The sequence below is a fragment of the Cherax quadricarinatus genome, chromosome 62, assembly GCF_038502225.1.
Source record: "Cherax quadricarinatus isolate ZL_2023a chromosome 62, ASM3850222v1, whole genome shotgun sequence".
NCBI classification, from domain to species: domain Eukaryota; kingdom Metazoa; phylum Arthropoda; class Malacostraca; order Decapoda; family Parastacidae; genus Cherax; species Cherax quadricarinatus.
The window spans coordinates 19304971-19449149 of NC_091353.1; the positions used below are offsets into that span (position 1 = coordinate 19304971).

The 144179-nt window shown below is 44.5% G+C and overlaps 2 protein-coding genes across 3 annotated transcripts in view; one reads left to right on the forward strand and one right to left on the reverse strand.

The window, feature by feature from the left end:
* Positions 1-902: 902 nt before the first annotated feature.
* LOC138854564 (uncharacterized) lies at positions 903-54818 on the forward strand. Its single transcript, XM_070098522.1, has 3 exons — positions 903-1036; positions 15988-16183; positions 54637-54818. Exons 1-3 carry the CDS (start codon positions 908-910, stop codon positions 54816-54818), a joined length of 507 nt encoding a protein of 168 aa, XP_069954623.1. The 5' UTR covers positions 903-907.
* Positions 54819-132343: 77525 nt separating this feature from the next.
* The window catches only part of LOC128687203 (tubulin alpha-1D chain), a 34489-nt gene continuing 22653 nt past the window's right edge, over positions 132344-144179 (reverse strand). For both annotated transcript variants that reach the window (XM_070098479.1, XM_070098478.1), the window contains 7 exons: positions 143819-143983; positions 142644-142780; positions 142032-142231; positions 140453-140627; positions 137993-138145; positions 134999-135162; positions 132344-133617 (listed from right to left, as the gene is read on the reverse strand). In XM_070098479.1, the coding sequence (XP_069954580.1) occupies positions 133479-133617; positions 134999-135162; positions 137993-138145; positions 140453-140627; positions 142032-142231; positions 142644-142780; positions 143819-143983 (1133 nt within the window). In that variant the 3' untranslated portion in view covers positions 132344-133478. The remainder of the gene's footprint in view (positions 133618-134998; positions 135163-137992; positions 138146-140452; positions 140628-142031; positions 142232-142643; positions 142781-143818; positions 143984-144179) is intronic.

Consider the following 144179-nt stretch of genomic DNA (forward strand, 5'->3'; position numbering starts at 1 on the left):
TTTTGCCTCCCTACACCTTCGGGTAAACCAAGGACTCGTTTTGGTCTTCCTATTATTTCTGTTTCCCTTGGGAACAAAACTTTCCTCTGCCTCCTTGCACTTTGTTGCCACATATTCCATCATCTCGTTTACTGATTTTCCTACCATTTCTCTGTCCCACTGAACCTCCTGCAGGAAGTTTCTCATACCTGTGTAGTCCCCCCTTTTATAGTTTGGCCTGTCCCATTCAGTTCCTGTTACCTTCTCCACTTGTAACTCTACTATATAGTCAAAACTCAGAACCACGTGATCGCTAGCTCCAAGGGGCCTCTCATAAGTGATGTCCTCAATGTCTGAACTGCTCAGGGTGAACACAAAATCCAGTCTTGCTGGTTCATCCTCCCCTCTCTCTCTGGTTGTGTCCCTGACATGTTGATGCATGAGGTTTTCCAGTACCACATCCATCATCTTGGCTCTCCATGTTTCGGGACCCCCATGTGGCTCCAGGTTTTCCCAGTCGATCTCCCTGTGGTTGAAATCGCCCATTACCAGTAACTTTGCTCTGCTCGAGTGAGCTCTTCTTGCCACCTCAGCCAGTGTGTGTGTGTGTGTGTGTGTGTGTGTGTGTGTGTGTGTGTGTGTGTGTGTGTGTGTGTGTGTATGTGTGTGTGTGTGTGTGTACAATATATAGTACAGATTAACAGAAAAAATAACTATTTTATAATTTATAATATTTATCTTGATGACAAGTTACTTTATTAGTTAATATCTGTATTCTAAGCTCATTTGTTAATTAATAAATACTTTATTTCTAGTCTAACATTGTTAGCTATCCAGGGTAACGCCAGTGAAGCGTCTATATGACCCCGACGGCTTTAACACTTCCCCATTCATTTAATAACATTCTTGTATTGACAGTTCCCTGCCCATGGGTGTGGAAGAAGCAGCGGGGATAAAGATAGGGAAGGATCTGGTGGTGAAGGATAAGAAGGAAGGAACTAAGGAGAACAAGTCTGAGGATGCTGACGACAATGTCGAGATGGACTCCATGGGTCCGGTAAGATGATGTTTATATTGTGTACTCAACTATATGTGGTTGCAGGGGTCGATTCACAGCTCTTGTGACTAGCCTCTTCGCTAGTCGCCACTTGGTTCACTCTCTCCCTGCTCCATAAACCTTATCGTACCTAACCTTAAAGCTGTGTATGGACCCTGCCTCCACTATATCACTCTCCATATTATTCCTATTCCTGACAATTCTAAGGCTGAGGAAATACTTCCTAACATCCCTATGGCTTATTTGTGTTTTTAACCTGCAGTTGTAGCCCCTCGTTGCTGTGTCCCATCTCTGAAACATCCTGTTCCTATCCACCTTGTCAGTTCCTCTCAGTATTTTATATGTTGTTATCATTTCCCTCCTGACCTCCAGTGTCATTAGGTTGAGTTAATCTCTCCTCATAGGACATGTCCCTCAGTTCCGGGACTAGTCTTGTTGCAAACTTTTGCACTTTTCCCAATTTCTTGACGTGTTTGACCAGGTGTGGGTTCGATACTGGTGCTGCATACTCTAATATAGGCCTGACGTACACTATGTGCAGTGTCGTGAATGACTCCTTACTTAGATGTCGAAATGCTGTTCTTACGTTTGCCAGGCGCCTACACGCTGCAGCAGTTATTTGGCTGATGTGCGCCTCAGATGTGCTCAGTATGATGATCATCCCCAAGATCCTTTTCCTTGAGTGAGCTTTGCAGCCTTTAACCCCCTAGGCTACACTCCGTTTGTAGTCTTCTTTGACCTTCCCCAATCTTTATTACTTTGCACCTGGTGGGTTAAAATTCTAGGTGCCATTGTTTGTCCCAGGCTTGCAGCCTGTCCAGATCCCCTTGTAGTCTTACCTGATCGTCGTCCGCTTGTATTCTCCTCATTAATTTCACATCGTCTGTGAACAGACACAACTCTGAATCTATCCGTTCCATCGTGTCATTCACATATACAAGAAACAGCAGCAGACCCAGGACAGTCCCTTGTGGAACCCCACTTGACACAGTCACCCACTCTGACACCTAATCACCTATCAGCACACTTTTCCCTTCCTGTCAAGTATTTCTTCATCCAATGCAGTGCTTTCCTTGCTGTTCATGCCTTCTGCTCTAGTTTTTCAACCAGTTTCATGTGTCGAAAGCCTTCTTACAGTCCAAGAAGATGCAGTCTACTTATCCCTCTCTCTTGTCTTGCTTTTATCTTGTCTTAGAACTCCAATAAGTTTGTGATGCAGGATTTTCCTTCCATGAAGCCGTGCTGGTTGTCATGTATGAGCTCGTTCTTTTCTAGGAGCTCCATCAGTCTTCTGATAATCTTCTCCATGACTTTACATACTATACAAGTTAGTGACACAGGTCTCTAGTTTAATGCTGTTTGTTTCCTCTCATAAAAACTGAAACTACATTTGCTATCTTCCACACCTCAGGCAGTTGCCCTATTTTGATAGATTTATTGAAGATTGTTATAAGTCGTGCACACAACATCTGTGCTCCCACTCTCAGGATGAAAGAAGAGATATTATCTGGGCAAACCGCCTTTGAGGTATCTAGTTCACCTAGCAGTTTCTTCACCTTCTTGGTTGTGTGCAGAATGTCCAGCACTTGCTGGTGTACCCTACCACGTCGGGTTGCTCTAAACCTTTCTTGTTTCTACTGTGAATAACTCCCTAAATCTTGTTTACCTGGAGTTTACCTGGAGTGAGTTCCGGTGCTGAGCTCCTCAGCACAAGATTTAGGATCGTTTCCCTATGAGCTCCTCTTCTTCCTTCCTCAACCTGATTACCTGGTTCTTGTCTGTTGTTGTCCTCTGATGTGGCTATATAACAACTCTGGGTCAGATCTGGCTTCCGATGCTATGCTATTCTTGTATTGCCACTGGGCCTCTCTCCTTATCCATATATGTTCATTTCTGGCTCTTCGGCTCATTTCCTTGTTTTCCTGAGTCGTTTGTCTTCTATACTTTATTCATGTTCTAGTGCACTTGGTTTGGACTCTCCAGACCTCCTGGTAAACCATGCACTCACTCTCGTCTTCCCATTGTTTCTGTTGCCTCTTGGTACGAACTCGTTGCGTTCCTGTACTTTGTGGCAATGTGTTCTATTATTTCATATACTTTCCCTCTAGCTCTCCTTTCCACTGCACTTTATGCAGGAATTGTCTCATGCCTATGTAGCCCCCTATTCTGAAGTTAGGCTTCTTCCATCCTTTTTATGCTGCTTCACTCTCCATTGTTAACTCTAATATGTATTCAAAACTCAGGACCACGTGATCACTATTGCCGAGGGGCCTTTCATGTGTACTATTCCCTATGTCTGAATTATTCAAGGTGAATACGAGGTCCAGCTTAGCCGGTTCATCCTCTTTTCTCTCTTTGGTTGTGTCACTAACATGTTGGTGTGTGAAGTTTTGCAGCACCACCTCCAGCATCTTAGCTCTCCACGTCTCTGGTCCCTCATCTCGCTCCAAGGTTTCCCAGTGTATCTCCTTATGGCTGAAATCCCCTACGATGAGTAACTTGCCCTGCCCATGTGGGCCCTTCTGGCCACCTCAGCTGCTGCATTCACAATAGCTATGTAGCTCTCATAGTGCTCTTGTCTTGGTTTTCTGCTGTTCAGTGGTGGGTTGTACGGCTGTGAAAAAGTGTTCCTGGACAGTCTCTCGTGGGCAGAAATAATATCAGGCATCTCAGACGTAGTAAAAGAGGCGTAAAGCCTATTTTCATGAATATATTAACGCAGCTTGTAATGACGATGGTGATTGGTTGACAAGATTTATTGCTGGTACTTTCTGTGTATCTGTAGATAAATAGATTTATGAATACATACGTGTGTGTGTGTGTGTGTGTGTGTGTGTGTGTGTGTGTGTGTGTGTGTGTGTACACTCACCTAATTGTGGTTGCAGGGGTCGATACTCAGCTCCTGGCCCCGCCTGTGTGTGTGTGTGTGTGTGTGTGTGTGTGTGTGTGTGTGTGTGTGTGTGTGTGTGTGTGTGTGTATGTGTATGTGTGTGTATATGTTTTACTTCAGAACCTTGGATACACCTACAGTGTTCTGCTCCTGTATTCTCTATGATAACTTACATAGTGGGAATTAAAGATAATTACGTTCCCGTTGTTTTCCATCACTCACAGTGGGATTAATATACAGTGTTGAAATCTGTTATAAAGGTCATGTTAGTGTGTGTGGGAGAGCCAGGTATGACTCTTATAAACAATTATCAAACTGCTTGTATCGTTTTGTAGAGAGAAGAGAACCATGGATCATGAATGCTGTGACTCTATGCTGTGACTCTATGCTGTGACTCTATGCTGTGACTCTATGCCTCCTTCCCTTCCTTCCATACTTCCAGAAACAACAAGACGCAGGACTCCTACTCCAGGGGATGTTTTATGTGGGTGTGGTCAGCAGTACAAGCTTACACTTTAATGTTAGTGGTAGTGGTCACTCCTCTCTAGTCCTACCCCCACCACACACCTGAAGCCAGAGCTACACACATTTTCTCTCCTCCTACCCCCACCACACACCTGAAGCCAGAGCTACACACATTTTCTCTCCACCTACCCCCACCACACACCTGAAGCCAGAGCTACACACATTTTCTCTCCTCCTACCCCCACCACACACCTGAAGCCAGAGCTACACACATTTTCTCTCCTCCTACCCCCACTACACATCTGAAGCCAGAGCTACACACATGTTCTCTCCTCCTACCCCCACTACACATCTGAAGCCAGAGCTACACACATGTTCTCTCCTCCTACCCCACCACACACCTGAAGCCAGAGCTGCACACATGTTCTCTCTTCCTACCCCACCACACACCTGAAGCCAGAGCTACACACATGTTTTCTCTTCCTACCCTCACTACACACCTGAAGCCAGAGCTACACACATATTCTCTCTTCCTACCCCCACCACACATCTGAAGCCAGCGCTACACACACATTCTCTCCTCCTACCCCCACCACACACCTGAAGCCAGAGCTACACACATATTCTCTCCTCCTACCCCCACCACACTCCTGAAGCCAGTGCTACACACATGTTCTCTCTTCCTACCCCCACCACACACCTGAAGCCAGCGCTACACACATGTTCTCTCTTCCTACCCCCACCACACACCTGAAGCCAGCGCTACACACGTGTTTTCTCCTCCTACCCCCACAACACACCTGAAGCCAGCGTGTAGACAGCCTGTACTGTCAGCACAGACAGTCTATGCTGTCTGCCAGCTTAGTTCATATTCCGCGGCATTTAAGTTCTGCCATCTGTAGGCTCACTCAGGTCAGTGGGATGCTGGGCCCATTCGTTCTCACTTCCTGGCCCACCGACTTGAGAGGCACAAGTGCTCCCCCTTCACGGAGGCCTAGCTATCGGTCATTCCCTCACATTGCCCATTGTGTACTCACTCCTTTACAATTAAAGCCAAGCTAGTCCACGGCCGTATCATTGCTACCTACGCTACCTCCATAGGCACTAAACCGTTGTTCAACAGCAAGAACAGTAATAACAGTGGTGACAGCGGTGGGATGCTGTAGGAGGCAGGAGACGGGTGCTGGAGAGTGTTGAAGGGCTGTAGAGAGGACGATGAGGTGAACACGTGACGCCTATGTCCAGATTTTGTGGGAACAATCTAGGACGAAGATCTATCTCAGGCCCCATCAAGACGCTGGGAGTAACAGATAACTCTTTAGGCCAGCAGGTGCGTTGGATGACGACGGATGATGTTGACTGGCGTCGACCCCTCCACCCCTAGAGTAGGCTCACAATGCCGTTGACTCCGCTGTCACCACTGTTTAACGAGATTATTTGGTGAGGCAGTGGCGTGGGTGAATTATAGAGGTGTGGTAGAAACCAGCCAGGCCTATGAAGGACCGGACTGCATCCGCCGTCATGGGTCTGGGGAATTTCTGCACGGCCGAGATTTTAGACTCATCCGTCTTTATGCCATTCTGAGTTACTACGTGACCCAGAAATTTTATTTCTTTCCGGAGGAAATGACATTTGGCGAGCTTTACCTTAAGGTTTGCCTGAGTTAGCTTGTCCAGTACACTGTCAAGTTTCTCGAGATGTGTTGGGACATCTTGCGACATAACTATGAGATCATCTAAGTAGACCATGAGCATGCCACCTAGGAGGGTACGGAAAATTGTCGTCATCAAACGACTAAACGTGATTGGGCTTCCGCACAAGCCAAAGGGCATCCTCCTGAACTGGTAATGACCGGTTGGCATAGAGAAAGCTGTCAACTCATTGCTCTCACCATCGAGGGGGATCTGCCAGAACCCTTGAAGAAGATCAAGAGTTGAAAAGACCTTATTATCACCGATGTTCTGTAACAGGTCGTTCAGAACTGGCAATGGAAAACGGTCTGGGATTGTACATGCATTCAGTTTCCTGTAATCGATAACAGGCCGCCAGGTTCCGTCTTTCTTGGGGACCAGAATGAGAGGAGCATTCCACGGGGAATTGGACTCCTCAATAACTCCATCACGGAGCATTCATGTAATGAGTTCTTCAACGAAGACTCTTTGTGCATGTGGCAGGCGATACGCAAGTACATAAATGGGTTTAGTACCTTTGTCAAGTGGAATACGGTGAAAGATCAGTGGGGTCAAACCTATTGACTCACCATCTAGCGCACATGCACGACTTAGAACCTGGAGAAGTTTTGGGACCTCTTCAGGATAGTCTGTCACAACTAGATTAACTTCCTGCACTGGCCGGGTGTTGGAAGAGTCAGCAGCAGACTCACCTGGGAGAACTACACTCACGAGGAAGTCAGCTGGGGCTTCACCTTCCACTCTCACTGGGAGAGGGAATCTGACAAGGTCGACTAGTGAGGTATTCTTCCGCAGGGGAAATTCTCGACTGTGCATGTTGACAACAAGGACTTGCAACTTACCACGTTGCACTGTGTGCAAGGATGGTTCAAGGGAGAGGCCCTTGACTCGGCATGTGTCGTTGTCAACCAGCACATGGTCTCCTTCAAAAGCTCTGCTCGCGTACACCGTAACAGGAGTGAGCGAGTTAGCTGATAAAGTGACGTCATACTTTGTACAAGCAGTAACTCTGCTTGCTGATGCCATGACACGAGTCAGACAGTCGCCTGCCGACATCGATACTGCGGCTTGACAACTGCTGTTCTCTACAACAGCGCTAGAGTTAGAGTGAAGGTTAGACTGGGCGTCCCCAGACTGGGTTTCACTGGTAACTAAGCGCTGATGGCCGGGAGGTGACGGGCAACGAGCTCTACTACGAGGTCGATCAGGACAAGATACCGACCCCAGGGAGAATGTGGTACGGAAACCACCGGTTTCCAACGATTCCAGACACTGTGCGTACTCTGAGACAGAGTAGCACGTAGTGGATCCTAAGCGCACGCCCCAGAAGGGCACATCCACTCCGTTGAAATCCGCTTTCCACTCAGCTGGATCTAAGCGGATTCTAAGGTCTGCCATGGTTTTAAACCCTATAAGCAGGTCGCCAGGGAAAACAATATTATCTACGACTAAGAATTTTGCGGACAGCTTGTGACCCCGAACCGCAAATTCTAACGCGGTACGACCACGAACCGTCAGCGGACTACCTGAGACTCCTCTCAAGGTCTGAATGACAGACGGCTCTGTCAACATGGCCGCGTGAAGGCCAATATCTCGGAAAAGAGTGGAGCGGACCTGTATCTAGGAAAAGCTGGACAGGCTTATGGTGGACAGTGGACTCAACGAGCGGTCCACACGGGTTGTCATACCGAACGTGAAGGCATGACAGGCCGACGAAATCTCCGGAGTCACAGCTGCTTGAGGCTCGACGCTTGTTGGCGAGGCTCGACCTGGAAGGTCAGTAATAACAAGCGCTACACACATGCTCTCTCTTCCTACCCCCACCACACACCTGAAGCCACCGCTACACACATGTTCTCTCTTCCTACCCCACCACACACCTGAAGCCACCGCTACACACATGTTCTCTCTTCCTACCCCACCACACACCTGAAGCCACCGCTACACACATGTTCTCTCTTCCTACCCCCACCACACACCTGATCCCAGAGCTACACACATGCCGTGTGTGTAGCTCAACATATGTTAATATTTAAGAAATTACATAAAAACATTAGATAAGTCTTGTTCTGATTCACCAGTTGTCACATTCTCACTCAGATAGGTTTAACCAGTTTTAAAGTTATGACAGGAAATAGCATCAATAACTCTAGTAAGGTATTCTAGGAGAAGGTTAACATAGGATATTGCTCTTTACGTGAACTGACATCTTAAGGGGCACTTCAGTTCCCCTTTCTTATAATAATAATATAATATTTTTCCGCTATTATCTACCTTGTCGATAATTACTATCACATTTGTTTTGTCTGTTTCGGAAGGTGAAGTCCAGCATCTTAATTCATGATATAACTTAAATCTTTAAGGACAGTTGTGTTGTGCAAGTCTGAGCTTTGCAAAAATTCACGAACATACGGTCTTACAAGAATCACGCACCCAGCAGAGCTAGGTGTTGTACCGTGATCTGAGGCGCCCACGCCATCGTATGTCCTCAGATCACGGTACAACACCTAGCTCTGCTTGATGCGTTATCTTTGTAGTATTGTATGGTTCAGTGGGTGAGAGCGTCGTGAATTCTCGCTCATCATGAGGTGGGCTAAAACAACACGGGTTCGATCCCCCGGCTAGTCGCAGTGTTGTTATTGATTAAATACCACTTATTCGTGGTTATAATACTATATATTCTGTAAATTATTGTGTAGACCGAGCGTCTGTTAGACATTATGTAGACCGAGCCTTTGTAAGACATGTAGACCGAGCGTCTGTTAGACATCATGTAGACCGAGCCTTTGTAAGACATGTAGACCGAGCGTCTGTTAGACATTATGTAGACCGAGCCTTTGTAAGACATGTAGACCGAGCGTCTGTTAGACATCATGTAGACCGAGCCTTTGTAAGACATGTAGACCGAGCGTCTGTTAGACATTATGTAGACCGAGCCTTTGTAAGACATGTAGACCGAGCGTCTGTTAGACATCATGTAGACCGAGCCTTTGTAAGACATGTAGACCGAGCGTCTGTTAGACATTATGTAGACCGAGCCTTTGTAAGACATTATGTAGACCGAGCGTCTGTTAGACATTATGTAGACCGAGCGTCTGTTAGACATTATGTAGACCGAGTGTCTGTTAGACATTATGTAGACCGAGCCTTTGTAAGACATGTAGACCGAGCGTCTGTTAGACATTATGTAGACCGAGCCTTTGTAAGACATTATGTAGACCGAGCGTCTGTTAGACATTATGTAGACCGAGCGTCTGTTAGACATTATGTAGACCGAGCCTTTGTAAGACCTGCAGACCGAGCGTCTGTTAGACATTATGTAGACCGAGCGTCTGTTAGACATTATGTAGACCGAGCCTTTGTAAGACATTATGTAGACCGAGCGTCTGTTAGACATTATGTAGACCGAGTGTCTGTTAGACATTATGTAGACCGAGCCTTTGAAAGACATGTAGACCGAGCGTCTGTTAGACATTATGTAGACCGAGCCTTTGTAAGACATTATGTAGACCGAGCGTCTGTTAGACATTATGTAGACCGAGCGTCTGTTAGACATTATGTAGACCGAGCCTTTGTAAGACCTGCAGACCGAGCGTCTGTTAGACATTATATAGACCGAGCGTCTGTTAGACATTATGTAGACCGAGCGTCTGTTAGACATTATGTAGACCGAGCCTTTGTAAGACATGTAGACCGAGCGTCTGTTAGACATTATGTAGACCGAGCGTCTGTTAGACATTATGTAGACCGAGCCTTTGTAAGACATGTAGACCGAGCGTCTGTTAGACATTATGTAGACCCAGGAAGGTACTACCATCCTGTGGTAGTAGGTTGGTAGACAGCAACCACCCAGGGAGGTACTACCGTCCTGTGGTAGTAGGTTGGTAGACAGCAACCACCCAGGGAGGTACTACCGTCCTGTGGTAGTAGGTTGGTAGACAGCAACCACCCAGGGAGGTACTACCGTCCTGTGGTAGTAGGTTGGTAGACAGCAACCACCCAGGGAGGTACTACCGTCCTGTGGTAGTAGGTTGGTAGACAGCAACCACCCAGGGAGGTACTACCGTCCTGTGGTAGTAGGTTGGTAGACAGCAACCACCCAGGGAGGTACTACCGTCCTGTGATAGTAGGATGGTAGACAGCAACCACCCAGGGAGGTACTACCGTCCTGTGGTAGTAGGTTGGTAGACAGCAACCACCCAGGGAGGTACTACCGTCCTGTAGTAGTAGGTTGGTAGACAGCAACCACCCAGAGAGGTACTACCGTCCTGTAGTAGTAGGATGGTAGACAGCAACCACCCAGGGAGGTACTACCGTCCTGTGGCAGTAGGTTGGTAGACAGCAACCACCCAGGGAGGTACTACCGTCCTGCGGTAGTAGGTTGGTAGACAGCAACCACCCAGGGAGGTACTACCGTCCTGTGGTAGTAGGTTGGTAGACAGCAACCACCCAGGGAGGTACTACCGTCCTGTGGTAGTAGGTAGGTAGACAACAACCTCCCAGGGAGGTACTACCGTCCTGTGGTAGTAGGTTGGTAGACAGCAACCGCCCAGGGAGGTACTACCGTTCTGTGGTAGTAGGATGGTAGACAGCAACCACCCAGGGAGGTACTACCGTCCTGTGGTAGTAGGTTGGTAGACAACAACCACCCAGGGAGGTACTACCGTCCTGTGGTAGTAGGTTGGTAGACAGCAACCACCCAGGGAGGTACTACCGTCCTGTGGTAATAGGTTGGTAGACAGCAACCATCCAGGGAGGTACTACCGTCCTGTGGTAGTAGGATGGTAGACAGCAACCACCCAGGGAGGTACTACCGTCCTGTGGTAGTAGGTTGGTAGACAGCAACCGCCCAGGGAGGTACTACCGTTCTGTGGTAGTAGGATGGTAGACAGCAACCACCCAGGGAGGTACTACCGTCCTGTGGTAGTAGGTTGGTAGACAACAACCACCCAGGGAGGTACTACCGTCCTGTGGTAGTAGGTTGGTAGACAGCAACCACCCAGGGAGGTACTACCGTCCTGTGGTAGTAGGATGGTAGACAGCAACCACCCAGGGAGGTACTACCGTCCTGTGGTAATAGGTTGGTAGACAGCAACCATCCAGGGAGGTACTACCGTCCTGTGGTAGTAGGATGGTAGACAGCAACCACCCAGGGAGGTACTACCGTCCTGTGGTAGTAGGTTGGTAGACAGCAACCATCCAGGGAGGTACTACCGTCCTGTGGTAGTAGGTTGGTAGACAGCAACCACCCAGGGAGGTACTACCGTCCTGTGGTAGTAGGTTGGTAGACAGCAACCATCCAGGGAGGTACTACCGTCCTGTGGTAGTAGGATGGTAGACAGCAACCACCCAGGGAGGTACTACCGTCCTGTGGTAGTAGGATGGTAGACAGCAACCACCCAGGGAAATACTACCGTCCTACCAAGTGAGTGTAAAACGAAAGCCTGTAATTGTTTTACATGATGGTAGGATTGCTGGTGTCTTTTGTCTGTCTCATAAATATGCAAGATTACAGGTATGTCTTGCTACTTCTACTTACACTTAGGTCACACTACACATACATGTACACGTTTATTTATACACACTCTTCTGAGTTTTCTTTGATTTTATCTTAATAGTTCTTGTTCATATTACTTTTCCTTTTATAACCATGGGGAAGTGGAATAAGAATCTTTCTTCCGTAAGTCATGTGTGTTGTAAAAGTTAACTAAAATGCCGGAACAATGGCCTAGTAACCCCTTTTCCCGTATTAGCTTACTATAAAGAACAAGAAGAAAACCGTCAAAGTGGTAAGTCTGAATGTGCGTGGATGTTGTGCGAATGATAAGAAAGAGATGATTGTGGATGTTATGAATGAGAAGAAGCTGGATGTCCTGGCTTTAAGTGAAACAAAGCTGAAGGAGGTGGGAGAGTTTCAATGGAGAGGATAAGAACATAAGAACATAAGAATGTAGGAACACTGCAGAAGGCCTACTGGCCCATACGAGGCAGGTCCTTATCAAAACGACATCTACCTAAAGCTACTCAAGAAACAACTCCCGCACCCCCCAACAACAGGATAAATGGGATTAGGTCAGAGGTTTCAAATAGAGTTAGAGTTAAAGAAGGAGTACCAATAACGTTGAAGGATAAGATATGGCAGGAAAAGAGGGAATATAAATGTATTAATTCAAGGATTATGAGAAGTAAAATAAGGGTTGGATGTGAAAAGTGGGTTATAGTAAGCATTTATGCACCTGGAGAAGAGAGAAGTGTAGAGGAGAGAGAGATTTTGGGAAATGTTGAGTGAGTGCGTGGGGAGTTTGGAACCAAGTGTGAGAGTACTTGAGGTTGGGGATTTCAATGCTAAAGTTGGTAAAAATGTTGTGGAGGGAGTAGTAGGTAAATTTGGGGTGCCAGGGGTAAATGTAAATGGGGAGCCTTTAATTGAGCTATGTGTAGAAAGACATTTGGTAATAAGTAATACAAATTTTATGAAAAAGAGGATAAATAAATATACAAGGTATGATATAGCACGTAATGAAAGTATTTTGTTAGATTATGTATTGGTGGATAAAAGGTTGATGGGTAGGTCCAGGATGTACATGTTTATAGAGGGGCAACTGATATATCGGATCATTATTTAGTTGTAGCTACAGTTAGAGTAAGAGGTAGATGGGAAAAGAGGAAGGTGGCAACAACAAGTAAGAGGGAGGTGAAAGTGTATAAACTAAGGGAGGAGGAAGTTTGGGTGAGATATAAGCGACTATTGGCAGAAAGGTGGGCTAGTGCAAAGATGGGGGGGGGGGGTTGAAGAGGGTTGGAATAGTTTTAAAAATGCAGTATTAGAATGTGGGGCAGAAGTTTGTGGTTATAGGAGGGTGGGGGCAGGAGGATAGATGAGTGATTGGTGGAATGATGAAGTAAATGGTGTGATAAAAGAGAAAAAGGTGGCTTACGAGAGGTTTTTACAAAGCAGAAGTGTTATAAGAAGAGTAGAGTATGTGGAGAGTAAAAGAAAGGTGAAGAGAGTGGTGAGAGAGTGCAAAAGGAGAGCAGATGAAAGAGTGGGAGAGGCACTGTCAAGAAATTTTAATGAAAATAATAAAAAAATTTGGAGTGAGTTAAACAAGTTAAGAAAGCCTAGGGAAAGTATGGATTTGTCAGTTAAAAACAGAGTAGGGGAGTTAGTAGATGGGGAGATGGAGGTATTAGGTAGATGGTGGGAATATTTTGAGGAACTTTTAAATGTCGACGAAGAAAGGGAGGCGGTAATTTCATGCACTGGCCAGGGAGGTATACCATCTTTTAGGAGTGAAGAAGAGCAGGATGTAAGTGTGGTGGAGGTGCGTGAGGCATTACGTAGAATGAAAGAGGGTAAAACAGCTGGAACTGATGGGACCATGACAGAAATGTTAAAAGCGGGAGGGGGGGGATATAGTGCTGGAGTGGTTGGTAATTTTGTTTAATAAATGTATGGGAGAGGGGAAGGTACCTAGGGATTGGCAGAGAGCATGTGTAGTCCCTTTATATAAAGGGAAGGGAGACAAAAGAAATTGTAAAAATTATAGAGGAATTAGTATGAGTATACCAGGAAAAGTGTACGGTAGGGTTATTACTGAAAGAATTAGAGGCAAGACAGAGAGTAGGATTGTGGATGAGCAAGGAGGTTTCAGAGTGGGTAGGGGATGTGTAGATCAAGTGTTTACATTGAAGCATATATGTGAACAGTATTTAGATAAAGGTAGGGAAGTTTTCATTGCATTTATGGATTTAGAAAAGGCATATGATAGAGTGGATAGGGGAGCAATGTGGCAGATGTTGCAAGTATATGGAATAGGTGATAAATTACTAAATGCTGTAAAGAGTTTTTATGAGGACAGTGAGGCTCAGGTTAGGGTGTGTAGAAGAGAGGGAAAATACTTCCCGGTAAAAGTAGGTCTTAGACAGGGATGTGTAATGTCACCATGGTTGTTTAATATATTTATAGATGGGGTTGTAAAGGAAGTAAATGCTAGGGTGTTCAGGAGAGGGGTGGGATTAAATTATGGGGAATCAAATACAAAATGGGAATTGACACAGTTACTTTTTGCTGATGATACTGTGCTTATGGGAGATTCTAAAGAAAAATTGCTAAGGTTAGTGGACGAGTTTGGGAGTGTGTGTAAAGGTAAAAAGTTGAAAGTGAACATAGAAAAGAGTAAGGTGATGAGGGTATCAAATGATTTAGATAAAGAAAAATTGAATGTTTTCAGATATTTGGGAGATGACGTATCAGTGGATGGATTTACGAAGGATGAGGTTAATATTAGAATTGATGAGGGAAAAAAGGTGAGTGGTGCATTGAGGTATATGTGGAGGCAAAGAACGTTATCTATGGAGGCAAAGAAGGGAATGTATGAAAGTATAGTAGTACCAACACTCTTATATGGGTGTGAAGCTTGGGTTGTGAATGCTGCAGCGAGGAGGCGGTTGGAGGCAGTGGAGATGTCCTGTCTAAGGACAATGTGTGGTGTAAATATTATGCAGAAAATTCGGAGTGTGGAAATTAGGAGAAGGTGTGGAGTTAATAAAAGTATTAGTCAGAGGGCTGAAGAGGGGTTGTTGAGGTGGTTTGGTCATTTAGAGAGAATGGATTGAAGTAGAATAAAATGGAGAGCGTATAAATCTGTAGGGGAAGGAAGGCGAGGTAGGGATCGCCCTTGAAAAGGTTGGAGGGAAGGGGTAAAGGAGTTTGTGTGGGTGAGGGGCTTGGACTTCCAGCAAGCATGCGTGAGCTTGTTAAATAGGAGTGAATGGAGACGAATGGTTTTTGGTACCTGACGAGCTGTTGGAGTGTGAGCAGGGTAATATTTAGTGAAGGGATTCAGGGAAACCGGTTATTTTACATAACCGGGCTTGAGTACTGGAAATGGGAAGTACAATACCTGCACTTTAAAGGAGGGGTTTGGGATATTGGCAGTTTGGAGGGATATGTTGTGTATCTTTATACATATATACGTCTAAACTGTTGTGTTCTGAGCACTTCTGCAAAAACAGTGATTAAATATGAGTGAGGTGAATGTGTTTAATGATGATGAAAGTATTTTCTTTTTGGGGATTTTCTTTTTGGGTCACCCTGCCTTGGTGGGAGACGGCCGACTTGTTTGAAAAATCATAAATCCATTTTATACAGATGCACAGAAAGTACCGGCAATTAATTTTGTGAACCAATCACCATCGTCGTTATAAGCTGCGTCAATTCATTCATGACAACAGACTATGCTCCTCTGTTTACTACGTCTGAGTTGCCTGATATTTCTTCCCAGGAAAAAGTGTCCAGGAACTTTTTTCCGCAACTGTACATGTATGTTATATAATAATCCTGCCTGTGCTTCAGAGTCTTCACGACTGCGGTGATCTTCACCACCAACAAGGCTGAGGGAATGATTACCTCGTATTTTGTATATAGTTCTACTGTCTTCCCTTTATGTCCTTATATTGTATTAATAAAGTCACTGAATGGATAAACGTCTACAAATAAAGATACCCAAATGTTGTATATGTGTGTCTAATTCTTCATCTCATCGGTATTGTATACCATACATATACACACCGAACTAACCATAACTCGGGCGGGGATAGAACCCGCGATCAGAGAGTCTCAAAACTCCAGACCGTCGCGTTAGCCAGTTAGCGGGTTCTATCCCCGCCCGAGGTATGGTTTGTTTGCAATCGTGTCATTACGATTTCGTGAGTCATGTTGACAGACTGGACTAATATATGAGTGAAAATGGCAGCGTTTGATTAGTACCTGAGGCTCTTGGGCCACTTTGGGAAAAAAAATGGAAAAAAATATGTGGGTAAGAGTGGGTGGTTTTAATAGCGACCTGCCTTGTATGGGCCAGTAGGCCTTCTGCAGTGTTTCTACATTCTTATGTTCTTAGGTCCCGGACTGGCTGAAGGCAGAGTTGGAGGGTGCCGACGAAGTGTGGCCAGGAGGCAAGGATGCCAGGAAGAAGCAGAAGCCTCCACGCCGGAAACCTTCCCCGCCTAGAAGGACATCCAAACAAGCCGGTAAAGACAGGTTTAACGACCACAACAACAGGAGACAGGGTAGAGTGACAGCCAGGACAGAGCTACGTGAGTTCGTTCAGGGTTACTGTCCCTATATATGCTGTCTGCGACATTATCTGCTGCGCTGCGCTTGTCTGCTCTCCCTGTAGTTGTCTGCTGACTGTAACATAGCTAACCTGAGACTCTGCTCTCCCTGCAGTTGTCTGCTGACTGTGACAGAGCTAACCTGAGACTCTGCTCTCCCTGCAGTTGTCTGCTGACTGTGACATAGCTAACCTGAGACTCTGCTCTCCCTGCAGTTGTCTGCTGACTGTGACAGAGCTAACCTGAGACTCTGCTCTCTCTGTAGTTGTCTGCTGACTGTAACATAGCTAACCTGAGACTCTGCTCTCTCTGCCGTTGTCTGCTGACTGTAACATAGCTAACCCGAGACTCTGCTCTCCCTGCAGTTGTCTGCTGACTGTAACAGAGCTAACCTGAGACTCTGCTCTCCCTGCAGTTGTCTGCTGACTGTAACAGAGCTAACCTGAGACTCTGCTCTCCCTGTAGTTGTCTGCTGACTGTGACAGAGCTAACCTGAGACTCTGCTTTCCCTGCAGTTGTCTGCTGACTGTGACAGAGCTAACCCGAGTCTCTGCTAGTAATAGAGAGTAACTCGTTATGACAAGTCTACCAAATCATGCAATGACGACCCCCCCCCCATCTCTCTCAAAAAATAAAAATATTTTCAACAAGTCGGTCGTCTCCCACCGAGGCAGGGTGACCCAAAAATAAAGAAAATCCCCAAAAAGAAAATACTTTCATCATCATTCAACACTTTCACCACACTTTCACTCACACATAATCACTGTTTTTACAGAGGTGCTCAGGATACAACAGTTTAGAAGCATATATAAAGATAAAATCTCTTAAATGTAACACATCCCTCCAAACTGCTAATGTTCCAAACACCTCCTTCAGAGTGCAGGCATTGTACTTCCCTGTTCCAGGACTTAAGTCCGGCTATATAAAAATAACCGGTTTCCCTGAATCCCTTCACTAAATATTACCCTGCTCACACTCCAACAGCTCGTCAGGTCCCAAAAACCATTCGTCTCCATTCACTCCTATTTAATACGCTCACGCAAGCTTGCTAGAAGTCCAAGCCCCTCGCCCACAAAACCTCCTTCTCCCCCTCCCTCCAACCTTTTCGAGGACGACCCTTACCCCGTCTTCCTTCCCATACAGATTTATACGCTCTCCATGTTATTCTACTTCGATCCATTCTCTCTACATGACCAAACCACCTCAACAACCCCTCTTCTGCCCTCTGACTAATACTTTTATTAACTCCACACTTTCTCCTAATTTCCACACTCCGAATTCTCTGCATAATATTTACACCACACATTGTCCTTAGACAGGACATCTCCACTGCCTCCAACCGCCTCCTCGCTGCAGCATTCACAACCCAAGCTTCACACCCATATAAGAGTGTTGGTACTACTATACTTTCATACATTCCCTTCTTTGCCTCCATAGATAACGTTTTTTGTCTCCACAGATACCTCAAAGCACCACTCATCTGTTTTTCCTTCATCACTTCTGTGGTTAACCTCATCCTTCATAAATCCATCCGCTGACGAGTCAACTCTCAAATATCTGAAAACATTCACTTCTTCCATACTCCCTCTCTCCAATTTGATATCAAATTTTTCTTTATCTAAATCATTTGATACCCTCATCACCTTACTCATATCTATGTTCACTTTCAACGTTCTACCTTCACACACCCTCCCAAACTCGTCCACTAACCTTTACAACTTTTCTTTAGAATCTCCCATAAGCACAGTATCATCAGCAAAAAGTAACTGTGTCAATTCCCATTTTGTATTTGATTCCCCATAATTTAATCCCACCCCTCTCCTGAACACCCTAGCATTTACTTCTTTTACAACCCCATCTATAAATATATTAAACAACCATGGTGACATTACACATCCCTGTCTAAGACCTACTTTAACCGGGAAGTATTCTCCCTCACTTCTACGCACCCTAACCTGAGCCTCACTATCCTCATAAAAACTCTTTACAGCATTTAGTAATTTATCACCTATTCCATATACTTGCAACATCTGCCACATTTGCTCCCTTATCCACTCTATTATATGCCTTTTTTTAAATCCATAAATGCAATGAAAAACTTCCCTACCTTTATCTAAATACTGTTCACATATATGCTTCAATGTAAACACTTGATCTACACATCCGCTACCCACTCTGAAACCTCCTTGCTCATCCACAATCCTACTCTGTCTTGCCTCTAATTCTTATAATAATAACCCTACAGTACACTTTTCCTGGTATACTCAGTAAACTTATTTCTCTATTTTTTTTTACAATCTCTTTTGTCCCCCTTCCCTTTATATAAAGGGACTATAGATGCTCTCTGCCACTCTGTAGGTACGTTCCCCTCTTTCATACATTTATTAAACAAAAATACCACCTACTCCAACACAATATCCTCCCCCCCCTGCTTTAAACATTTGTCATGATCCCATCAGTTCCAGCTGTTTTACCTCTTTCATTCTTCGTAATGCCTCACGCACCTCCCCCACACTCACATCCTGCTCTTCCTCACTCCTAAAAGATGTTATACCTCCCTAGCTCTTCAAAATATTCCCACCATCTACCCACTAACTCCAGCTCCTCATCTACTAACTCCGCTACTCTGTTTTTAACTGACAAATCCATACGTTCCCTAGGCTTTCTTAACTTGTTTAACTCCAATTTTTTTTCTTATTTTCATTAAAATTTCTTGACAGTGCCTCTCCCACTCTATCATCTGCTCTCCTTTTGCACTCTCTCACCACTCTCTTCACCTTTCTTTTACTTTCCATATACTCTGCTCTTCTTATAACACTTCTGCTTTGTAAAAACCTCTCATAAGCTACCTTTTTCTCTTTTATCACACCCTTTACTTCATCATTCCACCAATCACTCATCTTTCCTCCTGCACCCACCCTCCTATAACCACAAACTTCTGCCCCACATTCTAATACTGCATTTTTAAAACTATTCCAACCCTCTTCAACCCCCCCACTACTCATACTTGCACTAGCCCACCTTTCTGCCAATAGTTGCTTGTATCTCACCCTAATTTCCTCCTCCCTTAGTTTATATACTTTCACTTTTCTCATACTTGTTGTTGCCATTTTCCTTTCGTCTCATCTACCTTTTACTCTAACTGTAGCTACAACTAAATAATGATCTGATATATCAGTTGCCCCTCTATAAACGTGTACATCCTGGAGCCTACCCATCAACCTTTTATCCACCAATACATAATCTAACAAACTGCTTTCATTATGTACTATATCATACCTTGTATATTTATTTATCCTCTTTTTCATGAAATATGTATTACTTATTACCAAACCTCTTTCTACACATAGCTCAATTAAAGGCTCCCTATTTTAATTTACCTCTGGCACCCCAAATTTACCTACTACTCCCTCCACAACATTTTTATCCACTTTAGCATTGAAATCCCCAACCACCATTACTCTCACACTTGATTCAAAACTCCCCATGCATTCGCTCAACATTTCCCAACATCTCTTTCTCTCCTCTATACTTCTCTCTTCTCCAGGTGCATAAATGCTTATTATAACCCACTTTTCACTTCCAACCCTTATTTTACTCCTCATAATCCTTGAATTAATACATTTATATTCCCTCTTTTCCTGCCATATCTTATCCTTCAACGTTATTGGTACTCCTTCTTTAGCTCTAACTCTATCTGAAACCCCTGACCTAATCCCATTTATTCCTCTCCACTGAAACTCTCCCACCCCCTTCAGCTTTGTTTCACTTAAAGCCAGGACATCCAGCTTCTTCTCATTCATAACATCCACAATCATCTCTTTCTTATCATTCGCACAACATCCACGCACATTCAGACTTACCACTTTGACGGTTTTCTTCTTGTTCTTTATAGTAAGCTAATACGGGAAAAGGAGTTACTAGTCCATTGTTCCCGGCATTTTAGTTAACTTTTACAACACACATGACTTACGGAAGAAAGATTCTTATTCCACTTCCCCATGGTTATAAAAGGAAAAGTAATAAGAACAAGAACTATTAAGATAAAATCAAAGAAAACTCAGATGAGTGTGTATAAATAAACGTGTACATGTATGTGTAGTGTGACCTAAGTGTAAGTAGAAGTAGCAAGATGTACCTGTAATCTTGCATATTTATGAGACAGACAAAAGACACCAGCAATCCTACCATCATGTAAAACAATTACAGGCTTTCGTTTTACACTCACTTGGCAGGACGGTAGTACCTCCCTGGGTGGTTGCTGTCTACCAACCTACTACCACAGGACGGTAGTACCTCCCTGGGTGGTTGCTGTCTACCAACCTACTACCACAGGACGGTAGTACCTCCCTGGGTGGTTGCTGTCTACCAACCTACTACCACAGGACGGTAGTAACTCCCTGGGTGGTTGCTGTCTACCAACCTACTACCACAGGACGGTAGTACCTCCCTGGGTGGTTGCTGTCTACCAACCTACTACCACAGGACGGTAGTACCTCCCTGGATGGTTGCTGTCTACCAACCTACTACCACAGGACGGTAGTACCTCCCTGGGTGGTTGCTGTCTACCAACCTACTACCACAGGACGGTAGTACCTCCCTGGGTGGTTGCTGTCTACCAACCTACTACCAAAAAAAAAAGAAAACTGGTGAAATCTGGGCCTTTCACGTCATGACTAGCGCCCTTCAGGGTCTATCACGCTTTAGCGATGCCCCTAAATCCCACTATGACGAGCTCCAGTTCCTCGGATCAAGACTGCATCAGCAGGAACAAGATTTTTTTTAGTTTTTCGAATTTATTCCGGAGTTTTTGTATCTTTTCCCCGAGAGTTTAGCTCCATTTCCTCGTATCAAGGTTTCATGTTTCTCAAATTCTTTGCAACAACAATTCCCTCGATTTGTAAATGTGAAAATTCGATTTTTTTACTGACATATAAGTCCACCCACTCACGTCACGTGACAAGTCGTGCCGCCGTGCCGCCGTGCCGCCGTGCCGCCGTGCCGCCGTGCCGCCGTGTTTATTCGCATTTTTTCACGGTCTCTCTTGCTGCTAGAACTTAAAACTGCGCCATTGAACTTATAAGATATATCCCTCCAGCAATTAGAACTAATCTAGCAGAAAATAATATATACTGAGTCAAAAAAGGTGAATCAGTGTACAATAAGGCAGCATAACCATACTATCAGAGGGGGACTTTAGACCTAGTGTGCCACTGAAAATAATATTACAACTTTCCTGTCAGAGGAAAGACAGTCTTCCTGATAACACTGTGTTATGTATTGTGTTGTAGTGTATACAACAGTGGTACCTTAGTGTTATACCACAGTGGTACCCTAGTGTTATGTATAGTGTTGTAGTGTATACCACAGTGGTACCCTGGTGTTATGTATAGTGTTGTAGTGTATACCACAGTGGTACCCTAGTGTTATGTATAGTGTTGTAGTGTATACCACAGTGGTACCCTGGTGTTATGTATAGTGTTGTAGTGTATACCACAGTGGTACCCTAGTGTTATGTATAGTGTTGTAGTGTATACCACAGTGGTACCCTAGTGTTATATATAGTGTTGTAGTGTATACCACAGTGGTACCCTAGTGTTATGTATAGTGTTGTAGTGTATACCACAGTGGTACCCTAGTGTTATATATAGTGTTGTAGTGTATACCACAGTGGTACCCTAGTGTTATATATAGTGTTGTAGTGTATACCACAGTGGTACCCTGGTGTTATGTATAGTGTTGTAGTGTATACCACAGTGGTACCCTAGTGTTATATATAGTGTTGTAGTGTATACCACAGTGGTACCCTAGTGTTATATATAGTGTTGTAGTGTATACCACAGTGGTACCCTAGTGTTATATATAGTGTTGTAGTGTATACCACAGTGGTACCCTAGTGTTATGTATAGTGTTGTAGTGTATACCACAGTGGTACCCTGGTGTTATATATAGTGTTGTAGTGTATACCACAGTGGTACCCTAGTGTTATATATAGTAGTGTATACCACAGTGTACCCTAGTATATATAGTGTTGTAGTGTATACCACAGTGGTACCCCAGTGTTATGTATAGTGTTGTAGTGTATACCACAGTGGTACCTAGTGTTATATATAGTGTTGTAGTGTATACCACAGTGGTACCCTAGTGTTATATATAGTGTTGTAGTGTATACCACAGTGGTACCCTAGTGTTATGTATAGTGTTGTAGTGTGTACCACAGTGGTACCCTAGTGTTATGTATAGTGTTGTAGTGTATACCACAGTGGTACCCTAGTGTTATGTATAGTGTTGTAGTGTATACCACAGTGGTACCCTAGTGTTATGTATAGTGTTGTAGTGTATACCACAGTGGTACCCTAGTGTTATATATAGTGTTGTAGTGTATACCACAGTGGTACCCTGTTATATATAGTGTTAGTGTATAGTGTTGTAGTGTATGTATACCACAGTGGTACCCTAGTGTTATATATAGTGTTGTAGTGTATACCACAGTGGTACCCTAGTGTTATATATAGTGTTGTAGTGTATACCACAGTGGTACCCTAGTGTTATATATAGTGTTGTAGTGTATACCACAGTGGTACCCTAGTGTTATATATAGTGTTGTAGTGTATACCACAGTGGTACCCTAGTGTTATGTATAGTGTTGTAGTGTATACCACAGTGGTACCCTAGTGTTATGTATAGTGTTGTAGTGTATACCACAGTGGTACCCTAGTGTTATGTATAGTGTTGTAGTGTATACCACAGTGGTACCCTAGTGTTATGTATAGTGTTGTAGTGTATACCACAGTGGTACCCTAGTGTTATATATAGTGTTGTAGTGTATACCACAGTGGTACCCTAGTGTTATATATAGTGTTGTAGTGTATACCACAGTGGTACCCTAGTGTTATGTATAGTGTTGTAGTGTATACCACAGTGGTACCCTAGTGTTATATATAGTGTTGTAGTGTATACCACAGTGGTACCCTAGTGTTATATATAGTGTTGTAGTGTATACCACAGTGGTACCCTACCCTCGTGTTATATATAGTGTTGTAGTGTATACCACAGTGGTACCCTAGTGTTATATATAGTGTTGTAGTGTATACCACAGTGGTACCCTAGTGTTATATATAGTGTTGTAGTGTATACCACAGTGGTACCCTAGTGTTATATATAGTGTTGTAGTGTATACCACAGTGGTACCCTAGTGTTATATATAGTGTTGTAGTGTATACCACAGTGGTACCCTAGTGTTATATATAGTGTTGTAGTGTATACCACAGTGGTACCCTAGTGTTATATATAGTGTTGTAGTGTATACCACAGTGGTACCCTAGTGTTATATATAGTGTTGTAGTGTATACCACAGTGGTACCCTAGTGTTATATATAGTGTTGTAGTGTATACCACAGTGGTACCCTAGTGTTATATATAGTGTTGTAGTGTATACCACAGTGGTACCCTAGTGTTATATATAGTGTTGTAGTGTATACCACAGTGGTACCCTAGTGTTATATATAGTGTTGTAGTGTATACCACAGTGGTACCCTAGTGTTATATATAGTGTTGTAGTGTATACCACAGTGGTACCCTAGTGTTATATATAGTGTTGTAGTGTATACCACAGTGGTACCCTAGTGTTATATATAGTGTTGTAGTGTATACCACAGTGGTACCCTAGTGTTATATATAGTGTTGTAGTGTATACCACAGTGGTACCCTAGTGTTATGTATAGTGTTGTAGTGTATACCACAGTGGTACCCTAGTGTTATGTATAGTGTTGTAGTGTATACCACAGTGGTACCCTAGTGTTATGTATAGTGTTGTAGTGTATACCACAGTGGTACCCTAGTGTTATGTATAGTGTTGTAGTGTATACCACAGTGGTACCCTAGTGTTATATATAGTGTTGTAGTGTATACCACAGTGGTACCCTAGTGTTATATATAGTGTTGTAGTGTATACCACAGTGGTACCCTAGTGTTATGTATAGTGTTGTAGTGTATACCACAGTGGTACCCTAGTGTTATATATAGTGTTGTAGTGTATACCACAGTGGTACCCTAGTGTTATATATAGTGTTGTAGTGTATACCACAGTGGTACCCTAGTGTTATATATAGTGTTGTAGTGTATACCACAGTGGTACCCTAGTGTTATGTATAGTGTTGTAGTGTATACCACAGTGGTACCCTAGTGTTATGTATAGTGTTGTAGTGTATACCACAGTGGTACCCTAGTGTTATATATAGTGTTGTAGTGTATACCACAGTGGTACCCTAGTGTTATGTATAGTGTTAGTTACGTATAGTGTTGTAGTGTATACCACAGTGGTACCCTAGTGTTATATATAGTGTTGTAGTGTATACCACAGTGGTACCTTAGTGTTATATATAGTGTTGTAGTGTATACCACAGTGGTACCCTAGTGTTATATATAGTGTTGTAGTGTATACCACAGTGGTACCCTAGTGTTATATATAGTGTTGTAGTGTATACCACAGTGGTACCCTAGTGTTATATATAGTGTTGTAGTGTATACCACAGTGGTACCCTAGTGTTATATATAGTGTTGTAGTGTATACCACAGTGGTACCCTAGTGTTATGTATAGTGTTGTAGTGTATACCACAGTGGTACCCTAGTGTTATGTATAGTGTTGTAGTGTATACCACAGTGGTACCCTAGTGTTATAGTATAGTGTTGTAGTGTATACCACAGTGGTACCCTAGTGTTATGTATAGTGTTGTAGTGTATACCACAGTGGTACCCTAGTGTTATATATAGTGTTGTAGTGTATACCACAGTGGTACCCTAGTGTTATGTATAGTGTTGTAGTGTATACCACAGTGGTACCCTAGTGTTATATATAGTGTTGTAGTGTATACCACAGTGGTACCCTAGTGTTATGTATAGTGTTGTAGTGTATACCACAGTGGTACCCTAGTGTTATGTATAGTGTTGTAGTGTATACCACAGTGGTACCCTAGTGTTATGTATAGTGTTGTAGTGTATACCACAGTGGTACCCTAGTGTTATGTATAGTGTTGTAGTGTATACCACAGTGGTACCCTAGTGTTATATATAGTGTTGTAGTGTATACCACAGTGGTACCCTAGTGTTATGTATAGTGTTGTAGTGTATACCACAGTGGTACCCTAGTGTTATATATAGTGTTGTAGTGTATACCACAGTGGTACCCTAGTGTTATATATAGTGTTGTAGTGTATACCACAGTGGTACCCTAGTGTTATGTATAGTGTTGTAGTGTATACCACAGTGGTACCCTAGTGTTATGTATAGTGCTGTAGTATAGTGTTGTAGTGTATACCACAGTGGTACCCTAGTGTTATATATAGTGTTGTAGTGTATACCACAGTGGTACCCTAGTGTTATGTATAGTGTTGTAGTGTATACCACAGTGGTACCCTAGTGTTATATATAGTGTTGTAGTGTATACCACAGTGGTACCCTAGTGTTATATATAGTGTTGTAGTGTATACCACAGTGGTACCCTAGTGTTATGTATAGTGTTGTAGTGTATACCACAGTGGTACCCTAGTGTTATATATAGTGTTGTAGTGTATACCACAGTGGTACCCTAGTGTTATGTATAGTGTTGTAGTGTATACCACAGTGGTACCCTAGTGTTATATATAGTGTTGTAGTGTATACCACAGTGGTACCCTAGTGTTATGTATAGTGTTGTAGTGTATACCACAGTGGTACCCTAGTGTTATATATAGTGTTGTAGTGTATACCACAGTGGTACCTTAGTGTTATATATAGTGTTGTAGTGTATACCACAGTGGTACCCTAGTGTTATATATAGTGTTGTAGTGTATACCACAGTGGTACCCTAGTAGTGTGTTGTATACCACAGTGGTACCCTAGTGTTATATATAGTGTTGTAGTGTATACCACAGTGGTACCCTGGTGTTATATATAGTGTTGTAGTGTATACCACAGTGGTACCCTAGTGTTATATATAGTGTTGTAGTGTATACCACAGTGGTACCCTAGTGTTATATATAGTGTTGTAGTGTATACCACAGTGGTACCCTAGTGTTATATATAGTGTTGTAGTGTATACCACAGTGGTACCCTAGTGTTATGTATAGTGTTGTAGTGTATACCACAGTGGTACCCTAGTGTTATATATAGTGTTGTAGTGTATACCACAGTGGTACCCTAGTGTTATATATAGTGTTGTAGTGTATACCACAGTGGTACCCTAGTGTTATATATAGTGTTGTAGTGTATACCACAGTGGTACCCTAGTGTTATATATAGTGTTGTAGTGTATACCACAGTGGTACCCTAGTGTTATATATAGTGTTGTAGTGTATACCACAGTGGTACCCTAGTGTTATATATAGTGTTGTAGTGTATACCACAGTGGTACCCTAGTGTTATGTATAGTGTTGTAGTGTATACCACAGTGGTACCCTAGTGTTATATATAGTGTTGTAGTGTATACCACAGTGGTACCCTAGTGTTATATATAGTGTTGTAGTGTATACCACAGTGGTACCCTAGTGTTATGTATAGTGTTGTAGTGTATACCACAGTGGTACCCTAGTGTTATGTATAGTGTTGTAGTGTATACCACAGTGGTACCCTAGTGTTATGTATAGTGTTGTAGTGTATACCACAGTGGTACCCTAGTGTTATGTATAGTGTTGTAGTGTATACCACAGTGGTACCCTAGTGTTATGTATAGTGTTGTAGTGTATACCACAGTGGTACCCTAGTGTTATGTATAGTGTTGTAGTGTATACCACAGTGGTACCCTAGTGTTATATATAGTGTTGTAGTGTATACCACAGTGGTACCCTAGTGTTATGTATAGTGTTGTAGTGTATACCACAGTGGTACCCTAGTGTTATGTATAGTGTTGTAGTGTATACCACAGTGGTACCCTAGTGTTATGTATAGTGTTGTAGTGTATACCACAGTGGTACCCTAGTGTTATATATAGTGTTGTAGTGTATACCACAGTGGTACCCTAGTGTTATATATAGTGTTGTAGTGTATACCACAGTGGTACCCTAGTGTTATGTATAGTGTTGTAGTGTATACCACAGTGGTACCCTAGTGTTATATATAGTGTTGTAGTGTATACCACAGTGGTACCCTAGTGTTATGTATAGTGTTGTAGTGTATACCACAGTGGTACCCTAGTGTTATGTATAGTGTTGTAGTGTATACCACAGTGGTACCCTAGTGTTATGTATAGTGTTGTAGTGTATACCACAGTGGTACCCTAGTGTTATATATAGTGTTGTAGTGTATACCACAGTGGTACCCTAGTGTTATGTATAGTGTTGTAGTGTATACCACAGTGGTACCCTAGTGTTATATATAGTGTTGTAGTGTATACCACAGTGGTACCCTAGTGTTGTAGTGTATACCACAGTGTACCCTAGTGTTATGTATAGTGTTGTAGTGTATACCACAGTGGTACCCTAGTGTTATGTATAGTGTTGTAGTGTATACCACAGTGGTACCCTAGTGTTATGTATAGTGTTGTAGTGTATACCACAGTGGTACCCTAGTGTTATGTATAGTGTTGTAGTGTATACCACAGTGGTACCCTAGTGTTATGTATAGTGTTGTAGTGTATACCACAGTGGTACCCTAGTGTTATGTATAGTGTTGTAGTGTATACCACAGTGGTACCCTAGTGTTATGTATAGTGTTGTAGTGTATACCACAGTGGTACCCTAGTGTTATGTATAGTGTTGTAGTGTATACCACAGTGGTACCCTAGTGTTATGTATAGTGTTGTAGTGTATACCACAGTGGTACCCTAGTGTTATGTATAGTGTTGTAGTGTATACCACAGTGGTACCCTAGTGTTATATATAGTGTTGTAGTGTATACCACAGTGGTACCCTAGTGTTATATATAGTGTTGTAGTGTATACCACAGTGGTACCCTAGTGTTATATATAGTGTTGTAGTGTATACCACAGTGGTACCCTAGTGTTATATATATGTTGTAGTGTGTAGTGGTACCCTAGTGTTATGTATAGTGTTGTAGTGTATACCACAGTGGTACCCTTGTGTTATACATAGTGTTGTAGTGTATACCACAGTGGTACCCTAGTGTTAGTGTATAGTGTTGTAGTATACCACAGTGGTACCCTAGTGTTATACCACAGTGGTACCCTAGTGTTATGTATAGTGTTGTAGTGTATACCACAGTGGTACCCTAGTGTTATATATAGTGTTGTAGTGTATACCACAGTGGTACCCTAGTGTTATGTATAGTGTTGTAGTGTATACCACAGTGGTACCCTAGTGTTATATATAGTGTTGTAGTGTATACCACAGTGGTACCCTAGTGTTATGTATAGTGTTGTAGTGTATACCACAGTGGTACCCTAGTGTTATATATAGTGTTGTAGTGTATACCACAGTGGTACCCTAGTGTTATGTATAGTGTTGTAGTGTATACCACAGTGGTACCCTAGTGTTATATATAGTGTTGTAGTGTATACCACAGTGGTACCCTAGTGTTATATATAGTGTTGTAGTGTATACCACAGTGGTACCCTAGTGTTATGTATAGTGTTGTAGTGTATACCACAGTGGTACCCTAGTGTTATGTATAGTGTTGTAGTGTATACCACAGTGGTACCCTAGTGTTATATATAGTGTTGTAGTGTATACCACAGTGGTACCCTAGTGTTATATATAGTGTTGTAGTGTATACCACAGTGGTACCCTAGTGTTATACATAGTGTTGTAGTGTATACCACAGTGGTACCCTAGTGTTATGTATAGTGTTGTAGTGTATACCACAGTGGTACCCTAGTGTTATATATAGTGTTGTAGTGTATACCACAGTGGTACCCTAGTGTTATATATAGTGTTGTAGTGTATACCACAGTGGTACCCTAGTGTTATATATAGTGTTGTAGTGTATACCACAGTGGTACCCTAGTGTTATATATAGTGTTGTAGTGTATACCACAGTGGTACCCTAGTGTTATACATAGTGTTGTAGTGTATACCACAGTGGTACCCTTGTGTTATATATAGAGTTGTAGTGTGTACCACAGTGGTACCCTAGTGTTATATATAGTGTTGTAGTGTATACCACAGTAGTGTTGTAGTGTATACCACAGTGGTACCCTTGTGTTATATATAGTGTTGTAGTGTATACCACAGTGGTACCCTGGTGTTATATATAGTGTTGTAGTGTATACCACAGTGGTACCCTAGTGTTATACATAGTGTTGTAGTGCATACCACAGTGGTACCCTAGTGTTATGTATAGTGCTGTAGTGTATACCACAGTGGTACCCTGGTGTTATATATAGTGTTGTAGTGTATACCACAGTGGTACCCTAGTGTTATATATAGTGTTGTAGTGTATACCACAGTGGTACCCTAGTGTTATATATAGTGTTGTAGTGTATACCACAGTGGTACCCTAGTGTTATATAGTGTTGTATAGTGTTATATATAGTAGTGTATACCACAGTGGTACCCTAGTGTTATATATAGTGTTGTAGTGTATACCACAGTGGTACCCTAGTGTTATGTATAGTGTTGTAGTGTATACCACAGTGGTACCCTAGTGTTATACATAGTGTTATATAGTGTTGTACCACAGTGGTATCCTAGAGTTATACATAGTGTTGTAGTGTGTACCACAGTGGTACCCTAGAGTTATACATAGTGTTGTACTGTGTACCACAGTGGTACCCTAGTGTTATACATAGTGTTGTAGCGTGTACCACAGTGGTATCCTAGAGTTATACATAGTGTTGTAGTGTGTACCACAGTGGTACCCTAGTGTTATACATAGTGTTGTACTGTGTACCACAGTGGTACCCTAGTGTTATACAGAGTGTTGTAGTGTATACCACAGTGGTACCCTAGTGTTATGTATAGTGTTGTAGTGTATACCACAGTGGTACCCTAGTGTTATATATAGTGTTGTAGTGTATACCACAGTGGTACCCTAGTGTTATGTATAGTGTTGTAGTGTATACCACAGTGGTACCCTAGTGTTATATATAGTGTTGTAGTGTATACCACAGTGGTACCCTAGTGTTATATATAGTGTTGTAGTGTATACCACAGTGGTACCCTAGTGTTATATATAGTGTTGTAGTGTATACCACAGTGGTACCCTAGTGTTATATATAGTGTTGTAGTGTATGCCACAGTGGTACCCTGGTGTTATGTATAGTGTTGTAGTGTATACCACAGTGGTACCCTAGTGTTATGTATAGTGTTGTAGTGTATACCACAGTGGTACCCTAGTGTTATGTATAGTGTTGTAGTGTATACCACAGTGGTACCCTAGTGTTATCCATAGTGTTGTAGTGTATACCACAGTGGTACCCTAGTGTTATGTATAGTGTTGTAGTGTATACCACAGTGGTACCCTAGTGTTATGTATAGTGTTGTAGTGTATACCACAGTGGTACCCTAGTGTTATAGTATACCACAGTGTTGTAGTGTGTTGTAGTACCACAGTGGTACCCTAGTGTTATATATAGTGTTGTAGTGTTATACCACAGTGGTACCCTAGTGTTATATATAGTGTTGTAGTGTATACCACAGTGGTACCCTAGTGTTATATATAGTGTTGTAGTGTATACCACAGTGGTACCCTAGTGTTATATATAGTGTTGTAGTGTATACCACAGTGGTACCCTAGTGTTATGTATAGTGTTGTAGTGTATACCACAGTGGTACCCTAGTGTTATATATAGTGTTGTAGTGTATACCACAGTGGTACCCTAGTGTTATACATAGTGTTGTAGTATATACCACAGTGGTACCCTAGTGTTATATATAGTGTTGTAGTGTATACCACAGTGGTACCCTAGTGTTATATATAGTGTTGTAGTGTATACCACAGTGGTACCCTAGTGTTATGTATAGTGTTGTAGTGTATACCACAGTGGTACCCTAGTGTTATATATAGTGTTGTAGTGTATACCACAGTGGTACCCTAGTGTTATACATAGTGTTGTAGTATATACCACAGTGGTACCCTAGTGTTATACATAGTGTCGTAGTGTGTACCACAGTGGTACCCTAGTGTTATACATAGTGTTGTAGCGTGTACCACAGTGGTACCCTAGTGTTATACATAGTGTTGTAGCGTGTACCACAGTGGTACCCTAGTGTTATATATAGTGTTGTAGTGTATACCACAGTGGTACCCTGGTGTTATATATAGTGTTGTAGTGTATACCACAGTAGTACCCTAATGTTATACATAGTGTTGTAGTGTATACCACAGTGGTACCCTAGTGTTATATATAGTGTTGTAGTGTATACCACAGTGGTACCCTAGTGTTATACATAGTGTTGTAGTGTATACCACAGTGGTACCCTAGTGTTATATATAGTGTTGTAGTGTATACCACAGTGGTACCCTAGTGTTATACATAGTGTTGTAGTGTGTACCACAGTGGTACCCTAGTGTTATACATAGTGTTGTAGTGTGTACCACAGTGGTACCCTAGTGTTATACATAGTGTTGTAGTGTATACCACAGTGGTACCCTAGTGTTATACATAGTGTTGTAGTGTGTACCACAGTCGTACCCTAGTGTTATACATAGTGTTGTAGTGTATAAAACAGTGGTACCCTAGTGTTATATATAGTGTTGTAGTGTGTACTACATTGGTACCTTAGTGTTATGTATAGTGTTGTAGTGTGTACCACAGTGGTACCCTAGTGTTATACATAGTGTTGTAGTGTATACCACAGTGGTACAATAGTTTTATACATAGTGTTGTAGTGTGTACCACAGTGGTACACTGGTGTTATATATAGTGTTGTAGTGTATACCACAGTGGTACCCTAGTGTTATGGTATAGTGTTATACATAGTGTAGTGTATACCACAGTGGTACCCTAGTGTTATACATAGTGTTGTAGTGTGTTCCACAGTGGTACCCTAGTGTTATAGTGTTGTAGTGTGTAGCATAGTGGTACCCTAGTGTTATGCATAGTGTTGTAGTGTGTACCACAGTGGTATATATAGTGTTGTAGTGTGTACCACAGTGGTACCCTAGTGTTATACATAGTGTTATAGTGTGTACCCTAGTGTTATATATAGTGTTGTAGTGTGTACCACAGTGGTACCCTAGTGTTATACATAGTGTTGTAGTGTGTACCACAGTGGTACCCTAGTGTTATACATAGTGTTGTAGTGTGTACCACAGTGGTACCCTAGTGTTATACATAGTGTTGTAGTGTGTACCACAGTGGTACCCTAGTGTTATACATAGTGTTGTAGTGTGTACCACAGTGGTACCCTAGTGTTATACATAGTGTTGTAGTGTGTACCACAGTGGTACCCTAGTGTTATACATAGTGTTGTAGTGTGTACCACAGTGGTACCCTAGTGTTATACATAGTGTTGTAGTGTGTACCACAGTGGTACCCTAGTGTTATACATAGTGTTGTAGTGTGTACCACAGTGGTACCCTAGTGTTATACATAGTGTTGTAGTGTGTACCACAGTGGTACCCTAGTGTTATACATAGTGTTGTAGTGTGTACCACAGTGGTACCCTAGTGTTATACATAGTGTTGTAGTGTGTACCACAGTGGTACCCTAGTGTTATACATAGTGTTGTAGTGTGTACCACAGTGGTACCCTAGTGTTATACATAGTGTTGTAGTGTGTACCACAGTGGTACCCTAGTGTTATACATAGTGTTGTAGTGTGTACCACAGTGGTACCCTAGTGTTATACATAGTGTTGTAGTGTGTACCACAGTGGTACCCTAGTGTTATACATAGTGTTGTAGTGTGTACCACAGTGGTACCCTAGTGTTATACATAGTGTTGTAGTGTGTACCACAGTGGTACCCTAGTGTTATACATAGTGTTGTAGTGTGTACCACAGTGGTACCCTAGTGTTATACATAGTGTTGTAGTGTGTACCACAGTGGTACCCTAGTGTTATACATAGTGTTGTAGTGTGTACCACAGTGGTACCCTAGTGTTATACATAGTGTTGTAGTGTGTACCACAGTGGTACCCTAGTGTTATACATAGTGTTGTAGTGTGTACCACAGTGGTACCCTAGTGTTATATATAGTGTTGTAGTGTGTACCACAGTGGTACCCTAGTGTTATACATAGTGTTGTAGTGTGTACCACAGTGGTACCCTAGTGTTATACATAGTGTTGTAGTGTGTACCACAGTGGTACCCTAGTGTTATACATAGTGTTGTAGTGTGTACCACAGTGGTACCCTAGTGTTATACATAGTGTTGTAGTGTGTACCACAGTGGTACCCTAGTGTTATACATAGTGTTGTAGTGTGTACCACAGTGGTACCCTAGTGTTATACATAGTGTTGTAGTGTGTACCACAGTGGTACCCTAGTGTTATACATAGTGTTGTAGTGTGTACCACAGTGGTACCCTAGTGTTATACATAGTGTTGTAGTGTGTACCACAGTGGTACCCTAGTGTTATACATAGTGTTGTAGTGTGTACCACAGTGGTACCCTAGTGTTATACATAGTGTTGTAGCGTGTACCACAGTGGTACCCTAGTGTTATACATAGTGTTGTAGCGTGTACCACAGTGGTACCCTAGTGTTATACATAGTGTTGTAGTGTGTACCACAGTGGTACCCTAGTGTTATACATAGTGTTGTAGTGTGTACCACAGTGGTACCCTAGTGTTATACATAGTGTTGTAGTGTGTACCACAGTGGTACCCTAGAGTTATACATCGTGTTGTAGTGTGTACCACAGTGGTACCCTAGTGTTATACATAGTGTTGTAGTGTGTACCACAGTGTACCCTAGTGTTGTACATAGTGTTGTAGTGTGTACCACAGTGGTACCCTAGTGTTATACATAGTGTTGTAGTGTGTACCACAGTGGTACCCTAGTGTTATACATAGTGTTGTAGTGTGTACCACAGTGGTACCCTAGTGTTATACATAGTGTTGTAGTGTGTACCACAGTGGTACCCTAGTGTTATACATAGTGTTGTAGCGTGTACCACAGTGGTACCCTAGTGTTATACATAGTGTTGTAGCGTGTACCACAGTGGTACCCTAGTATATGGATAATAAATGATAAGGTGAAAATAAAAATCAGAAGTGTTAGGCCCAAAGAGGCAGGTTCATGTTGTAAACAGTCGCCAGAACCTCCAACCTAGGTCTGCTGGTGTCCCTGACTTATAATTAGTAATTCCCAGGAGTTAAACATTACTGTTGAAATACGAAGAGGTGCAAAATCTCCAGGAAACACGAAAATTCTACAGTTTTGTAGAAATATGATAAATAGTGTATAGTTGTTAGTACTTATTGTGATGGAGTGACGTATACAGTGTAGTTAGCAGTGTGTGGTTAACCTGTAGTTAGCAGTGTGTGGTAAACCTGTAGCAGTGTGTGGTTAACCTGTAGTTAGCAGTTGTGGTTAGTAGTTAGCAGTGTGTGGTTAACCTGTAGTTAGCAGTGTGTGGTTAACCTGTAGTTAGCAGTGTGTGGTTAACCTGTAGTTAGCAGTGTGTGGTTAACCTGTAGTTAGCAGTGTGTGGTTAACCTGTAGTTAGCAGTGTGTGGTTAACCTGTAGTTAGCAGTGTGTGGTTAACCTGTAGTTAGCAGTGTGTGGTTAACCTGTAGTTAGCACTGTGTGGTTAACCTGTAGTTAGCAGTGTGTGGTTAACCTGTAGTTAGCAGTGTGTGGTTAACCTGTAGTTAGCAGTGTGTGGTTAACCTGTAGTTAGCAGCAGTCGCAATATACACAACGAAAATCATTATTCCTCCAGTAATCTTCATCTACAGAAGCCATCGGCGCCCAAACACGCAAGTTATTCTTTCTGTATCAAAATGAACACATATTTCTCTGTTTATTTTTTTCCAGTAGTCCTTTTCATGAGTTAGACCAAAATCACCCAGTGAGCCTAATCCGGATCTGCCGGGATTCATCCAACGACCGTATTCAAACGAATTCGTTGATAACAATGTATCCTCTGACCGGTCTCACTAACTGACGGGGCTCTACGCGCCCTAACAAACATTCAAACAATAACTACAACAAATAGTTACAATACAGATAAACAGATCTACTGTTAAGTTGCTTATTAGGAAAAAGATATACAGTGATCCACTAGATGGATTCTTCCGGATTCGCTGGATTCGAGCAGATTCAAACGGTTTGTTGGAAATAAAGCCGGATTCGGGCGGATTCAAACGGTCTCGTTGGAAATAAATCCAAATCGGAAGAACTGTTACAAAAAATTAAATACTTCTAGGAATTATAGACTAGCTAGCTAGGAGAGTTGCCAAGTATTGTAAGATGACCACAACCATGACGATCTGTGTAGTCTGCAGAAAGGGTGAGGGACGAAGACAGGCCTGGATTGTTTGCCATCTGTGTGGTCAATGGTCCCATAGTATATGCTGGGATTTTAAACCAGTTACTGCACATGACTTAAATTCAGAGAGATGTTTTTGGGTCTGTCCAAACGAGATACACCTGTATAAGGAAATGACATCTATATTAAAAGACAAGAACACCAATAAAACATCCTTCTTGAAAGACATGTCAGCATGGTATGACAGCTGGGAAAAAAAGAAGAGTGGTAGGAACAGGGCTGTCTTGGACAGTGCTCCTGAGGGTGCTAGTGCTGTCCTGGAGGACAGTGATAAGGGTGCTAGTGTTGTCCTGTAGGAAAGTGTTCCAGAGGGTCCTAGTGATGTCTTAGAAGATAGCGCTCGTGAGGGTACTAGTGTTGTCCTGGAGGACACTGAAAACAACCTTGTTTAGTCCACAGAGGTTCAAAATAGAGATACTGCTGGAGATGGAAGCACTGATGTCCATACAAGGGTAAAAGATATTGAGAAAACAGGAGAAATAAATGCACCAGCAGTGAACGCAGCTACAATAAATCCTAGCAAACAGAAATACAATCTATGTAAATACTATGCCTTGGGTATCTGCAGGAACGGTATATCTGGTAAAACAGGTGGGACATGCACCTTTGACCATCCCATAAAATGCCGCACCCACATGACAACAGGAGAGTGCAACTTCCCTTCTTGCAACTTATTTCACCCAGAAATGTGTCACACATCAATCCATGAAAGAAAATGCTACAATTCATACTGGCAGGCACATCATCTAAAGGGGACTAGAAGACAAAGACCAGCCAGACTATGGGAAACAAAAGAGAGGAGCCACAACCTCTGCAGGGACAGAGGTTTTTTAGGGCCAGGAGGGAAAAAAGACTGGCAAGAAATGACAATAATCCTACACCAACTTTAAACCCTTCTGGAGCAGAGGCCCCTATCTTTGAACAACAGGTACTAGAGCCAGCAAATAAACCCCCCCTAAATTTCACCAATACGACATTCGTCTTGGCAAACATACTGGGTCTAAAGCCGTCAAAAAGCAACAAAATTCCTTACGTCAAGGGACTGCTCACGGAGTCAAATGCAATGTGTGCAGCATTCACAGAGACCCACATAAAGGATCATTATGACAACGAAATATGGATCCCAGGTTATAACCTATTCCATTGCGACAGACTAAACAGGCAACAAGGAGGTTGGCCTGTATGTCACAGAGTTGTTCATTTGCACAGAACTACTAAACACCTCAAATGATGTAGTTGAAGTTTTGGCGGTAAATGTCGAAAACCAAAACCTTGTCATTGTGGTAGCATACAAGCCTCCAGATGCAACTTCCCAGCAATTCCAGGAGCAGCTTGAGAAAATTGACCACTGTCTGGAAAATCTCCCAACTCCTGCCCCAAACATCTTACTACTGGGAGATTTCAACCTGAGACACCTAAAATGGAGGAGTATAGCAAACAATGTTTTAGCAGAGATCACCCCGGGAGGCAGCTCAGATGAAAATTCACACACACACGAACTATTAAATCTCTCCAACAAATTCCCTTTAAACCAGCAAATAGAGCGTACAAGACTAGAAAATACGCTGGACTTCATCTTCACTAACAATGACGATCTGATACGTAATATAACTGTATCAAAGACAGTTCACTCAGATCACAACATAACAGAGGTACAGACATATATGCACAGGGCTCCGGACCAGCGAAATGTGAGCAGTCATGAAGGTCTCTTCGCAAAATTCAATTTCAATAACAAAAACATACAATGGGATCAAGTAAACCATGTCCTAAATGAAACAAGCTGGGAAGGTATTCTAAACAACATGGATCCGAACATTTGCCTTGAAAAAATAAATTCTGTTGTTTCTGAGATCTGCTCAAGACAGATTCCATTAAGAAAAAGAAAGAGAAGATGTAAACTAGAAAGAGAGAGACGTTCCCTATATATATGAAGGCAAAGAGTCACAGGGCTGCTAAGTGGGGTCAATATATCTGAAATACGAAGGGAGGCACTAATCAATGAAGCTGCAAATATCGAACTTAAGCTGAAGAAAATTGAAAAAAAATAAATACTTCTTCTCTTATGCCAAATCTTAGGGAAAAACAACATTCAGTATTGGACCCCTGCTTAGGCGGGATGGGACATACACAGATGATAGCCAAGAAATGGGTGAGATACTAAAGTCCCAATATGACTCAGTGTTCAGCGAGCCACTGCCCACTCTAAGGGCCGACAATCAAAATGAATTCTTTATGAACGAAACCCAAAAATTGGTCATCCCAAAAATCTTGGATATTTAATTCCACAAGACTTTGAAGAGGCAATTAATGACATGCCATGCACTCTCCCCCAGGCCAAGACTCGTGGAACTCCGTGTTCATCAAGAATTGCAAGAAGCCCCTATCGCGTGCCTTCAGCATTTTATGGAGAGGGAGCATGGACACAGAGGTCATCCCACACACACTAAAGACAACATAGCCCCTCTCCACAAAGGTGGCAGTAAAGCAATTGCAAAGAACTACAGACCGATAGCACTAACATCCTATATCATAAAAATCTTTGAGAGGGTTCTAAGAAGCAAGATAGCCAACCACCTAGATACCCATCAGTTACACAAGCCAGGTCAACACGGGTTTAGATCAGGTCGCTCCTGCCTGTCCCAGCTACTGGACCACTATTCCAAGGTCTTGGATGTAGTATACACAGATGTACTATACGCAGACTTTGCAAAATCATTCGACAAGTCTGATCATGGTGTAATAGCACACAAAATGCGGAATAAAGGATTAACGGGAAAAGTTGGTAGATGGATCTACAACTTCCTGACAAATAGAACACAAAGAGTAATAGTAAACAGAGTAAAGTCCCAGGCAGCCATGGTAAAATGTTGTTCCACAAGGCACAGTACTCGCTCCTATTCTATTCCTCATCCTCATTTCTGACATAGACAGAGATGTAAGCCATAGCTCCGTGTCTTCCTCTGCGGATGACACCCGGATCACCATGGCAGTGACCTCCATCGAAGACACTGCGAGACTCCAAGTGGACATCAACCAAATCTTCGAGTGGGCCACTCAAAACAGTATGAAGTTCAACGAGTAGAAATTTCAACTACTTAGATATGGACAACTTGAAGAAATTAAAAATGTGTCAGGGTATACCACAAATTCTAACCATACAATAGAAAAGTAATGTGAAGAACCTCGGAGTGAGATTGCCAAAAAGAAATTGTATTACTGTTGTTTTTAGGTATTAAAGCCATATGGGGATAATGCTAGAATGTTGTATATACATATAATTACCCTTGAAGGACCAGACAGATATGTTACATAAGTGGTCAGGGGTCAGGCTATGTAGCTTATACCTCTAAATGGGACCCAGGAGCTACAGCTACCTTATACACATAAGAGATCAGGAGCTGTAGCACAGACTGATCTTTTACCATTGTATGTTTGTTACAATAAATAATGAGTCATACAAATGAGTCATACAAATATTCTACATGTATGACTGAGAGTCTGAAACTCTACGGACACTAATGACCACATTTCACTAACTCGACGAAAATCATTACCTGGAGTTTACCTGGAGAGAGTTTCGGGGGTCAACGTCCCCGCGGCCCGGTCTGAGACCAAGCCTCATGGTGGATCAGGGTCTGATCAACCAGGCTGTTACTACTGGACGCACGCAAACTGACGTACGAACCACAGCATGGTTGGTCAGGTACTGACTTTAGGTGCCTGTTCAGTGCCTTCTTAAAGACAGCCTGGGGACTATTGGTAATCCCCACTCAGCAGCTCTGTGACTCTTCGCCTTCGTCTGTATAGGGAACGTCTCTCTCTTTCTAGTTTACATCTTCTCTTTCTTTTTCTTAATGGAATGTGTCTTGGGCAGATCTCGAGAACCACAGAATTCATTTTTTTCAAGGCAAATGTTTGGTTCCGTGTTCTTTACGATATCTTCCCAGCTTGTTTCATTTAGGACATGGTTTACTTGATCCCATTGTATGTTTTTGTTATTGAAATTGAATTTCGTGAAGAGACCTTCATGACTGCTCACATTTCGCTGGTCCGGAGCCCTGTGCATATATGTCTGTACATCTGTTATGTTGTGATCTGAGTGAATTGTCTTTGATACAGTTATATTACGTATATGTGTGTGTGAATTTTCATCTGAGCTGCCTCCCGGGGTGATCTCTGCTAAAACATTGTTTGCTATACTCCTCCATTTTAGGTGTCTCAGGTTGAAATCTCCCAGTAGTAAGATGTTTGGGGCAGGAGTTGGGAGATTTTCCAGACAGTGGTCAATTTTCTCAAGCTGCTCCTGGAATTGCTGGGAAGTTGCATCTGGAGGCTTGTATGCTACCACAATGACAAGGTTTTGGTTTTCGACATTTACCGCCAAAACTTCAACTACATCATTTGAGGTGTTTAGTAGTTCTGTGTAAATGAACAACTCTGTGACATACAGGCCAACCTCCTTGGTGCCTGTTTAGTCTGTCGCAATGGAATAGGTTATAACCTGGGATCCATATTTCGTTGTCATAATGATCCTTTATGTGGGTCTCTGTGAATGCTGCACACATTGCATTTGACTCCGTGAGCAGTCCCTTGACGTAAGGAATTTTGCTGCTTTTTGACGGCTTTAGACCCAGTATGTTTGCCAAGACGAATGTCGTATTTGTGGAATTTAGGGATGGGGGGGTTATTTGCTGGCTCTAGTATCTGTTGTTCTGGAGTAGAGGCCAATGTCCGTGCCTCTGCTCCAGAAGTGTTTTCAGTTGGTGTAGGATTATTGTCATTTCTTGCCAGTCTTTTTTCCCTCCTGGCCCTAAAAAACCTCTGTCCCTGGAGAGGTTGTGGCTCCTCTCTTTTGTTTCCCATAGTCTGGCTGGTCTTTGTCTTCTAGTCCCCTTTAGATGATGTGCCTGGCAGTATGAATTGTAGCATTTTCTTTCATGGATTGATGTGTGACACATTTCTGGGTGAAATAAGTTGCAAGAAGGGAAGTTGCACTCTCCTGTTGTCATGTGGGTGCGGCATTTTATGGGATGGTCAAAGGTGCATGTCCCACCTGTTTTACCAGATATACCGTTCCTGTAGATACCCAAGGCATAATAGTTACATAGATTGTACTTCTCTTTGATAGGATTTATTGTAGCTGCGTTCACTGCTGGTGCATTTATTTCCCCTGTTTTATCAATATCTTTTACCCTTGTATGGACATCAGTGCTTCCATCTCCAGCAGTATCTCTATTTTGAACCTCTGTGGACTAAATAAGGTTGTCTTCAGTGTCCTCCAGGACAACACTAGTACCCTCACGAGCGCTATCTTCTAAGACATCACTAGGACCCTCAGGAACACTTTCCTACAGGACAACACTAGCACCCTTATCACTGTCCTCCAGGACAGCACTAGCACCCTCAGGAGCACTGTCCAAGACAGCCCTGTTCCTACCACTCATCTTTTTTTCCCAGCTGTCATACCATGCTGACATGTCTTTCAAGAAGGATGTTTTATTGGTGTTCTTGTCTTTTAATATACATGTCATTTCCTTATACAGGTGTATCTCGTTTGGACAGACCCAAAAACATCTCTCTGAGTTTAAGTCATGTGCGGTCACTGGTTTAAAATCCCAGCATATACTATGGGACCATTGACCACACAGATGGCAAACAATCCAGGCCTGTCTTCGTCCTTCACCCTTTCTGCAGACTACACAGATCTTCATGGTTGTGGTCATCTTACAATACTTGACAACCCTCCTAGCTAGCTAGTCTATAATTCCTAGAAGTATTTAATTTTTTGTAACAGTTCTTCCGATTTGGATTTATTTCCAACGAGACCGTTTGAATCCGCCCGAATCCGGCTTTATTTCCAACAAACCGTTTGAATCTGCTCGAATCCAGCGAATCCGGAAGAATCCATCGAGTGGATCACTGTATATCTTTTTCCTAATAAGCAACTTAACAGTAGATCTGTTTATCTGTATTGTAACTATTTGTTGTAGTTATTGTTTGAATGTTTGTTAGGGCGCGTAGAGCCCCGTCAGTTAGTGAGACCGGTCAGAGGTTACATTGTTATCAACGAAATCGTTTGAATCCGGTCGTTGGATGAATCCCGGCAGATAAGGATTAGGCTCACTGTGTGATTTTGGACTACCTCATGAAAAGGACTACTGGAAAAAAATAAACAGAGTGATATGTGTTCATTTTGATACAGAAAGAATAACTTGCGTGTTTGGGCGCCGATGGCTTCTGTAGATGAAGATTACTGGAGGAATAATGATTTTCGTTGTGTATATTGCGACTGCTGCTAACTACAGGTTAACCACACACTGCTAACTACAGGTTAACCACACACTGCTAACTACAGGTTAACCACACACTACTAACTACAGGTTAACCACACACTGCTAACTACAGGTTAACCACACACTACTAACTACAGGTTAACGACACATTGCTAACTACAGGTTAACCACACACTGCTAACTACAGGTTAACCACACACTACTAACTACAGGTTAACGACACATTGCTAACTACAGGTTAACCACACACTACTAACTACAGGTTAACGACACATTGCTAACTACAGGTTAACCACACACTGCTAACTACAGGTTAACCACACACTACTAACTACAGGTTAACGACACATTGCTAACTACAGGTTAACCACACACTGCTAACTACAGGTTAACCACACACTACTAACTACAGGTTAACGACACATTGCTAACTACAGGTTAACCACACACTGCTAACTACAGGTTAACCACACACTGCTAACTACAGGTTAACCACACACTGCTAACTACAGGTTAACCACACACTGCTAACTACAGGTTAACCACACACTGCTAACTACAGGTTAAGCACACTGCTAACTACAGGTTAACCACACACTGCTAACTACAGGTTAACCACACACTGCTAACTACAGGTTAACCACACACTGCTAACTACAGGTTTACCACACACTGCTAACTACAGGTTAACCACACACTGCTAACTACAGGTTAACCACACACTGCTAACTACAGGTTAACCACACACTGCTAACTACAGGTTAACCACACACTGCTAACTACAGGTTAACCACACACTGCTAACTACAGGTTAACCACACACTGCTAACTACAGGTTAACCACACACTGCTAACTACAGGTTAACCACACACTGCTAACTACAGGTTAACCACACACTGCTAACTACAGGTTAACCACACACTGCTAACTACAGGTTAACCACACACTGCTAACTACACTGTATACGTCACTCCATCACAATAAGTACTAACAACTATACACTATTTATCATATTTCTACAAAACTGTAGACTTTTCGTATTTCCTGGAGATTTTGCACCTCTTCGTATTTCAACAGTAATGTTTAACTCCTTGGAATTACTAATTATAAGTCAGGTACACCAGCAGACCTATGTTGGAGGTTCTGGCGACTGTTTACAACATGAACCTGCTTCTTTGGGCCTAACACTTCAGATTTTTAATTTCACCTTATCATTTATTATCCATATACTAGGGTACCACTGTGGTACACGCTACAACACTATGTATAACAATAGGGTACCACTGTGGTACACACTACAACACTATGTATAACACTAGGGTACCACTGTGGTACACGCCACAACACTATGTATAACACTAGGGTACCACTGTGGTACACGCTACAACACTATGTATAACACTAGGGTACCACTGTGGTACACACTACAACACTATGTATAACTCTAGGATACCACTGTGGTACACGCTACAACACTATGTATAACACTAGGGTACCACTGTGATACACACTACAACACTATATATAACACTAGGGTACCACTGTGGTATACACTACAACACTATATATAACACCAGGGTACCATTTTGGTATACACTACAACACTATATATAACACTAGGGTACCACTGTGGTATACACTCCAACACTATGTATAACACTAGGGTACCACTGTGGTACACACTACAACACTATGTATAACACAAGGGTACCACTGTGGTACACACTACAACACTATATATAACACCAGGGTACCACTGTGGTATACACTACAACACTATATATAACACTAGGGTACCTGGCAACACTGTATATAACATTGCCAGGGTGCCATTGTGGTATACGCTGCAACACTATATATAACGCTAAGGGTAGAATTGCCCTGTGGTTATACGCCTTTCCTAAACACCTGTATAATAACACCAGAGCCGTTGCCTGGAATGGTTGTGACCACTACAACACCTGTATCTAAGCGGCTTGGGTTCCACTAGTGCTATGCACTGCGAACAATATATGTAACACTGGGGTCACCACTGTGGTTATACGCCATGCACTGCTGCTCTAACGTAGGGGCTATCACTTTGTGGTATACGCTGACAGAATATATAACGCCGGGAGCCTCACTGTGGATGCCTACAACACTATGTATAACACTAAGGATGCCACTGAGGTACACACCTGCAACACTATATAATAACACCAGAATTTACTGCCATTGTAGGTATACCTGCATTCTGAACCCACTATATGTAACACTAAGAATGCCACTGTGGTACGCTACTGGACCTTATGTGTATAACTTTTGCTGAGGTGCCACTGTGTTCATACACTACAACACTATGTAATAACATCCAGGGTGCCTACTGTTGGTATACACCTACAACACTATATATAACACTAGGGTAATGCTGTGGTTATACTACTACTAATGCCTCTCTATAACGGTAGGGTGCCATACTGGTGTACACTACTAACAACTTATATATATGCTTTTGCTTCGTTTTCCACTGTGGTTGCTACCCCACTACAACACTATGTATAACACTAGGGGTGCCACTGTGGTTATACACCTACAACCTACTATGCTGCCAAGGGTGCCACCTGTGGTACTGCTCTGACAACTAACTAATGTGTAATTTGCTAAGGGAATTGCCACTGTAAGGTACACTACTAACAACTATGTAAGGGTAACACTAGGGTACCACTGTAGGTACCTTCACTACAACCTTATATGTAACATAGGGTACCTGTTGTGGTATACACTGCAACACTATGTAATAACACTAGGGAATTGCCTACTGTGGGTATACTGCTACGACTTACTATATAATAACCAGAATTTGCCATGTGGTGCACACTCTGACTTGCTATACCATGCTGCCAGGGTACCGCATGGTGTTTTCACATTCAACAACCTTATGCCATTAACGCCAGGGTGCCACTGTGGTGCACTGGCTATAACACTGTTACATGAAGACCAGGTGCCACTGGTGAATACAGGCCTGCCAACAGCTATATGTATAACACCAGGAATGCCACCTTGTGGTACACTACTAACTCACTGCATGCCACCAGGGTGCCTGCTGTGGTTATACTGCTACAACACTATACATAACACTAAGGTACCCACTGTGGTGTGCACTGCAACACTATATGTAACGACAGAGGGTGCCACTGTGGAGTATACACTACGAAGCACTATATGTAATGCCAGGTGCCACTGCTGGTATATACTGCAACACTATGTCATAGGCACCTCAGGGATTGCCACTGTGGTATACACTACGAACACTATACCTCTAACCCAGGGTGTTACTGCTGAATTAATTGCACTGCAAACACTATACATAACGCAGGGTAACCACCACTGGTGTTGTCCCTTCTGCAACACTATACATGCATGGGAGGGTGCCACTGTGGTATACCTGTGGCACTATGCACATAAGCACTAGGGGTGCCACTGTGTTAGTGTACTGCAACACTGTATGTAACGCTGAGGGATTGCCATATTTGGTGTTACACTACCTACAACTATATATAACACTGCTGGCTTCCACTGTGGTTTACCTACTGAACACTATACATAACACTAGGGTGCCACCTTATGGTGGGTACACCTACAACACTATATCGTACTAAGGGAGATTACCGCTGTGGTATACCTTCTACCAACTGTATAATAATAGGAGCCTCACTGTGGTATACTACTGTTCACTATATATGCTACTAAAGTTGCCACTGTGGGTATACACTGCAACACTATACATAACGCTGAGGGATGCCACTGTTGGTATACACTATTATCAGGAAGACTGTCTTTCCTCTGACAGGAAAGTTGTAATATTATTTTCACTGGCACACTAGGTCTAAAGTTCCCCTCTGATAGTATGGTTATGCTGCCTTATTGTACACTGATTCACCTTTTTTGACTCAGTATATATTATTTTCTGCTAGATTAGTTCTAATTGCTGGAGGGATATATCTTATAAGTTCAGTGGCGCAGTTTTAAGTTCTAGCAGCAAGAGAGACTGTGAAAAAATGCGAATAAACACGGCGGCACGGCGGCACGGCGGTACGGTGGCACGGCGGCACGGCGGCAGTTCTCTGTTCAATATTTGTTCTAATAACTGGCTCTAAAAATTTACTCTGTTCAGGAACATATAGATGATGACTTCTCTACCTGTAAAGTAATACCTATGAACAACTGGCGCAGAACCAACATCCCTAAATAGGTTTTCTGTGGTAGGTCACTAGCAAGTTATTTTGTGTTCTATTTTGTTCCAAATTTACGACCTTCAGTTCTCAAAACAGAGTTGCAACGAGGAGACAGCATATCTTCTGTTATATTTATATGTGAAAATAGCAAAGATCTGTGTACGTAGTCACATCAGGGTTTACCGGTTTGGTATTGTGTGATAACCAGTACCCCTCATCACCCTCAGGGGAAATGTTACTCAACCCCACGTTAATGTTACTCAACCCCACGTTAATGTTACTCAACCCCACGTCAATGTTACTCAACCCCACGTCAATGTTACTCAACCCCACGTTAATGTTACTCAACCCCACGTCAATGTTACTCAACCCCACGTCAATGTTACTCAACCCCACGTCAATGTTACTCAACCCCACGTCAATGTTACTCAACCCCACGTTAATGTTACTCAACCCCACGTTAATGTTACTCAACCCCACGTCTCAATGTTACTCAACCCCACGTTAATGTTACTCAACCCCACGTTACTCAACCCCACGTTAATGTTACTCATGTTACTCAACCCCACGTTAATGTTACTCAACCCCACGTTAATGTTACTCAACCCCACGTGTTACTCAACCCCACGTTAATGTTACTCAACCCCACGTTAATGTTACTCAACCCCACGTCAATGTTACTCAACCCCACGTCAGTGTTACTCAACCCCACGTTAATGTTACTCAACCCCACGTCAATGTTACTCAACCCCACGTTAATGTTACTCAGCCCCACGTCAATGTTACTCAACCCCACGTTAATGTTACTCAACCCCACGTCAATGTTACTCAACCCCACGTTAATGTTACTCAACCACACGTCAGTGTTACTCAACCCCAGGTTAATGTTACTCAACCCCACGTCAATGTTACTCAACCCCACGTCAGTGTTACTCAACCCCACGTCAATGTTACTCAACCCCACGTTAATGTTACTCAACCCCACGTCAATGTTACTCAACCCCACGTCAATGTTACTCAACCCCACGTCAATGTTACTCAACCCCACGTTAATGTTACTCAACCCCACGTCAATGTTACTCAACCCCACGTCAATGTTACTCAACCCCACGTCAATGTTACTCAACCCCATGTCAATCAATGTTACTCAACCCCTTACTCAACCCCACGTCAATGTTACTCAACCCCACGTCAATGTTACTCAACCCCACGTTAATGTTACTCAACCCCACGTCTTAACCCCAATGTTACTCAACCCCACGTCAATGTTACTCAACCCCACGTTAATGTTACTCAACCCCACGTTAATGTTACTCAGCCCCACGTCAATGTTACTCAACCCCACGTAAATGTTACAATGTTACTCAACCCCACGTCAATGTTACTCAACCCCACGTTAATGTTACTCAACCCCACGTCAATGTTACTCAACCCCACGTCAATGTTACTCAACCCCACGTAAATGTTACTCAACCCCACGTCAGTGTTACGTTAATGTTACTCAACCCCACGTCAGTGTTACTCAACCCCACGTCAATGTTACTCAACCCCACGTCAATGTTACTCAACCCCATGTCAATGTTACTCAACCCCACGTCAATGTTACTCAACCCCACGTCAATGTTACTCAACCCCATGTCAATGTTACTCAACCCCACGTCAATGTTACTCAACCCCACGTCAATGTTACTCAACCCCATGTCAATATTACTCAACCCCACGTCAATGTTACTCAACCCCACGTCAATGTTACTCAACCCCACGTTAATGTTACTCAACCCCACGTCAATGTTACTCAACCCCACGTCAGTGTTACTCTACCCCACGTCAATGTTACTCAACCCCACGTCAGTGTTATTCAACCCCACGTCAATGTTACTCAACCCCACGTCAATGTTACTCAACCCCACGTCAGTGTTACTCAACCCCACGTCAATGTTACTCAACCCCACGTCAATGTTACTCAACCCCACGGCAATGTTACTCAACCCCACGTCAATGTTACTCAACCCCACGTCAGTGTTACTCAACCCCACGTCAATGTTACTCAACCCCATGTCAATGTTACTCAACCCCACGTCAATGTTACTCAACCCCACGTCAATGTTACTCAACCCCATGTCAATGTTACTCAACCCCACGTCAATGTTACTCAACCCCACGTCAATGTTACTCAACCCCACGTTAATGTTACTCAACCCCACGTCAATGTTACTCAACCCCACGTCAGTGTTACTCAACCCCACGTCAATGTTACTCAACCCCACGTCAGTGTTACTCAACCCCACGTCAATATTACTCAACCCCACGTCAATGTTACTCAACCCCACGTCAGTGTTACTCAACCCCACGTCAATGTTACTCAAACCCACGTCAATGTTAACCACACACTGCTAACTACAGGTTAACCACACACTGCTAACTACAGGTTAACCACACACTGCTAACTACAGGTTAACCACACACTGATAACTGCAGGTTAACCACACACTGCTAACTACAGGTTAACCACACACTGCTAACTACAGGTTAACCACACACTGCTAACTACAGGTTAACCACACACTGCTAACTACAGGTTAACCACACACTGCTAACTACACTGTATACGTCACTCCATCACAATAAGTACTAACAACTATACACTATTTATCATATTTCTACAAAACTGTAGACTTTTCGTATTTCCTGGAGATTTTGCACCTCTTCGTATTTCAACAGTAATGTTTAACTCCTTGGAATTACTAATTATAAGTCAGGTACACCAGCAGACCTACGTTGGAGGTTCTGGCGACTGTTTACAACATGAACCTGCCTCTTTGGGCCTAACACTTCAGATTTTTAATTTCACCTTATCATTTATTATCCATATACTAGGGTACCACTGTGGTACACGCTACAACACTATGTATAACACTAGGGTACCACTGTGGTACACACTACAACACTATGTATAACACTAGGGTACCACTGTGGTACACGCCACAACACTATGTATAACACTAGGGTACCACTGTGGTACACGCTACAACACTATGTATAACACTAGGGTACCACTGGGGTACACGCTACAACACTATGTATAACACTAGGGTACCAATGTGGTACACACTACAACACTATGTATAACACTAGGGTACTACTGTGGTACACACTACAACACTATGTATAACACTAGGGTACTACTGTGGTACACACTACAACACTATGTATAACACTAGGGTACCACTGAGGTACACACTACAACACTATATATAACACCAGGGAACCACTGTAGTATACACTACAGCACTATATATAACACTAGGGTACCACTGTGGTATACACTACAACACTATATATAACACCAGGGTACCACTGTGGTATACACTACAACACTATATATAACACTAGCGTACCACTGTGGTATACACTACAACACTATATATAACACTAGGGTATCACTGTGGTATACACTACAACACTATATATAACACTAGGGTACCAATGTGGTATACACTACAACACTATATATAACACCAGGGTACCACTGTGGTATACACTACAACACTATATATAACACTAGGGTACCACTGTGGTACACACTACAACACTATATATAACACTAGGGTACCACTGTGGTATACACGACAACACTATATATAACACCAGGGTACCACTGTGGTATACACTACAACACTATGTATAACACTAGGGTACCACTGTGGTACACACTACAACACTATGTATAACACTAGGGTACCACTGTGGTACACACTACAACACTATATATAACACCAGGGTACCATTGTGGTATACACTACAACACTATATATAACACTAGGGTACCACTGTGGTATACACTACAACACTATATATAACACCAGGGTACCACTGTGGTATACACTACAACACTATATATAACACTTGGGTGCCACTGTGGTATACACTACAACAATATATATAACACTAGGGTACCACTGTGGTATACACTACAACACTATATATAACACCTGGGTATCACTGTGGTATACACTACAACACTATATATAACACCAGGGTACCACTGTGGTACACGCTACAACACTATGTATAACACTAGGATACCACTGGGGTATACACTACAACACTATATATAACACCAGGGTACCACTGTGGTATACACTACAACACTATACATAACACTAGGGTACCACTGTGGTATACACTACAACACTATATATAACACCAGGGTACCACTGTGGTATACACTACAACGCTATACATAACACTAGGGTACCACTGTGGTATACACTACAACACTATACATAACACTAGGGTACCACTGTGATACACACTACAACACTATATATAACACCAGGGTACCACTGTGGTATACACTACAACACTATATATATCACTAGGGTACCACTGTGGTATACACTACAACTCTATATATAACACCAGGGTACCACTGTGGTATACACTACAACACTATACATAACACTAGGGTACCACTGTGGTATACACTACAACACTATACATAACACTAGGATACCACTGTGGTATACACTACAACACTATACATAACACCAGGGTACCACTGTGGCATACTCTACAACACTATACATAACACTAGGGTACCACTGTGGTATACACTACAACACTATATATAACACTAGGGTACCACTGTGGTATACACTATAACACTATACATAACACTAGGGTACCACTGTAGTACACACTACAACACTATATATAACGCTAGGGTGCCACTGTGGTATACACTACAACACTATGTAACACCAGGGTACCACTGTGGTATACACTACAACACTATATATAACACCAGGGTACCACTGTGGTATACACTACAACACTATACATAACACTAGGGTACCACTGTGGTATACACTACAACACTATATATAACACCAGGGTACCACTGTGGTATACACTACAACACTATATATAACACTAGGATACCACTGTGGTATACACTACAACACTATATATAACACCACGGTACCACTGTGGTATACACTACAACACTATATATAACACTAGGGTACCACTGTGGTATACACTACAACACTATATATAACACTAGGGTACCACTGTGGTATACACTACAACACTATATATAACACCAGGGTACCACTGTGGTATACACTACAATACTATATATAACACTAGGGTACCACTGTGGTATACACTACAACACTATACATAACACTGAGGGTACCACTGTGGTATACACTACAACACTATATATAACACCAGGGTACCACTGTGGTATACACTACAACACAATATATAACACTAGGGTATCACTGTGGTATACACTACAACACTATATGTAACACTAGGGTACCACTGTGGTATACACTACAACACTATATATAACACTAGGGTACCACTGTGGTATACACTACAACACTATATATAACACTAGGGTACCACTGTGGTATACACTACAACACTATACATAACACTAGGGTACCACTGTGGTATACACTACAACACTATATATAACACTAGGGTACCACTGTGGTATACACTACAACACTATACATAACACTAGGGTACCACTGTGGTATACACTACAACACTATATATAACACTAGGGTACCACTGTGGTATACACTACAACACTATATATAACACTAGGGTACCACTGTGGTATACACTACAACACTATATATAACACTAGGGTACCACTGTGGTATACACTACAACACTCTATATAACACTAGGGTACCACTGTGGTATACACTACAACACTATATATAGCACTAGGGTATCACTGTGGTATACACTACAACACTATACATAACACCAGGGTACCACTGTGGTATACACTACAACACTCTATATAACACTAGGGTACCACTGTGGTATACACTGCAACACTATATATAACACTAGGGTATCACTGTGGTATACACTACAACACTATACATAACACCAGGGTACCACTGTGGTATACACTACAACACTATATATAACACTAGGGTACCACTGTGGTATACACTACAACACTATACATAACACTAGGGTACCACTGTGGTATACACTACAACACTATATATAACACTAGGGTACCACTGTGGTATACACTACAACACTATATATAACACCAGGGTACCACTGTGGTATACACTACAACACTCTATATAACACTAGGGTACCACTGTGGTATACACTACAACACTATATATAACACCAGGGTACCACTGTGGTATACACTACAATACTATATATAACACTAGGGTACCACTGTGGTATACACTACAACACTATACATAACACTGAGGGTACCACTGTGGTATACACTACAACACTATATATAACACCAGGGTACCACTGTGGTATACACTACAACACAATATATAACACTAGGGTACCACTGTGGTATACACTACAACACTATATGTAACACTAGGGTACCACTGTGGTATACACTACAACACTATATATAACACTAGGGTACCACTGTGGTATACACTACAACACTATATATAACACTAGGGTACCACTGTGGTATACACTACAACACTATACATAACACTAGGGTACCACTGTGGTATACACTACAACACTATATATAACACTAGGGTACCACTGCGGTATACACTACAACACTATACATAACACTAGGGTACCACTGTGGTATACACTACAACACTATATATAACACTAGGGTACCACTGTGGTATGCACTACAACACTATATATAACACTAGGGTACCACTGTGGTATACACTACAACACTATATTTAACACTAGGGTACCACTGTGGTATACACTACAACACTCTATATAACACTAGGGTACCACTGTGGTATACACTACAACACTATATATAGCACTAGGGTATCACTGTGGTATACACTACAACACTATACATAACACCAGGGTACCACTGTGGTATACACTACAACACTCTATATAACACTAGGGTACCACTGTGGTATACACTGCAACACTATATATAACACTAGGGTATCACTGTGGTATACACTACAACACTATACATAACACCAGGGTACCACTGTGGTATACACTACAACACTATATGTAACACTAGGGTACCACTGTGGTATTCACTACAACACTATACATAACACTAGGGTACCACTGTGGTATACACTACAACACTATATATAACACTAGGGTACCACTGTGGTATACACTACAACACTATATATAACACCAGGGTACCACTGTGGTATACACTACAACACTCTATATAACACTATATATAACACTAGGGTACCACTGTGGTATACACTACAACACTATACATAACACCAGGGTACCACTGTGGTATACACTACAACACTATATATAACACTAGGGTACCACTGTGGTATACACTAGAACACTATACATAACACTAGGGGACCACTGTGGTATACACTACAACACTATATATAACACTAGGGTACCACTGTGGTATACACTACAACACTATACATAACACTAGGGTACCACTGTGGTATACACTACAACACTATACATAACACTAGGGTACCACTGTGGTATACAGTACAACACTATATATAACACTAGGGTACCACTGTGGTATACACTACAACACTATATATAACACTAGGGTACCACTGTGGTATTACCTACAACACTATACATAACACTAGGGTACCACTGTGGTATACACTACAACACTATACATAACACTAGGGTACCACTGTGGTATACACTACAACACTATATATAACACCAGGGTACCACTGTGGTATACACTACAACACTATACATAACACTAGGGTACCACTGTGGTATACACTACAACACTATACATAACACCAGGGTACCACTGTGGTATACACTACAACTCTATACATAACACTAGGGTACCACTGTGGTATACACTACAACACTATATATAACACCAGGGTACCACTGTGGTATACACTACAACACTATACATAACACTAGGGTACCACTGTGGTATACACTACAACACTATACATAACACCAGGGTACCACTGTGGTATACACTACAACACTATATATAACACCAGGGTACCACTGTGGTATACACTACAACATTATACATAACACTAGGGTACCACTGTGGTATACACTACAACACTATACATAACACCAGGGTACCACTGTGGTATACACTACAACACTATACATAACACCAGGGTACCACTGTGGTATACACTACAACACTATATATAACACCAGGGTACCACTGTGGTATACACTACAACACTATATATAACACCAGGGTACCACTGTGGTATACACTACAACAATATATATAACACCAGGGTACCACTGTGGTATACACTACAACACTATACATAACACCAGGGTACCACTGTGGTATACACTACAACACTATACATAACACAGTATTATCAGGAAGACTGTCTTTCCTCTGACAGGAAAGTTGTAATATTATTTTCAGTGGCACACTAGGTCTAAAGTTCCCCTCTGATAGTATGGTTATGCTGCCTTATTGTACACTGATTCACCTTTTTTGACTCAGTATATATTATTTTCTGCTAGATTAGTTCTAATTGCTGGAGGGATATATCTTATAAGTTCAGTGCCGCAGTTTTAAGTTCTAGCAGCAAGAGAGACTGTGAAAAAATGCGAATAAACACGGCGGCACGGCGGCACGGCGGTACGGTGGCACGGCGGCACGGCGGTACGGTGGCACGGCGGCACGGCGGTACGGTGGCACGGCGGCACGGCGGCAGTTCTCTGTTCAATATTTGTTCTAATAACTGGCTCTAAAAATTTACTCTGTTCAGGAACATATAGATGATGACTTCTCTACCTGTAAAGTAATACCTATGAACAACTGGCGCAGAACCAACATCCCTAAATAGGTTTTCTGTGGTAGGTCACTAGCAAGTTATTTTGTGTTCTATTTTGTTCCAAATTTACGACCTTCAGTTCTCAAAACAGAGTTGCAACGAGGAGACAGCATATCTTCTGTTATATTTATATGTGAAAATAGCAAAGATCTGTGTACGTAGTCACATCAGGGTTTACCGGTTTGGTATTGTGTGATAACCAGTACCCCTCATCACCCTCAGGGGAAATGTTACTCAACCCCACGTTAATGTTACTCAACCCCACGTTAATGTTACTCAACCCCACGTCAATGTTACTCAACCCCACGTCAATGTTACTCAACCCCACGTTAATGTTACTCAACCCCACGTCAATGTTACTCAACCCCACGTCAATGTTACTGAACCCCACGTCAATGTTACTCAACCCCACGTTAATGTTACTCAACCCCACGTTAATGTTACTCAACCCCACGTCAATGTTACTCAACCCCACGTCAGTGTTACTCAACCCCACGTTAATGGTACTCAACCCCACGTCAATGTTACTCAACCCCACGTCAATGTTACTCAACCCCACGTTAATGTTACTCAACCCCACGTTAATGTTACTCAACCCCACGTTAATGTTACTCAACCCCACGTCAGTGTTACTCAACCCCACGTTAATGTTACTCAACCCCACGTTAATGTTACTCAACCCCACGTCAATGTTACTCAACCCCACGTCAGTGTTACTCAACCCCACGTTAATGTTACTCAACCCCACGTCAAAGTTACTCAACCCCACGTTAATGTTACTCAACCCCACGTCAGTGTTACTCAACCCCACGTTAATGTTACTCAACCCCACGTTAATGTTACTCAACCCCACGTCAATGTTACTCAACCCCACGTCAGTGTTACTCAACCCCACGTTAATGTTACTCAACCCCACGTCAATGTTACTCAACCCCACGTCAATGTTACTCAACCCCACGTCAATGTTACTCAACCCCACGTTAATGTTACTCAACCCCACGTCAATGTTACTCAACCCCACGTTAATGTTACTCAACCCCACGTTAGTGTTACTCAACCCCACGTCAATGATACTCAACCCCACGTCAATGTTACTCAACCCCACGTTAATGTTACTCAACCCCACGTTAGTGTTACTCAACCCCACGTTAATGTTACTCAACCTCACGTTAATGTTACTCAACCTCACGTTAATGTTACTCAACCCCACGTCAATGTTACTCAACCCCACGTTAATGTTACTCAACCCCACGTTAGTGTTACTCATCCCCACGTTAATGTTACTCAACCTCACGTTAATGTTACTCAACCTCACGTTAATGTTACTCAACCCCACGTTAATGTTACTCAACCCCACGTTAGTGTTACTCAACCCCACGCCAATGTTACTCAACCCCACGTCAATGTTACTCAACCCCACGTCAATGTTACTCAACCCCACATCAATGTTACTCAACCCCACGTTAATGTTACTCAACCCCACGTTAGTGTTACTCAACCCCACGTTAATGTTACTCAACCTCACGTTAATGTTACTCAACCCCACGTCAATGTTACTCAACCCCTCGTCAATGTTACTCAACCCCACGTTAATGTTACTCAACCCCACGTCAGTGTTACTCAACCCCACGTTAATGTTACTCAACCCCACGTCACTCAACCCCACGTTAATGTTAATCAACCCCACGTCACTCAACCCCACGGCAATGTTACTCAACCCCACGTCACTCAACCCCACGGCAATGTTACTCAACCCCACGTTAATGTTACTCAACCCCACGTCAGTGTTACTCAACCCCACTTTAATGTTACTCAACCCCACGTCACTCAACCCCACGTTAATGTTACTTAACCCCACGTTAATGTTACTCAACCCCACGTCACTCAACCCCACGGCAATGTTACTCAACCCCACGTTAATGTTACTCAACCCAACGTCAGTGTTACTCAACCCCACGTTAATGTTACTCAACCCCACGTCAATGTTACTCAACCCCACGTCAGTGTTACTCAACCCCACGTCAGTGTTACTCAACCCCATGTCAATGTTACTCAACCCCACGTCAATGTTACTCAACCCCACGTTAATGTTACTCAACCCCACGTCAGTGTTACTCAACCCCACGTCACTCAACCCCACGTTAATGGTACTCAACCCCACGTCAATGTTACTCAACCCCACGTCAGTGTTACTCAACCCCACGTTAATGTTACTCAACCCCACGTCAATGTTACTCAACCCCACGTTAATGTTACTCAACCCCACGTCAGTGTTACTCAACCCCACGTTAATGTTACTCAACCCCACGTTAATGTTACTCAACCCCACGTCAATGTTACTCAACCCCACGTCAGTGTTACTCAACCCCACGTCAATGTTACTCAACCCCACGTCAATGTTACTCAACCCCACGTTAATGTTACTCAACCCCACGTCAGTGTTACTCAACCCCACGTTAATGTTACTCAACCCCACGTTAATTTACTCAACCCCACGTCAATCTTACACAACCCCACGTCAGTGTTACTCAACCCCACGTTAATGTTACTCAACCCCACGTCAATGTTACTCAACCCCACGTCAATGTTACTCAACCCCACGTCAATGTTACTCAACCCCACGTTAATGTTACTCAACCCCACGTCAATGTTACTCAACCCCACGTTAATGTTACTCAACCCCACGTCAGTGTTACTCAACCCCACGTCAATGTTACTCAACCCCACGTCAATGTTACTCAACCCCACGTTAATGTTACTCAACCCCACGTAATTGTTACTCAACCCCACGTTAATGTTACTCAACCCCACGTCAATGTTACTCAACCCCACGTTAATGTTACTCAACCCCACGTCAATGTTACTCAACCCCACGTTAATGTTACTCAACCCACGTTAGTGTTACTCATCCCCACGTTAATGTTACTCAACCCACGTTAATGTTACTCAACCTCACGTTAATGTTACTCAACCCCACGTTAATGTTACTCAACCCCACGTTAGTGTTACTCAACCCCACGCCAATGTTACTCAACCCCACTTAAATGTTACTCAACCCCACGTCAATGTTACTCAACCCCACATCAATGTTACTCAATTAATGTTACTCAACCCCACGTTAGTGTTACTCAACCCCACGTTAATGTTACTCAACCCACGTTAATGTTACTCAACCCCACGTCAATGTTACTCAACCCCTCGTCAATGTTACTCAACCCCACGTTAATGTTACTCAACCCCACGTCAGTGTTACTCAACCCCACGTTAATGTTACTCAACCCCACGTCACTCAACCCCACGTTAATGTTAATCAACCCCACGTCACTCAACCCCACGGCAATGTTACTCAACACCACGTCACTCAACCCCACGGCAATGTTACTCAACCCCACGTTAATGTTACTCAACCCCACGTCAGTGTTACTCAACCCCACTTTAATGTTACTCAACCCCACGTCACTCAACCCCACGTGTTACTCACGTTAATGTTACTCCCCCACGTCACTCAACCCCACGTCAATGTTACTCAACCCCACGTTAATGTTACTCAACCCCACGTCAATGTTACTCAACCCCACGTTAATGTTACTCAACCCCACGTCAATGTTACTCAACCCCACGTCAGTGTTACTCAACCCCACGTCAATGTTACTCAACCCCACGTCAATGTTACTCAACCCCACGTCAATGTTACTCAACCCCACGTCAATGTTACTCAACCCCACGTCAATGTTACTCAACCCCACGTCAATGTTACTCAACCCCACGTTAATGTTACTCAACCCCACGTTAATGTTACTCAACCCCACGTCAATGTTACTCAACCCCACGTTAATGTTACTCAACCCCACGTTAATGTTACTCAACCCCACGTTAATGTTACTCAACCCCACGTCACTCAACCCCACGTCAATGTTACTCAACCCCACGTTAATGTTACTCAACCCCACGTTAATGTTACTCAACACCACATTAATGTTACTCAACCCCACGTCATTCAACCCCACGTCAATGTTACTCAACCCCACGTTAATGTTACTCTACCCCACGTTAATGTTACTCAACCCCACGTTAATGTTACTCAACCCCACGTTAATGTTACTCAACCCCACGTCAATGTTACTCAACCCCACGTTAATGTCACTCAACCCCACGTTAATGTTACTCAATCCCACGTCAATGTTACTCAACCCCACGTTAATGTTACTCAACCCCACGTCAATGTTACTCAACCCCACGTTAATGTTACTCAACCCCACGTTAATGTTACTCAACCCCACGTTAATGTTACTCAACCCCACGTTAATGTTACTCAACCCCACGTTAATGTTACTCAACCCCACGTCAATGTTACTCAACCCCACGTTAATGTTACTCAACCCCACGTTAATGTTACTCAACCCCACGTCAATGTTACTCAACCCCACGTTAATGTTACTCAACCCCACGTTAATGTTACTCAACCCCACGTCAATTTTACTCAACCCCACGTTAATGTTACTCAACCCCACGTCAATGTTACTCAACCCCACGTTAATGTTACTCAACCCCACGTCAATGTTACTCAACCCCACGTCAATGTTACTCAACCCCACGTTAATGTTACTCAACCCCACGTTAATGTTACTCAACCCCACGTTAATGTTACTCAACCCCACGTTAATGTTACTCAACCCCACGTCAATGTTACTCAACCCCACGTTAATGTTACTCAAACCCACGTTAATGTTACTCAACCCCACGTTAATGTTACTCAACCCCACGTCAATGTTACTCAACCCCACGTCACTCAACCCCACGTTAATGTTACTCAACCCCACGTTAATGTTACTCAACCCCACGTCACTCAACCCCACGTTAATGTCACTCAACCCCACGTTAATGTTACTCAACCCCACGTTAATGTTACTCAACCCCACGTCAGTGTTACTCAAACCCACGTCAGTGTTACTCAACCCCACGTTAATGTCACTCAACACCACGTTAATGTTACTCAACCCCACGTTAATGTTACTCAACCCCACGTCAGTGTTACTCAACCCCACGTCAATGTTACTCAACCCCACGTCACTCAACCCCACGTCAATGTTACTCAACCCCACGTCAGTGTTACTCAACCCCACGTCAATAAATGATTCCTTCTTTTCATTCATTCATTTATACATTGGAGTGTTTGGATCGTCACACTGGCATACATGAGTGCCCAAACCTCTCTCAACTTCAAAATTAGGATTTATAAATGGGTTATATGACTGAATGAGGATGGAGGTGATGGTGTTGCAGTAGAATATTTTAATGCGGAAATATCTACCGTCCTCTCTTTAATACGCTGCTGACATTCACGTGACAAACTTGCCTCTCTCTCGCCCAGAACATAAAATATTCATTAGTGCCCCCCCCCATGTAAACTTACTACAATAACAACCCCTCCCACAAATAAGACCGGCCGCTGGTACTCAAGACGTTGCTATATATTAATTATAGCCTCTGGGGAACTTGGATGATTTAAATTAAATGTACATGAGGCGTTGATCAGTATTTTATGATTCCGTCCAGAGCGACAAGTTTGTCAGGTGAATTCCAGCAGCCTTTTAAAAAGTGGAAGGTTGATGGTTTTAAAAAAACCATACCACGGGCGGGGATAGAACCCGCGATCAGAGTCTCAAAACTCCAGACCGTCGCGTTAGCCAGTTAGCGGGTTCTATCCCCGCCCGTGGTATGGTTTGTTTGCAATCGTGTCATTACGATTTCGTGAGTCTTGATGGATTTCTTTGTTGCCTTATACCACATAAGGGGCCAGGAGCTGTAGCATAAACTCATTTTTTATCATTGTATGTTTATTATAATGAATGATGAGTCGTGTGTGTGGAAGATAATGTCTAAAGTACAAATATTGTACTTATATGACTGAGACTCTGAAACTCTACGGACATTAATAACCACATTTCATTAACTCGACGAAAAATCATTACTGTAAGTCAGTTAAAAAAATCGAATTTTCACATTTACAAATCGAGGGAATTGTTGTTCCAGAGAACTTGAGAAACATGAAACCTTGATACGAGGAAATGGAGCTAAACTCTCGGGGAAAAGATACAAAATCTCCGGAATAAATTCGAAAAACAAAAAAAATCTTGTTCCCGCTGATGCAGTCTTGATCCGAGGAATTGGAGCTCGTCATAGCGAGAGTCAGGGGCCTCGCCATAGCGTGATAAACCCTGGAGGGCGCTAGTCGTAGCGAGACTCATCGTAGCGAGACTCATCGTAGCCAGACTCATCGTAGCCAGACTCATCGTAGCGAGACTCATCGTAGCGAGACTCATCGTAGCGAGACTCATCGTAGCCAGACTCATCGTATTGAGACTCATCGTATTGAGACTCATCGTAGCTAGACTCATCGTAGCCAGACTCATCGTAGCCAGACTCATCGTATTGAGACTCATCGTAGCCAGACTCATCGTAGCCAGACTCATCGTAGCCAGACTCATCGTATTGAGACTCATCGTATTGAGACTCATCGTAGCTAGACTCATCGTAGCCAGACTCATCGTAGCCAGACTCATCGTATTGAGACTCATCGTAGCTAGACTCATCGTAGCCAGACTCATCGTAGCCAGACTCATCGTAGCGAGACTCGTCGTAGCGAGACTCGTCGTAGCGAGACTCATCACAGCTACTCTCTACTACTTGTAACATAGCTGACCAGAGGCTCTGCCTGCAGTGTCTGCTGACTGTGGCTCTGCCTGCAGTGTCTGCTGACTGTGGCTCTGCCTGCAGTGTCTGCTGACTGTGGCTCTGCCTGCAGTGTCTGCTGACTGTGGCTCTGCTCTGCCTGCAGTGTCTGCTGACTGTGGCTCTGCTCTGCTGTCTGCTGACTGTGACTCTGCTCTGCCTGCAGTGTCTGCTGACTGTGGCTCTGCCTGCAGTGTCTGCTGACTGTGGCTCTGCCTGTCTGCTGACTGTGGCTCTGCAGTGTCTGCTGACTGTGGCTCTGCCTGTCTGCTGACTGTGGCTCTGCTCTGTCTGCAGTGTCTGCTGACTGTGGCTGTGGCTCTGCTCTGCCTGCAGTGTCTGCTGACTGTGGCTCTGCCTGCAGTGTCTGCTGACTGTGGCTCTGCCTGCAGTGTCTGCTGACTGTGGCTCTGCCTGCAGTGTCTGCTGACTGTGGCTCTGCTCTGCCTGCAGTGTCTGCTGACTGTGGCTCTGCCTGCAGTGTCTGCTGACTGTGGCTCTGCCTGCAGTGTCTGCTGACTGTGGCTCTGCCTGCAGTGTCTGCTGACTGTGGCTCTGCTCTTCCTGCAGTGTCTGCTGGCTGTGGCTCTGCTCTGCCTGCAGTGTCTGCTGACTGTGGCTCTGCCTGCAGTGTCTGCTGACTGTGGCTCTGCCTGCAGTGTCTGCTGACTGTGGCTCTGCTCTGCCTGCAGTGTCTGCTGACTGTGGCTCTGCTCTGCCTGCAGTGTCTGCTGACTGTGGCTCTGCTCTGCCTGCAGTGTCTGCTGACTGTGGCTCTGCTCTGCCTGCAGTGTCTGCTGACTGTGGCTCTGCTCTGCCTGCAGTGTCTGCTGACTGTGGCTCTGCTCTGCCTGGAGTGTCTGCTGACTGTGACTCTGCTCTGCCTGCAGTGTATGCTGACTCTGACTCTGCTCTGCCTGCAGTGTCTGCTGACTGTGGCTCTGCTCTGCCTGCAGTGTCTGCTGACTGTGGCTCTGCTCTGCCTGCAGTGTCTGCTGACTGTGGCTCTGCTCTGCCTGCAGTGTCTGCTGACTGTGGCTCTGCTCTGCCTGCAGTGTCTGCTGACTGTGACTCTGCTCTGCCTGCAGTGTCTGCTGACTGTGGCTCTGCTCTGCCTGCAGTGTCTGCTGACTGTGGCTCTGCTCTGCCTGCAGTGTCTGCTGACTGTGGCTCTGCCTGCAGTGTCCTCTGCCTGCAGTGTTCTGCTGACTGTGCCTCTGCTCTGCCAGCAGTGTCTGCTGACTTTGGCTCTGCTCTGCCTGCAGTGTCTGCTGACTGTGGCTCTGCTCTGCCTGCAGCGTCTGCTTACTGTGGCTCTGCTCTGCTTGCAGTGTCTGCTGACTGTGGCTTTGCTCTGCCTGCAGTGTCTGCTGACTGTGACTCTGCTCTGCCTGCAGTGTCTGCTGACTGTGGCTCTGCTCTGCCTGCAGTGTCTGCTGACTGTGACTCTGCTCTGCCTGCAGTGTCTGCTGACCTTGACTCTGCTCTGCCTGCAGTGTCTGCTGACTGTGGCTCTGCTCTGCCTGCAGTGTCTGCTGACTGTGACTCTGCTCTGCCTGCAGTGTCTGCTGACTGTGGCTCTGCTCTGCCTGCAGTGTCTGCTGACTGTGGCTCTGCTCTGCCTGCAGTGTCTGCTGACTGTGACTCTGCTCTGCTTGCAGTGTCTCCTGAATGTGGCTTTGCTCTGCCTGCAGTGTCTGCTGACTGTGACTTTGCTCTACCTGCAGTTGTCTGCTGACTGTGGCTCTGCCTGTAGTTGTCTGCTGACTGTGGCTCTACTCTGCCTGCAGTTGTCTGCTGACTGTGGCTCTGCCTGCAGTTGTCTGCTGACTGTGGCTCTGCTCTGCCTGCAGTTGTCTGCTGACTGTGGCTTTGTTCTGCCTGCAGTTGTCTGCTGACTGTGGCTCTGCCCTGCCTGCAGTTGCCTGCTGACTGTGGCTCTGCTCTCCATGCAGTTGCCTGCTGACTGTGGCTCTGCTCTCCATGCAGTTGCCTGCTGACTGTGGCTCTGCTCTCCATGCAGTTGCCTGCTGACTGTGGCTCTGCTCTCCATGCAGTTGCCTGCTGACTGTATCTCTGCTCTCCGTGCAGCTGCCTGCTGACTGTGGCTCTGCTCTCCATGTAGTTGCCTGCTGACTGTGGTTCTGCTCTCCATGCAGTTGCCTGCTGACTGTGGCTCTGCTCTCCATGCAGTTGCCTGCTGTGGCTCTGCTTTCCATGCAGTTGCCTGCTGACTGTGGCTCTGCTCTCCATGCAGTGTCTGCTGACTGTGGCTCTGCTCTCCATGCAGCGTCTGCTGACTGTGGCTCTGCTCTCCATGCAGTGTCTGCTGACTCTGGCTCTGCTCTCCATGCAGTGTCTGCTGACTGTGGCTCTGCTTTACATGCAGTTGCCTGCTGACTGTGGCTCTGCTCTCCATGCAGTGTCTGCTGACTGTGGCTCTGCTTTACATGCAGTTGCCTGCTGACTGTGGCTCTGCTCTCCATGCAGCGTCTGCTGACTGTGGCTCTGCTCTCCATGCAGTGTCTGCTGACTCTGGCTCTGCTCTCCATGCAGTGTCTGCTGACTGTGGCTCTGCTCTCCATGCAGTGTCTGCTGACTGTGGCTCTGCTCTCCATGCAGTGTCTGCTGACTGTGGCTCTGCTCTCCATGCAGTGTCTGCTGACTGTGGCTCTGCTCTCCATGCAGTGTCTGCTGACTGTGGCTCTGCTCTCCATGCAGTGTCTGCTGACTGTAACTTAGCTAACCCGACGTTGTAGTTTTCATCCTCTCTTACTGCTGCTGTTGTATTCTCAGCTACACCGCTGTAGTTGTAGTCTCCCTACTAAATGCAGTTCGATGTGGCTGTAGTCTCAGTGCTTGAGGTTGGTAGTCTGCTGTAACTGTAGTCTGCGTACGTGTAGTAATCTGCTGTAATGGTAGTCACTGGGACTCCATATATTGTAGTGTTATGTTCTGACGTCAAGTGTACTCTCCTGAACACCAACAATAATATTAATAACAATAGCAGTAATAATAATAATAATAATAATAATAATAATAATAATAATAATAATAATAATAATAATAATAATAATAATAATAAGGATAATCATTACTGTTGTTTTGCAGGTAGCCGGGAGCCGGTGCGGTCACCGTTCATGCCAGCATCACCCAGCCAGGCAGACAAGGAGCGCCAACAGAAAGGTGACAAGAAGCTGGCCAAGAATACCAAGAACACCGCTGAGGAGAAGAGGATAGCGAAGGAGGCGAGGATGGCTAAGGTGAGGATAGGAGGATAAATCAGGACACTAGGATAGTTAGGGTAAGGACGAGCTGGATACTTCAAATAAGGATAGATAGGATAAGATAGATAGGGTAAGATATATATGGGTAAGATAGGAAGGATGGTTTTGATAATTAGGGTGAAAGAGAGAGCATAGTAACAGTAATCTTTATTTCTGCAATTACATGATACAACGTATACAGACGTGAGGATAACTAGGGTAGGATAATGCAGTTCGCGAAGATAACTTAAACAGGAGACAAGGATGTCAAGAATATAATAGCGGGAGATACTATGTTATTGTAGGATGGATTTTGCAGGAAGGATATTGTTACATGTCTGAAAGGATATTTAGGCTATGACAAGAAGGGTACAGAGGACTAATTGCTGGTGGATAAGATGGTTGATTATCTCTGGTTGCAGGAGAAGGAGGCAGCTCTCAACCAGGAGATTGAGAAGCTGCGCTCAGAACTGCGCCGACAGCAGGAGCAGCTGCAGCAGCGTATGTTGGACGACAAACTCAACCAGAAGACTGCTGCGGAAGCTGCTGCAGAGAAGGAATCTGCTGTCTGTCACCTCATGTAGTGGTGAGCAGCAGCAGCAGCAGCAGCAGCCGCAGGAGCAGCAGCAGCAGCAGTAGTAGTAGTAGTAGTAGTAGTAGTAGTAGTAGTAGTAGTAGTAGTAGTAGTAGTAGTAGTAGTAGTAGTAGTAGTAGTAGTAGTAGTATAGGAGGGACGACAATCTCAGAAGAATCTGCTTGAGCAAGGAGAAACTCTACTGTTTGTCTCGTCATGCAGAGACGAGTTGCAGCAGCAACAGCACCAGCAGCGTTGAACGACAGTCTCAAGCAGAGAATAGTGCTGTCTGTCACGTCATTCAGAGCTGAGATGCAGCAACAACAGCAACAGTAGTGTTGGACGAGTCTGAAGCAGAGGACTCTGATGTCTGTTACGTCATGCAGAGCTGACATGCAGAAACAACAGACTGCTGTCACGTCATGTAAATAATCTGCTCCATCTATTTGCTCCCTGACAGTAAGAGTTCTACACTGGACTTTAGTTTAAGATAATGATATTTAACTTCCCAGGGAAAGATGGGAAAATACCTCTTAACTCTGCTGTCAGTCACCTGCTCAGTGTAGCTGTCAGTCACCTGCTCAGTGTAGGTGTCAGTCACCTACTCAGTGTAGCTGTCCGTCACCTGCTTAGTGTAGCTGTCAGTCACCTGCTCAGTGTAGGTGTCTCACCTACTCAGTGTAGCTGTCAGTCACCTGCTCAGTGTAGCTGTCAGTCACCTGCTCAGTGTAGCTGTCAGTCACCTGCTCAGTGTAGCTGTCAGTCACCTGCTCAGTGTAGGTGTCAGTCACCTGCTCAGTGTAGGTGTCAGTCACCTGCTCAGTGTAGGTGTCAGTCACCTGCTCAATGTAGGTGTCAGTCACCTGCTCAGTGTAGCTGTCAGTCACCTGCTCAGTGTAGGTGTCAGTCACCTGCTCAGTGTAGGTGTCAGTCACCTGCTCAGTGTAGCTGTCAGTCACCTGCTCAGTGTAGGTGTCAGTCACCTGCTCAGTGTAGGTGTCAGTCACCTGCTCAGTGTAGGTGTCAGTCACCTGCTCAGTGTAGGTGTCAGTCACCTGCTCAGTGTAGGTGTCAGTCACCTGCTCAGTGTAGCTGTCAGTCACCTGCTCAGTGTAGCTGTCAGTGACCTGCTCAGTGTAGCTGTCAGTCACCTGCTCAGTGTAGCTGTCAGTGACCTGCTCAGTGTAGCTGTCAGTGACCTGCTCAGTGTAGCTGTCAGTGACCTGCTCAGTGTAGCTGTCAGTGACCTGCTCAGTGTAGCTGTCAGTCACCTGCTCAGTGTAGCTGTCAGTCACCTGCTCAGTGTAGCTGTCAGTCACCTGCTCAGTGTAGCTGTCAGTCACCTGCTCAGTGTAGCTGTCAGTCACCTGCTCAGTGTAGCTGTCAGTCACCTGCTCAGTGTAGGTGTCAGTCACCTGCTCAGTGTAGGTGTCAGTCACCTGCTCAGTGTAGCTGTCAGTGACCTGCTCAGTGTAGCTGTCAGTGACCTGCTCAGTGTAGCTGTCAGTCACCTGCTCAGTGTAGCTGTCAGTCCTCGCAGACATAACAGTGTGCTCTATAAATCTCGTGTATATGAAGGAACTTTTCGTAAATGAAGTTGAAACTGTGAATCCAAAATTGAGGAAGTCAGAGAAAGTTGGTCGTGGTCCGTGCTAGTGACGAGTTAGTTTTTAATGTAATTCTTCAACCGTATTTACCAGAAATTGCGATATATACAACAGTTTATAAGACACAAATGTAATATCCAAGTTTACCAACACAACTTTAAAAAGGAAACAAGAGTGTTTCCTGGTCTAAGATTTTGCTTCATTTGCTGTGGGATAATATTATGTAAATATTACGCTGCTATAATATTGTTGGTCAACTTGATTTTCATGCTAATGTTTCACATATATCATATTATTTTCTGACCTAATTTTGTTTCTGCTACATCTATCAAAATTACGTTTATTGTAATCTCTTATACACACACATATATATAGAGAAAAGAATAAACTTGCTTCAAGGAAAACTCAAGGTTCTCCCTGAACCTATTTGAGAATTTTCTCCTACCACCCCCCCTATATTAAATATATAAAGACAAAATGCATTGACAAAACATTCACAAAGATACAATATATATATATATATATATATATATATATATATATATATATATATATATATATATATATATATATATATATATATATATATATATATACATGTATATATTTCAACAAGTCGGCCGTCTCCCACCTAGGCAGGGTGACCCAAAAAAGAAAGAAAATCCCCAAAAAGAAAATACTTTCATCATCATTCAACACTTTCACCACACTCACACATAATCACTGTTTTTGCAGAGGTGCTCAGAATACAACAGTTTAGAAGCATATACGTATAAAAATACACAACATATCCCTCCAAACTGCCAATATCCCAAACCCCTTCTTTAAAGTGCAGGCATTGTACTTCCCATTTCCAGGACTCAAGTCAGACTATATGAAAATAACCGGTTTCCCTGAATCCCTTCACTAAATATTACCCTGCTCACACTCCAACAGATCGTCAGGTCCCAAGTACCATTCGTCTCCATTCACTCCTATCTAACACGCTCACGCACGCTTGGTGAAAGTCCAAGCCCCTCTCCCACAAAACCTCCTTTACCCTCTCTCTCCAACCCTTTCGAGGACGACCCCTACCCCGCCTTCCTTCCCCTATAGATTTATATGCTTTCCATGTCATTCTACTTTGATCCAATCTCCCTAAATGACCAAACCACCTCAACAACCCCTCTTCTGCCCTCTGACTAATACTTTTATTAACTCCACACCTTTTCCTAATTTCCACACTCCGAATTTTCTGCATAATATTTACACCACACATTGCCCTTAGACAGGACATCTCCACTGCTTCCAACCGTCTCCTCGCTGCTGCATTTACCACCCAAGCTTCACATCCATATAAGAGTGTTGGTACTACTATACTTTCATACATTCCCTTCTTTGCCTCCATAGATAACGTTTTTTGACTCCACATATACCTCAACGCACCACTCACCTTTTTTCCCTCATCAATTCTATGATTAACCTTATCCTTCATAAATCCATCCTCCGACACGTCAACTCCCAAGTATCTGAAAACATTCACTTCTTCCATACTCCTCCCCAATTTGATATCCAATTTTTCTTTATCTAAATCATTTGATACCCTCATCACCTTACTCTTTTCTATGTTCACTTTCAACTTTCTACCTTTACACACATTCCCAAACTCATCCACTAACCTTTGCAATTTTTCTTTAAAATCTCCCATAAGCACAGTATCATCAGCAAAAAGTAACTGTGTCAATTCCCATTTTGAATTTGATTCCCCATAATTTAATCCCACCCTTCTCCCGAACACCCTAGCATTTACTTCTTTTACAACCCCATCTATAAATATATTAAACAACCATCGTGACATTACACATCCCTGTCTAAGACCTACTTTTACCGGGAAGTCGTCTCCCTCTCTTCTACACACCCTAACCTGAGCCTCACTATCCTCATAAAAACTCTTTACAGCATTTAGTAACTTACCACCTATTCCATATACTTGCAACATCTGCCACATTGCTCCTTTATCCACTCTATCATATGCCTTTTCTAAATCCATAAATGCAATGAAAACTTCCCTACCTTTATCTAAATACTGTTCACATATATGCTTCAATGTAAACACTTGATCTACACATCCCCTACCCACTCTGAAACCTCCTTGCTTATCCGCAATCCTATGTTGTCTTACCTCTAATTCTTTCAATTATAACCCTACCGTACACTTTTCCCGGTATACTCAGTAAACTTATTCCTCTATAATGTTTACAATCTCTTTTGTCCCCGTTCCCTTTATATAAAGGGACTATACATGCTCTCCGCCAATCCCTAGGTACGTTCCCCTCTTTCATACATTTATTAAACAAAAGTACCAACCACTCCAACACTATATCCCCCCCTGCTTTTAACATTTCTGTCATGATCCCATCAGTTCCAGCTGCTTTACCCTCTTTTCCTCTTCAAGGGGGGCTCCTTGGCGTGGTGAAGAGGCTCTTGGTCTGAGGAATTAGACCTGTCGGTCTACTCCCTCAGACCGAACCTAATTACCCCCCAATCCCCCGTTCCCTATCCCATCCTCCCCTTTTTCCTTTCCTCCTCCTCCTCCCCACCCCTCCCTTTTGCCCTTCCTTTTTGGCCTTTTTTTTTTTTTTTTTTTTTTCCACCGGCACGCTAGTTCCTAGGTAGGGGAAAGGGTACCGGGGTCCATCCCATTCCGTTGAGGTTCTTGGCGGTGGCGTAGTTTGCCGTGGAATCTGGATTGCCTGGGGATGTCCTGATCCCTCTCTGGTATCCCGGAGGGTGGCTTTGGGTGTCTCTCGGGCGACGGGTGTATCTCTGGAAGCCACCTTTCGGATTCCGGGGGTGGTGGCCGAAGGAGGTATGCTTTGTGGCGGATTTCCGGCCGCCCTCTCTTTTGTCCACCGAGGTAGCTCGGCAGATGTGAGGTTGCTATCCTGGATTGCCAGTTTACTGGCATGATGGGTAGGGTATGGCACGGGTTCCATGCTGCATCTGCGCTTCTTGCGGTGCTGAGGTCCTCTTGGGCGCGGAGGGAGATTTCTGGCCCTTTCATTCCTCCTAGGAACTATCCCTCCCCGGTCCCCCCTTTTTTTATTCTTTTTTTTATTTTTATTTTCTTTTCTTCTTTCTTTTTTTTCTTTAAAACAAAAAGAAAGAAGTAACCTAACCATGGCAGCCCTAGTCCATGAACCTGCTACCCCCGGGCCCATTCTTGATACCGCACCCCGTTCTGACCCCGCCTCGTCTTTGGACCACTCTTCGGACACTCCTCATGCCTCTGTACCTCTTGCCGGTGCTGTTTCCTCACCCGCTTCAGGTACTGAGGCCTCGACTGACTCCTTCGATTTATCTGACCTTCGCTCTCCTCTGACTATGCTTCCGGCCTCTTCCTGTACGGTGCGGCAATTTTCGAATCGCCGGCCCGTTCCACGTCGGACCAACTCTGGTCCCACGCCTAAACGACAACGACAATTACCTGCTGATGATACTTCTCCACCTTCTCGTTCTTCTCAGAAAAGATCAACACGTCCTTCACTACCTTTCCACGCTCAGTTTCAGACTGCACAATGGACTAAATTCTTCACTTTACGACCGACTTCCTCTACTGCCTATCTTTCTGACGACAGTATTGGCAAGGCACTCCTACGCCATGTTGGTAAAGATATTTCTTTTCATGCTCTTAAGAGCGGTACGTGCATCGTCACCGTACAGAATGCTACCCAAGCTCATGAGCTTTCTCGTCTTTCCCATATCGATACTGTTCCTGTAACTATTGAAAAGCATCATTCCCTCAATTCTTGTAGTGGTACCATCATTCTGCCCCATACCATAGTTCAACAAAATTTCCAGACATGTGGCACTGACATTCTTGAACAGCTGGAACTCCAAGATCTCCCATTCCTCAAGGTAGACACTTACGTTCTTCCTGCCCGCGGGCGGAAACGATACCCTAGCAATGTGGCTCGTTTAACTTTTGACAGCCGTGAACTCCCATCCTCAGTTTATGTAGCAGGACATCGGTTACAAGTTCGAAAGGTGATCCCTACACCGCAACAGTGTAGAAATTGCTGGCGATTTGGCCATCCAGTGAAATATTGCAGATCTATCTCCGAATGCCCAGTCTGTGGTGCCGATGACCATTCTAATATGTCTTGCAATCGACCTCCCTCTTGCCTTAATTGTCATGAGGCTCACCCTTCGTACTCTCGCCGTTGTCAAGTCTACTTAAACGAGCGGGAAATCCGTTACCTCAAAGAGGCAGAAGGTCTCCCTTATGCCATGGCAGTTTCTCATCTCTGCCTCCAAGGGAGACTACCTCGTGTTTCTTATTCCCGTGTTTCAAAACGTCCCCCCACTTCTGGTATCCCATCTTCTGCACCCATCTATCTCTGTGGTTACCTCTCCCATAGTCACTCCTGTAGCTAATTCTTTTGCTGTCCTCGGCTCAGACGTCCCTACTTCAACGTCTCAGTCTGATCTTGCTTCTTCGTGTTCTCTCTCACAAGCCTCAGTAGCGACGAGATCTCGTATGACACCTCCCAGTCGTCCCTCTACTTCTCAAAAGTCAAAAAAAGGTCCGTTAACACCTCCTACCCATCTTCCACCTCCTCATTTTCCCTTCCCTGTCTCTGTACCTGGTTCTCCCCCTCTCACTGGCTCTGTTACAAGTGTAGAGGTTCACCCTCCTCCTCGTACTGTACCTTCCTCCCCTGTTCCCTCCCAAGTTTCTTCCTCTTCTGCCACCTCCCAGATTTCTGCCTCTTCTGTCCCCTTCCACGCTTCTCCAGTTCCCTCCACCCTTCCGTCCCCCCCTACCTTGGTACAGTCCATTACAGTTCCAATCTTTACTCATCCTCCCCTACCATTTCCAATATTGTCTCCCATACGACGTCTCTGAATTCTGAAACACTTGAAGCAATCTCTGAATATATTGCAGAGACCAAATCATCAATGGACACTGATCCACCCTCCGCTCCTTCTCTCTCCTCTACTCCATCTGCACAACTCCTTTCTTCACAGCGCACCGTTCCTTCGCTGCTTGAACGTTTTCCACTGCCTCCGCATGTGGACTTTTCTAACCCCTCTAGTCCGTAGGAACCCTTACCTGCGGATTTCAGGTATCTTTATAATTGCCAATCATGGCCTATTTACAGTGGAATATACGCGGCCTCAGGGGTAATTGGGGTGAGCTTCAGATGTTACTCTCCCAGTTTTCCCCTGTTGGTGTTTGCTTACAGGAAGCAAAATTACACTCTGCTGTTATCTCTCCCATCTCAGGCTATAATTTATTGTATTCTTCAGATCCTTTTCCTGATGGGACCTTTAATGAAAGTGCCCTTCTTCTACGCACTGATATTCCGTACCATCAGCTATTTGTTCGTACTTCACTGCATTACACAGCAGCCCGTATCCACTTGCATAGGTGGTATATGCTCTGTTCTTTATATCTCTCTCCTTCTCGGGCATTATCTATTCCGGATATTGCCTTTCTTGTTTCGTCATTACCGCCACCGATTCTGTTACTTGGTGATTTTAATGCCAACCATTTCCTCTGGGGGGGATTCTCACTGTGATTCCCGTGGCATTCAGTTAGAGGCTTTTCTCGCCTCTCACCCCCTCCATGTTTTAAATACAGGTACTCACACCCATTTTGATCCTCGGACTCACACTGTCTCTTGCATCGATCTCTCAGTCTGCTCTTCCTCCGCCGCATTAGACTTCACTTGGTCTGTTCTTCCGGACTTACATGACAGCGATCATTTCCCAATCATTCTTACTTCCCCTTCATATTCACCACCTCTTCGCATCCCACACTGGCAATTTGATCAGGCAAATTGGAACCTTTACTCACACCTAACTGTTTTTAGAGAGGTTCCTTCTTCGTCCTCCATCGATGAGCTTTTACACCTCTTCTCCTCCGTTTTAACCGCAGCTTCTCATTCTATACCCCAAACTTCGGGCAGGCATTCTCAGAAATGCGTGCCTTGGTGGTCTCCTGCTTGTGCTTGTGCAGTACGTTTGAAACGCGCTGCATGGGGCAGGTACCGGTACAATAGAACCACAGAGAGACTTCTTGAATTTAAGCAGAAGCGTGCGATCGCTCGCCGTGTCATGCGTGATGCTAAACGCACTTGCTGGCGAGATTATGTCTCCACCATCACCTCTGCTTCCTCTATGAGTGCAGTCTGGAAAAAAGTACGAAAACTGAGTGGTAAATATTCTCCTGACCCGGCTCCTGTTCTGCGGGTTGCCGGTGTTGATATAGCAAACCCACTAGATGTTGCCAATGAAATTGACAATCATCTGGTCCGTATTTCTCAGGGACTCCATCTATGCCCCTCATTTCTTTCCTCAAAGTCTGCCAGAGAGTTAGCACCCTTGGACATTTCTTCTCTCAGAGAAGAACAGTATAATGTGCCTTTTACACTTCAAGAACTGGAGGCAACACTCTCAGCTTGCCGATCATCGGCAGCTGGGCCCGACGACATTCATATTCGTATGCTACAACATTTATATCAGTCAGCCCTTGCAGTCCTATTACGCCTTTACAATCTTATTTGGTCACAAGGAGTTCTTCCACAGCTGTGGAAATCCGCCATTGTTCTCCCTTTCCGCAAACCAGGCACTATGGGACATGAAACCTCCCACTATCGTCCCATTGTTCTTACCAGTGCAGTTTGCAAAGTGATGGAACGCCTAGTAAATAGACGTTTAGTGTGGTATTTAGAGACACACAACAGTCTCTCCACTCGTCAATATGACTTTCGTAAGGGACGTTCTACCATAGACCCCTTACTTCGCTTGGATACGTATGTTCGTAATGCCTTTGCGAATAACCACTCAGTTATTGCCATATTTTTTGACCTTGAGAAGGCATATGACACAACTTGGAGGTATAATATTTTAGCCCAAGCCCACTCCTTAGGCCTCCGAGGCAATCTACCATCCTTCCTTAAGAACTTTTTAACTGACAGGCATTTCCGTGTTCGGGTTAATAATGTGCTCTCCCCGGACTTTATCCAAGCTGAAGGTGTCCCCCAGGGATGTGTTCTGAGCACAACACTTTTTCTCCTTGCTATTAATGATTTGGCCTCTAGTCTTCCATCAAATATTTGGTCATCACTCTATGTTGATGAGTTCGCTATTGCCTGTGCAGGCGCTGACTGTCACCTTATTACAGTTTCTCTCCAGCATGTGGTCGACCGTGTTTCCAATTGGGCCACCACACATGGGTTTAAATTTTCCAGCACTAAAACCCACCAAATTACTTTCACTAGACGTTCTGTCATCTCCGATCATCCTTTGTACCTCTATGGCTCCCGTATCCCTGAACGTGATACAGTCAAGTTTCTGGGCCTCCTCTTTGATCGTAGGTTATCCTGGAAACCTCACATTACCTCTCTGAAGGCAACTTGTCACAGCCAGCTGAACCTTCTTAAAACCCTTTCTCATCTTTCATGGGGAGCTGATCGTCGAACCCTCCTTCGCCTACATTCCACCCTTATCTTATCGAAACTTGATTATGGTGACCAGATCTGTTCAGCGGCATCTCCTGCTACTCTCTCTAGCCTTAACCCCATTCATCACCAAGGATTACGTTTATGCCTTGGTGCTTTTCGCTCTTCCCCTGTCGAGAGCCTCTATGCAGAAGCGAACGTTCCATCCTTATCCGATCGCCGTGATGCCCATTGCCTTCGCTACTATGTACGCTCTCATGATCTCCACAATCCTTCCATTTATAGAATGGTCACTGATATTAGTAGACATTCTTTATTTGTTCGCCACCCCTGTTTACTCCGTCCCTTCTCTCTTCGCCTTCATTCGCTCTTGTCTTCTCTTCAATTACCACCTTTCTATGTACATGTAGCATCTCACTTTTCCCTACCCCCCTGGGAAGTTCCAGCTGTTCGAGTCTGTTCTTTCTCTCTCCCTTGCTCGAAAGCCCAACTGTCTACGGTCGCTTCCCGCTCTCTTTTTCTTGACCACTTTCACTCTCATTCTCATGCCATTGCTGTGTACACAGATGGCTCTAAGTCTTCTGACGGCGTAGGATTCGCAGTGTTTCCGGACAGCGTCGTACAAGGGCATTTACTATCTTCGGCTAGTATTTTTACTGCTGAATTGTATGCCATCCTTACAGCACTTATCCGTATTGCATCTATGCCTGTGTCATCATTTGTGGTTGTCTCAGACTCCCTTAGTGCTTTACAGGCTATACAGAAATTTGATACACCTCACCCCTTAGTCCTCCGTATCCAACTTTGGCTACGCCGCATCTTTACCAAGCATAAAGATATTGTTTTTTGTTGGGTCCCTGGTCATGTTGACGTACAGGGCAATGAACAGGCAGACACTGCTGCGCGGTCAGCAGTACACGACCTACCAGTTTCATGTAGAGATATTCCATTTACGGACTATTTTGCTGCAATATCTTCCCAACTTCACACCCGTTGGCAACAACGTTGGTCTACTATGCTCGGCAACAAACTTCAATCTATTAAACCGAGTATAGGTTACTGGCCGTCTTCTTATCACCAGTGTCGAGGTTGGGAGACTACTCTTTCCCGTCTTCGCATTGGCCATACTCGTCTTACTCATGGATATCTCATGGAGAGGCGCCCTGCTCCTCTCTGTGAGAATTGCCAAGTTCCATTATCAGTCAGCCACATTCTGTTGGACTGCCCACTTTATCAACGAGCACGCAGGAGGTAATTTACCTCCGTCGTCGTCTTCGCTCTGCTGCTCTCTCTTTACCTTCCCTTCTCGCTGATGGACCCACCTTTCATCCGGACTCTCTCATTGACTTTTTGACAACAACTGACTTACTTCACAAATTCTGATACCTTCAGCCCTTTCTACTTCAATCTCTTGCTACCCTCTACCCCCGTACTTTCCCCTGCCCCGCTGTTTTCTGTAACCTACTGATCATCCCTCCTCCCTTCTGCCATCCAATACCCTCGCTTCCTTCCCTACCCTGCAGCGCTGTATAGCCCGTGTGGCTTGGCGCTTCTTTTTGATTATAATAATAATAATTTATCCTCTTTCATTCTACGTAATGCCTCACGTACCTCCCCCACACTTACATCCTGCTCTTCTTCACTCCTAAAAGATGGTATACCTCCCTGACCAGTGCATGAAATTACCGTCTCCCTTTCTTCCTCAACATGTAAAAGTTCCTCAAAATATTCTCGCCATCTACCTAATACCTCCCTCTCCCCATCTACTAACTCCGCTACTCTGTTTTTAACTGACAAATCCGTACTTTCCCTAGGCTTTCTTAACTTGTTTAACTTACTCCAAAATTTTTTCTTATTTTCATTAAAATTTCTTGACAGTGCCTCTCCCACTCTATCATCTGCTCTCCTTTTGCACTCTCTCACCACTCTCTTCACCTTTCTTTTACTTTCCATATACTCTGCTCTTCTTATAACACTTCTGCTTTGTAAAAACCTCTCATAAGCTACCTTTTTCTCTTTTATCACACCCTTTACTTCATCATTCCACCAATCACCCAGGGAGGTACTACCGTCCTGTGGTAGTAGGTTGGTAGACAGCAACCACCCAGGGAGGTACTACCGTCCTGTGGTAGTAGGTTGGTAGACAGCAACCACCCAGGGAGGTACTACCGTCCTGTGGTAGTTGGTTGGTAGACAGCAACCACCCAGGGAGGTACTACCGTCCTGTGGTAGTAGGTTGGTAGACAGCAACCACCCAGGGAGGTACTACCGTCCTGTGGTAGTAGGTTGGTAGACAGCAACCACCCAGGGAGGTACTACCGTCCTGTGGTAGTAGGTTGGTAGACAGCAACCACCCAGGGAGGTACTACCGTCCTGTGGTAGTAGGTTGGTAGACAGCAACCACCCAGGGAGGTACTACCGTCCTGTGATAGTAGGTTGGTAGACAGCAACCACCCAGGGAGGTACTACCGTCCTGTGATAGTAGGTAGGTAGACAGCAACCACCCAGGGAGGTACTACCGTCCTGTGATAGTAGGTTGGTAGACAGCAACCGCCCAGGGAGGTACTACCGTCCTGTGGTAGCAGGTTGATAGACAGCAGCCACCCAGGGAGGTAATACCGTCCTGTGGTAGTAGGTTGGTAGACAGCAACCACCCAGGGAGGTACTACCGTCCTGTGATAGTAGGTAGGTAGACAGCAACCACCCAGGGAGGTACTACCGTCCTGTGGTAGTAGGTTGGTAGACAGCAACCACCCAGGGAGGTACTACCGTCCTGTGGTAGTAGGTTGGTAGACAGCAACCACCCAGGGAGGTACTACCGTCCTGTGGTAGTAGGTTGGTAGACAGCAACCACCCAGGGAGGCACTACCGTCCTGTGGTAGTAGGTTGGTAGACAGCAACCACCCAGGGAAGTACTACCGTCCTGTGGTAGTAAGTTGGTAGACAGCAGCCACCCAGGGAAGTAGTACCGTCCTGCCAAGTGAGTGTGAAACGAAAGCCTGTAATTGTTTTACATGATGGTAGGATTGCTGGTGTCTTTTTGTCTCGTAAGCATGCAAGATTTCAGGTACGTCTTCCTAAGTCTACTTACACTTAGGTCACACTACACATATATGTGCACGTTTAGGTATACACACTCTTCTGAGTTTTCTCTGATTTTATCTTAATAGTTCTTGTTCTTATTGCTTTTCCTTTCATACCCATGGGGAAGTGGAATAAGAATCTTTCCTCCGTAAGTCATGCGTGTTGTAAAAGCCAACTAAAATGCCGGGAACAATGGCCTAGTAATCCATTTTCCCGTATTAGCTTACTATAAAGAACAAGAAGAAAACCGTCAGTGTGGGAAGTCTGAATGTGCGTGGATGTTGTGCGAATGATAAGGAAAAGATGATTGTGGATGTTATGAATGAGAAGAAGCTGGATGTCCTGGCTTTAAGTGAAACAAAGCTGAAGGGGGTGGGAGAGTTTCAGTGGAGAGGATAAATGGGATTAGATCAGGGGTTTCAAATAGAGTTAGAGCTAAAGAAGGAGTACCAATAATGTTGAAGGATAAGTTATGGCAGGAAAAGAGGGAATATAAATGTATTAATTCAAGGATTATGAGGAGTAAAATAAGGGTTGGATGTGAAAAGTGGGTTATAGTAAGCGTTTATGCATCTGGAGAAGAGAGAAGTGTAGAGGAGAGAGAGAGACGTTGGGAAATGTTGAGTGAATGCGTGGGGAGTTTTGAACCAAGTGTGAGAGTACTTGTGGTTGGGGATTTAAATGCTGAAGTGGGTAAAAATGTTGTGGAGGGAGTAGTAGGTAAATTTGGGGGGCCAGGGGTAAATGAAAATGGGGAGCCTTTAATTGAGCTATGTATAGAAAGACGTTTGGTAATAAGTAATACATATTTTATGAAAAAGTGGATAAATAAATATACAAGGTATGATATAGAACGTAATGAAAGTAATTTGTTAGATTAAGTATTGGTGGATAAAAGGTTGATGGGTAGGCTCCAGGATGTACACGTTTATAGAAGAGCAACTGATATATCAGATCATTATTTAGTTGTAGCTACAGTTAGAGTGAAAGGTATATGAGACGAAAGGAAAATGGCAACAACAAGTAAGAGGGAGGTGAAAGTATATAAACTAAGGGAGGAGGAACTTAAGGTGAGATATTAGCAACTATTGGCAGAAAGGTGGTATGAGTAGTGGGGGGGGTTGAAGAGGGTTTGGATAGTTTTAAAAATGCAGTATTAGAATGTGGGGCAGAAGTTTGTGGCTATAGGAGGGTGGGGGCAGGAGGAAAGAGGAGTGATTGGTGGAATGATGAAGTAAAGGGTGTAATAAAAGACGAAAAGGTAGCTTATGAGAGGTTTTTACAAAGCAGAAGTGTTATAAGAAGAGCAGAGTATATGGAGAGTAAAAGAAAGGTGAAGAGAGTGGTGAGAGAGTGCAAAAGGAGAGAAGATGATAGAGTGGGAGAGGTACTGGCCAGAAAATTTGCTGAAAATAAGAAAAAATTTTGGAGTGAGATAAACAAGTTAAGAAAGCCTAGGGAATGAATGGATTTGTCAGTTAAAAACAGAGTAGGGGAGTTAGTAGATGAGGAGCTGGAGTTAGTGGGTAGATGGTGGGAACATTTTGAGGAACTTTTAAATGTCGACGAAGAAAGGGAGGCGGTAATTTCATGCACTGGCCAGGGAGGCATACCATCTTTTAGGAGTGAACAAGAACAGGATGTGAGTGTGGGGGAGGTACGTGAGGCATTACGTAGAATGAAAGGGGATAAAGCAGCTGGAACTGACGGGACCATGACAGAAATGTTTAAAGCAGGGGGGATATAGTGTTGGAGTGGTTGGTAATTTTGTTTAATAAATGTATAAAAGAGGGGAAGGTACCTAGGGATTGGCAGAGAGCATGTATAGTCCCTTTATATAAAAGGAAGGGGGACAAAAGAGATTGTAAAAATTATAGGGGAAGAAGTTTACTGAGTATACATGGAAAAGTGTACGGTAGGTTCATTATTGAAAGAATTAGAGGTAAGACAGAATGTAGTATTGCGGATGAGCAAGGAGGTTTTAGAGTGGGTAGGGGATGTGTAAATCAAGTGTTTACATTGAAGAATATATGTGAACAGTATTTAGATAAAGGTAGGGAACTTTTCATTGCATTTTTGGATTTAGAAATGGCATATGACAGAGCGGATAGGAGGGCAATGTGGCAGATGTTGCAAGTATATGGAATAGGTAGTATGTTACTAAATGCTGTAAAGAGTTTTTATGAGGATAGTGAGGCTCAGGTTGGGGTGTGTAAAAGAGAGGGAGACGCCTTCCCGGTAAAAGTAGGTCTTAGACAGGGATGTGTAATGTCACCATGGTTGTTTAATATATTTATAGATGGGGTTGTAAAGGAAGTAAATGCTAGGGTGTTCAGGAGAGGGGTGGGATTAAATTATGGGGAATCAAATACAAAATGGGAATTGACACAGTTACTTTTTGCTGATGATACTGTGCTTATGGGAGATTCTAAAGAAAAGTTGCTAAGGTTAGTGGACGAGTTTGGGAGGGTGTGTGAAGGTAGAAAGTTGAATGTTAACATAGATAAGAGTAAGGTGATGAGGGCATCAAATTATTTAGATAAAGCAAAATTGGATATCACATTGGAGAGAGGGAGTATGGAAGAAGTGAATGTTTTCAGATATTTGGGAGTTGACTTGTCAGCAGATGGATTTATAAAGGATGAGGTTAACCACAGAATTGATGAAGGAAAAAAAGGTGAGTGGTGCGTTGAGGTATCTGTGGAGACAAAACACGTTATCTATGGAGGCAGAGAAGGTAATGTATGTAAGTATAGTGGTACCAACACTCTTATATGGATGTGAAGCTTGGGTTGTAAATGCAGCAGCGAGGAGGCGGTTGGAGGCAGTGTAGATGTCCTGTCTAAGGGCGATGTGTGGTGTAAATATTATGCAGAGAATTCGGAGTGTGGAAATTAGGAGGTGTGGAGTTACTGAAAGTATTAGTCAGAGGGCAGAAGAGGGGCTGTTGAGGTGGTTTGGTCATTTAGAGAGAGTAGATCAAGGTAGGATGACTTGGAGAGCGTATATAGGGGAAGGAAGGCGGGGTAGGGGTCGTCCTCTGAAAGGTTGGAGGGAGGGGGTAAAGGAGGTTTTGTGGGCGAGGGGCTTGGACTTCCAGCAAGTGTATGTGAGCGTATTAGGAGTGACTGGAGATGAATGGTTTCTGGGACTTGAACTGTTGGAGTGTGAGCAGGATAATATTTAGTGAAGGGATTCAGGGATACCGGTTATTATAAATTTAGCAGGACTTGAGTCTTGGAAATGGGAAGTACAATGCCTGCACTTTAAAGGAGGAGTCTGTGATAGTGACAGTTTGGAGGGATGTGTTATATATCTTCATATATACTTCTAAACTGTCATATCTGAGCGCGTCTGCAAAGACAGTGATCATGTATGAGTGAAGTGATAGTGTTGAATGATGATCAAAGTATTTTATTTTGGGGGATTTTCTTTTTGGGTTACCCTGCTTCGGTGGGAGACGGCCGACACACACACACACACACACACACACACACACACACACACACATACACTACTAGCGATCAGTGAAGAGGCGGGGCCAGTAGCTGTGAATCGACCCTTGCAGCCACAATTAGGTGAGTACACTGTGACACTTGCACAATACGTTCCGCTCTAGGAATCATGTCGGTGAAGGTCTCTTGATCCAAGTAAAGACCTGATCATCCCTATGAACAAATTCACTACCTCTTTCCCCCCCTCCCATCTGGATACCCCATACGGTCTTAAAGCTTAAGGACATTAAAAATTAACAGTGTGGTGAGATCTTTCATTTCGTTGGAGAGGAGTGACGGACACTTGATATAATACTGTGTTATATGTATCCTGATACTGCATCTGTAATATAATCTATAATACTATCTTGATAAGACACATGTACAACAGTTGGGCATTTTTAATGTTGAAACATTTCAACATTGATGATACCCAACACATGTGTCTTACTGTTTAACATGTTGGAATTTTATATAATTTTTAACATGATTCTAGTACCAAACTTGCACAAGAAAATCACTCGGCAGGATATGCAACATTCCCTTAATGAAAAGCTGGAGCGCCACGAGTACACTCAGAGACAACACAGTAAGTGTCAGGGGCCCAAGACTGTTCAACTGCCTCCCAGCATACATAAGGGGGATTACCAGTAGACCCCTGACTGTCTTGAAGAAAGCACTGAACAGGCAACTAAAGTCAGTACCTGACCAACCAGGCTGTGGTTCGTACGTCGAGTTGCGTGTGGCCAGCAATAACAACCTTGTTGACCAGACCCTGATCCACCACGAGGCCTGGTCTCAGACCGGGCAGCGGGGGCGTTGACCCCCGAAACCCTCACCAGGTACAATGTCTTGACGGGGTAAACCAGTAACTTAGAATAATAAGATAACTTCAGTATGAGCAGAAGTTACAATCAGAGGACCATAACATAACTTGAGTTGTGTGTCAGGACACACTTGTCATGTTCCATGGACAATAATAACTTATCACTAACAATACCAGCGGCTACCCAGGTAGTCATCTAGTACTGTGTAACAGTGTGGGTGTACTTGTACACTTGTAATTGATATGTCGCTGTTTGACTCCCTGTACATTGTACACTGTACACTTCATGATACACAAAGTCTTATTTCATACACTGAAATGTTTATGGATGCTCAAAGGTGTGTATGTGTACCAGTATACTGTAAACCAGTGTGATGTATGTGTACCAGTATACTGTAAACCAGTGTGATGTATGTGTACCAGTATACTGTAAACCAGAGTGATGTATGTGTACCAGTATACTGTAAACCAGTGTGATGTATGTGTACCAGTATACTGTAAACCAGTGTGATGTATGTGTACCAGTATACTGTAACGTCATCAGTGTGATGTATGTGTACCAGTATACTGTAACGTCACCAGTGTGATGTATGTGTACCAGTATACTGTAACGTCACCAGTGTGATGTATGTGTACCAGTATACTGTAACCAGTGTGATGTATGTGTACCAGTATACTGTAAACCAGTGTGATGTATGTGTACCAGTATACTGTAAACCAGAGTGATGTATGTGTACCAGTATACTGTAAACCAGTGTGATGTATGTGTACCAGTATACTGTAAACCAGTGTGATGTATGTGTACCAGTATACTGTAACGTCACCAGTGTGATGTATGTGTACCAGTATACTGTAAACCAGTGTGATGTATGTGTACCAGTATACTGTAAACCAGTGTGATGTATGTGTACCAGTATACTGTAAACCAGTGTGATGTATGTGTACCAGTATACTGTAAACCAGTGTGATGTATGTGTACCAGTATACTGTAAACCAGTGTGATGTATGTGTACCAGTATACTGTAAACCAGTGTGATGTATGTGTACCAGTATACTGTAAACCAGTGTGATGTATGTGTACCAGTATACTGTAACCAGTGTGATGTATGTGTACCAGTATACTGTAACGTAACCAGTGTGATGTATGTGTACCAGTATACTGTAACGTAACCAGTGTGATGTATGTGTACCAGTATACTGCAACGTCACCAGTGTGATGTATGTGTACCAGTATACTGTAACGTAACCAGTGTGATGTATGTGTACCAGTATACTGTAACCAGTGTGATGTATGTGTACCAGTATACTGTAACCAGTGTGATGTATGTGTACCAGTATACTGTAACGTCACCAGTGTGATGTATGTGTACCAGTATACTGTAACGTAACCAGTGTGATGTATGTGTACCAGTATACTGTAACCAGTGTGATGTATGTGTACCAGTATACTGTAAACCAGTGTGATGTATGTGTACCAGTATACTGTAACCAGTGTGATGTATGTGTACCAGTATACTGTAACCAGTATGTATGTGTACCAGTATACTGTAACGTAACCAGATGTATGTGTACCAGTATACTGTAAACCAGTGTGATGTATGTGTACCAGTGTGTGTGATGTATGTGTACCAGTATACTGTAAACCAGTGTGATGTATGTGTACCAGAATACTGTAAACCAGTGTGATGTATGTGTACCAGTATACTGTAAACCAGAGTGATGTATGTGTACCAGTATACTGTAAACCAGTGTGATGTATGTGTACCAGTATACTGTAAACCAGAGTGATGTATGTGTACCAGTATACTGTAAACCAGAGTGATGTATGTGTACCAGTATACTGTAAACCAGTGTGATGTATGTGTACCAGTATACTGTAAACCAGAGTGATGTATGTGTACCAGTATACTGTAAACCAGTGTGATGTATGTGTACCAGTATACTGTAAACCAGTGTGATGTATGTGTACCAGTATACTGTAAACCAGAGTGATGTATGTGTACCAGTATACTGTAAACCAGTGTGATGTATGTGTACCAGTATACTGTAAACCAGTGTGATGTATGTGTACCAGAATACTGTAAACCAGTGTGATGTATGTGTACCAGTATACTGTAAACCAGAGTGATGTATGTGTACCAGTATACTGTAAACCAGTGTGATGTATGTGTACCAGTATACTGTAAACCAGTGTGATGTATGTGTACCAGTATACTGTAAACCAGTGTGATGTATGTGTACCAGTATACTGTAACCAGTGTGATGTATGTGTACCAGTATACTGTAACGTAACCAGTGTGATGTATGTGTACCAGTATACTGTAACGTAACCAGTGTGATGTATGTGTACCAGTATACTGTAAACCAGTGTGATGTATGTGTACCAGTATACTGTAAACCAGAGTGATGTATGTGTACCAGTATACTGTAAACCAGTGTGATGTATGTGTACCAGTATACTGTAAACCAGTGTGATGTATGTGTACCAGTATACTGTAACCAGTGTGATGTATGTGTACCAGAATACTGTAAACCAGTGTGATGTATGTGTACCAGTATACTGTAACCAGTGTGATGTGTGTGTACCAGTATACTGTAACGTAACCAGTGTGATGTATGTGTACCAGTATACTGTAACGTAACCAGTGTGATGTATGTGTACCAGTATACTGTAACCAGTGTGATGTATGTGTACCAGTATACTGTAAACCAGTGTGATGTATGTGTACCAGTATACTGTAAACCAGTGTGATGTATGTGTACCAGTATACTGTAACCAGTGTGATGTATGTGTACCAGTATACTGTAACGTAACCAGTGTGATGTATGTGTACCAGTATACTGTAACGTAACCAGTGTGATGTATGTGTACCAGTATACTGTAACGTCACCAGTGTGATGTATGTGTACCAGTATACTGTAACGTAACCAGTGTGATGTATGTGTACCAGTATACTGTAACCAGTGTGATGTATGTGTACCAGTATACTGTAAACCAGTGTGATGTATGTGTACCAGTATACTGTAACCAGTGTGATGTATGTGTACCAGTATACTGTAACGTAACCAGTGTGATGTATGTGTACCAGTATACTGTAACGTCACCAGTGTGATGTATGTGTACCAGTATACTGTAACGTAACCAGTGTGATGTATGTGTACCAGTATACTGTAACCAGTGTGATGTATGTGAGTGTATGAGTGTGTCCTTCCTACACAGAACACTAGGTAGTGTTGAGTGTTGAGTGTATGAGTGTGTCCTTCCTACACAGAACACTAGGTAGTGTTGAGTGTGAGTGTATGAGTGTGTCCTTCCTACACAGAACACTAGGTAGTGTTGAGTGTTGAGTGTATGAGAGTGTCCTTCCTACACAGAACACTAGGTAGTGTTGAGTGTATGAGTGTGTCCTTCCTACACAGAACACTAGGTAGTGTTGAGTGTATGAGAGTGTCCTTCCTACACAGAACACTAGGTAGTGTTGAGTGTATGAGAGTGTCCTTCCTACACAGAACACTAGGTAGTGTTGAGTGTGAGTGTATGAGAGTGTCCTTCCTACACAGAACACTAGGTAGTGTTGAGTGTGAGTGTATGAGTGTGTCCTTCCTACACAGAACACTAGGTAGTGTTGAGTGTATGAGAGTGTCCTTCCTACACAGAACACTAGGTAGTGTTGAGTGTATGAGTGTGTCCTTCCTACACAGAACACTAGGTAGTGTTGAGTGTGAGTGTATGAGTGTGTCCTTCCTACACAGAACACTAGGTAGTGTTGAGTGTGAGTGTATGAGAGTGTCCTTCCTACACAGAACACTAGGTAGTGTTGAGTGTGAGTGTATGAGTGTGTCCTTCCTACACAGAACACTAGGTAGTGTTGAGTGTGAGTGTATGAGAGTGTCCTTCCTACACAGAACACTAGGTAGTGTTGAGTGTATGAGAGTGTCCTTCCTACACAGAACACTAGGTAGTGTCCTTCCTACACAGAACACTAGGTAGTGTTGAGTGTGAGTGTAGTGTAGTGTATGAGTGTGTCAGAACACTAGGTAGTGTTGAGTGTTGAGTGTATGAGAGTGTCCTTCCTACACAGAACACTAGGTAGTGTTGAGTGTGAGTGTATGAGAGTGTCCTTCCTACACAGAACACTAGGTAGTGTTTCAGCTGGTGCTTCTCTGTGCTCAACTGATCTTTCAACTTTACAGATTAGTTTCTAGTATGTGGATAAATATTATAGTTGATAATTGAGACACTTGTGCAACACCTGGGTGTCTTTAGCCTGGAAAGGTTTCGGCAGCCAGTGGCTTCATCAGTGGCTTCATCAGTGGCTTCATCATTGGCTTCATCATTGGCTTCATCAGTGGCTTCATCAGTCCATTGCGGACGAAGCTGGAAGATGAGGAGGAGTTTGAGATTATCAGAGTTAATGTTAACTTGTAGTTGTGATGTCATTAATTCGATGGATTTCAAAAAAGTCTCTTGAAACATTAAACTGTAAGTATTTATTAAATTTTAATTATTTTATATAGTAATTTCATTTTAACATCTGTAAAGTGGCGTTGTAGGGAAGTGGATCTGTGCTCCAGTTCCCTGAATTAAGCCAGAATACCTTCCATCCCTCCCACACGCTCTCTGTAATACTACTGTATTGTGGACAGTACTTCATGAAGGGTGCATATCTCAGTGTTCACTATGATACAAACATTTATCTCAGGCCGATCAAGACTCGAACCTACGAGCTTCGGGACAAAGTATGCAGTGCTATGCACACCATGCCAGACCGGACAATACCTTGGCGTCCAGCCAAGCTAGGTATTACATCCAAAACAGTGAAGTTTAGCTCATTATGTTAGATACTGAAGTATTTTTAACTGGTGATGTATAGATGGCTGTCAGTGTTAATAACACCCATCACGCACTCTTGTAGTGGTAATAACACCCATCACGCACTCTTGCAGTGTTAATAACACCCATCACGCACTCTTGTAGTGTTAATAACACCCATCACGCACTCTTGTAGTGTTAATAACACCCATCACGCACTCTTGTAGTGTTAATAACACCCATCACGCACTCTTGCAGTGTTAATAACACCCATCACGCACTCTTGCAGTGTTAATAACACCCATCACGCACTCTTGCAGTGTTAATAACACCCATCACGCACTCTTGCAGTGTTAATAACACCCATCACGCACTCTTGCAGTGTTAATAACACCCATCACTCACTCTTGCAGTGTTAATAACACCCATCACGCACTCTTGTAGTGTTAATAACACCCATCACGCACTCTTGTGGTGTTAATAACACTCATCACGCACTCTTGCAGTGTTAATAACACCCATCACGCACTCTTGCAGTGTTAATAACACCCATCACGCACTCTTGTAGTGTTAATAACACCCATCACGCACTCTTGCAGTGTTCATAACACCCATCACGCACTCTTGCAGTGTTAATAACACCCTTCACGCACTCTTGCAGTGTTAATAACACCCATCACGCACTCTTGTGGTGTTAATAACACCCATCACGCACTCTTGCAGTGTTAATAACACCCATCACGCACTCTTGCAGTGTTAATAACACCCATCACGCACTCTTGTGGTGTTAATGACACCCATCACGCACTCTTGTGGTGTTAATAACACCCATCACGCACTCTTGCAGTGTTAATAACACATATCACGCACTCTTGCAGTGTTAATAACACCCATCACGCACTCTTGTAGTGTTAATAACACCCATCACGCACTCTTGCAGTGTTAATAACACCCATCACGCACTCTTGCAATGTTAATAACACCCATCACGCACTCTTGCAGTGTTAATAACACCCATCACGCACTCTTGTAGTGTTAATAACACCCATCACGCACTCTTGTAGTGTTAATAACACCCATCACGCACTCTTGCAGTGTTAATAACACCCATCACGCACTCTTGCAGTGTTAATAACACCCATCACGCACTCTTGCAGTGTTAATAACACCCATCACGCACTCTTGCAGTGTTAATAACACCCATCACGCACTCTTGCAGTGTTAATAACACCCATCACGCACTCTTGCAGTGTTAATAACACCCATCACGCACTCTTGCAGTGTTAATAACACCCATCACGCACTCTTGCAGTGTTAATAACACCAATCACGCACTCTTGTGGTGTTAATAACACCCATCACGCACTCTTGCAGTGTTAATAACACCCATCACGCACTCTTGCATTGTTAATAACACCCATCACGCACTCTTGCAGTGTTAATAACACCCATCACGCACTCTTGCATTGTTAATAACACCCATCACGCACTCTTGCAGTGTTAATAACACCCATCACGCACTCTTGTAGTGTTAATAACACCCATCACGCACTCTTGCAGTGTTAATAACACCCATCACGCACTCTTGCAGTGTTAATAACACCCATCACGCACTCTTGCAGTGTTAATAACACCCATCACGCACTCTTGCAGTGTTAATAACACCCATCACGCACTCTTGCAGTGTTAATAACACCCATCACGCACTCTTGCAGTGTTAATAACACCCATCACGCACTCTTGCAGTGTTAATAACACCCATCACGCACTCTTGCAGTGTTAATAACACCAATCACGCACTCTTGCAGTGTTAATAACACCCATCACGCACTCTTGCAGTGTTAATAACACCCATCACGCACTCTTGTAGTGTTAATAACACCCATCACGCACTCTTGCAGTGTTAATAACACCCATCACGCACTCTTGCACATTTTATAAGTTCTTGTGATCCTACAGAAATATAAATTAATACTGTACATAGTGTCCTGACATTATTCAGCGTGAAAGAAACACGTGGATGTAATGTGTAAGTGAATGTACACACAAGAGTCTGACTCCTTCACTCCATCACAAGTGTCCCGTGGCTCAGTTGGTAGCACACTTACCTCACATACTGAGTGTCTGTAGTTCGATCCCCGGCACGGGTGGGCATGTTTCCTTACAGTTGCTGTCCCTGTTCACCTAGTAGTAAGTAGCTACCTGGGTGTTACTCACACCTGCTGTCCCTGTTCACCTAAGAGTAACTAGGTACCTAGGTGTTAGTCACCTTACAACTGTCCCAGTTCACCTAGTAGTAAGTAGCTACCTGGGTGTTACTCACACCTGCTGTCCCTGTTCACCTAAGAGTAACTAGGTACCTAGGTATTAGTCACCTTACACTTGATGTTTCTGCTCACCTAGCAGTAAGTGGGTATATGGGTGTTAGTTGACTGGTGTGAGCTCCATCCTGGGGGTGGTAATATTCTTAGATAGAGTTGGACTCTATCAGCTATATCCGTTTAAAAACATTAACCGCTCTTCCCTTGTTTGCTGACTGAGATCACCATCTCAGAGTAGCTCTGACATAATGCAAACCATAATTAACACATAACGAACTTCCATTACAGAATTATTATATGATTCATGTGAGTTAGGAAAAACGGTTCAGTGAGAAAAAATTTTTTTCCCTGGTTTGAGGTTACTGATGTAACAAGGGCTCGGTACGGCGTAAGCCGTCAGTGGCCCTATAAATCCCAAACAACAACTGATATAATGGTTCTTTTCCCTAGACAGAATAATTTCGTCCCACATCTCAGTAATACGATCATTTTCCAGTAATATAATAAGATACACAAATAATCCATCGTCATAAGTGTCAGTCTTCTGTGTGCGGGTTATTTGTGTATTGATCCAGTCACGATAATATACCTTGTTTATTCTATACAATAAGGTGTTGTTATTTAGCAAATACTTCTAGCTACTGGGTTAAGCCCTAATACTAACTCTACCACTCATAACCTTCCTCCCACCAACCTATTCTTGTCCCCATCCCTACTTCACCGCACAAGGGTTTTACCTAAACTCTCTTGTCTTGTCTTCTCTTGTCTTGTCTTGTCTTGTCTTGTCTTGTCTTAGGTAATTCTTGGAGAATTTAACAAACACATCCCAGAATTCATTAAGCATGAAAAAAATGTTATTTTTTTCCATAATTCTAATGAACTCTGACCGTCGGCTCCTGCTAGGCTCCTGGATGTTGCTAGGCTCCTGGATGTTGCTAGGCTCCTGGATGTTGCTAGGCACCTGGATGTTGCTAGGCTCCTGGATGTTGCTAGGCTCCTGGATGTTGCTAGGCTCCTGGATGTTGCTAGGCTCTTGGATGTTGCTAGGCTCTTGGATGTTGCTAGGCTCTTGGATGTTGCTAGGCTCCTGGATGTTGCTAGGCTCTTGGATGTTGCTAGGCTCCTGGATGTTGCTAGGCTCCTGGATGTTGCTAGGCTCCTGGATGTTGCTAGGCTCTTGGATGTTGCTAGGCTCCTGGATGTTGCTAGGCTCCTGGATGTTGCTAGGCTCCTGGATGTTGCTAGGCTCCTGGATGTTGCTAGGCTCCTGGATGTTGCTAGGCTCCTGGATGTTGCTAGGCACCTGGATGTTGCTAGGCTCCTGGATGTTGCTAGGCTCCTGGATGTTGCTAGGCTCCTGGATGTTGCTAGGCTCCTGGGTGTTGCTAGGCTCCTGGGTGTTGCTAGACTCTTGGATGTTGCTAGGCTCCTGGATGTTGGTAGGCTCCTGGATGTTGCTAGGCTCCTGGATGTTGCTAAGCTCCTGGATGTTGCTAGGCTTCTGGATGTTGCTAGGCTCCTGGATGTTGCTAGGCTCCTGGATGTTGCTAGGCTCTTGGATGTTACTAGGCTCCTGGATGTTGCTAGGCTCCTGGATGTTGCTAGGCTCCTGGATGTTGCTAGGCTCCTGGATGTTGCTAGGCTCCTGGATGTTGCTAGGCTCCTGGATGTTGCTAGGCTCTTGGATGTTGCTAGGCTCCTGGATGTTGCTAGGCTCCTGGATGTTGCTAGGCTCCTGGATGTTGCTAGGCTCTTGGATGTTGCTAGGCTCCTGGATGTTGCTAGGCTCCTGGGTGTTGCTAGGCTCCTGGATGTTGCTAGACTCTTGGATGTTGCTAGGCTCCTGGATGTTGCTAGGCTCCTGGATGTTGCTAGGCTCCTGGATGTTGCTAGGCTCCTGGATGTTGCTAGGCTCCTAGATGTTGCTAGGCTCCTGGATGTTGCTAGGCTCCTGGATGTTGCTAGGCTCCTGGATGTTGCTAGGCTCCTGGATGTTGCTAGGCTCTTGGATGTTGCTAGGCTCCTGGATGTTGCTAGGCTCCTGGATGTTGCTAGGCTCCTGGATGTTGCTAGGCTCTTGGATGTTGCTAGGCTCCTGGATGTTGCTAGGCTCCTGGATGTTGCTAGGCTCCTGGATGTTGCTAGGCTCCTGGATGTTGCTAGGCTCCTGGATGTTGCTAGGCTCCTGGATGTTGCTAGGCTCCTGGATGTTGCTAGGCTCCTGGATGTTGCTAGGCTCTTGGATGTTGCTAGGCTCCTGGATGTTGCTAGGTTCCTGGATGTTGCTAGGCTCCTGGATGTTGCTAGGCTCCTGGATGTTGCTAGGCTCCTGGATGTTGCTAGGCTCCTGGATGTTCCTAGGCTCTTGGATGTTGCTAGGCTCCTGGATGTTGCTAGGCTCCTGGATGTTGCTAGGCTCCTGGATGTTGCTAGGCTCCTGGATGTTGCTAGGCTCCTGGATGTTGCTAGGCTCCTGGATGTTGCTAGGCTCCTGGATGTTGCTAGGCTCCTGGATGTTGCTAGGCTCCTGGATGTTGCTAGGCTCCTGGATGTTGCTAGGCTCCTGGATGTTGCTAGGCTCTTGGATGTTGCTAGGCTCCTGGATGTTGCTAGGCTCCTGGATGTTGCTAGGCTCCTGGATGTTGCTAGGCTCCTTGATGTTGCTAGGCTCCTGGATGTTGCTAGGCTCCTGGATGTTGCTAGGCTCCTGGATGTTGCTAGGCTCCTGGGTGTTGCTAGGCTCCTGGGTGTTGCTAGACTCTTGGATGTTGCTAGGCTCCTGGATGTTGGTAGGCTCCTGGATGTTGCTAGGCTCCTGGATGTTGCTAAGCTCCTGGATGTTGCTAGGCTTCTGGATGTTGCTAGGCTCCTGGATGTTGCTAGGCTCCTGGATGTTGCTAGGCTCTTGGATGTTACTAGGCTCCTGGATGTTGCTAGGCTCCTGGATGTTGCTAGGCTCCTGGATGTTGCTAGGCTCCTGGATGTTGCTAGGCTCCTGGATGTTGCTAGGCTCCTGGATGTTGCTAGGCTCTTGGATGTTGCTAGGCTCCTGGATGTTGCTAGGCTCCTGGATGTTGCTAGGCTCCTGGATGTTGCTAGGCTCTTGGATGTTGCTAGGCTCCTGGATGTTGCTAGGCTCCTGGGTGTTGCTAGGCTCCTGGATGTTGCTAGACTCTTGGATGTTGCTAGGCTCCTGGATGTTGGTAGGCTCCTGGATGTTGCTAGGCTCCTGGATGTTGCTAGGCTCCTGGATGTTGCTAGGCTCCTAGATGTTGCTAGGCTCCTGGATGTTGCTAGGCTCCTGGATGTTGCTAGGCTCCTGGATGTTGCTAGGCTCCTGGATGTTGCTAGGCTCTTGGATGTTGCTAGGCTCCTGGATGTTGCTAGGCTCCTGGATGTTGCTAGGCTCCTGGATGTTGCTAGGCTCTTGGATGTTGCTAGGCTCCTGGATGTTGCTAGGCTCCTGGATGTTGCTAGGCTCCTGGATGTTGCTAGGCTCCTGGATGTTGCTAGGCTCCTGGATGTTGCTAGGCTCCTGGATGTTGCTAGGCTCCTGGATGTTGCTAGGCTCCTGGATGTTGCTAGGCTCTTGGATGTTGCTAGGCTCCTGGATGTTGCTAGGTTCCTGGATGTTGCTAGGCTCCTGGATGTTGCTAGGCTCCTGGATGTTGCTAGGCTCCTGGATGTTGCTAGGCTCCTGGATGTTGCTAGGCTCTTGGATGTTGCTAGGCTCCTGGATGTTGCTAGGCTCCTGGATGTTGCTAGGCTCCTGGATGTTGCTAGGCTCCTGGATGTTGCTAGGCTCCTGGATGTTGCTAGGCTCCTGGATGTTGCTAGGCTCCTGGATGTTGCTAGGCTCCTGGATGTTGCTAGGCTCCTGGATGTTGCTAGGCTCCTGGATGTTGCTAGGCTCCTGGATGTTGCTAGGCTCTTGGATGTTGCTAGGCTCCTGGATGTTGCTAGGCTCCTGGATGTTGCTAGGCTCCTGGATGTTGCTAGGCTCCTGGATGTTGCTAGGCTCCTGGATGTTGCTAGGCTCCTGGATGTTGCTAGGCTCCTGGATGTTGCTAGGCTCCTGGATGTTGCTAGGCTCCTGAATGTTGCTAGGCTCCTGGATGTTGCTAGGCTCCTGGATGTTGCTAGGCTCCTGGATGTTGCTAGGCTCCTGGATGTTGCTAGGCTCCTGGATGTTGCTAGGCTCATGGACGTTGCTAGGCTCCTGGATGTTGCCAGGCTCCTGAATGTTGCTAGGCTCTTGGATGTTGCTAGGCTCCTGGATGTTGCGAGGCTCCTGGATGTTGCTAGGCTCCTGGATGTTGCTAGGCTCCTGGATGTTGCTAGGCTCTTGGATGTTGCTAGGCTCCTGGATGTTGCTAGGCTCCTGGATGTTGCTAGGCTCCTGGATGTTGCTAGGCTCCTGGATGTTGCTAGGCTCCTGGATGTTGCTAGGCTCCTGGATGTTGCTAGGCTCCTGGATGTTGCTAGGCTCCTGGATGTTGCTAGGCTCTTGGATGTTGCTAGGCTCCTGGATGTTGCTAGGCTCCTGGATGTTGCTAGGCTCCTGGATGTTGCTAGGCTCCTGGATGTTGCTAGGCTCCTGGATGTTGCTAGGCTCCTGGATGTTCCTAGGCTCTTGGATGTTGCTAGGCTCCTGGATGTTGCTAGGCTCCTGGATGTTGCTAGGCTCCTGGATGTTGCTAGGCTCCTGGATGTTGCTAGGCTCCTGGATGTTGCTAGGCTCCTGGATGTTGCTAGGCTCCTGGATGTTGCTAGGCTCCTGGATGTTGCTAGGCTCCTGGATGTTGCTAGGCTCCTGGATGTTGCTAGGCTCCTGGATGTTGCTAGGCTCTTGGATGTTGCTAGGCTCCTGGATGTTGCTAGGCTCCTGGATGTTGCTAGGCTCCTGGATGTTGCTAGGCTCCTTGATGTTGCTAGGCTCCTGGATGTTGCTAGGCTCCTGGATGTTGCTAGGCTCCTGGATGTTGCTAGGCTCCTGGATGTTGCTAGGCTCCTGAATGTTGCTAGGCTCCTGGATGTTGCTAGGCTCCTGGATGTTGCTAGGCTCCTGGATGTTGCTAGGCTCCTGGATGTTGCTAGGCTCATGGACGTTGCTAGGCTCCTGGATGTTGCCAGGCTCCTGAATGTTGCTAGGCTCTTGGATGTTGCTAGGCTCCTGGATGTTGCGAGGCTCCTGGATGTTGCTAGGCTCCTGGATGTTGCTAGGCTCTTGAATGTTGCTAGGCTCCTGGATGTTGCTAGGCTCTTGGATGTTGCTAGGCTCCTGGATGTTGCTAGGCTCTTGGATGTTGCTAGGCTCCTGGATGTTGCTAGGCTCTTGGATGTTGCTAGGCTCCTGGATGTTGCTAGGCTCCTGGATGTTGCTAGGCTCTTGGATGTTTCTAGGCTCCTGGATGTTGCTAGGCTCCTGGATGTTGCTAGGCTCCTGGATGTTGCTAGGCTCCTGGATGTTGCTAGGCTCCTGGATGTTGCTAGGCTCCTGGATGTTGCTAGGCTCTTGGATGTTGCTAGGCTCCTGGATGTTGCTAGGCTCCTGGATGTTGCTAGGCTCCTGGATGTTGCTAGGCTCTTGGATGTTGCTAGGCTCCTGGATGTTGCTAGGCTCCTGGATGTTGCTAGGCTCCTGGATGTTGCTAGGCTCCTGGATGTTGCTAGGCTCCTGGATGTTGCTAGGCTCCTGGATGTTGCTAGGCTCCTGGATGTTGCTAGGCTCTTGGATGTTGCTAGGCTCCTGGATGTTGCTAGGTTCCTGGATGTTGCTAGGCTCCTGGATGTTGCTAGGCTCCTGGATGTTGCTAGGCTCCTGGATGTTGCTAGGCTCCTGGATGTTGCTAGGCTCTTGGATGTTGCTAGGCTCCTGGATGTTGCTAGGCTCCTGGATGTTGCTAGGCTCCTGGATGTTGCTAGGCTCCTGGATGTTGCTAGGCTCCTGGATGTTGCTAGGCTCCTGGATGTTGCTAGGCTCCTGGATGTTGCTAGGCTCCTGGATGTTGCTAGGCTCCTGGATGTTGCTAGGCTCCTGGATGTTGCTAGGCTCCTGGATGTTGCTAGGCTCCTGGATGTTGCTAGGCTCCTGGATGTTGCTAGGCTCCTGGATGTTGCTAGGCTCCTGGATGTTGCTAGGCTCCTGGATGTTGCTAGGCTCCTGGATGTTGCTAGGCTCCTGGATGTTGCTAGGCTCCTGGATGTTGCTAGGCTCCTGGATGTTGCTAGGCTCCTGGATGTTGCTAGGCTCCTGGATGTTGCTAGGCTCATGGATGTTGCTAGGCTCCTGGATGTTGCTAGGCTCCTGGATGTTGCTAGGTTCTTGGATGTTGCTAGGCTCCTGGATGTTGCTAGGCTCCTGGATGTTGCTAGGCTCTTGAATGTTGCTGGATGTTGCTAGGCTCTAGGCTCCTGGATGTTGCTAGGCTCTTGGATGTTGCTAGGCTCCTGGATGTTGCTAGGCTCTTGGATGTTGCTAGGCTCCTGGATGTTGCTAGGCTCCTGGATGTTGCTAGGCTCCTGGCTCTTGGATGTTGCTAGGCTCTTGGATGTTGCTAGGCTCCTGGATGGATGTTTGCTAGGCTCTTGGATGTTGCTAGGCTCCTGGATGTTGCTAGGCTCCTGGATGTTGCTAGGCTCTTGGATGTTGCTAGGCTCCTGGATGTTGCTAGGCTCTTGGATGTTGCTAGGCTCCTGGATGTTGCTAGGCTCTTGAATGTTGCTAGGCTCCTGAATGTTGCTAGGCTCTTGGATGTTGCTAGGCTCTTGGATGTTGCTAGGCTCCTGGATGTTGCTAGGCTCCTGGATGTTGCTAGGCTCTTGGATGTTGCTAGGCTCCTGGATGTTGCTAGGCTCCTGGATGTTGCTAGGCTCTTGGTTGTTGCTAGGCTCCTGGATGTTGCTAGGCTCCTGGATGTTGCTAGGCTCTTGGATATTGCTAGGCTCTTGGATGTTGCTAGGCTCCTGGATGTTGCTAGGCTCCTGGATGTTGCTAGGCTCTTGGATGTTGCTAGGCTCTTGGATGTTGCTAGGCTCTTGGATGTTGCTAGGCTCCTGGATGTTGCTAGGCTCCTGGATGTTGCTAGGCTCCTGGATGTTGCTAGGCTCCTGGATGTTGCTAGGCTCCTGGATGTTGCTAGGCTCCTGGATGTTTCTAGGCTCTTGGATGTTGCTAGGCTCCTGGATGTTGCTAGGCTCTTGGATGTTGCTAGGCTCCTGGATGTTCCTAGGCTCCTGGATGTTGCTAGGCTCTTGGATGTTGCTAGGCTCCTGGATGTTGCTAGGCTCCTGGATGTTGCTAGGCTCCTGGATGTTGCTAGGCTCCTGGATGTTGCTAGGCTCTTGGATGTTGCTAGGCTCCTGGATGTTGCTAGGCTCTTGGATGTTGCTAGGCTCCTGGATGTTGCTAGGCTCCTGGATGTTGCTAGGCTCATGGATGTTGCTAGGCTCCTGGATGTTACTAGGCTCCTGGATGTTGCTAGGCTCCTGGATGTTGCTAGGCTCCTGGATGTGGCTAGGCTCCTCGATGTTGCTAGGCTCCTGGATGTTGATTTGCTCCTGGATGTTGCTAGGCTCCTGGATGTTGCTAGGCTCTTGGATGTTGCTAGGCTCCTGGATGTTGCTAGGCTCTTGGATGTTTCTAGGCTCCTGGATGTTGCTAGGCTCCTGGATGTTGCTAGGCTCTTGGATGTTGCTAGGCTCCTGGATGTTGCTAGGCTCCTGGATGTTGCTAGGCTCTTGGATGTTGCTAGGCTCTTGGATGTTGCTAGGCTCCTGGATGTTGCTAGGCTCCTGGATGTTGCTAGGCTCCTGGATGTTGCTAGGCTCTTGGATGTTGCTAGGCTCCTGGATGTTGCTAGGCTCCTGGATGTTGCTAGGCTCCTGGATGTTGCTAGGCTCCTGGATGTTGCTAGGCTCCTGGATGTTGCTAGGCTCCTGGATGTTGCTAGGCTCCTGGATGTTGCTAGGCTCTTGGATGTTGCTAGGCTCCTGGATGTTGCTAGGCTCCTGGATGTTGCTAGGCTCCTGGATGTTGCTAGGCTCCTGGATGTTGCTAGGCTCCTGGATGTTGCTAGGCTCCTGCATGTTGCTAGGCTCCTGGATGTTGCTAGGCTCTTGGATGTTGCTAGGCTCCTGGATGTTGCTAGGCTCCTGGATGTTGCTAGGCTCCTGGATGTTACTAGGCTCCTGGATGTTGCTAGGCTCCTGGATGTTGCTAGGCTCCTTGATGTTGCTAGGCTCCTGGATGTTGCTAGGCTCCTGGATGTTGCTAGGCTCTTGGATGTTGCTAGGCTCCTGGATGTTGCTAGGCTCCTGGATGTTGCTAGGCTCCTGGATGTTGCTAGGCTCCTGGATGTTGCTAGGCTCTTGGATGTTGCTAGGCTCCTGGATGTTGCTAGGCTCCTGGATGTTGCTAGGCTCCTGGATGTTGCTAGGCTCCTGGATGTTGCTAGGCTCCTTGATGTTGCTAGGCTCCTGGATGTTGCTAGGCTCCTGGATGTTGCTAGGCTCTTGGATGTTGCTAGGCTCCTGGATGTTGCTAGGCTCCTGGATGTTGCTAGGCTCCTGGATGTTGCTAGGCTCCTTGATGTTGCTAGGCTATTGGATGTTGCTAGGCTCCTGGATGTTGCTAGGCTCCTGGATGTTGCTAGGCTCCTGGATGTTGCTAGGCTCCTGGATGTTGTTAGGCTCATGGATGTTGCTAGGCTCTTGGATGTTGCTAGGCTCCTGGATGTTGCTAGGCTCCTGGATGTTGTTAGGCTCCTGGATGTTGCTAGGCTCTTGGATGTTGCTAGGCTCCTGGATGTTGCTAGGCTCCTGGATGTTGCTAGGCTTCTGGATGTTGCTAGGCTCCTGGATATTGATAGGCTCCTGGATGTTGCTAGGCTCTTGGATGTTGCTAGGCTCCTGGATGTTGCTAGGATACTGGATGTTGCTAGGCTCCTGGATGTTGCTAGGCTCTTGGATGTTGCTAGGGTCCTGGATGTTGCTAGGCTCCTGGATGTTGCTAGGCTCCTGGATGTTGCTAGGCTCCTGGATGTTGCTAGGCTCCTGGATGTTGCTAGGCTCCTGGATGTTGCTAGGCTCTTGGATGTTGATAGGCTCCTGGATGTTGCTAGGCTCCTGGATGTTGCTAGGCTCCTGGATGTTGCTAGGCTCCTGGATGTTGCTAGGATCCTGGATGTTGCTAGGCTCCTGGATGATGCTAGGCTCCTGGATGTAGCTAGGCTCCTGGATGTTGCTAGGCTCCTGGATGTTGCTAGGCTCCTGGATGTTGTTAGGCTCCTGGATGTTTCTAGACTCTTGGATGTTGCTAGGCTCCTGGATGTTGCTAGGCTCCTGGATGTTGCTAGGCTCCTGGATGTTGCTAGGCTCTTGGATGTTGCTAGGCTCCTGGATGTTGTTAGGCTCTTGGATGTTGCTAGGCTCCTGGATGTTGCTAGGCTCCTGGATGTTGCTAGGCTCCTGGATGTTGCTAGGCTCCTGGATGTTGCTAGGCTCTTGGATGTTGCTAGGCTCCTGGATTTTGCTAGGCTCTTGGATGTTGCTAGGCTCCTGGATGTTGCTAGGCTCTTGGATGTTGCTAGGCTCTTGGATGTTGCTAGGCTCCTGGATGTTGCTAGGCTCTTGGATGTTGCTAGGCTCCTGGATGTTGCTAGGCTCCTGGATGTTGCTAGGCTCCTGGATGTTGCTAGGCTCCTGGATGTTGCTAGGCTCCTGGATGTTGCTAGGCTCCTGGATGTTGCTAGGCTCCTGGATGTTGCTAGGCTCCTGGATGTTGCTAGGCTCCTGGATGTTGCTAGGCTCCTGGATGTTGCTAGGCTCCTGGATGTTGCTAGGCTCTTGGATGTTGCTAGGCTCCTGGATGTTGCTAGGCTCCCCAGTGGAAATAAATCACTTTGACTTTTGTTTGGGTTATCCTGGTGGGTAATTTATATAAGTATTTATGTGTACCTATACAATAAACCCCTGGTGGTCTTCAAGAAGGAGCTGAACAGGCGCTTGAATTCAGCACCTGACCAGCCGGGCTGTGGTTCTTACGTTGGTTTACGTGCGGCCAACAGTAACAGCCTGGTTGATCAGGCCCTGATCCACCATGAGGCCTGGCCACAGACTGGGCCCCGTAACCCCCTCCAGATATACCTAAATACTTATCTACCTAAACAAAGGACCCCAATGGAAATAAGTCATTCTGACTTATGTGTTATGGCAGGTTGTCTACACACATGTTGCTATGTATGATAATCTATGTAAGTGTATTTGTGTATACCTGAATAAACTTCTGGGAGGTGTTCATACGGCACACACCGTCCTAACTCTAAGAGACAACAACAATAACATAGACTGCAGGAGTTACTAACAGTGTTAGTAACAGTGTTAGTAACAGTGTTAGTAACAGTGTTAGTAACAGTGTTAGTAATAGTGTTAGTAACAGTGTTGGTAACAGTGTTAGTAATAGTGTTAGTAACAGTGTTAGTAACAGTGTTAGTAACAGTGTTAGTAACAGTGTTAGTAATAGTGTTAGTAACAGTGTTGGTAACAGTGTTACTAACAGTGTTAGTAACAGTGTTAGTAACAGTGTTAGTAACAGTGTTAGTAACAGTGTTAGTAATAGTGTTAGAAACAGTGTTAGTAACAGTGTTGGTAACAGTGTTAGTGTTAGTAATAGTGTTAGTAACAGTGTTAGCAACAGTGTTAGTAATAGTGTTAGTAACAGTGTTAGTAACAGTGTTAGCAACAGTGTTAGTAACAGTGTTAGTAACAGTGTTAGCAACAGTGTTAGTAACAGTGTTAGTAATAGTGTTAGCAACAGTGTTAGTAACAGTGTTGGTAACAGTGTTAGTGTTAGTAATAGTGTTAGTAACAGTGTTAGCAACAGTGTTAGTAATAGTGTTAGTAACAGTGTTAGTAACAGTGTTAGCAACAGTGTTAGTAACAGTGTTAGTAATAGTGTTAGTAACAGTGTTAGTAATAGTGTTAGCAACAGTGTTAGTAACAGTGTTAGTAACAGTGTTAGTAATAGTGTTAGCAACAGTGTTAGTAACAGTGTTGGTAACAGTGTTAGTGTTAGTAATAGTGTTAGTAACAGTGTTAGCAACAGTGTTAGTAATAGTGTTAGTAACAGTGTTAGTAACAGTGTTAGCAACAGTGTTAGTAACAGTGTTAGTAACAGTGTTAGCAACAGTGTTAGTAACAGTGTTAGTAATATTGTTAGCAACAGTGTTAGTAACAGTGTTGGTAACAGTGTTAGTGTTAGTAATAGTGTTAGTAACAGTGTTAGCAACAGTGTTAGTAATAGTGTTAGTAACAGTGTTAGTAACAGTGTTAGCAACAGTGTTAGTAACAGTGTTAGTAATAGTGTTAGCAACAGTGTTAGTAACAGTGTTAGTAACAGTGTTAGTAATAGTGTTAGTAACAGTGTTAGTAACAGTGTTGGTAATAGTGTTAGTAACAGTGTTAGTAACAGTGTTGGTAATAGTGTTAGTAACAGTGTTAGTAACAGTGTTAGTAACAGTGTTAGTAACAGTGTTAGCAACAGTGTTAGTAACAGTGTTAGTAACAGTGTTAGTAACAGTGTTAGTAATAGTGTTAGTAACAGTGTTAGCAACAGTGTTGGTAACAGTGTTAGTAACAGTGTTAGCAACAGTGTTAGTAACAGTGTTAGTAATAGTGTTAGCAACAGTGTTAGTAACAGTGTTAGTAACAGTGTTAGTAATAGTGTTAGTAACAGTGTTAGTAACAGTGTTGGTAATAGTGTTAGTAACAGTGTTAGTAACAGTGTTGGTAATAGTGTTAGTAACAGTGTTAGTAACAGTGTTAGTAACAGTGTTAGTAACAGTGTTAGCAATAGTGTTAGTAATAGTGTTAGTAACAGTGTTAGTAACAGTGTTAGTAACAGTGTTAGTAACAGTGTTAGTAACAGTGTTAGTAACAGTGTTAGTAACAGTGTTAGTAACAGTGTTGGTAATAGTGTTAGTAACAGTGTTAGTAACAGTGTTGGTAATAGTGTTAGTAACAGTGTTAGTAATAGTGTTAGTAACAGTGTTAGTAATAGTGTTAGCAACAGTGTTGGTAATAGTGTTAGTAACAGTGTTAGTAACAGTGTTAGTAACAGTGTTGGTAATAGTGTTAGTAACAGTGTTAGTAACAGTGTTGGTAATAGTGTTAGTAACAGTGTTAGTAACAGTGTTAGTAACAGTGTTGGTAATAGTGTTAGTAACAGTGTTAGTAACAGTGTTAGTAACAGTGTTGGTAATAGTGTTAGTAACAGTGTTAGTAACAGTGTTGGTAATAGTGTTAGTAACAGTGTTAGTAACAGTGTTAGTAACAGTGTTGGTAATAGTGTTAGTAACAGTGTTAGTAACAGTGTTAGTAACAGTGTTGGTAATAGTGTTAGTAACAGTGTTAGTAACAGTGTTAGTAACAGTGTTGGTAATAGTGTTAGTAACAGTGTTAGTAACAGTGTTGGTAATAGTGTTAGTAACAGTGTTAGTAACAGTGTTAGTAACAGTGTTGGTAATAGTGTTAGTAACAGTGTTAGTAACAGTGTTGGTAATAGTGTTAGTAACAGTGTTAGTAACAGTGTTGGTAATAGTGTTAGTAACAGTGTTAGTAACAGTGTTGGTAATAGTGTTAGTAACAGTGTTAGTAACAGTGTTGGTAATAGTGTTAGTAACAGTGTTAGTAACAGTGTTAGTAACAGTGTTAGTAACAGTGTTGGTAATAGTGTTAGTAACAGTGTTAGTAACAGTGTTGGTAATAGTGTTAGTAACAGTGTTAGTAACAGTGTTGGTAATAGTGTTAGTAACAGTGTTAGTAACAGTGTTGGTAATAGTGTTAGTAACAGTGTTAGTAACAGTGTTAGTAACAGTGTTGGTAATAGTGTTAGTAACAGTGTTAGTAACAGTGTTGGTAATAGTGTTAGTAACAGTGTTAGTAACAGTGTTAGTAACAGTGTTGGTAATAGTGTTAGTAACAGTGTTAGTAACAGTGTTGGTAATAGTGTTAGTAACAGTGTTAGTAACAGTGTTGGTAATAGTGTTAGTAACAGTGTTAGTAACAGTGTTAGTAACAGTGTTGGTAATAGTGTTAGTAACAGTGTTAGTAACAGTGTTGGTAATAGTGTTAGTAACAGTGTTAGTAACAGTGTTAGTAACAGTGTTAGTAACAGTGTTAGTAACAGTGTTAGTAACAGTGTTAGTAACAATGTTAGTAACAGTGTTAGTAACAGTGTTAGTAACGCTCCAGATAATCACTCACCACCAACACAGTTACTACCGCATCAGATAGGTTGTTCACCTAAGTTCCCAGGTCTTCTAATAACTTGTTCATTTTTCCAGTACAATCTACCTTGTCCATAGTTAATATCGCATTTGCTTTCTGTTTCGTAAGATGAAGTCCGAGATCTTTCCTTAATTCTTGGTATAACTTAACAGTTGTGTTGCAGAGGTGTGAGTAACTCACTTTATTTTATAGGGAAATGATTAGACGTGTGAAGTATGTGTGGCGGGTTGACAAGTGTTGACGTGGCCAGCTGCTCATACCACGTCACACACCTCAGGTGTGAGCCAGAGTGCTAGCCAAGAACACTAGAATGAACACTACATTAGACCTATTGTCTCATGTAGATAAATGGTTCAGAGAACCGACAAATTGCAAACTCAGAAACGTGTAACGCTTGGGGATCTTTACTGAGGAAACTATTCGCCACACAGTGGCTTCGTCTGTCCTATACAAAGAAGAATCGGAAGGCGTTTGAGGTAATCAGTCCCTCATTCTGGATATATGTTTAGTCATCAGTCTTGATAAAAGTGTCTCAGTCGTCAACTTGTTGATTTCTTAAGCCATTTATATAATATCTGTCAGACACAACAACATCTAGGGCTCTTAATATAAGGAATTATTTAATGTTAAAGTTACTTCCACTAGTGAATTTTTCCACCGTTACTCCGCCTGAGCTGCTTCACCTCACCTGTCTGCAGTATATAAGCCACTTACCCGTATATATGCGGGAATACATCTCCAGACTAAGGGACTGATTACCTCAGACTCCTCCTCATCCACTGGTCTCCGTATTGAACTGATGAAGCCACTAGCTGGCGAAATGTTTGCACAATGAAGATATTCAAACTTTACAAAACTCTCAGGATCATTTAATATGCAGACCAGAACTGAGCAGCCTAATATAATTATTAAACTTATACAGTACCCACAAGTTCATTAATAAGATATATTTGCAACACTTGGATATCTTGATTGTATCAAAGTTTGTCCTGCACAACTGCCTTCTTCAGTCAAACACACCACTGGAGGTAGAAGTAGATCTGACGTGATCAGTCCGTCAGCTTTGGTAGGTGGTCAGTCCCTCAAGCCTTGAGGGACTGACTAGTGCCATGAGAGTAACAGACTGACAACTTCCCATGAGAGTAACAGACTGACAACTTCCCATGAGAGTAACAGACTGACCACTTCCCATGAGAGTAACAGACTGACAACTTCCCATGAGAGTAACAGACTGACAACTTCCCATGAGAGTAACAGACTGACCACTGTCCATGAGAGTAACAGACTGACAACTTCCCATGAGAGTAACAGACTGACCACTGTCCATGAGAGTGACAGACTGACCACTGTCCATGAGAGTGACAGACTGACCACTGTCCATGAGAGTGACAGACTGACCACTGTCCATGAGAGTGACAGACTGACCACTGTCCATGAGAGTGACAGACTGACCACTGTCCATGAGAGTGACATGAGAGTGACAGACTGACCACTGTCCATGAGAGTGACAGACTGACCACTGTCCATGAGAGTGACAGACTGACCACTGTCCAGACTGATGAGAGTGACAGACTGACCACTGTCCATGAGAGTGACAGACTGACCACTGTCCATGAGATGAGGGTGACAGACTGACCACTGTCCATGAGAGTGACAGACTGACCACTGTCCATGAGAGTGACAGACTGACCACTGTCCATGAGAGTGACATGAGAGTGACAGACTGACCACTGTCCATGAGAGTGACAGACTGACCACTGTCCATGAGAGTGACAGACTGACCACTGTCCATGAGAGTGACAGACTGACCACTGTCCATGAGAGTGACAGACTGACCACTGTCCATGAGAGTGACAGACTGACCACTGTCCATGAGAGTGACAGACTGACCACTGTCCATGAGAGTGACAGACTGACCACTGTCCATGAGAGTGACAGACTGACCACTGTCCATGAGAGTGACAGACTGACCACTGTCCATGAGAGGTGACAGACTGACCACTGTCCATGAGAGTGACAGACTGACCACTGTCCATGAGAGTGACAGACTGACCACTGAGAGTGACAGACTCAGACTGACATGAGAGTAACAGACTGTCCATGAGAGTGACAGACTGACCACTGTCCATGAGAGTGACAGACTGACCACTGAGAGTCCACAACTTCCCATGAGAGTAACAGACTGAGAGTATGACAGACTGACCACTGTCCATGAGAGTGACAGACTGACCACTGTCCATGAGAGGTGACAGACTGACCACTGTCCATGAGAGTGACAGACTGACCACTGAGAGTAACAGACTCCTGATGATGAGGGTGACAGACTGACAACTGTCCATGAGAGTGACAGACTGACCACTGTCCATGAGAGTGACAGACTGACCACTGTCCATGAGAGTGACAGACTGACCACTGTCCATGAGAGTGACTGACCACTGTCCATGAGAGTGACAGACTGACCACTGTCCATGAGGGTGACAGACTGACCACTGTCCATGAGAGTGACAGACTGACCACTGTCCATGAGAGTGACAGACTGACCACTGTCCATGAGAGTGACAGACTGACCACTGTCCATGAGAGTGACAGACTGACCACTGTCCATGAGAGTAACAGACTGACCACTGTCCATGAGGGTGACAGACTGACCACTGTCCATGAGAGTGACAGACTGACCACTTCCCATGAGAGTGACAGACTGACCACTGTCCATGAGAATGACAGACTGACCACTGTCCATGAGAGTGACAGACTGACCACTGTCCATGAGAGTGACAGACTGACCACTGTCCATGAGAGTGACAGACTGACCACTGTCCATGAGGGTGACAGACTGACAACTGTCCATGAGAGTGACAGACTGACCACTGTCCATGAGAGTGACAGACTGACCACTGTCCATGAGAGTGACAGACTGACCACTGTCCATGAGAGTGACAGACTGACCACTGTCCATGAGAGTGACAGACTGACCACTGTCCATGAGGGTGACAGACTGACCACTGTCCATGAGAGTGACAGACTGACCACTGTCCATGAGAGTGACAGACTGACCACTGTCCATGAGAGTGACAGACTGACCACTGTCCATGAGAGTGACAGACTGACCACTTCCCATGAGAGTAACAGACTGACCACTGTCCATGAGAGTGACAGACTGACCACTGTCCATGAGAGTGACAGACTGACCATCTCAAAACTACTCATGCTGCTTCCAGTGTCATATTCACGTGTGCTCGACCAAACAAGTCTGCACAACAACTTCCACATGCGGTTTGCTGCACATGTCTAAGTTTGATTAGGTTGTGCTATATAAAAGTCAAATAAATAAAAGTCAAAATTCGAAAAAAAAAAATATCTGCAAGGCTAACACAGAGTGGGCAGCTGGTGCCAGCAGCCTGAACACAGAGTGGGCAGCTGCTGCCAGCAGCCTGAACACAGAGTGGGCAGCTGCTGTCAGCAGCCTGAACACAGAGTGGGCAGCTGCTGTCAGCAGCCTGAACACAGAGTGGGCAGCTGCTGTCAGCAGCCTGAACACAGAGTGGGCAGCTGCTGCCAGCAGCCTGAACACAGAGTGGGCAGCTGGTGCCAGCAGCCTGAACACAGAGTGGGCAGATGCTGCCAGCAGCCTGAACACAGAGTGGGCAGCTGCTGCCAGCAGCCTGAACATGTGTCATAATTCCACTGTTCAAAGTGCCGTCAAAAGTAACCCATTTGACTGTTTTTAAAACAGTATTATGATGTCTTTGGTTAAGAGAACAGGAGTAGGTATCCAAAATTGTACAAGTGTCTTATTTATCAGCTTAATCTAAATGAGGTCCTTGATGCTGGTGAAGGCTCTTGATCTAGGGAATTGGATCTGTGCTTCAATTTCCTGAATTAAGCCTGAATGCCTTGCATCTTCCCCCCACAGGCACTTTATAATCCCTACGGGTTTAGCACTCCCCCATGACAATAATTAGCCTGGCTGGGCATCATGTATGAGAGTATTCTTGAAATTCTTTAGTTTCCATTATCATATTCCACTGTGTTTGTGACAATTATTAGCGAGGCTAATATTCGATGTCTAAGCTCGGGTTCAGCGAGGACGAGTTGTGCCTCATTCTAACTTATTAAATATCCCATTGAGTTTCTATGGAGGACACAGGAGTTGTTAAAGTCGTCCCTGTTGTAGGTACTTCGATGGTAACTCAGGTGGACAGACTTCTGCCAGTTTCCCCCCTCTTCAAGGGGGGCTCCTTGGCGTGGTGAAGAGGCTCTTGGTCTGAGGAATTAGCCCTGTCGGTCTTCTTCCTCAGACCGAACCTAATTACCCCCCATTCTCCCCTCCCCTATCCCATCCTCCCCATCCTCCCCTTTTTCCATTCCTCCTCCTCCTCCTCACCCCTCCCTTTTGCCCTTCCTCTTTTTGGCCTTTGGGATTTCTCCCACAGGCGCGCTAGTTCCTAGGTAGGGGAAAGGACACCGGGGTCCATCCCATTCCGTTGAGGTTCTTGGCGGTGGCGTAGTTTGCCGTGAAATCTGGATTGCCTGGGGATGTCCCGATCCCTCTCCGGTATCCCGGAGTAGCTTTGGGTGTCTTTCGGGCGATGGGTGTATCTCTGGAAGCCACCTTTCGGATTCCGGGGGTGGTGGCCGAAGGAGGTATGCTTTGTGGCGGATATCCGGCCGCCCTCTCTTTTGTCCACCGAGGTAGCTCGGCAGATGTGAGGTTGCTATCCCGGATTGCTGGTTTACTGGCATGAAGGGTAGGGTATGGCACGGGGTCCATGCTGCATCTGCGCTACTAGCGGTGCTGAGGTCCTCTTGGGCGCGGAGGGAGATTTCCGGCCCTTTCATTCCTCCTGGGAACTATTCCTCCCCGCTCCCCCCTTTTTTTTTATTCTTTTTTTTATTTTTATTTTATTTTCTTCTTTGTTTTTTTTTCTTAAAAACAAAAAGCAAAGGAGTAACCTAACCATGGCAGCCCTAGTCCATGAACCCACTACCCCCGGGCCCCTTCTTGATACCGCACCCCATTCTGACCCTGCCTTGTGTTTAGACCACTCTTCGGACACTCCTGATGCCCCTGTACCTCTTGCTGGTGCTGTTTCCTCACCCGCTCCAGGTACCGGGGCTTCGACTGACTCCTTCGATTTGTCTGAACTCCGCTCTCCTTTGACTATGCTTCCGGCTTCTCCCTCTACGGTACGGCAATTTTCGAATCGCCCGCCCATTTCACGCCGGACCAACTCCGGTCCTACTCCTAAACGCCAACGTCAATCTCCTGATGATGCTCCTTCGTTACCTTCCCATTCTACTCGGAAAAGACCGACACGTCAAGCACTCCCTCTCCACGCTCAGTTTCGGACCACACAATAGACTAAATTCTTTACTTTAAGACTGACTTCTTCTTCTGCCTACCTTTCTGACCATAGTATTGGCAAAGCGCTCCTGCGTCATGTTGGTAGAGATATTTCATTTCATGCTCTCAAGAGCGGTATGCACATCGTCACTGTCCAGAATGCTACCCAAGCTCATGATCTTTCTCTCCTTTCGAATATCGATACTACTCCTATCACTATTGAAAAACATCTTTCTCTCAATTCTTGTAGTGGTACTGTCATTCTGCCCCATACCATAGTCCAACAGAATTTCCAGTCATGTGGCAATGACATTTTTGAACAGCTGGAACTCCAGGATCTCCCAATCCTCAAAGTAGACACTCATGTCCTTCCTGCCCGGGGGCGGAGACGTTACCCTTGCAATGTGGCTCGTTTAACTTTTGACAGCCGAGAACTCCCGTCCTCTGTATATGTCGCGGGACATCGGTTACAAGTTCGAAAGGTGATACCTACACCGCAACAATGTAGAAATTGCTGGCGTTTTGGTCACCCAGCGAAATATTGCAGATCTATGGCCGAATGCCCAGTCTGTGGTGCCGACGACCATTCTAATACATCTTGCAGTCAACCTCCATCTTGCCTTAATTGTAATGAAGCTCACCCTTCGTACTCCCGCCGTTGCCAGGTCTACTTAAATGAACGTGAAATCCGTTGCCTCAAAGAGGCAGAAGGTCTCCCTTATGCTATGGCAGTTACTCATCTCCGCCTCCAAGGGAGACTACCCCGTGTTTCTTATTCTCGTGTTTCCAAACATCCCCCCACTTCTGGGGTCCCATCTTCTGCAGCCTCCTCTGTTGTTACCCCTCCCATAGCCACTACGGCATCTAATCCTTTTGCTGTCCTTGGCTCTGACGTCCCGACTACAACTCAGTCTGTTCTCACATCTTCGCGTCCTTCCTCACAAGCCCCAGTATCGACAAGACCTCGTACGACACCTAATACCAATCGCCCCTCTACTCAGAAGTCCAAAAAATCCACATTACTCAAATCTTCTTTGCCCCTTCCTTCCCTTCTTCCACCTCCACACTTTACCTTTCCAGTCTCTGTACCTAGTTCTTCCCCTCTCTCTGGCTCTATTACAAGTGTGGAGATTCATCCTCCTCCTCGTACTATGCCTTCCACCCCCGTCCCCTCCCAAGTTTCTCCCTCTTCTGCCACCTCCCAGGTTTCTGCCTCTTCTGTCCCCCCCCACACTTCATCTCCAGTCCCTTACACTCTTCCCTCCCCCTCTACTTTGGTACAGTCCATTACTGTCCCAATCTTTACTCACCCTCCTCCTTCTATCTCCAATATGGTCTCCCATACATCTTTGAATTCAGAAACACTTGAAGCCATTTCAGAATATATTGCAGAGACTAAACCTTCAATGGACACCGATTCACTTCCTGTTCCTTCTCTTCCCTCTCCTCCATCTTCACAACCCCATTCTTCGCAACGCTCCGTTCCTTCACTGCTTGAACGTCTTCCAATGCCACCACACGTTGACTTTTCTAACCCCTCTAGTCCGTAGGTGCCTACAGATTCCTGGTATTTTCTTCATCGCCAATCATGGCCTATTTACAGTGGAATATCCGCGGCCTCAGGGGTAATCGGGGTGAGCTTCAGATGTTGCTTTCCAGGTTTTTCCCTGTTGGTGCTTGCTTACAAGAACCAAAATTACACTCGGCTGTTTTCCAACCTATCTCAGGCTATAATTTATTGTATTCTTCGCATCCTTTCTCAGATGGGACCTTTAATGAAAGTGCCCTTCTTCTACGCAATGATATTCCGTACTGTCAACTATTTGTCCATACCTCGCTGCATTACACTGCAGCCCGTATCCACTTGAATAAGTGGTTTACAATATGTTCTTTATATCTCTCTCCTTCTCGAGCATTTTCTATCCCAGACTTTGCCTTTCTTGTTTCATCCTTAACACCACCACTTCTGTTACTTGGTGATTTTAATGCCCACCATTTCCTCTGGGGGGTCTCATTGTGACTCACGTGGCATCCAGTTGGAGGCTTTTCTCGCCTCTCACCCCCTCCATGTTTTAAATACGGGTACTCCCACCCATTTTGATCCTCGTACTCATACTCTCTCTTGCATCGATCTATCAGTCTGCTCTTCCTCCACTGCACTAGACTTCACCTGGTCTGTTCTACCGGACTTACATGACAGCGATCATTTTCCGATCATTCTTACTTCTCCTTCCTATTCACCACCTCTCCGTAGCCCTCGCTGGCAATTTGATTGGGCAAATTGGGATCTTTACTCACACCTCACTGCTTTTAGTGAGGTTCCTTCTTCATCCTCCATTGATGAGCTCCTACACATCTTCTCGTCGTCAGTTTATACCGCAGCTTCTCATTCTATACCCCAAACCTCAGGCAGGCATTCTCAGAAGTGCGTGCCTTGGTGGTCTCCTGCTTGTGCTCGTGCAGTACGTTTGAAACGTGCTGCATGGGGCAGGTACCGGTACAATAGAACCGCTGAGAGACTTCTTGATTTTAAGCAGAAGCGTGCGATCGCTCGCCTCTGCTTCTTCTATGAGTGCAGTCTGGAAAAAAGTGAGGAAATTGAGTGGTAAATACTCTCCTGACCCGGCTCCTGTTCTACGGGTCGCTGGTGTTGATGTAGCAAACCCTCTCGACGTTGCCATTGAACTTGGCACACATCTGGTCCGTATTTCCCGAGGGCTCCATCTATGACCCTCGTTTCTTTCCTCAAAGTCTGCCAGAGAGTTAGTACCCTTGGACTTTTCTTCTCTCAGAGAAGAACAGTATAATGTGCCTTTTACACTTCAAGATCTGGAGGCAACGCTCTCAGCTTGCCGATCATCGGCAGCTGGGCCTGACGACATTCATATTCGTATGTTACAACATTTACATCGGTCAGCCCTTGTAGTCCTCTTACACCTCTTCAATCTTATTTGGGCACAAGGAGTTCTTCCCCAGCTGTGGAAATCTGACATTGTTTTCCCTTTCCGCAAACTGGGTACTACAGGACATGATGCCTCCCACTATCGCCCCATCGCTCTTACTAGTGCAGTTTGCAAAATGATGGAACGTCTCGTAAATCGACGTTTAATGTGGTATTTAGAGACACACAACAGTCTCTCCGCTAGTCAATATGGCTTTCGTAAGGGTCGTTCTACCATAGACCCCTTACTACGCTTGGATACGTATGTTCGTAATGCCTTTGCGAATAATCACTCAGTTATTGCCATATTTTTTGACCTTGAGAAGGCATATGACACAACTTGGAGGTATAATGTTTTGGCCCAGGCCCATTCCTTAGGCCTCCGAGGCAATCTACCATCCTTCCTTAAGAACTTTTTAACTGACAGACATTTCCGTGTTCGAGTCAATAATGTTCTTTCCCCGGACTTCGTCCAAGCTGAAGGTGTCCCTCAGGGATGTGTTCTAAGCACAACACTTTTTCTCCTTGCTATAAATGATTTGGCCTCTGTTCTTCCACCCAATATTTGGTCATCACTCTATGTTGATGACTTCGCTATTGCTTGTGCAGGCGCTGACTGTCATCTTATTGCAGTTTCTCTCCAGCATGCGGTCGACCGTGTTTCCACTTGGGCCACCACGCATGGGTTTAAATTTTCAAGTACCAAAACTCACCAAATTACTTTCACTAGACGCTCTGTTATCTCCGATCATCCTTTGTATCTCTATTGCTCCCGTATCCCCGAACGTGATACAGTCAGGTTTCTAGGCCTTCTCTTTGACCGTAGGTTATCCTGGAAACCTCACATTACCTCTCTGAAGGCAACTTGTCACAGCCGGCTAAACCTTCTTAAAACCCTTGCTCATCTTTCCTGGAGAGCTGATCGTCGAACTCTGCTTCGCCTACATTCAGCCCTCGTTTTATCGAAACTTGATTATGGTGACTAGATTTATTCCGCGGCCTCTCCTGCTACTCTCTCTAGCCTTAACTCTATCCATCACCAAGGATTACGTTTGTGCCTTGGTGCTTTTCGCTCTTCCCCTGTTGAGAGCCTCTATACAGAAGCGAATGTTCCATCCTTGTCTGATCGCCGTGATGCCCATTGCCTTCGCTACTATGTACGCTCTCACGATCTACACAATCCTTCCATTTATAGAATGGTGACCGATATTAGTAGACATTCTTTATTCGTTCGCCGCCCCTGTTTGCTCCGTCCCTTTTCTCTTCGCCTACATTCACTCTTGTCTTCCCTTCAGTTACCACCTTTATATGTTCATGTAACATCTCACTTTTCCCTACTCCCCTGGGAAGTTCCAGCTGTTCAGGTCTGTTCTTTCTCACTCCCTTGGTCGAAAGCTCAACTGCCTACGGTGGCTTCCCGCTCTCTTTTTCTTGATCACTTCCACTCCCATTCTCATGCCACCGCTGTGTACACAGATGGCTGTAAGTCTTCAGACGGCGTCGGATTCGCAGCAGTGTTTCCGGACAGCGTCGTGCGGGGGCATTTACTATCTTCAGCTAGCATTTTTACTGCTGAACTGTATGCCATTCTTGCAGCACTTATTCGTATCGCTTCTATGCCTGTGTCATCATTTGTAGTAGTCTCAGACTCCCTTAGTGCTCTACAGGCTATACGAAAATTTGATACATCTCATCCCCTAGTTCTCCGTATCCAACTTTGGCTACGCCGTATCTCTACCAAACATAAAGATATTGTTTTTTGTTGGGTCCCTGGTCATGTCGACGTAAAGGGCAATGAACAGGCAGACACTGCTGCGCGGTCAGCAGTACATGACCTACCAATTTCCTATCAAGGTGTTCCATTTCTGGACTATTTTGCTGCAATAGCTACCCACCTTCGCACCCGTTGGCAACAACGTTGGTCAACTCTGCTCGGTAACAAACTTCATTCTATTAAACCGAGCATAGGTTACTGGCCGTCTTCTTGTCATCAGTGCCGAGGTTGGGAGACCACTCTCTCCCGCCTTCGCATTGGCCACACTCGTCTTACTCATGGGTATCTCATGGAGAGGCACCCTGTTCCTCTCTGTGTCAAGTTCCAGTATCGATTAGCCACATTCTGTTAGACTGCCCTCTCTATCAACGAGCACGCAGAATTTACCTCCAACGTCGTCTTCGTTCTACTACTCTCTTTTTACCTTCCCTTCTTGCTGATGGACCCTCCTTTAATCCTAACTCTCTCATTGACTTCTTGACAACAACTGATTTACTCCACAAACTCTGATGATACTTTTTGCACTCCCCTCAGCCCTTTCTAGTTCAGTCTCTTGCTGCCCTTTACCCTTTCACCATCCACTGCCCCGCTGTTATCCGTAACCTATTACTCATCCATCTCCCTTTTGCCACCTGATGCCCTCGCTTCCTTCCTGCCCTGCAGCGCTGTATAGTCCTTGTGGCTTAGCGCTTCTTTTTGATTATAATAATAATAATGCCAGTTTCCCCTATATATTTCTCGGGACAGTATCCACAGGGGATGATATATATAGACACCTACTGTGGTAATAAGAGGTATGGGACTTCGCTGCGTAGTGAGGTATTTGATGGATGATGTAGTCATGGTGATTACGTTGATGTTTACAGCAAGAAACTGGCGGAGTACTAAGAGCTGTTTGGAGGAATGTCCCGTAGAAGATCTGTTGAGGATAATTTGTGCCTTGAACCTTCAGTCCCGCATGAAGGAAAAAGGAAACTGAAGACGTGTGAAGGTCTGTGTATTGTAATTACATTACTTTTCAAGGGAACGAGGACTGGAGGTGTTAATCTCTTAAGGAACCAGTAGGGACACCTCTTTTAGTGCCAGTGTCATGGTGTGAACAGGAGAATGTATAAAATAATTTTTAGGGATAGATTTTCTATACACTTTGAAGAGGTTGTTGCTGTCTAGAGACCTGCACTGGAAGACGTCGAGAAAGGAAATTTGTCTTAATTTTCTAGTTTGAGGAGGGGCCTGATATTAAACGTCTGGGATAGAACACCAAGATATCCTCAATATATCTTAGCCAGGAAACAGTGTCGGTAATGAGGGTGCTAAATTTCTTGGTGTCTAGGTTCTCCGTGAAGAGGATGGCGAGCACAGCACCGAGAGGGCTGCCTATTGCCATCCTAAAGCCTTGTTTGTAGCATTTATTCTGATACTTGAAGTTAAAAGTGACGCAGAGGTCCACTAGATTGTTGAAGTCATAGAGAAGAAATGGGAGGTCGTGGTTATCGGTGATCCTTCATCTCAGAATATTTATGACAGCATTTGTAACGAAGGTTGGGAATGTAAGACTATGTCACCCGGATGTTTGAGGTGTGCCTAGTTAATGTTGATTAGTAGTGCTGAGAGATATTTCTCAAGGTAGTAAGCTGATTTGTGTAGGACGCTTCCAATCCCGAAATGATGGGACGTAATGGGATGCCAAACTTATGTCTCTGAGGGAGGCCATAAAGACCTGCTGCATGGTTTAGGTTGTCCCGGTAAAATAAGTTGAAGCTTCTTACCGTATTCCGATTTGCGTAGTATTTTACAGGCCTTTTCTACAAAATTTTTGGTGAAGCAAAGTGTTTCTGAAACAGGCTGGTATGTGTTAACACCACCGAGATCCAAACTTTTGTTTTGGTGGTCGACAGTGTTCAGTAATATCATACCTTTTTTTGTCAGAAGTGGTAATGATGATATCATCAGTGTCATCCAAGCTGCTAAGAGCTTCCTTGTATCGTCTGGGAATGACAAGTCTTGAGAGCTCAGTAATTACTGGTGGTGAATTTGAGTCCCAGGCTGAGAGTTTCAGTCTCAGAGGCAGATAATGTTTGGGGAGACAAGTTGTTTATGATAAACCAGGTTGGTGGAAGATTCATCTGTAAATACTTGCATTTGTGGTCACAGTGAGGCCCATACTAACCTCCCTATAGTGCATAAATATACCTAGTTCGATGAATCTTATTGTAGCCATCTGGCCCAGTGGCTACGATAAGCCTGGAGTGTTAGGACTCACCCGTTCTGTGGATTGTTTGCAACCGTGTTATTACGATTTCGTGAGTCATGTTGTTTATAACTATTAGGCGACCCATTATGCTCCACATGCTGTGGGAACACAGTTCTTGTAGTCTGCGTAGCTTCTCGGTTTTTGTTGTATGTTGGCAGTGGTAGTCTGGCTGAGTATACACTGCCGGCCGTTTGAGCAACACGTAATAAGGCCTGAAAGCATGGAAGTTCATCGGCGCTTTCCCTAAAGTAAGAGTAAACAGAAAGTGAGAAAGATCTGCATGTGGTGAACTGTTGTGAAGTGAACCTGGCCACCACTATCACAGGGTAAATCCTCGAGAAGTTGTGTTGCATGCCAAGACTATTATTAGCCTTGAGCTGAGAAAAACAAGTAGCCTATATATTGTTTTGCAGTGTCGGCGTCATCCAGGACTGCAGGCGTCATCCAGGACTGCAGGCGTCATCCAGGACTGCAGGCGTCATCCAGGACTGCAGGCGTCATCCAGGACTGCAGGCGTCATCCAGGACTGCAGGCGTCATCCAGGACTGCAGGCGTCATCCAGGACTGCAGGCGTCATCCAGGACTGCAGGCGTCATCCAAGACTGCAGGCTAAAGACACAAAATATCCTATAAAACATTCCTCCAAACATTCATAGTGTTCCCATTAGTGGATGGTGCCAAGAAATATTCCCCAGGTGCTTGCTAGAAACATCAACGTAACCACCATGAATGCATCACCCATCAAAGACCTCACTACGCAGCAAAGTCTCATACCTCTTACTGCCACAGCAGACTTAAGTTTGTATCATCCCTTGAGGACATTGTCCCAAGAAATATATAGGGTAAACAGGCAGAAGTCTATTCGCCTGGGTGAACATGGAAGCACCTGCAAGAGGGTCGACTTACACCTGTGTCTTCCACAGGAACATTTGTTGAACTGAAATGAGGCACAACTCATCCTCACTGATGTTAGACGCCGACGGTGCCTGGAAGCCTCATTAATCGTCCATAATACTGGAAGCTACACAATTTCAACAACACTCTCATATATGATACTCAACTAGGCTAAACCCAGCCAACCTCACAACACAGGAAACACGGGACCTCACAGCCTACCTCACAACACAGGAAACACGGGACCTCACAGCCTACCTCACAACACAGGAAACACGGGACCTCACAGCCTACCTCACAACACAGGAAACACGGGACCGGACCTCACAGCCTACCTCACAACACAGGAAACAAGGGACCTCACAGCCTACCTCACAACACAGGAAACACGGGACCTCACAGCCTACCTCACAACACAGGAAGCACGAGACCTCACAGGCTACCTCACAACACAGGAAACACGGGACCTCACAGGCTACCTCACAACACAGGAAACACGGGACCTCACAGGCTACCTCACAACACAGGAAACACGGGACTTCACAGCCTACCTCACAACACAGGAAACACGAGACCTCACAGCCTACCTCACAACACAGGAAACACGGGACCTCACAGCCTACCTCACAACACAGGAAACACGGGACCTCACAGGCTACCTCACAACACAGGAAACATGGGGCCTCACAGCCTACCTCACAACACAGGACCTCACAGCCTACCTCACAACACAGGAAACACGGGACCTCACAGCCTACCTCACAACACAGGAAACACGGGACCTCACAGGGAAACACGGGACCTCACAGCCTCACAACACAGGAAACACGGGACCTCACAGGCTACCTCACAACACAGGAAACACGGGACCTCACAGCCTACCTCACAACACAGGAAACACGGGACCTCACAGACTACCTCACAACACAGGAAACACGGGACCTCACAGCCTACCTCACAACACAGGAAACACGGGACCTCACAGGCTACCTCACAACACAGGAAACACGGGACCTCACAGGCTACCTCACAACACAGGAAACACGGGACCTCACAGCCTACCTCACAACACAGGAAACACTCACAGCCTACCTCACAACACAGGAAACACGGGACCTCACAGGCTACCTCACAACACAGGAAACACGGGACCTCACAGGCTACCTCACAACACAGGAAACACGGGACCTCACAGGCTATCTCACAACACAGGAAACACGGGACCTCACAGCCTACCTCACAACACAGGAAACACGGGACCTCACAGCCTACCTCACAACACAGGAAACACGGGACCTCACAGGCTACCTCACAACACAGGAAACACGGGACCTCACAGCCTACCTCACAACACAGGAAACACGGGACCTCACAGGCTACCTCACAACACAGGAAACACGGGACCTCACAGGCTACCTCACAACACAGGAAACACGGGACCTCACAGGCTACCTCACAACACAGGAAACACGGGACCTCACAGGCTACCTCACAACACAGGAAACACGGGACCTCACAGGCTACCTCACAACACAGGAAACACGGGACCTCACAGGCTACCTCACAACACAGGAAACACGGGACCTCACAGCCTACCTCACAACACAGGAAACACGGGACCTCACCTCACAACACAGGAAACACGGGACCTCACAGGCTACCTCACAACACAGGAAACACGGGACCTCACAGGCTACCTCACAACACAGGAAACACGGGACCTCACAGCCTACCTCACAACACAGGAAACACGGGACCTCACAGGCTACCTCACAACACAGGAAACACGGGACCTCACAGGCTACCTCACAACACAGGAAACACGGGACCTCACAGGCTACCTCACAACACAGGAAACACGGGACCTCACAGGCTACCTCACAACACAGGAAACACGGGACCTCACAGGCTACCTCACAACACAGGAAACACGGGACCTCACAGGCTACCTCACAACACAGGAAACACGGGACCTCACAGCCTACCTCACAACACAGGAAACACGGGACCTCACAGCCTACCTCACAACACAGGAAACACGGGACCTCACAGCCTACCTCACAACACAGGAAACACGGGACCTCACAGGCTACCTCACAACACAGGAAACACGGGACCTCACAGGCTACCTCACAACACAGGAAACACGGGACCTCACAGCCTACCTCACAACACAGGAAACACGGGACCTCACAGGCTACCTCACAACACAGGAAACACGGGACCTCACAGGCTACCTCACAGGCTACCTCACAACACAGGAAACACGGGACCTCACAGCTTACCTCACAACACAGGAAACACGGGACCTCACAGCCTACCTCACAACACAGGAAACACGGGACCTCACAGGCTACCTCACAACACAGGAAACACGGGACCTCACAGCCTACCTCACAACACAGGAAACACGGGACCTCACAGGCTACCTCACAACACAGGAAACACGGGACCTCACAGGCTACCTCACAACACAGGAAACACGGGACCTCACAGCCTACCTCACAACACAGGAAACACGGGACCTCACAGCCTACCTCACAACACAGGAAACACGGGACCTCACAGCCTACCTCACAACACAGGAAACACGGGACCTCACAGCCTACCTCACAACACAGGAAACACGGGACCTCACAGCCTACCTCACAACACAGGAAACACGGGACCTCACAGCCTACCTCACAACACAGGAAACACGGGACCTCACAGCCTACCTCACAACACAGGAAACACGGGACCTCACAGGCTACATGACGCCGTCTCAAAACCTCACTCGTATTTTTATCAGGTCACTATCTCTCATACCTCACTTTCGAGTTTCTTAACCTTCGTAAATTAGAAGTGATGAAGGTCTCAGGACAGAAATATTTGCAAATAAACATGTCCTAGTGTTTGCTCACGTGTCTAAATCAGTTTGTCGTATCAGTTACCAAGCTTCATATAATAATAATAATAATAATAATAATAATAATAATAATAATAATAATAATAATAATAATAATAATAATAATAATAATTAAGGTTAAGTAAAACACGGTTTATTCTGCATTGTTTTATTGTTTGCCTGTGTCTTCTTTTTTGTTTTTTTTTACGGTAAACTCTTTGTAATTACGCTTATTGTCCTCTTGGGTAAGAGGACTGGGGGGAGGGGGCCGAGGGAGGGGGGGAGGGGGGGGTTGACGGAACTTGGCGAGACCACTAAGTTTCGCTAGTTCCGTTGTGACGGTCGTGGTCAGGTCAGCTAGACAGGTCAAGGTCTGGGTCAGGTCGAGAGAGGTCAAGTCCTGGGCCAGGTCAGGTAGAGAGACAGGTCAAGTCCTGGGTCAGGTAAAATATTAGGTCAGGTCGAGTCATTTCTTGGCACTGGGATATTAACATGTCACTAGGACTAGGTTATACTCAACTAGGCTACGTAATATTCAATATGATTACATCATCATCAATAATGTTAGGTTATACTAGGGTAAGATCGTATTTAGTTACACTGGACCATATTAAAGTATGTTACCTCTTATTAAAATGACTACATCATATTAAACTACGAAAAAACCTTATTAAATAAGGTTAGGCTATAAACTGTCATAGCCAAGTTAGAATATATTAGTCACGTTATATTGTAAATATATAAGTCACACTGAGACTGGGTTTTGTCTGGTCAAGAAGGTTTGTAATGAAGGTCATTTGTTACGTCTTTGAAGCCTGATGACGAACAGTTCACATATTTTTTTGATTCGTGGTATCAGATTAGATTAGGAACATGCAAAGGTCATGTGAGATTAGAAGTGTAGCCTGAGAATCAGGTCATTTCATGAAGCCAGGTCATTATGTTTAACCAGGTCACTGATTGTTTAGATTTGATCTTCAGAGATCAATCAAATTCAGATACAAATTATCATTACATAATGTTCAGATGTTTTGGTTTGCTAATTGTTGTTGCAAACTGCAATATAATTACAGTGACTATTAACATCAAAATCATTGTGGGGAAAGGCACTTGTGTATAGTCCAGGACATTTATTAAGGGAAACATCTAGCCACTCGTGACTTCTTAAGTCGTAATATTATGATTGAAAGAATTAACGTCGCTTAAATTAGGTAAGATTGGTCAGGAAACAGGACAAGTGTTTCCTGACGCGGGTCTTAGCCATTAGATGACCCACAGCTGGAGCTTTTGGTCATCTGACCGAGGCCTTCCACTGGCTTACCCCTCTACTTCTTAAAAAAAATAGTATGGTTATTCACAACAACATAGTTCATCACTCTGGGCGAAACGTCTAATTTAAAAAATGTCCTGAACTACACACCAGCGCCTTTGACCAGATCTTGTCTGAATATCTACCATTTACTGCCACAAAGATCGTTATAACAACAGTCTACCTCCACCACGGTCCCATTGTTTCATGAATTGGCACATATAGTTTTGGCACGTATATGCGTGGTCCCCCTGTGTTTGTCTCTGGTCACAATAGTCTTCAAGTCTACCCTCACAGATTTACTTTAGTTACACTTCAACAATAATTAATTCTACTGCTGTTCATCCTACTTGTGATACACGATAGTTTAACACACTTAGCTACTACTGCTAGTATTGTCATGGAGACAGCGGGATGGCCGGAAAGTGAACCATTATGACGGGAAAGTGAACCATTTTGGCAGGAAAGTGAACCATTATGACGGGAAAGTGAACCATTTAGGCAGGAAAGTGAACCATTATGACGGGAAAGTGAACCATTTAGGCAGGAAAGTGAACCATTTTGGCTGGAAAGTGAACCATTTAGGCAGGAAAGTGGACCATTATGGTGGGAAAGTGAACCATTTAGGCAGGAAAGTGAACCATTTTGGCGGGAAAGTGAACCATTTAGGCAGGAAAGTGAACCATTATGGTGGGAAAGTGAATCATTTAGGCAGGAAAGTGAACCATTTTGGCAGGAAAGTGAACCATTTTGGCGGGAAAGTGAACCATTTAGGCAGGAAAGTGAACCATTATGGTGGGAAAGTGAATCATTTAGGCAGGAAAGTGAACCATTTTGGCGGGAAAGTGAACCATTTAGGCAGGAAAGTGAACCATTATGGCGGGAAAGTGAACCATTTTGGCGGGAAAGTGAACTTTTATGGCGGGAAAGTGAACCATTTTTGGCGGGAAAGTGAATAATTTTGACGGGAAAATGAACCATTATGGCGGGAAAGTGAACCATTATGGCGGGAAAGTGAACCATTATGGCGGGAAAGTGAACCATTTTGGCGGGAAAGTGAACCATTATGGCGGGAAAGTGAACCATTTTGGCGGGAAAGTGAACCATTTAGGCAGGAAAGTGAACCATTATGGCGGGAAAGTGAACCATTTTGGCGGGAAAGTGAACTTTTATGGCGGGAAAGTGAACCATTTTTGGCGGGAAAGTGAATAATTTTGACGGGTAAATGAACCATTATGGCGGGAAAGTTAACCATTATAGCGGGAAAGTGAACCATTTTGGCGGGAAAGTGAACAATTTTGGCGGGAAAGTGAACCATTTTGGCGGGAAAGCGAACTTTTATGGCGGGAAAGTGAACCATTTTGGCGGGAAAGTGAACCATTTAGGCAGGAAAGTGAACCATTTAGGCAGGAAAGTGAGCCATTATGGAGGGGAAGTGAACCATTTTGGGTGAAAGTGAACCATTTTGGCGGGAAAAGTGAACCATTTACACAGGAAAGTGAACCATTACGACGGGAAAGTGAGCCATTTAGGCAGGAAAGTGAACCATTATGGCGGGATAGTGAACCATTAAGGAGGGAAAGTGAACCACTTAGGCAGGAAAGTGAACCATTATGGTGGGACAGTGAACCACTATGGTGGGAAGTGAACCTTTGTGATGGGAAGTGAACCATTATGGCGGGAAAGTGAACCATGTAGGAAGATAAGTGGACTATTATAGCGGGATAGTGAACCATTATGGTGGGTAAGTGAACCAATTATGGCGGGAAAGTGAACCATTTTGGCGGGAAAGTGAACCAATTATGGCGGGAAAGTGAACCATTTTGGCGGGAAAGTGAACCAATTATGGCGGGAAAGTGAACCATTTTGGCGGAAAAAAGAAAAGCGAATAAATTTGCCACGAAAGCGAACCATTTTGTTGTTGTCGTTGTTGCAACATAACGTGAACTGCTGAAGTGTTGCAACATAACGTGAACTGAAGTGTTGCAACATAACGTGAACTGCTGAAGTGTTGCAACATAACGTGAACTGCTCAAGTGTTGCAACATAACGTGAACTGCTGAAGTGTTGCAACATAACGTGAACTGCTGAAGTGTTGCAACAAGAGAGAACTAATATTGTTGCAGTCATCAGGTGGTGTTGTAGTCTGGGGAGGCACTGTAGCTGTAGTGGTAAACACTGTCGAGGGGGCAGTAATAGCCTAATGAGCCTAGCAGAGCCTAGTTACCTTAGATTTAGATAGACATTGCTGGTGTACGTTCCAAAGTTATGTGAAAAACCTGTTACTGATTCACTAGGCTATCATTCTTGTATATATACCAGACATCTATCAAGAATATTCACATACACTCAAAAATATATATTTAAGTAGATTTATACCTTGGATATATATATTCTGAGTCGCCTTGGAGGGAATTGTGGTTATAATGCAGTTTTACGTTATTTAATCTGTGTGACCACTTCAAGTACGTGTCATAAACACTGAGAAACGAGGAAAATATCAATCTAACAAGGACGGCAATTAAGACTGGGGGAAGGTTTGTATATATGAGCGTCAGTCAGAGACCTTCAAGTGTTGTGGAAGGTTTATGAGAGTGAAATATAAAGGAACGTTCCATTCTGGTTTATTTTCCGACCATATCAGATTAACATTTCCAGGAATATGCTGAACATATAGACTATGCAGTGTTATAGTTACTCGTCTGGTAGTTTCATTGAACCACAGAATGGTTCACAGTCACCATGGTGCTAAGTTTTTGTTAGGACAACGTTTGGCTTTGTATAGAGCTTTATGAAGGTTTTATCATGACTTTACACACTACAATATGGTTGTGTTGTGCAACGTATCTCTCCCATTATCGTATGTACAACATTGTGATTCAAGAATGTTTACAGAAGCCTACAAGAGTGCGTCCATTTGTTAACATAAATTGTGCTGCACACACACACATACCATCCAGACAACACCAGTAACAATAATCAGAAATTCTTCATAGATTTCGGGTAAAGTATCGTTCTTCAGAAATAAGACGATGGTTGTATTTTTAAGAGAAATTTAGAATGTGTGTGACTGGAACAAACGTGATTTGAGATATTTTACTTATTCCCATGATGATAGATTTCATTGTTGACATTACATTTTCCACATGTGGCGACACAACACGTTGTCAGGTTGACGGTAGTTCATGTGTCTTAGGCTCAGATCTTTCCAAAACTAAAACTGCACATAAGTGTGATAATTCGGGTGACCTGGGCCAGACTCTTTAGTCGTGACAAATCAGTGCTTAGACTTATGTCATTGTATCCTTGGTGTTGTTACTGAGAACAGAACAAATTACATCGACAGTTTTTTTTCCATGTTGCATCGTAAGCCTAGCAAACTCCAACATACACACAGGTCATGTTGAGACTGAAGTTACGTATGTTCACAAAGCCTCATATATTATACAAACAGTACCATTGTGCAGGTATGAATGAGCTGGTGAACAGCTCTTCTTGGATCAAACCTTGAATAACTCCTATTCCTCCTGGACGCTGGAAAGATGTTATTGTGCAGGCGCCTGGATACTGGAAGGATTTTATTGTGCAGGCGCCTGGATATCATGGCGTGTGTAGCGTTGCTGCATCTTGGGAGCTGCACCGTCAGGCGTATATCTCATTACAACAATAATAATGTCAGCTTGAGAGAAATGAGGTAATTAACACCTAACCTAACTCCCATGACATCTTGATCTCAACAGACTTGCGTGGATGGTAGTGTGAAAGACGGTGATCCTAGTGGTGATTTTATGTAATTCTTGATATAAGCTGCTCGTAAACATCAACAATACTCATACTCCTCTACATTATCCACCATCACTCGTAGTACCAGGTTCTCACATCGCCAGTGTGAAGGAATAATAACTTTGGGAAATTAAGATAACAATGAAGCTGTGTCATTGGGTCGACTCCACCCTCGGTCAGTAAACTCGACTCCACATTTAAAAGATGGTAAACTAGCCGAGAGTTACCCCATCACTCAGGTGTAAATATTACTGTAGTGTGCCATGACTCTTAAGACACGTAATGCGGTGTACAGTATTTTATTTTAAGACATTTTATCCATCAGGGACTTTGGTAATTCTAGTGAGTACTGATAAAAGTCGTCAGCGGACAAAACCTCTCAATAAGACACCCTAAACTGCATATTGTGTCTTATTAACATATCGGTATATAATACTGTTGATGTGGTAAAAGACACTTATGTACAGTTCAGGACATTTATTACAGGAAATGTTTCTCCACTAGTGACTTCTGTCTGAAGAAGTCACTCGTGGAGAAACATTTCCTCCAATAAATGTCCTGCACTGTACATAAGTGTCTTGTTCCACATTTTTCAACACTGTTGATATACACACCATTGTTCAGTAGGTAAGCCTGAAACTGAAAAATCTGGGCGGTAAACAGGTACTCTGGGTTTTGCGGCAGGGAAATCTAGCGTAAGTTAGGACAGTGTACAATATGCCTTCCATTACAGAGCAACAAGTGTCAGTGTCGATCCGTGGATTCCTTCTCACAAGAACCTATGGTTGTATGACAAGTCTGACAAGACAGCTCGAGTGTGTGTCCTGGAGGAGGGAGTAGAATTTAACTCTAACCTGTCTACTAAATGTTTGAGGATAATGAGAGGATAAGAACTTCTAGTGAACATCATTGACTTAAGACTGAGGGAGATTGAGACCAGTGAGTCCATCTATCGTCATTCTATCATGCAGGAGGTGCGCATATCTATGGTGCATCCAAATAAGGCGACTCTTGGATGTCACTACTGCTAGGCTCCGGCTGGGTTAGCAGTATCTCTAGCTGGGTTAGCAGTATATCTGGCTGGGTTAGCAGTATCTCTGGCTGGGTTAGCAGTATCTCTGGCTGGGTTACCAGTATCTCCTGGCAGGTTAAATCACCACCACCAGATGTAGGACAAACGAAATGTAAACTTTGCCAGATGGACTATTGTCACACCCTGCGTCATTATGTACTGGAGTGCGATAAAAATGAATAAACTCAAAAACACCTAACTCGAAAAATATTGAAATATCACAACATTTCATTTAATAAAATATAAAAAACCTATCGCATAAAGAGAGGTGTCTGAATACTCGGGCTCTTAATCCAAGGAAGTGAACCTATTCTATCCTTGGATCAGGTGTAATTACCTACCAACTCACATGCGTTGTATGACCCCAAAAGATTTACTTTCCAGTAATAATACAGGTGGGCTTCACTTTACGATGCTTCACTTTACGGCGTTTGCTTTACAATGCTCTGCTTTACGGCGTTTGCTTTACAATGCTTCACTTTACGGCGTTCGCTTTACAGCGTTCGCTAGTGCAGTGGTTTTCAAAGATACATATTCTTTATTTTTTTCAGATTTCCTACAATATTCACCACTCACTATAAGCTAAGGACGAAAATATTTTAAGTAATATGTGTACTGTATATGCATTTTCTTTAGACGTAGCTCTATTGCTCAGTTAATAAATGATAGTGTAAACATGTTATCAGGTTTTTATGTGCACTCGAATAGTGAAAAAAAAAGAACTGTTTCACTTTAAAGCGATTTTTAGCTTTACAGTGTCCCAGAACCTAACCTGCTGTATAAGTGGGGCCCTCCTGTAATAATAATAACTGTAGACAAATGCCGCTAAATACCTCACAACGACTGTAACTTGCTTTTTGATTAGGGCAACTTTGTACAGCCTCTGCGACCATTATGTTGGTGTAACCATCAATAATCTTAATTGTAAAGGTTGTATGTAATATCCTGCAATCATTATATTCACTACTAGCTATTCATAACTCGTGTAAGCTGTTCGTTATTACTGTGACATGTTTGGTAAACTATGATGGGTTCCAGTTCTTGGAACCATTGTGTGACTGTGATTATTTGACTACCACCCACACCATGGGTGTGGGATGACTACCACCCACACCATGGGTATGCATATCTACCACCCACACCATGGGTGTGCATATCTACCACCCACACTGTGGGTGTGCATATCTACCACCCATAGGTCAGTGAATACCGGGCGTATAACAAAGCTACCATACTAATGCATATTGTATATGTACCCATATTTAGTATACACTAGCCCATATTGTGATGTATAAACCCATTCTATAAAAAATACAATATCCCTTTGCTTCAACTACTGTAATATATTATCGAACTCAGAATTGTGTGTGTATACCTTTGTACGGGTGTTGCATGGTATATATACTGGGAGGGGGATATAAATACCCAATTGGTGTGTTGAGTACATTAGTCGTGCCCTGGTGCCGTCTCCACCTAACTACAGTGGTAAACTATCTTGAATGTTAGATATATCGCTATTTAAGGAACGATAGAACTTGTGCTCATTCCAGAGTGCGAACTATCTGATGTTATGTAGAAGGTTAGTGAACATTGAATACACTCACCTCACAGTGAGTTACGTTGAGTGGAAGAACATTCTCAGTGTTATTACGATTTCTTGAGTGGTTTATACACACTGCAAAACCAAAACATTACACATTAAGTCAGTAAAGTGTAATGTTTAATATCCTATCTCTTGATACCGTGAGGTCTGGGTGAGCAGTGATGCAAGGTTGTGTCTGCCCACCATGGGCAACATTGATGTAAGGCTGTGTCTGCCCACCATGGGTAACATTGATGCAAGGTTGTGTCTGCCCACCATGGGCAACATTGATGTAAGGCTGTGTCTGCCCACCATGGGTAACATAGATGCAAGGTTGTGTCTGCCCACCATGGGCAACATTGATGTAAGGCTGTGTCTGCCCACCATGGGCAACATTGATGTAAGGCTGTGTCTGCCCACCATGGGTAACATAGATGCAAGGTTGTGTCTGCCCACCATGGGCAACATTGATGTAAGGCTGTGTCTGCCCACCATGGGTAACATTGATGCAAGGTTGTGTCTGCCCACCATGGGCAACTTTGATGCAAGGTTGTGTCTGCCCACCATGGGCAACATTGATGCAAGGTTGTGTCTGCTCACCATGGGCAACATTGATGTAAGGCTGTGTCTGCCCACCATGGGTAACATTGATGCAAGGTTGTGTCTGCTCACCATGGGCAACATTGATGTAAGGCTGTGTCTGCCCACCATGGGTAACATTGATGCAAGGTTGTGTCTGCCCACCATGGGCAACATTGATGTAAGGCTGTGTCTGCCCACCATGGGTAACATTGATGCAAGGTTGTGTCTGCCCACCATGGGCAACTTTGATGCAAGGTTGTGTCTGCCCACCATGGGCAACATTGATGCAAGGTTGTGTCTGCTCACCATGGGCAACATTGATGTAAGGCTGTGTCTGCCCACCATGGGTAACATTGATGCAAGGTTGTGTCTGCTCACCATGGGCAACATTGATGTAAGGCTGTGTCTGCCCACCATGGGCAACATTGATGCAAGGTTGTGTCTGCCCACCATGGGCAACATTGATACAAGGTTGTGTCTGCTCACCATGGGTAACATTGATGCAAGGTTGTGCCTGCTCACCATGGGTAACATTGATGCAAGGTTGTGTCTGCTTACCATGGGCAACATTGATGTAAGGCTGTGTCTGCTTACCATGGGCAACATTGATGCAAGGTTGTGTCTGCTCACCATGGGTAACATTGATGCAAGGTTGTGTCTGCTCACCATGGGTAACATTGATGCAAGGTTGTGCCTGCTCACCATGGGTAACATTGATGCAAGGTTGTGCCTGCTCACCATGGGCAACATTGATGCAAGGTTGTGTCTGCTTACCATGGGCAACATTGATGCAAGGTTGTGCCTGCTCACCATGGGCAACATTGATGCAAGGTTGTGTCTTCTCACCATGGGCAACATTGATGCAAGGTTGTGTCTGCTTACCATGGGCAACATTGATGTAAGGCTGTGTCTGCTTACCATGGGCAACATTGATGCAAGGTTGTGTCTGCTCACCATGGGTAACATTGATGCAAGGTTGTGCCTGCTCACCATGGGCAACATTGATGCAAGGTTGTGTCTGCCCACCATGGGTAACATTGATGCAAGGTTGTGCCTGCTCACCATGGGCAATATTGATGCAAGGTTGTGCCTGCTCACCATGGGTAACATTGATGCAAGGTTGTGCCTGCTCACCATGGGCAACATTGATGCAAGGTTGTGCCTGCTCACCATGGGCAACATTGATGCAAGGTTGTGCCTGCTCACCATGGGCAACATTGATGCAAGGTTGTGCCTGCTCACCATGGGTAACATTGATGCAAGGTTGTACCTGCTCACCATGGGCAACATTGATGCAAGGTTGTGTCTTCTCACCATGGGCAACATTGATGCAAGGTTGTGCCTGCTCACCATGGGTAACATTGATGCAAGGTTGTACCTGCTCACCATGGGCAACATTGATGCAAGGTTGTGTCTTCTCACCATGGGCAACATTGATGCAAGGTTGTGTCTGCTCACCATGGGCAACATTGATGCAAGGTTGTGTCTTCTCACCATGGGCAACATTGATGCAAGGTTGTGTCTGCTCACCATGGGCAACATTGATGCAAGGTTGTGTCTTCTCACCATGGGCAACATTGATGCAAGGTTGTGTCTGCTCACCATGGGCAACATTGATGCAAGGTTGTGTCTTCTCACCATGGGTAACATTGATGCAAGGTTGTGCCTGCTCACCATGGGCAACATTGATGCAAGGTTGTGTCTTCTCACCATGGGTAACATTGATGCAAGGTTGTGTCTTCTCACCATGGGCAATATTGATGCAAGGTTGTGCCTGCTCACCATGGGCAACATTGAGGCTGTATGATACAGAGGATACTCACTTGCATGTTGGGGTGCTACAACGTACATGACTGTTCAAGCCTAGTGACGTGTCACAATGATGAGCCCTAGTGACGTGTCACAATGATCAGGCCTAACGACGTGTCATGATGATCAAGCCTAGTGATGTATCACAATCATCAACCCTAGTGACGTGTCATAATGATCAAGCCTAGTGACGTGTCACAATGATCAGGCCTAGTAACGTGTCACAATGATCAAGCCTAGTGACGTGTCACATTGATGAGGCCTAGTGACGTGTCACATTGATGAGGCCTAGTGACGTGTCACATTGATCAGGCTTAGTGTTGTGTCACAATGATCAGGCCTAGTGACGTGTCACATTGATGAGGCCTAGTGACGTGTCACATTGATGAGGCCTAGTGACGTGTCACAATGATCAGGCTTAGTGTTGTGTCACAATGATCAGGCCTAGTGACGTGTCACATTGATGAGGCCTAGTGACGTGTCACAATGATCAGGCTTAGTGTTGTGTCACAATGATCAGGCCTAGTGACGTGTCACATTGATGAGGCCTAGTGACGTGTCACACTGATGAGGCCTAGTGACGTGTCACACTGATGAGGCCTAGTAAAGTGTCACATTGATGAGGCCTAGTGACGTGTCACATTGATGAGGCCTAGTGACGTGTCACATTTATGAGGCCTAGTGACGTGTCACATTGATCAGGCTTAGTGACGCGTCACATTGATGAGGCCTAGTGACGTGTCACATTGATGAGGCCTAGTGACGTGTCACATTGATCAGGCTTAGTGACGTGTCACATTGATGAGGCTTAGTGACGTGTCACACTGATGAGGCTTAGTGTTGGGTCACAATGATCAGGCCTAGTGACGTGTCACATTGATGAGGCCTAGTGACGTGTCACAATGATCAGGCTTAGTGACGTGTCAAAATGATCAGGCCTAGTGACGTGTCACACTGATGAGGCCTAGTGACGTGTCAAAATGATCAGGCCTAGTGACGTGTCAAAATGATCAGGCTTAGTGACGTGTCACAATGATCAGGCTTAGTATTGTGTCACAATGATCAGGCTTAGTGACGTGTCACACTGATGAGGCCTAGTGACGTGTCACAATGATCAGGCTTAGTGTTGTGTCACAATGATCAGGCTTAGTGACGTGTCACATTGATGAGGCCTAGTGACGTGTCACAATGATCAGGCCTAGTGACGTGTCAAAATGATCAGGCTTAGTGACGTGTCAAAATGATCAGGCTTAGTGACGTGTCACAATGATCAGGCTTAGTGATGTGTCACATTGATGAGGCCTAGTGACGTGTCACAATGATCAGGCTTAGTGTTGTGTCACAATGATCAGGCTTAGTGACGTGTCACAATGATCAGGCTTAGTGACGTGTCACAATGATCAGGCTTAGTGTTGTGTCACAATGATCAGACTTAGTGACGTGTCACATTGATCAGGCTTAGTGTTGTGTCACAATGATCAGGCTTAGTGGTGTGTCACATTGATCAGGCTTAGTGGTGTGTCACAATGATCAGGCTTAGTGACGTGTCACATTGATCAGGCTTAGTGTTGTGTCACAATGATCAGGCTTAGTGACGTGTCACATTGATCAGGCTTAGTGGTGTGTCACATTGATCAGGCTTAGTGGTGTGTCACATTGATCAGGCTTAGTGTTGTGTCACAATGATCAGGCTTAGTGACGTGTCACATTGATCAGGCTTAGTGGTGTGTCACATTGATCAGGCCTAGTGACGTGTCACATTGATCAGGCTTAGTGACGTGTCACATTGATCAGGCTTAGTGGTGTGTCACATTGATCAGGCCTAGTGACGTGTCACATTGATCAGGCTTAGTGGTGTGTCACAATGATCAGGCCTAGTGACGTGTCACATTGATCAGGTTTAGTGACGTGTCACAATGATCAGGCTTAGTGGTGTGTCACATTGATCAGGCGTAGTGACGTGTCACATTTATCAGGCTTAGTGACGTGTCACATTGATCAGGCTTAGTGGTGTGTCACATTGATCAGGCCTAGTGACGTGTCACATTGATCAGGCTTAGTGGTGTGTCACAATGATCAGGCCTAGTGACGTGTCACATTGATCAGGCCTAGTGACGTGTCACATTGATCAGGCTTAGTGACGTGTCACATTGATCAGGCTTAGTGGTGTGTCACATTGATCAGGCCTAGTGACGTGTCACATTGATCAGGCCTAGTGACGTGTCACATTGATCAGGCTTAGTGACGTGTCACAATGATCAGGCCTAGTGACGTGTCACATTGATCAGGTTTAGTGACGTGTCACATTGATCAGGCCTAGTGGTGTGTCACATTGATCAGGCCTAGTGACGTGTCACATTGATCAGGCTTAGTGACGTGTCACATTGATCAGGCTTAGTGACGTGTCACATTGATCAGGCCTAGTGGTGTGTCACATTGATCAGGCCTAGTGACGTGTCACATTGATCAGGCCTAGTGACGTGTCACATTGATCAGGCTTAGTGACGTGTCACATTGATCAGGCTTAGTGGTGTGTCACATTGATCAGGCTTAGTGACGTGTCACATTGATCAGGCTTAGTGTTGTGTCACAATGATCAGGCTTAGTGACGTGTCACATTGATCAGGCTTAGTGGTGTGTCACATTGATCAGGCCTAGTGACGTGTCACATTGATCAGGCTTAGTGACGTGTCACATTGATCAGTCTTAGTGGTGTGTCACATTGATCAGGCCTAGTGGCGTGTCACATTGATCAGGTTTAGTGGTGTGTCACATTGATCAGGCTTAGTGGTGTGTCACATTGATCAGGCCTAGTGACGTGTCACATTGATCAGGCTTAGTGGTGTGTCACAATGATCAGGCCTAGTGACGTGTCACATTGATCAGGCCTAGTGACGTGTCACATTGATCAGGCTTAGTGACGTGTCACATTGATCAGGCTTAGTGGTGTCACATTGATCAGGCCTAGTGACGTGTCACATTGATCAGGCCTAGTGACGTGTCACATTGATCAGGCTTAGTGACGTGTCACAATGATCAGGCCTAGTGACGTGTCACACTGATCAGGCCTAGTGACGTGTCACATTGATCAGGCTTAGTGACGTGTCACATTGATCAGGCTTAGTGGTGTGTCACATTGATCAGGCCTAGTGACGTGTCACTCTGATCAGGCCTAGTGACGTGTCACAATGATCAGGCTTAGTGACGTGTCACATTGATCAGGCTTAGTGGTGTGTCACATTGATCAGGCCTAGTGACGTGTCACATTGATCAGGCTTAGTGACGTGTCACATTGATCAGGCTTAGTGATGTGTCACATTGATCAGGCTTAGTGACGTGTCACATTGATCAGGCTTAGTGACGTGTCACATTGATCAGGCTTAGTGACGTGTCACATTGATCAGGCTTAGTGACGTGTCACATTGATCAGGCTTAGTGGTGTGTCACATTGATCAGGCCTAGTGACGTGTCACAATGATCAGGCTTAGTGACGTGTCACATTGATCAGGCTTAGTGGTGTGTCACGTTGATCAGGCCTAGTGACGTGTCACATTGATCAGGCTTAGTGACGTGTCACATTGATCAGGCTTAGTGACGTGTCACATTGATCAGGCCTATTAACATGTTACAATGCTCAAGCCTATTAACACGTCACATTGATCAAGCCATGTCACAGTGATCAAGCCTAGTAACATGTCACAGTGACCAAGCCTAGTTAAGGTACAGATAGACTATTCCTTGATCAACGATATAGATAGATAGTCTTAACTATTTTTTATTGATATCTCTGTACTTAAATATATTAAAATGTATGGATAAGATATCTTTATCTTTCTCTAAGGAAACTACACGTACACCAGAATTATCTTCCTAAATCAAATTTTAGATGAGGGTCTATCAAAGTCCTGAAATAGAAGTTTGTAGTAACCCAAGTGTCTACTGTAGCTGTTGTTGTTGTTGTTGTTGTTGTTGTTGTTGTTGTAGTCAGGGGCAACGAGTGTATATAAGGTATAATCATAGTTAACTATCGCAGTGGTTGTTAGTCATGTTCACACCTGAATGTAGTTAGATTTACTGGACTGTGGTGATAGTAGTAGTAGTAGTAGTAATAGTAGCAGTAGTAGTAGTGGTAGCAGTAGTAGTAGTAGTAGTAGTAGTGGTAGCAGTAGCAGTAGTAGTAGTAGTAGTGGTAGCAGTAGTAGTAGTAGTAGCTTTGGTAAGTCATTTAACTGTAGTAGTAGTAATATTTTATTGTAGTTATAGTAGTACTTGTAGTGATTATAGTCAGTGGATTGTGGTAATAGTGGACTGTAGTAGTAGTCACTGGATTGCAGTAGTAGTAATAGTCATTGGATAGTAATAGAAGTAATATTCATTGGATTATGATAGTACTAATAGTGGTAGTGGTGGTGATTAGATCTATTGGATTATAGTAGTTGTTATAGTCACTGGATGGTAGTGGTAACAGTAGTAGTGGTGGTTATAGTCACTGGATTGTAGTGGTAACAGTAGTAGTGGTGGTTATAGTCACTGGATTGTAGTGGTAACAGTAGTAGTGGTGGTTATAGTCACTGGATTGTAGTGGTAACAGTAGTAGTGGTGGCTATAGTCACTGGATGGTAGTGGTAACAGTAGTAGTGGTGGTTATAGTCACTGGATGGTAGTGGTAACAGTAGTAGTGGTGGTTATAGTCACTGAGTCACTACACTACATGGTTAAGTAGTTATATTCGTCTCTATAATAATGTTCGGGTCATCTGGATATGTCACAGTCTTGGACAGTTACTGTTGTGGTTATCGTATTCCTGGTGCGGTACTGTAGAGGTTGTCGTCGTCATCCTGGGTAGCTAGCTGCCCTGGAGGTTGACTGAGGTGCTGCTGCTGCTGGAGGTTGTCTAATACTCCTGCCCCTCCTCCTCCTCGCCCTCACCCTCAGCAGAGTCGAGTCCCACTTCCTCGTAGTCCTTCTCGAGGGCTGCCAAGTCTTCACGGGCCTCTGAGAACTCACCTTCTTCCATTCCTTCTCCAACGTACCTACAACCATTAATGGAACTGAATACCTTGTGTCAAGACTAGGGACTGACCCTCTTATATTAAGACTAGGGACTGACCCTCTTATATCAAGACTAGGGACTGACCCTCTTATATCAAGACTAGGGACTGACCCTCTTATATCAAGACTAGGGACTGACCCTCTTATATCAAGACTAGGGACTGACCCTCTTATATCAAGACTAGGGACTGACCCTCTTATATCAAGACTAGGGACTGACCCTCTTATATCAAGACTAGGGACTGACCCTCTTATATCAAGACTAGGGACTGACCCTCTTATATCAAGACTAGGGACTGACCCTCTTATATCAAGACTAGGGACTGACCCTCTTATATCAAGACTAGGGACTGACCCTCTTATATCAAGACTAGGGACTGACCCTCTTATATCAAGACTAGGGACTGACCCTCTTATATCAAGACTAGGGACTGACCCTCTTATATCAAGACTAGGGACTGACCCTCTTATATCAAGACTAGGGACTGACCCTCTTATATCAAGACTAGGGACTGACCCTCTTATATCAAGACTAGGGACTGACCCTCTTATATCAAGACTAGGGACTGACCCTCTTATATCAAGACTAGGGACTGACCCTCTTATATCAAGACTAGGGACTGACCCTCTTATATCAAGACTAGGGACTGGCCCTCTTATATCAAGACTAGGGACTGACCCTCTTATATCAAGACTAGGGACTGGCCCTCTTATATCAAGACTAGGGACTGACCCTCTTATATCAAGACTAGGGACTGACCCTCTTATATCAAGACTAGGGACTGACCCTCTTATATCAAGACTAGGGACTGACCCTCTTATATCAAGACTAGGGACTGACCCTCTTATATCAAGACTAGGGACTGGCCCTCTTATATCAAGACTAGGGACTGACCCTCTTATATCAAGACTAGGGACTGGCCCTCTTATATCAAGACTAGGGACTGACCCTCTTATATCAAGACTAGGGACTGACCCTCTTATATCAAGACTAGGGACTGACCCTCTTATATCAAGACTAGGGACTGACCCTCTTATATCAAGACTAGGGACTGACCCTCTTATATCAAGACTAGGGACTGGCCCTCTTATATCAAGACTAGGGACTGACCCTCTTATATCAAGACTAGGGACTGGCCCTCTTATATCAAGACTAGGGACTGAATACCTTCAATCTAAGGTAAGGGATTGAAAATCTTTTATGAAGACTAAGGAATTGGTAATAGCTCTTACCTTGTACAAACCTTTGTGTACAGAGAGAGAGAGAGAGAGAGAGAGAGAGAGAGAGAGAGAGAGAGAGAGAGAGAGAGAGAGAGAGAGAGAGAGAGAGAGAGAGAGAGATTTGATAGGTGATATACTAACCAGTGGACGAAGGCTCTCTTGGCGTACATAAGATCAAACTTGTGGTCAAGCCTGGCCCAGGCTTCAGCGATGGCTGTAGTATTGGAGAGCATACAGACTGCCCGGGCTACCTTAGCCAGGTCACCACCAGGTACCACCGTGGGAGGCTGGTAGTTGATACCAACCTGCAACACATACATCATGGCTCAGAACATTACACAGGCACATAATGAGCCGTAAACTTGATAGCAAAGCAAGTTACAGTGGTAATTAACTATTTACATGCTTCTATCTGGTTACAATCGTAATGAATTACTTCAAGATATAAATTAGGTAATGCCTTATTTACAGTGGGAAAGTCAGGGTATATTCCAGAATGGTTCGTAATGTACCACTGTGGATAATATATTCCAGAATGGTTCGTAATGTACCACTGTGGATAAAATATTCCAGAATGGTTCGTAATGTACCACTGTGGATAAAATATTCCAGAATGGTTCGTAATGTACCACTGTGGATAAAATATTTTGACGTAAATAAAACATTTCTGAGTGAGTTGTCTCTGATTTCATTAATTTTAGCGCACTCCAGTACATAATGACGCAGGGTGTGACGCACTCCAGTACATAATGACGCAGGGTGTGACGCACTCCAGTACATAATGACGCAGGGTGTGACGCACTCCAGTACATAATGACGCAGGGTGTGACGCACTCCAGTACATAATGACGCAGGGTGTGACGCACTCCAGTACATAATGACGCATGGTGTGACGCACTCCAGTACATAATGACGCAGGGTGTGACGCACTCCAGTACATAATGATGCAGGGTGTGACGCACTCCAGTACATAATGATGCAGGGTGTGACGCACTCCAGTACATAATAACGCAGGGTGTGACGCACTCCAGTACATAATGACGCAGGGTGTGACGCACTCCAGTACATAATGATCCAGGGTGTGACGCACTCCAGTACATAATGATGCAGGGTGTGACGCACTCCAGTACATAATGATGCAGGGTGTGACGCACTCCAGTACATAATGACGCAGGGTGGGTGTGACGCACTCCAGTACATAATGACGCAGGATGTGACGCACTCCAATACATAATGATGCAGGGCGTGACGCACTCCAGTACGTAATGACGCAGGGTGTGACGCACTCCAGTACATAATGACGCAGGGTGTGACACACTCCAGTACATAATGACGCAGGGTGTGACGCACTCCAGTACATAATGACGCAGGGTGTGACGCACTCCAGTACATAATGACGCAGGGTGTGACGCACTCCAGTACATAATAATGCAGGGTGTGACGGACTCCAGTACATAATGACGCAGGGTGTGACGCACTCCAGTACATAAAAATGCAGGGTGTGACGGACTCCAGTACATAATAATGCAGGGTGTGACGGACTCCAGTACATAATAATGCAGGGTGTGACGGACTCCAGTACATAATGACGCAGGGTGTGACGCACTCCAGTACATAATAATGCAGGGTGTGACGGACTCCAGTACATAATAATGCAGGGTGTGATGGACTCCAGTACATAATAATGCAGGGTGTGACGGACTCCAGTACATAATAATGCAGGGTGTGATGGACTCCAGTACATAATAATGCAGGGTGTGACAGACTCCAGTACATAATAATGCAGGGTGTGACTTGCGACCCCTGAATGGGTCACAATGTATATAATGTATATTACCTGTTCATATAATTTTATATTGCTTATATTTGCGATATTAGCTAAATCGTAAATATATATTGCTTTATATTATTATTTGATTTAGTTATATTATTAGGTAGGATGTAACATTTATATATTATTCAGTGCTCATAGTTCGAGTGTTAAGTAGCTGTCGGTCTTGTCTATCACTCTGCTTGTTTCGCTGCCAGCTTCTCTGTAGTTGCTGGGCAGCAGCAGTCCATGGAGTCACGTGATCAGCGTGGGGTGATCACACCTCACCTGGGAGGAGAGACTGCCTGGCCTGTGCTCGCTCTTTTCTGTTTGACGTGGCTTCCAACAAGACGTCCCTCTCCAGCTCTCCATTGATGGCCCTTGTTGGAAGATCGTCTCTGTCGCTTTCTTGTTGTTGGTTCTGTGTAACTGTTCAGAACATAGCCTAGACTTAGTGATTTTCGACGTTGTACTGAGGTTGTGTGTCACAGACACTCTGAGCAACTCATGTCCTGAGCTGTAGCTTCTGACCTGGTATCTGTGTACTGTCACAGTCGGGGATTTTCTTATGCTGAACTTAGATTCAGTAGTATGGGAGTTTTGTGACTTTTGTGGAGGATCTGCAGATGGTCCCTACTTAGTGTCGTTATATTATCTCCTTGTTCCTGATTCTGTTTCGCTGTTGCTTGTTATATTGCTATTGGGCTTAACAGTCGTTTTATTGTTCAAGCAAGCTGTTCTGATTGCCAGGTTGGTCAAGAAGTTAGTTTATGTGAGGACTTTTAGTCAGTCACTGGTTAAGTCTAGTCGAGTCTTGAGACATAGCGAACAACTTAGAGCACTTACACACATACACACAAACTTACTTGTATATATTAATATTATGTTATTAAATGCTAACAATGTACTAGACGGTACTTAAAAACCATAAAGATGTGATATGTGCCTTCACAATACTACTGTACACGAGAGAAGTGTAGCAACTTGTATCCTATTATATTCTTTGAAAGCATATAACTTAGCCTGTGCGTCAGTTCTATCATGCATCTGAAGACCGATGTGAGATGGAACCCACAGCAGGTGGACTCTGACTCCACTGTCCACAATCCTACCATACACTACAACCAGGTGAGTGAGCACACACTGGGACAAGTGGTTGGTGAACCTTGAACTGGGACAGTTGATAGGTGAACCTAGCAATGGGACAGATGGTAGATGAACCTAGAACCGGGACAGGTGGTGGTAGGTGAATCTAGAAATGGGGCAGGTGGCAGATGAATCTGGAACTGGGTTATGGAGGGTAGGGGATATGGGCAGATACCCACCTTGAAGCCAGTAGGGCACCAGTCTACGAACTGGATGGTTCTCTTGGTTTTAATGGCAGCAATGGCAGCGTTGACATCCTTGGGAACCACGTCGCCGCGGAAGAGAAGGCAACACGCCATGTACTTGCCGTGACGGGGGTCACACTTGACCATCTGTAACATAACGCAGCTGGTGAGACGTAGGGGGTCAATCTTAACCATCTGTAACAACACAGCTGGTAACACATGGGTCACAATCAATCGTCTTTAACATAACTTGAGTACTGAGACAGCAAGGCACCAGCATCAGGCTGGTGAAAGCACCAGCATCAAGGGCCTCGGAACCTTGATGCCGCTAAAGGGGTCGTGATCAAAGCGGATCACTCCTGCACCCTTTACGCTGCCCATACGGGCTTAGCTCTTCTCTGTGATAATAACCTTTTTTTTTATCAGAAAGCTGGCTTGAAAAGGTATTAGTAACACAGGGGTCACTGGTGGTTACGAGGCGGGGCCCAGGAGCTAGTATTGTCGTCACAGTTGATGTTAACAAACGTGGAGTCTTCTGGCTGGTGGAAATAAGGCAATTTATTGTCAGTGTAAACAGTCAGGTGTTATCTGTCAGCTAGTGTAAACAGACACTGTCAGCCAGTGTAAACAAAGACACTGTCAGCTAGTGTAAACAAAGACACTGTCAGCTAGTGTAAACAAAGACACTGTCAGCTAGTTTAAACAGACACTGTCAGCTAGTGTAAACAAAGACACTGTCAGCTAGTGTAAACAAAGACACTGTCAGCTAGTGTAAACAAAGACACTGTCAGCTAGTTTAAACAGACACTGTCAGCTAGTGTAAACAAAGACACTGTCAGCTAGTGTAAACAAAGACACTGTCAGCTAGTGTAAACAAAGTCACTGTCAGCTAGTGTAAACAAAGTCACTGTCAGCTAGTGTAAACAAAGACACTGTCAGCTAGTGTAAACAAAGTCACTGTCAGCTAGTGTAAACAAAGACACTGTCAGCTAGTGTAAACAAAGTCACTGTCAGCTAGTGTAAACAAAGTCACTGTCAGCTAGTGTAAACAAAGACACTGTCAGCTAGTGTAAACAAAGTCACTGTCAGCTAGTGTAAACAAAGACACTGTCAGCTAGTGTAAACAAAGTCACTGTCAGCTAGTGTAAACAAAGTCACTGTCAGCTAGTGTAAACAAAGACACTGTCAGCTAGTGTAAACAAAGTCACTGTCAGCTAGTGTAAACAAAGACACTGTCAGCTAGTGTAAACAAAGTCACTGTCAGCTAGTGTAAACAAAGACACTGTCAGCTAGTGTAAACAAAGACACTGTCAGCTAGTGTAAACAAAGACACTGTCAGCTAGTGTAAACAAAGACACTGTCAGCTAGTGTAAACAAAGACACTGTCAGCTAGTGTAAACAAAGACACTGTCAGCTAGTGTAAACAAAGTCACTGTCAACTAGTGTAAACAAAGTCACTGTCAGCTAGTTTAAACAGACACTGTCAGCTAGTGTAAACAAAGACACTGTCAGCTAGTGTAAACAAAGACACTGTCAGCTAGTGTAAACAAAGTCACTGTCAGCTAGTTTAAACAGACACTGTCAGCTAGTGTAAACAAAGACACTGTCAGCTAGTTTAAACAGACACTGTCAGCTAGTGTAAACAGACACTGTCAGCTAGTGTAAACAGACACTGTCAGCTAGTTTAAACAGACACTGTCAGCTAGTGTAAACAAAGACACTGTCAGCTAGTATAAACAGACACTGTCAGCTAGTGTAAACAAAGACACTGTCAGCTAGTGTAAACAAAGACACTGTCAGCTAGTGTAAACAAAGTCACTGTCAGCTAGTGTAAACAAAGTCACTGTCAGCTAGTATAAACAGACACTGTCAGCTAGTGTAAACAAAGACACTGTCAGCTAGTATAAACAGACACTGTCAGCTAGTGTAAACAAAGACACTGTCAGCTAGTTTAAACAGACACTGTCAGCTAGTGTAAACAAAGACACTGTCAGCTAGTTTAAACAGACACTGTCAGCTAGTGTAAACAAAGTCACTGTCAGCTAATGTAAACAAAGGCATTGTCAGTTAGTTTAAGGGCAGTGTCTTGTGTCAGCTGGTGCTGGAGACTGTCAGCTGGTGCTGGAGACTGTCAGCTGGTGCTGGAGACTGTCAGGTGGTGTGACCAGGTGCTGCACCTGTCTCACTCATCTACGTGTTGATACTCTATACCATTATGATGTCAGTACCTGGTTGATAGGTTGAGAGATGTCAGTATCTGCTTTACAGGTTAGATGTCAATACCTGGTTGACAGGTTGAGAGATGCCAGTACCTGGTTTACAGGTTAGATGTCAGTACCTGGTTGACAGGATGAGAGATGTCAGTACGTGGTTGACAGTTTGAGAGATGTCAGTACCTGGTTGACAGGTTGAGAGATGTCAGTACCTGGTTGACAGGTTGAGAGATGTCAGTACCTGGTTGGCAGGCTCAAAGCAAGCGTTGGTGATCTCAGCAACGGAGAGCTGCTCATGGTAAGCCTTCTCTGCAGAGATAACTGGAGCATAGGTGACGAGAGGGAAGTGAATGCGAGGGTAGGGCACCAGGTTAGTCTGGAACTCCGTCAGGTCTACGTTCAGGGCGCCATCAAATCTGTGGGATACAAGGGGCCTCACTACCAGCACATACAAATACACCATCCTGGTAAAGGAGGGCCTCACTTTACAGCGCTTCACTTCACAAGTGTTTCGCTATTGCAGCGGTTTTTTATTATACCCATTCTTCATTTATACAGACTTCCTGCAATAAATATATTCATCACTCACTATAAGCTAAGGGCGAAAATATTTTAAGGTAAGTAATGTGTTTACTGTATATTCATTTTTTAGGCCTAGTTCTATTGCTCACTTAATATATGGCAGTGCAAACACTTTATCTGGCTCTTATATGCCTTTAAAAGTTTAAAAAAACAGTAGTCCGGAACTTAACCTGCTGTATAAGCGGGGCCCTCCTGTATACTAGCCTGCTGTATAAGCGGGGCCCTCCTGCATACTAACCTGCTGTATAAGCGGGGCCCTCCTGTATACTAGCCTGCTGTATAAGCGGGGCCCTCCTGTATACTAACCTGCTGTATAAGCGGGGCCCTCCTGTATACTAGCCTGCTGTATAAGCGGGGACCTCCTGTATACTAACCTGCTGTATAAGCGGGGCCCTCCTGTATACTAACCTGCTGTATAAGCGGGGCCCTCCTGTATACTAACCTGCTGTATAAGCGGGGCCCTCCTGTATACTAACCACACCGGGAAATAGAGTACACAGGGACAGTTTATTCACTGGGACTGTTGCATGCTTGAAGACTACATGTACTCGAATGAGCCACAGAAATGCCATTACTAGAACCACAAAAACTACTCACTCAGCATACTGGACAAGGAAGGGTCTTCTGATGATGATCAAACTAAATGCAAGATATGTGGCCAGGCATATGGTCACTGTCTTGAACACTATGTGCTTAATTGTCCACTTATTGAGGAATACAGAGACAGACAGTATAATAACCTATGTGACATGTCAAAATATCTTACTAATGAAGATAATATACCAGATATAATAAGCAAATTTCCTAAATTTGCTTGTAACAGATAAGCGAACTGTTGATATATTAAATCCAAATGTACACCTGTTAACTCCTTTTGAGGCCTAGTTCCTAGTCCTATTGTGTATCCATATGCTCTTGCGCTACCGTCCACAGGATGGATATATATGACCTGCACAATAAACTTGCCACTTCAGTGCCAAAATTTAAAAAATCTAATCTGTGATTAATGGACGTACTGCACATACCTATGAAGATAAAAAGATAAATACTTAATCTTAAGCGTTAAACCCATGTGGGTTATTCAGTGCAAGACGTGGTGGAGGCTTGATCCTCCGTCTACTGAGCGCGAGGCAGATGTGCTTCCTATTTGTAAAACGAATACCCATGAAGATATATATTGAAGGAGGGAATTACAAAGTGAAGGAGGGACATAATGGTGTAGGAAGGTAGATAGATACCTGAGGGAGGCGGTGATGGAGGAAACGATCTGACCAATGAGACGGTTGAGGTTAGTGTAGGTGGGACGCTCGATGTCCAGATTCCTGCGGCAGATGTCGTAGATGGCCTCGTTGTCCACCATGAAGGCGCAGTCAGAGTGTTCCAGCGTGGTGTGCGTCGTCAGGATAGAGTTGTAGGGCTCGACTACTGCTGTAGCTACCTGAAGCAGGGGCAGAAGTAGAGCTTTTACTGAAGGAACTTCACAGAGGAACATTACTGAGACACGTCACTTGTGGAACACTCTTCTCTAGTCAGTGAGTTTTTGTTGATCTACTCTACTAGCTTTTGTTTATGTTTTTATGTGAGGCGCTACACCCGTGTGGATCATTCAACACAGGCAGTTGTGGAGGCTTGATCCACCGTCAGGTAATCAGAAGGTACACACGATAACAAAGTGTACTTATCCACTTGTACTGTACTATCCTGCTTATCACTGAGAGAGTATGCAAACAACTCTTTACACATCTACAACACCCTGATACACTCACAACATCTGCCATCCATTTAACACCTAGCACTTCATTCTAACACCTGAGGGGCTGGGAGGGAAGAGGTGGGATTAGTATCTGTACCTGAGGGGCTGGGTAGATAGCAAATTCCAGCTTGCTCTTCTTGCCGTAGTCGACAGAGAGTCGTTCCATAAGGAGGGAGGTGAATCCGGAGCCAGTGCCACCTCCGAACGAGTGGAAGATGAGGAACCCTTGCAGACCTAGACAACACCACATAAACATCAATAACAATATGGGATATTTCTAGCTATTCCCCAAGGGGATACACATCAATAACATCTATGAAGATATTTCCAGATATTCTCCAAGGAAAACCTAATACTCATTTGGAAATAGAATAGTCGATGAATGGAACAGTCTACCTAATAGGGACATAGAAGCTAAAACCTTGGGTAGCTTCAAATTTATGTTAGATAAATACACGAGTAAGAGGGATTCTTACGTTCTTATAACATCTAAATATAAGATATTTCTAGATATAACTCAAAGGGAACCTGCAAGCGACTGCCTGGATTTTTTCATTCAGCTTTTCGTTATTAATTTCTCTCGTAACTCGAGAAGGCGTCATCCGATCGGCTTCAAATTGTCAAAGCTGGTTTGTGGTTACTAGGTTCATATTCTAGAAATACTTTGAATATGTGTGTGCCCTACGACCAAAGTTGTAGGGTCTATTCCAACATTCCTGGAATAAATAATTTCCAAATTCCTCTGCTGCTTATTTGTGAACTTTAAGACTACCAGTACACTGCTATGTGGACCACAACATAACCAGTACACTGCTATGTGGACCACAACATAACCAGTACACTGCTATGTGGACCACAACATAACCAGTACACTGCTATGTGGACCACAACATAACCAGTACACTGCTATGTGGACCACAACATAACCAGTACACTGGTGCGTGGACCACAACATAACCAGTACACTGGTGCGTGGACCACAACATAACCAGTACACTGGTGCGTGGACCACAACATAACCAGTACACTGGTGCGTGGACCACAACATAACCAGTACACTGGTGCGTGGACCACAACATAACCAGTACACTGGTGCGTGGACCACAACATAACCAGTACACTGGTGCGTGGACCACAACATAACCAGTACACTGGCGCGTGGACCACAACATAACCAGTACACTGGTGCGTGGACCACAACAAGACCTACCTACACTTGTCTATGGTCTAATAGTCACAGCTGAACAACGGTCTGCGGACCACAAGACTCACCTGTACACTGGTCAGCCAGCTTGCGAACCTTCTCCAGGACCACATCAACAATCTCTTTGCCGATGGTGTAGTGACCACGAGCGTAGTTGTTAGCAGCATCCTCCTTACCAGTGATAAGCTGCTCTGGGTGGAACAATGCACGGTACGTGCCCGTACGAACCTCATCTATGGGGTGAGGAGAAACACGGTACATTTGTGGGTATTAAGCCTACTTCATTTAATGTATTAATCAGTGGTCTTCCACCTTCCAAACTGAACCTTCTGCCATACTTGTTGATCTCAGGCTTGTGGAAACTACGAGCACACAGTATAATTGTAACTGACTATTTCCTCATTACTAAGACCTGGATGTAGCATGCTG

What these genes read in the sequence shown, in the direction of transcription:
- LOC138854564 (XM_070098522.1), top strand. Translation starts at nt 908, where the DNA reads ATGGGTGTGGAAGAAGCAGCGGGGATAAAGATAGGGAAGGATCTGGTG. An exon ending in AGATGGACTCCATGGGTCCG is followed by an intron (nt 1,037 to 15,987) that starts GTAAGATGATGT and finishes TTATGTTCTTAG; the next exon opens with GTCCCGGACTGGCTGAAGGC. An exon ending in GACAGCCAGGACAGAGCTAC is followed by an intron (nt 16,184 to 54,636) that starts GTGAGTTCGTTC and finishes TCAGTGCCGCAG; the next exon opens with TTTTAAGTTCTAGCAGCAAG.